Raw genomic sequence first — 144,179 nt, forward strand, 5'->3', positions numbered from 1 at the left:
TTTCTGCACTTTTCGATTGTAATGGCCAACAGAGGGAGCAAGAGCTTACCTACTGTATATCCTGACTGCCGATACACTGAGCAGGCTTTCCTTCAGCTCACCGGGAACATTTAGTCCAAACTGTGAGTCGAGCTCTCTCGTGGGAGTTCCTCAGCCTTGCGTTTGTTTTACTGTTGTTAATTAAGAACGTAAGGAGGACAGTATCTGGTTGTGCACTCTTTGTGTGTATCTATACTGTAGGTGGCTTTCCATCATCTGGATCATTTCGAATGTTCACTAGTAATACGTCAAGGTCAGTTGACTTGTGATCTTATTCTCAATTGAAACAAAGAACTTTAACTGCCTTTACAATCTATTTTATTTGCCCTGATTTGCCACAACTGGCTTTTTTATTGTTGTTGAATTTATCGCATCTTATTTTCAGTATCTTAAACCAATTACTATAGTATTTTGCAAGAGTCACCCTAAAACACATTTTTATCTGCCTAGTAGTCATTTGTATGACTTGGTGGAGATTTAAGGTCCCGGGTTCGCTTTGTAGATTTGCATCGTCTCTCCGTATCCATGTGGGTTTGCCCTGGGTTCCCCGTTTTCCTCCGACAAACATGATGCTACTGTAGGTTGAGAAGCGACAATAAATTGCTTCCAATTATGGATTGTCGTTGGTCTTTCAGCAAGGGGTCGCCATCCGGTCCACACATACAAGCTTGGCACAAGTTTTACGCTGAATGCCCATCCTGATGCAACCTTTCCATTTTATCCAGGCTTGGGACCTGTGGCTGGGGTTTGGCCACTGGCGGGGAATCGAAAACAGGCCTTCCGCATGGCAGGCGAAACACCAACCACTGGGCCACCAGTGCCCACTTCTAATTAGTGTCTAACTTCTAACGAACTGGATGTTTTTCCACATCATGCTCCGAGTTCCTGATATAAAATGCCTAGCGAAGGTGAATGAATGAAAACAAACTAGACAACAGGCGCATCAATACATCATCGGTCAAGATTCACGGAAGGTCAGGGGTTCAAGCCCTAGCACCGCTAAGCTGCTACTGTCGAGCCCTTGAGCAAGGCGCTGTCTATCCCAGTCTCATCCAGGGGTCCTGTATCCTGGCTGACCCTGCACTCTGACCCCAGGTTCTTAACTGTATCCTGAAGGCAGGATGGTATTTCAGTTCAGAGAAAAACAGATCACAAGTCAACTCTGACTATGCCTTTTTTTCCGCATATCTGAACATAAATCACTCTTAATTTAGCGATGCAATTTTATTAGGGCCCAAGCACTATAGCAGGACCCTCTTGTTTTCCTAAGGATTATCCTTTCCCCAACCATTTGAGCTTTTTGGGGGCCTTACATACTCAAAATCTCATGAAAATTTGCAGACAGGTTGGAATCTGCTGCCATTAGGATGCCTAAGAGGGCCCTCAGGGGCCTCTAAACAAGATTTAGCTGCATAGCTCATACACACTTGCACATATGCACATGAAACTCGGTACACATTTAGAGCTCATTGAGCCGAATAAATTTTGTGCTGCATGTCCTGGGCTCAACTCAACAGGAGGCCGGTTATTTTGGGTCGTCCACAAAAACACCCCCGATGGATTTTGATATACTTTTCCTAGGGAATTTATATGATCACCACCAAACTGGGCCAATGTGTTCTAAAGACATTGAGGATGCAAAATTGCGGAGGGATTTTCGATATCTCAAACAGGTCAGCGGAGAAAATGCCTTTAACTTACGCTGAAAAATGATTAATAACTTTTTGTGGCATTATATTGTGTGACATTATATTCAGTGACACATTCAGTGTGATGCTTTTTTTTCCAGCATCTGTGACCTATTGTGCACACACATCACAAATGTTAACACACAGACACATACAAACACAAAGACATTTACTCGTCACACACAGACTTACACACACGTGATGGCCATGGCTTTTTGTAGGTCTTAACGCTTAAATAACACACAGGTTATGCAGTGCACCCGGAGTGGCGATGGCACAGGGTGCTTGGGCCCGTCATCGATTCTTGCAACTTCATTTTATTATTGACTTTAATTCAGATATTTTAGCTCAAGATTCATAGAAAATATTGAATTATGCCTTTCTTATAAATAAAGGTTTATATTGACCATTTGTTTACTGCTTTGTAACTCCAGATTTCCTCATCGTGTTGCTGATGATAACACGCTTGCAGTGTCGTGACCATGGTGGCCAGAGACCCACTTTGTGCAAGGTGCCTCTCCAAGGTGTTCCTGTGAAGTATTAATGCACCTTTTCCATCACAGAGTCTCTCTGCAGTGCTGCTTCACCACTGATACTTCATATGAAACTTTCATGCAAGCGGAATCGATATACATGAGCTGTCAATCATAATAAACATGTTTGACGTTATATTTCTTGACACACCGATTCCCAGCCTGGTTTTATCTTTTTAATGACGAATGCCTGGTTCGTATCAAAAATGCAAAAATGTGCTCGTTTTATGAAACGTTCCTTTTTTTTTTCCTTTTGTTTTTTTGGCTTGCGGCTTGCCAGACATTATGAGTGAATGTTTTCTAATTTTACTCTTCCCATTTACCCCTCTCTGATTCACTAGACCACGGGGAAGCAGACGCAATCTGAGCGTGCTCAATCTCTCTCTCTCTCCCTCTAACTCGTTCACTTTCCCTCGTTCTCTCTCTCCTGTTGTGCGGATCAAAGCTCCTGATGTGTCTCCCTGCAGGGCGGTGTGATCAACCATGAGGGCACATGGCACACACACATACACACACACACATGAACTTCCTATCAGTCCATATGGTAAATCTCTGGTAATAATAGGTGGTTTTGAAGAACGGTTACACCTGACGAGCTGTGACATCGCGTCTGACCTGTTCTCAGTTCCCACCCCCACTGAGACTCATCAAGACATCTACATCTGACGGTTTCACTGCAGGTCTGTCTGATCGCTTTAGACGTCTGTCGGACTGTCGTTTTGCACTATGCAAATATGCCCAGGCATGGTTTCGACTTGTTTGTATGTGCATTTAATGGCCTCAAAGTTAACTTACTTTTAATGGATAGTGACGATGGTATAACATGACCTAAGGGGACTTTAAAGCAAGAACATCAATAGCAGCTTTTTTTAGATTAGCACCATCCTGAAAAGCAAAATAAACCTATTATATTGCTTTAAATGTCTAATGTCCAAAAATGAATCCTGTGAAGTAAAAAATAAATAAAATACACAATATTCTTGTCAACCCCAAAAGTAGACAAGACATGATCCAATATCTTAAAGGTGACCATCACTCACTCACTTACTCCTTCTGTATAATGCTTATCCTCTACAGGGTCGCAGGAAGATTGCAGCCTATCCCAGGAGACTTTGGGAATGAATAAGGGTACACCCTGGACAAGGTGCCAATCTGTTACACATGTCTTCGGACTGTGGAGTACAACCATCAAGCACAAGAAAAACATGCTTACACACCAGAAGGTCACCCAGGAATCAGAAATCAATCCCCAACCACTATGCCACCATGTCGTAAAGGGGTTAAATCAAAATGAATTACAGTGGAACCTCGGATTACGTGCATAATTCGTTCCGGAAGCGGGCTCGTATTCTAAAACACTCGTAAATCAAAGCATTTCTTTTCCCATAAGAAATAATGGAAATTAAAATTATTTGTTCCTCAGCCCAAAAAAATAATTACATAAAAATAATTAACACAAAAAATAAATAAAAAATAAAACAAATTAACCTGCACGTTACCTTAAAAAAAGTAAAAATTAAAACACCGACAAATAAGTGTTTTTATTTATGCGCACAGGCGCTGTGTGTGTGTTTTTCTCTCTTCTGCGCTGCTGAGTGTTTGTTATGTGTGTGCGCGAGCGTAATTTGACACTGTGCCGCACCACACACACACACATTAAAGGCGAGAGAGAGAGAGAGAGAACCTGCGCAGTGTCAAATTACGCGCGAACACACATAACACACACACTCAAACACTGACACACAGTAAAGGCGAGAGAGAAAGAGAGCGTGTGTGTGTGTTTGTGTGTGACCGGTGCGGTGTCAAATTATGCGCGCACACACATAACACACACTCTGCAGCGCAAGAGAAAGAAACACACACACACACACACACACACACGGATTGATTATACCAGTAAGAGACGAGCACTAAGACCCAGCAGGGGAGATGAATACCCGCAGCGCAAGAGAGAGAAAAAACGTTGGCTCAGTTGTGATGACGCGACGCTCGGTTTCAAAACAAGAAGCTCATGTGTTATACATGATACACGGCATGCTCGTAAACCAGGACAACGCTCGTTTTTAAAGTCAAAATTTATTTAAAATCTTTGCTCGTCTTACGGAACACTCGTAAACCACGTTACTCGTAATCCGAGGTTCCACTGTACTTTTTAGACATTTGTAGATGTTTAGGTGGGTCTACAGTATACAGGGGCACTGTAAAATTCACTGTTTTTTTTTTTTTTTTCCTTTTTCCATTTTTTTATTGGAATCATTGATTCATGATTGGAAGAGGAGTAACCAAAAGAGGTGTGGAAAAAACAAACATTGTCTGAGGGCTACTTCAGCTGGAGCTTTGAAATTATGCGAACTTGTATAAAAAAATTTAAATATAGAACCTTTCTACTTTTGCAATGCATCTAGGTGTGAGGATAATGTTGCAAACATTTTAAGAAAATTTGGTATTCTGCTTTTAAATAATAGTAAACTGTTAGTATTTTAATAATTAGATTTAAATTTTAGTACTTGCAACCTGCAAAGGGTTGGCACGCTATCTTGGGTGTCCCCAGCCTTGTGTCCTGAGTTTCTTGGGGTAGGCTGTAGGCCCCCTGAGACCCCACACAGGATAAGCAGAATGGAAAAATGGATGGATGGATAATACGTACACAAGTACACGAGTCGGACTTTTTTATATCATGTCATTTCTGCTGTTTGAGCCGCATCTTACATGTGTACGTTGTTACATAAGCGTCGGTGCTTATGCAACCATTGCACGGTGACTCTTTTGCTTCGAAAAAGCCAAGTCCATTTAACCCTTCTACATTTTCACTGTAACGTCTAGACCACTAGCTTGCTGTTTACAAATCCTTTACAAATTTCCTTTTTTTCCCCTTTCCTGAGTGAGCCAAAATAAAGCACATTCCCCAAATTATTTTGTTTCCATGACGACTTTATTGACTTTTGATTTGTTCTCATTTTTATGTCTTTTTTTCCATCCTTCTCTTGCGTCAGGGAAGTCTATCTGTGGTTTATTAACATATATATATATTTATATATTCATATATAATTAATACATATATTAACTTATAAGTTGTGGCCAGGAAACAGGTTCGTCTTTTTTTTTTTTTGTTGCCCTGGGTACACCTCGGCCACAACGCTTCACAGTATTAATGCGCAAAAGAATGAGATGGATACATACAGGAAGTAAAGAGGGAGGTGGGCGGGGAGGAGAGGGGACGGAGTCACAGGTCGCCCTGGAGACCGAGAAGAGAGTTGAAAAAATAGAAACCTTTTAAAACTCACAATGCTCATCGTCTACTACAACCGCCCTCGCTTTCACCTGTGTATGCCTCTGTCTCTGTTTCTCTGGTTCTCTTTCCCCTGGTTACTTACTCCTCTTCTTTTGAAACATGTTTTAAAACTCGTTAAATTATGGTAGATGGGAAAATCATGCATTTTCTTTATCTCTTTTTTTGGACATTTTTCACTTTTTCACTTTTTTTCAACATGGAAACTCATCATAGTCATCTTCATTGTTGTAAATAGCTCACAACTCAGAGAGCGCGAGAGTGGATCCCCAGTCCTTCTTTACCCCTTGTGTTCTGCTTCTCTGTCCCTTCTCTCACTCGTTCGTTCCTTTTCTCTCATTTTTTTCTGGCCCATGTTCAGTCACTTCCCCTCCCTGCCAGTATTGGTCTATGTGGCACTCATACAGGCGTAGTGCGACGGTTGGCAGCGTTGCTATGTGAGTCCTTCGCATCTTTCTGGATACAGTTGTGGACCTGGAGGAAGTTATGGTCCCTCTCTGAGTTGTAGGTGGCTGGAGGTGTGGCTTTCAGTGTGTCTGCTCCGCCACGGCTCAGAGTGTACATGGAGATGTCAGTAGATGGCAGAGCTCCAAAGCCCTTGAGGCCCAGCGGAGAGGTGTCACGTGACTGCGAGGGTTCCGTGGAGCGGCTGGAGGAGCGTGAGCGGCGCCTGTAACGATAGCGGTAGCTGGGGATGCGTGTGATGGCCGAGCCGTGCAGGTAGTCTGCATTTCCAGTGGCGATGCCTCTCCCAGCCCGGGCGTTGGCAGCTCGAAGTTCACGGTGCCGGTCGATAAACATGTGCACGGCCAGGACACCCACCATCTCGGCCATTATGAAGGACAGAGCACCAAAGTAGAAGCTCCAACCGTACGAGTAGCTGTTCTTTTTCGAATCGCTCTTGGTGGGGTCACCGGCATTTGCTGATATGTAGACAATCATGCCAATGATGTTGCTCAAACCTGACAGAAAGATAGATCGACACATAATAGTGAGGCAGATTGCAAATTAACAACATTGTCTAATTCCCTAATGCATGTACTTGCCTTGAATGAAACAACTATACTGTTGATGAAAGCTGGTTTTGAGTTTTAAATAAACGTTTTGTAGAAAAGATACAACTGCACTGTGGATTTGATTAGTACCATGACTAATTATTGTGTGACTAGGGATTTGAACTTCAGCTCTCTTGGTTACAGTGGCACGGGGCTAAAACCACAGCTGGGGGCAAAAACTGCAGTGTGATTGGTTACAGTGGTAGTCAGAGTAGGAAATGAAATCTAATTGGTGACATTGGCCCTGGAGCTACTGTAGATCAGCAGAATTCTAGATTATAGTGACTCGGGGCAAGAATCGCAGTTGGTTGGGTTGGCGTGTCAGTTGGGGCTAGAACTGCAACCCCCTGGGTACACTAGCACAAATGGTTCCATTACAACTCATAAGGACTAAAACTGTAGGCTTTTTTGATATATCAGTAGTGGGAGCTTTAAGTACAGTCTCATGGCTTACATTCAAACGTAAGACGACTGCCTCATCAGATATATTAGAGGGGCATGAACTGCAACTCTGTTTGAGACAACAATACAAGAGGCAGTCCAACTGGTACAGTAACAGTGCCACTGGAGACATGAACTGGAATATAACTAAAGAGGCACTTGGACCAGGGATTGCAGCACTATTGGTCATAGTGACCGATAGTAAATGCAGAACCTGTAATACTGGGGGCATAAAGTAATACATGACTAGTAATAGTATTTCTAAAGCTACAAATACAACATTACAACAGATGACCCTCAATCATTTCAAAGATTAGCTAGCTGAAGCTGAAGTTGCAATGTGGATGCAGTTCAAATGCAACTGCAAAATTATACACCTCTGTACCGTAATACATTACCACTTCATATTTCAGCACCGACTTTCAGAAATGAAGAAGCTAGCCAGATGCAAAAACCTTAATCAGAGTTAGGCTTGTGTGTGGTGCTATCAGGTTTGAAAGAAAAACACTGCTAATAGCATTGCAAACAGAGCAAGACTAAATATAGTCCCTCAAGTACCCAAGTACTCAAACATTTCCTCTTGCAAGTACTCCATCTTTTGAAATTACCAACGTGAACACTCCTACTAAAATACTACAGGTCCTTCAGAGGTTTTTAGATTCCCTCCGCTCCTTAATTTAGCTTTGTCTGGGTGGTGGATGCTTCAGCAATTTGGCAAACGATCAGACAGTTCCAGGGTGGCTTCTTTAGGGAACTAGAGCTTCTTTCTGAGAGTTGTCACTGTGCCCTTGAGCGGGGTTGGCTCTGGATGGGATTGCTATCGGCCCTGTATCCTTTCCTCAGCATGTACAAAAATACGGGACCGCTCCTTGTGGCCGTGTTTAACCATAAACGAATCACAGAACAAACATTTGGCAAATAGTCAGTCTTCTACTTTGGGGGCCATGAAAGTAGGGTTAGGAGTGTCTCCAAGGAAACACGCACTGATGGTTGTGTGGGCAAAACATACATTTTTGACTGATCAAAGACATGATAGTTATGTCCCCTTTGTTTCTATTGGCTCCCATGACCATGGCTTCTAAATTTTTTGGGCAAAGTTCGTAAAGATAAAGTCAATACAACGCACACGTAACCTCTACCTCTACTGTCAAATGTACGTTTCTCATTTGTCCTTTCCTTTTTTCTTTTGCGGAGTTCTCTTTTGTGCCCGATGAATAATATTTGTGGATACTTCCGCCGTAATCCAATGTGTCCGTAAGAGGATAAGCCACCTTGTGGTTGTGCTTGGTACCCACTTTGTAGTCTCAATCTTGTCTCTGACCGCTACATCTGCTATATCAGGTTTTAGGCTGTTTTATAAAGCAGATAATGGTTGTGGATAAAAACAAGGGTCTGGAACATTTTTTTTAGTCATATCCCAGTGGGAGTCTCTCAGCCTAGCAGAAAATAAACAGACTCATGCTTTTGACAAGCTCGATGTGGAATGTGTATCTCACAGAAAGCAGGTCTCTTAGCTGTTTATACAGCAGGTGGCATTTAAGAAAAAAAAAACCCTCTCCTGTATGCCCATTATTTCAACCCTGGGAAGAGACAACTCTGTAGGGTGACGACTCGAAAAGCATGTTCAGTATACACTTGTATACGTTCCTGTAGTTAGGACATGATTGGTTTGCTATTAATTGATAGGAGAGATAGACTCTAAACCCAGAGTCACTGTAACCATTGGGAATAGAGATCCATCCCTCCAGTGCCACTGTAACTATTCAGTCTGCGGGATTCTAATCCCCGAGTATTCCTGTGAGCAATTAAAATGCCCATCATTCCCTCTGGTGCCACTGTAACCAATCAGCCTAAAAAATCGAAGCGTAGGATCACTAGTACCATTGGAAATGGAGATCCAACCCTGCAGTGCCACTGTAACCAGTCAGGCTGCAGATTCCTAACCAATGTATTTATCTAAAACCAGTGCCACTGTAAACAATCAGAATGCCAATTCAACGCTCCAGTGCCAGTGTTTCCAGTTAGATAGCAGATTATAAAACACTGTAACCAGTCAGACTGAATATTCTAATCACCTATTGCCACTGTAAGAAATGAGAATTCCCATCCTTCCCTCTGATGCAAATGAAACCAATTAGGTTTCAGATTCTAAGTCCAGTGTCACTGTAACCATTCGGAATGGAGAACCATCCGTCCTGAGCCACTGTAAGCAATCAGGATGTCCATCATACCCTCTGGCGCCACTATATCCAGTCAGAATGTCAACCGAGTGCGACTGTAACAAATTTAACTGTAGATTCTAAACCCAGTATGACTGTAACCAATTGAAGTTCCTACCCACATTGACGCTGTAACCATTCGCACCCCAGGTCCATAGGGCTACGGTTTCTCCACCCAGAGCCACTGTAACCACTTCATGCCCCTTGTATTAGTGTATCCAGTGGGACCACATTCCGGCCCCAGTGCCTCTAAACCAGTTAGAAACCAGGGCAGTTTCTGTCTCTGATGTCATTAAGTCATCTAACTAATTAATCAAAAGTGAATTTAATGCCCCTCCAGTGCCACGATAACCAACCAAACTGCAGTTTCTGCACACCACAAACATTGAGCACCAAAAATATCTTGGCTGGAACTCACCTGCAGACACGAAGAGGATCCCTGCACTGAGGATGATGTTGTGACGGGACTTGTAGAACTCACTGGCTGCAATACATAGACCTCCCATGAAGAGCAGGATCACACTAAGGATGGGGAATATACTGGACGCCCTTACCGCTCCTGCACACACACACACGCAGACACACAAACACAAGTACACAGGTTACACTCTGTCTGCCATTCTCTCATATCTCTCTGGAAAACATACATTTTGCCTTAAATTAGATTTACGTCCCCATTACATCACGTGTATACACATTTGCACACAGACAGGTACAGTATACACACACATATACAACTCCTCAGCACTTTGTAAGATTTCTAAAATGCTGACGATAATGTGAGCACAAGCTTATGAGACTGCCCTCCCACCTTCCCTCTCTCTCTCGCTCTCTCTTTCTTCTCTCTCCTGCTATTAAATGTGCTCATTTCTGTCCTATTTATCCCTCTATCTCTCTACAGAATCTGTCTGTCAGTCTCTGCCTTTATCGCTTCTTCAGTGAGGATGTCTTTGTCCCGCTTCCTCTTTCTATTAGGCCTTTGTTTTAATCTCCTGTATCAGTCCATCAATCAGCTATCTGTCTTATCAGTTATTGGACAGGTGAACTGTTGTCCCTGACCCCCCAACATTGCCCTCTAATAGGCCAACTGTGTATGTGTGTGAAAATGCATTAAAGGTTACAACAGTGTGAAACATACTCCTCAGCTTAAAAACGTTTTTTATGGCACAATAGACGCCAAATGAATTATTTGGACACACACTTTGAGGAATAAGTGCTAATATGAAGAGAAAACTATGGGATTGTCCACCACCTGTTTGTTTTATTTTCCTCACCATTAGGAATTTACTTTTACCCCTGTTAATTACACTAACTGTCGGTCGCTAGTTCCACTAGTTACAGTTAGTTGGTTCCACCAGGTGTAGAAGGATATGTGTGGTTAAATCACAATCAATTAATAATCAATGGTATTTATTTTATGAAACTGTTGTTTAAAGCAATTTCACAATCGATGTCGTGCTGGATATTAGCATGGCTGTGATGCCCCTTTAGTACTCTGGCCAGGCCCCTGATATCCAGCACAACAGCACTCCCTCTACGCTGATATTGCTTAATTATAGGGCACTGACTGAAATACGTGAAATGTTGAATTGTTATGATTTTTATCTTGCAATATGGTTCCTTGCCCATGAAGAGTGATATATTGCTGTGAAAAAGTATTTACCCCTTTCAGATTTTTTTTTTTTTTGCATATTTGTCACACTTAAATGATTGATAATACTTTTAATGGCACAAAAAGAGTAAATACAAAAATACAGTTTTTAAGTGATGATTTCATTTGTCAACCTACTTGGCAAATCACTTATCATGGCACTGCAGGTATATAAAATATAACAAAATTTTAAATATAATAAACAACAGAAATAAAATTTAAAGCACGTTTATTTAGATGAAAAACATTTAAAATAAACATGTAAAACACGTTTTTTCTTAAGTAATGACACTGGCACTTGTACATAACAAAGTTCTTTTTTTTTCAATTAAGGGATAATGTGGCCAAACTTGCTATCACTCACTCACTCACTCATCGTCTATACCGCTTTATCCTGGATAATTTAGAGCACGAGACGGGGTACACCCTGGACAGGGTGCCAATCCATTGCAGGGCACACACTCATTCACACACTATGGGCAATTTGGGATTGCCTATTAGCCTAATCTGCAGATCATTGGACTGTGGGAGGAAACTGAAGTACATGGAGGAAACCCACCAGTTTCCATGGAGAACATGCAAACTCCATGCACACAGAGGCCGGAATCAAACCTGGCCGGGAATCGAACACAGACCCTGGAGGTGCAAGGCGACAGTGCTAACCACTAAGCCACTGTGCTGCCCCGAAGTTGTATTTAAAAGTAAAAGACTTTTTATAAAAAAAACAAAAACAACATTCATTCAAGAAGTTAAGTAACACCACATTCAAAAAGCTGTAACATTAGCTAGCGTTTTGGTTTAAAGTCCAATATAAATAAAGCTTTAAGCACGTTAATGTTGACAGTATGTTGATGTTATACTAGTTACAGATATAAAATGTGCACTGAAAAAAAATACATCTTAGTAAGTGAAATCTTTCTTAAAATATTATTACAACAAACTAAATATTAGATTATTACACTTATTTCTAGTCAACTGTTACTAAAATTGCAAGCGAAAAATGTCTTGTTTTTGGGCAGATTTCTTGAAATAAACAAACGACATTTTTCACGTGCAATGTTAGTAACATTTGACTTTTCTAGATTCAAAAAAATTTCTAAGCTGCTAAGATTTTTTGCAGTGTAACAGGGCATTGGTTGTACTGTACAGGCACTTTCACAATGCTAGGCTAGGTCAGCTAGCTTTTCGTTTGCTAGATAGCGGCATAGGCAAGCCCAGAACATCGCACTGTTGAAGGAAACCGGGGTATCCTGAGGAAGCCCACCAAGCACACACAAGTTTCGGACCCCCAACCATGCCGAGTCATCACGCTTATAGTTGCTAAGAGGCAGTTTTACTTTAAAAGTGCAGCTCATTGTTTGAAAAACTCTTATTACGCAGCCTGCAGTTGGTTAACAGACAAATGGTACAAATCAATCATGAAATGATTTAATGCAATGGCAAAAGGATGAAATGAAGGATGATGGCTAGAATTGAATTAGTATTCACACGTTTTCCAACTAATATCAGAAGTTCTGAAACTCATTTAGGAACTTTTAAATATTCTTCAGTCAGCATCGTTTTACCTTGAGAAATGCCATAACCTTGGTACCGTCACCCTCCTTCTGTTTCATTCCCTGCCTTTTTTTTTTTTGCCCTATCTCTCGTGTGTCAGAGCTCCAGGTGGTGGGCTTGATTAAATATTAAGGTGACCTCAACATTGGTCATTCTCTCTCTCTCTCTCTCTCTCTCTCTCTCTCATTCCCTTAGCGATGCGCTCAAGCTGCATTATCTATGCAATGCAAAGCACCCCTTCATTTTTTTCAGACTCAGCTCAAATCAGGCACTCACTGTGCGCTGATCTTGACGTTAGGACACACACACACACACATACACAGAGTACACACTTGACAGGCACTCTGCGATGCTTGACTTTAAATGCAAACATATGCACAGGATTTTGTAGCATGCTGAGGTTCAGAAGAACTTGTAGACTTGTAAATGTCTACTCTGACTTGAGCTTGTGGGATTTAAACTTTTAAATATGGAAATGGTGTTTTATGTGTCCTCAGGTTGTAGTGGCTTAAACTGTGCTACTATAGCCTACTGCGATTATTTAATGCAGACAGTGTTTCAAGAGCTTCCTAATGATCTCTGCTCATTTTTTGGCTGAAGATCTTCTCAGACTCAGCAGACTCAATGTACCTTGGCAGATTTTCTAGCTGGCCAAAACTACAGTACACAGCCTTTACTGTTTAGCGTGTTTTCAATGGCAACATTAACACAGCATAGGAATAGGGAAGTGTTTGAAAAAAATGTGCTTTAAGGACATGGTATGTATAAAGTCCTACCCTTTTTGTAAGTAAGCGAGAAAGAAGACGAGCAGTTCATAAGAGGAAGCCAAATTGCACACAATGATAAGACTCTTCTTCTTCTGCTTATTATTATTATTATTATTACTATTACAGTCCCCTACATACGAACTTCGTGGAAGTTAGATCCCATGACCGGAAGCAAGCATAAAGCAGCAGCGATGGAGACAAAAGTTAAAATAATGAAGAAAAAGAGGAGAGGTTAAAAAATGGCAGACATTGCTCAACTATTGTTCAAACGTTCTAATGAACACTTTAGTGTAATGTACTGTGTTTAGCCAAATGTGTTAAAATCCTAGTACCAATGTTTGTTGGACTTACGAACAAACTGGACTTACAAACAGATCTCGGAACAGAACTTGTTTGAATGTCGGGGATTTACTGTATTACTATTATTATTACTATTATTATACTGAAGATTATGTTGTATTGTTTTACACTCTTTAGCTGCTCACTCATGCTCAAAGCACATGTGCCGGTGCAGATATCTCTTCGACCTTCTCTTTTGCTCAATTTGACACTCACAAAAGCAGGCCCACTTTCCTGAACAGGCTCACTTTCCTACACACTCACACACACTCGCAGTGTGAGGTGAGAACTAAAAAGCAGTACCCAGAAAACATCTGCCTTTTTATGTAATCCTACAGCAGGATTGATGACCTGAGAAACAAGGATATATATATATATATATATATATATATATATATATATATATACATATATATATATATATATATATATATATATCAAGGCAACACCAAGGGGAGGCAGAGATATGTGAAGGAAATCAAGACAAACCAAACAATATTGGCCAACCCGGAACCTTACACACATCATCAGATCACTGCCGATCCTCACACATTCGCACGGATCCAACCAGAGCGAAGCGTTCATCTAGGTCTCTGGATGGCTGAGCGTTACCATGGCAACGAGGACTCTAAGGAGTTCAAAACACATCCATTCCCGTTCTGACACAGTTATTGCGCTCGTACATCAACACCGACAATCAGCGCTTTACTCTTAAAGACTAACGTCGAGCGTTCACCCCAGCGCGTGATACCTATATCGCTTACCTGTGTGGCATCAAAAAGCAAGATCACCAACCGACCTGGAGAAAGGGCAATGTGTTATGTATTATGTCTTAGTTAAGCTTAAATTAATCATTTGTGTCCTAATTGATCCAGTAAGGCATTACAGGTGGATTTTTCAGATAGATAGATGTTTACCTATGATGATAAACCATGCCTGTAGCAATAAAAATACAATTATGTCACTTTCATAGTCACATCATGTCCAGGTAATCGGAAAAACCCATGATACCCCTTGGAGTTTGTAAAGAACAAGAACTAGGGTGATCACTCAAAGACACGGAATGTTCCATAGCAGATACAAAACACCCATAATGCACTGAGGCATTTGGACATGACCTATATAGTAAATCGGGTGTGATTTGAAACACCTCCTCAGTGGACTGGTGATGGTGAGACGCGTGTGATGGTGTTAATGAGGTGACAGACTGAAATTCTGCCTCACACAATAAGGGTGCTACGTACTGTTGCTGATTCTGTAGTGAAGGAAACAGTGAGTACAGTACCATTTAACACGTCTTCCTTCACTTTATTAGTGTGGTGCATGGTGTTGGATTATGTCATCTGACATCTTATGTTGCCTATATTAATGATGAGATTGAAATTGAGATGACTTTTGGTATGTCCTGACCGCTACAGACCAGGAACATCCCACAAGAGCTGCAGGTTTGGAGTTGCTCTGACCCAGTTGTCTATCCTTTACAATTTCTCACAGTATTTACAGTTTGAATATCTCATTTCAATGGTGGCTGGAAGTGGGTGGGATATATTCGGCAATAAGTGAACCTTTTTCCCGAAGTTGACGTGTTGGAAGCAGATGAAATGGGCGTGAGGATTTGAGTGACTTTGACAAGGGCCAAATTTTGATGGCTAGAGGACATGGGTGGCCAAGGTTTACTGATGGACACGGGAGTAAAGGCTGGCCGGTGTTGTCTTATCCAATAAAAGCGCTAGTGTAGATCAATTTGAGAAAAGGTTAACGCTGGGTGTCATAAAATGGCGTCAGAACACACAGTGCATCACTGTTATGGTGGCAAAAGGGGGTACGTACTCAATATACAGTAAGGCTGGTCGGTGTATTTGTGAGTAATCTACATTGTTTTTCTGAAAATTTAGTCCAGGTAATTACGGTGCACCATTTTGAATCGTACACCTTAATGTTTTATGAGGACCACGTTTGGCTTTGATTACACTACGCTTTATGTGTGAAAATTTCTCCTCATGCTCCCAGGACTCACTCTTTCACAATTCCTGGAACATTTCTGTGCCATCATGGAAGAAAAAAACTCATGGATGTGATAACCTGGTCAACCAGGTCAGTCCATTCAGGTCGTCAGCTGACTTCATTTTATTGACGCATAAGGTTCACCAAATGTTTAAGTGATCTCCATTCATGATGTTTGCCACATTTCCTCCACAAAGTTGATGGTTCAGCACTATCCGTTTGGGTTTTGATAATGTCTTCAACCCAGTTCCAATATTTAAAATTTTCTTTCGTTGCTTTCTCTGCTTGAGGCAGTCCAATATATTTACCCTTCTGTAATTGTGACTTTTTTTTGGCCAGGCAGTGTTTTTTGATCAGCTGTTTCTAGAACAATTTCCTGACCATCCTTTGGTTTGATTTGCCTGCTAAAGCCATGGTCCAGGAAGACTGTACCAAGCATGTACAGGATCTCTTTTTTGAATTGTATTGATCTGGGGATGGGTGTCCAATCTAGTTACCAAAAACCTGATGTACCACAGAAGAAGGTCATAATCAACAAATGGAGGAAGTGGGCCTCCATGGAGACATTACCAGGAGCAGGATGTGCCTGTAAAAATTGACTAAAGGTCAAGAAAAAAACATCCCTGAGGCAACAACAGAACAACGTTAAAGAAGCTGCAGGAATATCTTTTAGGTAGTGAATGCTCCCCCCAAATGTGACTCTATGTGATCTCCAGCATTCTTTATATATCCTGGCAATGAGGCAGCATGACTAGACGGAATCCCTTTTTGATGAAAAAAAACAACAACAACAACAACCAACAAACAAAAACAAAAACGCATTCCCAAACCTTATGTCAAAATGTTTTATGGTCTAAGGAAGTTGAAGCAAGGTGGTGGGAGGATCATTCCCTGGGGTTGGTTCTCTTCTGATGGAACTGGACTCTAGTCAGTGTAGACGGGATCATGGGTTGCTTTCAATACCAGTATGTTTTGGTGCCAAGAGTTCAGTTGAATAGCTGGAGCAACAAGCTGTATCTTTAAAGGTCTTGCCTTATGACCCTGATTCACCTTTTCCACAAAATGTGTGGATTCTTGACACTTTCATAACTTGAGGGATAGCAGGCACTAAATCCTATCGTGGAGGTTCCGCAACATTAAATGTAACTTTGCAGAAATAAAAAGTGAACACGATATGGAATAAACTCTTAGCTGCACGCTGTTTTTGGAAAATAATCCACATCACGACGTCTACTCAGTTCATCCCTGATACAGTCGCAGTGTGTCGGGTATTATACGCCGCAAGTATGAGGTCATGACGCTGGGTCACATTATTAGCCCAAAAACCAGGATGACATCAGAAATCACCATGGTAACTGCAGAACTTGATATATAGGCCTGGACAAGTTGTATTGATCTAATATAAGATAAATTTGTGTGTGTGTGTGTGTGTGTGTGTGTGTTTCCGAGAGAGACAGACAGACAGACAGACACAATTTCAACCTTAATCCTGTTAAACCATGCACACCCTGAACCTGCATAAGCTTCTGTCCTTTTTAGTGCGTCTCATTGTCTCTTCCTTCCCCTCCTCCTCATCATCGTCCTCCTCCTCCTCCACCTCTCACTATGACCTTGTCTCCCTTCTCATCTTACTCGTCCAGGCCACACACAGACACACACACACACACACACTCATTGACTTCCTTCTGTCTTGCACTCACTTGCTTTCATTTTTTCTTCCTCTTACACCATCTCTCTCTCACACACACACACACAGTCACATCATGTCCTTCTTCATCTCACTTGAACTGACCTACATACTGTAAGTGTAGCTGTCCCATTACTTTAAAAGCTACATTTTAAAAGATTTCGAACGCATAACGCAACCGAGTAAATTAATAGGCATATTATGTTACACTGCAGGCGATACACCGTGCATTCCTATCACTTTAACCATGAAACATGAACATCGTGTTATTTTATTACAAGAATAATAATAATAAAAATTCTATATGTTTTCTTGTTTATAATAATAACAACCTAAAATTGCTTTTGACTCCAATCATGCAGGACTAGAGATAGCCATGCATACAGTACGTGCGAGTTCACTGAAACACACTGAAATAGCATTTGAATGTGTGTGTGTGTGTGTTTTTGTGTGTGGATGGGGTGAAGGAGAGTTTTGACCTATATAGGCAGAAAGTAAAATATTTATAGTAATGACTGCCCTAATTGGGGAGCAGCAGGCCGGCCCCCTCACACTCCTCCATCCCTCCATCCTAAGTTCCAGTACTGTACTGTACCTGCTCCGTTTCCTCCCGTTTCTCACCCTGACTTTACACTTTTCTAACTTTGTACCGCATGTTTCATATTGCAAAAACAGAAAGTTATCGGTATAAGCGAACGCTCAAAGACATGTACACCAAAGTAACTTACGGAGGAAGTACTCTCCCGCGTCAGCTTCATAGTCCGCGTCTTCAGGAAAGTGATCGATCTGTTTACACAGCCCTTTAAAGTTCCCTGTGGAGACAGAGACAGAGAGAGAGAGAGAGAGTATTAAAATGAGACCGTAACTTAACTCACACCTTCTCCGGACTGTTTTGATGCAAATGCATTAAGGATTAAAGCAATATTTTAGATTTCTGGCATGGCACAGTGTTCCAAAGGTAGTCCATCAGCTGTGACATACAGTACTGTGCTAAAGTCTTGAGACACCCCTGATTTCATATTTTGCTTCCAATAACAAGAAATTCTTGTATTTTTTAAGTAATCTTGGGGAATAGTTCTCCCGGCATCCAGAAGGTCTGTCAGTCAGACAAATTTCAGTCCGTTCTGTAACTGAGGAGTTTCAGAGGAATGTTTTTTGTTTTTTGAGCCACACACTGACCTATGAATCATTTCCAGCATAAAAAATCATCTAATTTAGGGCGCAAACCAGTAAGATGATGACAGATAATCAGGCAGGTGATTAGTGTACTAAAGATGCTGAATGCTGAGTGGTTGGAACAGACGAGAGGGGAAATGAGGTTGCTGCCCTGGTTTTTACATAAATATTCTTTTAAATTGTATCCTTAGGTACTTTGTAGCCTGTCACAGTAAAATTTTTCTAATTCATATCTATTTAATCTACATTATCTAATTACATCTAATATGAAGGGATAAGGGGTAGACCAAAGCTTTAATGGTGCTAACATGTAGAAATGAATGTGAATGAAATGGCCATTAAAGGAGTTCTTGGGAGGCCAGCGTTTCAGACATGATCATGTCTCAAAACATTTTCTACTGTACCATGACGGTATCCAAGCCCTAGTGAAACGCTGAGATGAGTGCATTAATGTAGCAGCGAATTATATAGAGAAAGAACGTTTTTTTTTTTACTTTCATAACTGTGTTCTGTTATTCTGCATGAATAAAAGTCCTGGTTTGACTCGAACACACCTTATAGAAAGAATGATCAGATGATTTTTTTAAAGGTGTATTATGTTCCTAGACCTTTCAGCATGGTTCTAAGAATCCTAAGCACTCAGATCCCAGTGGAGGGGAGACTGGAGAGAAATGGTTTGTTAGTATAAAATCTATGTGTTAGCTACTGTAGATAAGATGCCAGGCTCTATTAGTAGCTGGTTTCCAGCTGCCTAGCAAGCATTTAAACAGCTCTAGTAGTTTAGTTTGTTCACAAAAAAATCGTGAGACTTGATCTTTCTCCTCCATCTGATACACACCATGTCAACTATGGCGAAATTCATTCTTGTAGCAAACATATGTAGCTACAGTATATCAGTTTGGTCTTTTAATAGGTTTAAGGATGTAACCAAATGCTGATATCCATCCATCCATTATCTATACTGCTTAATCCAGTTCAGGGCTGCAAGATGCCCAGACATCCCTGTCTTCAGCTCCTCCTGAGGAACCCCTAACTGCTCCCAGGCCAGCCGAGAGATACCCTCCCTTAGACATGTCCTGGGTTGGGTTGGCCCTGTAGCCGCCACCCAGCTAGACATTCCTGGTACACGTCCAACAGAATTCAACCATGCGACTTCCTTATTAGGTGTCCAAACCACCTTAACTGGCTCCTCTTGATCTCTTAGCCCCTTCTGGATGTCCAAACTTCCCAGCCCAACCACCTTACAAAGGAAACTCATTTCACCAGCTTGTATTCGTCATCTTGTCCTTCTTAATTAAGACTTCATATAATATAGAGTAAAGACAGATAAGGAAAGATGTAATGCATTAGTTCATATTGAAAGTTAAAGCCGATCACAACTTGAATGACGTAGGCAAAGTTGAGGAATTGTCAGAGCCAGAAAGCACACAGCATCCTGACAGCGCTGGCATTTGCACCTCCACTTCCACCCACCACTATTTTCTAGTGACCTTGTTTATGTGTGATGTAATGTTAAATGTTTTCGCGAGACACATAATTAAGCTAAAAATTTTATTTACACACAATATAAATAATCATACTTGTTTAATGATGTCATAGACATCATGGAGTTGGAAAAAAATAAAACTGACACTACCCCTGCAGTTCACTCCAAAAGGCTTATCTAGTCAGCATTCGTGGGCAGCGTGTGCTTCCTCGAGTCATACTCAGAAGGCAGAATAAGGCCAGACAATGCCAGGCTTACACTGGGACCTCCACCTCCGCCTGCTTTAATGGTCTCCGGCTCTTATTTAACTCTGGACCTAAATCCTGAATCATTCAGACACATGATGTCTCATGAACAATCGAAAGACGATCTCATGCATACTGTATATTCTGCAAGTTAAAAAAAAAAAAAACCAGGGCTGTCAGAACTCCTGACTAAGAATTACCAGGTGATTGTGACTGTTTTGACATCCAGTGCTCCTGCTCGAAATGTTAAATGGATTAATCGTATGTCAGTGGGGTGAGACTTCGTGTTGTTTTGTTGTTTATATTGTCAAGCAATATTAAGAAAACATCAAATATCATCAACGTTATTATTATTGTTATTATTTTAACTGGTTAGGCTCACTTGCTTGATTTCTATTGTATGAAAGAGGGGTACGACCATAATAAAAAAATAAGCTAAATTTTATGTTTCTTTTTTATTTCTGACTTAAATCTTATAATTCTAACTTTTTTTTCTTAGAAGTCTGCCTTTTTTTTTCTCCTCATTATTCTGACATTAAAGACTTTTAGAAATCTTCGAATTCTGGTTATAATGTTAAAACTCTGACTTCAATCTTGGAATTTTGACTTTAATCCTAGAACTTTGACATTAATCATAGAACTTTGAAATTAATCTTAGAATTATGACGTAAATCTCAGAATTCTTAGAAAAAGGTCAGAACTCTTTTTTTTTTTTAGGCTGACCCTAATCCTCTTCCATACTATTGGCTCACACGAATGGATTTTTCTCCTCCGTACCCCCAGGATAAATTCACTTCTTTCATGTCCTGTGTCTTTTTCCCATTCAGTGACTTTGCTTTACTGCTAAGCAAAATTCATTTGCATTTTGTCAAGCATGGCTTTAACTACAAAAAAAGCATATTTTTAGCTGTCTCATGTCTGGTTACAGCAGGGCTCAATGCTTAAACCCAACCTGTCCTGAACATCGTCTTACACTGCTGCACGTTTTACGTTTCATGTGGCATCATCAAATATTGCGTGTTGCACCCTAGCCAAGAACAAACACTCCTCCTGTCCCAGTGTTTATGTGTAGCGTATATGTATAGGTATGGAATGTCTTTGCTTTGAATGAAGTCCTACCATTTTATCCTTAACACACTTATTTCTTTAAGCTTGCGTTTCATCTGTCTTTTACACTTGCACTGTTTTTCCCCTTTCGCTTTGTCTCTCTCTCTTTTTCTCTCTCTCTCTCTCGCTGCGTCTCACACACACTGGCACACACTACTCCCCAGGCCTCAGCTCAATAGCCTGTGTCTGTGAAGTGTACAAGTGTTACACTGTTTTTCAAAGCACTCGAGTGAAGTGCTGAAGTGCTGGACAGCAGGGAAAACAGATAGTATACGGTTAAGGTGTTTGTGTGTGTGTGTGTGTGTGTGTGTGTGTGTGCGTGTTTGGGGGATGCTTTTCATGCTCAAAAACTAGTGCATTTGGAATTGGGCTTGTGCTGATATTCAATAATAATAATAATAATAATAATAATAATAAGGGTTAAGTTGATGAATTTCCCATAACTGCAAGTAGCTCACAGTAAAAATCACAGGTTGAGATAAATGCTAGTTCTTATATTTTATTGTTTCTATGGTAACTGAAATCTGCGAGAGACTTGTATGGTGGTCAGATTTAACAAACCTGTATTTGTTTCTCTAAAAAAACTTTTATAATTTTTCAGCGGCAATGCTCTCCCTCTGGGTTTACCGACCCAGGAAATAAAATTCAAATTCAAATTCAAATTTTATTTGTCACATACACAAACATACACAGTACGAAATGTAGTGAAATGCATTATACGACTGCCATTGACCCTAAAAGAGAATTAAAGTTTACAAATAAGAAATAAATATGAATAAAAGAAATACGATAGAAATTAAATAAAAAAAATAAATTAAACTAGGAAAAATAGAACTAAAAATAAAAATAGAAATGTGATGTACAAAAATAGAAATATACTGTACAAATTGAAATATACTGTACTGTGTGTGCAAATATGCATAGAACAAAGTGACTTTGTGCAGAGGTTATAAAAGTGTCTTTGTGCAGAGGTTATTAAAGTGTCTTTGTGCACTGGTCCAGGATGTAAACGTACGACATGTAGTGTATATATGAAGGAAGGTGAGCGTGTAATTGTCCATAGTGTTCATAGATGTAAGAAGATTGATAGATTTGATCAATTATGAAAAGATTGTCCTGAAATACTTCAGGACAATTTGCTTGTTTTTGAATTTTGTGTCCTTTTAATAATAAGACAAGCTGAGGTTTTTTTTTTTTTTTTGTTGGTCATTGTCTGAACAGTACTAAAAATAATACACTACAATGAACGCATAAGGAGTGTTTCGTAGTTGTATGAATAGTGATCAGTCTCAAAGTCGCATTTATTTGAATTACCAAAGAAGACATGGAGACATGTTTATTCCAGCTGCTATCTGCAGTACAAACATTCACACATAAAAGGTGTGACTTCACAAAAAAAAAAAGTAGTTAAGGACATAAGCATGTTCCCGAGTTGTTGTTGTTGTTTTTTTTACACATTAATATTGCATGAATTATTGTACATCATACTGTACAGTTTGGTAGTGCTGGATGATTTCCTCCATTAATTCTTTTATTTGGAATTTATACATTTATTTTCTAAATTTAATGCTTTAAAGAGATTTTACATTTTTTTCTAAACAAGGTCGTATATCTTTATGTGCACAGACCAGACATAACATTAAAACAATTAATATTTAAACCAGCTAGGGTTTGAGTTAACCTTGTGCCACCAAATCGGCTCCACGGGGCTTATGGGGGGGTGCTGTGGTGCCTGACAGTGGATTCTTTGGGTGCTGTGGGGTCTGGTGTGTGGCCTCTATGGATCGGAATTTGTCTGGCACAGCCCATGGGTGCTCAATTGGATTGGGATGTGGGGAGTTTGAGGGTCAGGTTGGTGGCCTGCTGGGTCCCATGTGGTGCACTTGGTGTTCTGGTGCCGTATACAGTGCAATACCAGTCAAATATGGCATGAAATGACACATATGCCATTAAGTAACAACAACATGAACAGTCAGCTGTTTTTTTTTATTTTTTTTACGACAAGACTGTCGTAATGACTGTATTATCAAGTGCAGTTGCAAAACCCATAAAGCACCATGATGACGCCGGCTCTCATGAAGACCTCAGAAATCTGCAATTAATATCTCAGATTAGAGCCCATATAAAGGCTTTACAAAGCATAAATAGCAGACACATCTCAATATCAACTGCTCAAAGGAGATGAATTCATATTTTGGATGAATTCAACCTTGTTTTACAGTGAGTTTAGAAAGAGCTAAAAAAAAGGAAAAACCATGGAATTAGAAGGTGTGTCCAAACCTTTTGTGTGATTTAGATTTGCCAATTCAGTGTTGGAGGTTTCATGGCTAAATTCGACCAATCTAGTGGCCAATCTTCATTGATTGCACATTCCACCAGTAAGTGTGAAGGTTTAATTAGCAGAGTAATGGCACAGTTTTGCTTAAAATATTGCAATGCACACAACATTATGGGTGACAAATCAGAGTTCAATAGAGGACAAATTGTCTGTGCGCGTCTTCGTGGTGTGACCAAGAGACCAAGTCTTTTTGTTGTATCAAGAGCCACGGTCTCCGGGGTAATGTCAGCTCACTACCAAGAAGGACGAAGCAAATCCAACAGGAGGAACTGTGGACGTAAGAGGAAGCTGTCTGAAAGGGATGTCCGGGATTGTTTCCAAAAAAACATAAAACCACAGCTGCCCAACTCACTGCAGAATTAAATGTGCACCTCAACTCTCCTGTTTCCACCAAACCTGTTCGTCAGGAGCACCACAGGGTCAATGTACATGGCCGGGCTGCTATAGCCAAACCTTTGGTCAGTCGTGCCAATGCCAAATGTTTAAATGCTGCCAGCAGCGAAAGTCTTGGGCTGTGGACAATGTGAAACATGTATTGTTCTCTGATGAGTCCACCTTCTCTGTTTTTCCCACATCCGAGAGAGTTACGGTTTGGAGAAGCCCCAAAGAAGCGTACCACCCAGAATATTGAATGCCCATATTGAATGAGTGAAGCATGGTGGTGGATCAGTGATGGTTTGGGCTGCAATTTCATGGCATTCCCTAGACCCAATACTTGTTCTAGATGGGCGTGTCACTGCCAAGAACTACCGAACCATTCTGGAGGACCATGTGCACCCAATGATCCAAACATTATATACTGAAGGTGGTGCCGTGTATCAGGATGATAATGCACCAATACATACGGTAAGACTGGTGACAGAGTGGTTTGATGAACATGAAAGTGAAGTGCACAACATTCCCTTCCCTTCTTTCCGTCCTCCCTCCTTTAAACCTTTTAAACCTTATTTATCCTTTATAAATTACCCTTTTTGCCGTAAGACCTCGCCTCGTGTCCGTGCTTTATGGTGCCGCCCGTGCACAAAGGGTCGAACCTGTTACAACATCTACTACATAAAGTGAAGGCGACAATGCTAAACACTACGCCACCGTGCCTCCCAAGTTAAATTAGTTTTGATTTAAAAAAATATATGTTTTTTATTCATTTCACTGTACCAACAACATACGGAAACGTGACCTCAAAAACCATGCCTTGAGATATTAATTTATTAATATATTTTATAAATGTAGTTATTTGTTTTATGATTTACCATATAAAACAACCCAAGTTCTTATACCATGCAACATGACTCCTCCGCACTTCCTCTCAAACAGTATTCTGATACCGGGCATGCATTCCAAACACAACTTAAAGCAGACCACACATACACGTACACACGCTCCTATACACGTATACACGTTTCATATCTGAATTCGGCTACCTCGAACCTGCAAGTTTAAAAAAGGAAGACAAAAGGGATAGGCTCTAGGGAATATATGTGCAGCTATAATAATCTACAATCAATCTCCGCTTAACGTTCCTTTTGGTTTCTCCGGAGCCCGAGAGGCTGGGATGAGCTATGGCTCCTCGGAATTCTCCTCATAAATGAAGCATACGCCTTTAGTGCTGAACACATTATTATTGTTCTTACGTGAGAGTGAAAGGAAGACAAAAGGGTCACGCTCGGCGCGTCGACCCGGGTCGGAGAGGACGGCACGGCCGGGGAACAGACGAATGGGCAGGAGAAAAAAAGCAGACGGTTGAAATAAAGACTAAGGATTTACAGGTTGTACGTCTGTAAATTCCTCAGCCTGGGCGGATGAGGTACTAAAGGATATACCGATGTGAGAGCTGTATGGTTTGTATCCAGAACATAATGTTGACAAAATAGTAACCCAGGTTCCTGGGACAATCAAATTTCAATTGATGGAGCCCATCCAAGGAGACTTGGGGCACGAGGCGGGGTACAGCCTGGACAGGGTGCCAGTCCATCGCAGGACACACACACTCATTCACACACTATGGACAGTATGGGAACACCAGTTAGCCCAATCTGCATGTCTTTGGACTGTGGGAGGAAACTGGAGTATCATCTTTAGCCTAGCGCAAATCTGTCATACGGCTCTAATACAATAACGTTGTATCCTTATATAAAGTAAAGTCCCCATCCAGACTCATTCACAGCTAATTTTCGTTTTAATTTATTACATTAGAAACTTTATTTAGAAGATATTAACAAACCTATTGTTAATTTCGCATAATCTCTATTAATACGTTTAGCCATCTAGCTGTCTCACCATATTTTATGACCTTACACTGGCGACCATTTTTTTAAAAATGTTAATATTTTGAGATGATATTCAAATAATAAGGAAAAATAACATGTTTAATATATGTTTATACTAGCAATACTTTCCGAAAAATACATTTATACCAGCAATACATGCCTTCTGCCTCACGCATCATTACTCCACACTTTTTTTTTTTTTTTGAAGTCAAATCTCTACTTCAGGTGTAGTGCGGTCGGAGCGCTCCAGAATGACACGCTGCCACTTTTTTATACCAATTATAGTAATTTTTTAATAGATACAATAAAAAAATTGGGTCATTTATATACCGAACATCAGCAGCAACCTCATTTCCCCTCTCGTCTGTTTTAACCACTCAGCATTCAGCCTCACCAGTATACTAATCACCAGCCTGATCATCTGTCACCATCTGCACCTGTTTCGTACTAGTTCTTTCCAAATGACATAAAAAACATATTATTTACTGTAATCTGGTTTTCACAGCTGTGTGAAGGAACGAATTAAACGCAGTAGAAGGGATAATAATTGTAAACGTCATAATAGTGCTGTACAGATCAATGATATAATAAAATAAAGCAAAGTAACACACCAGCTGGAGCATTAAAAGAGTAAGTGAGTCTAGTTTCATCTTTTATAGTCATAAAAACACGAGACTAACTAGCTTGATTAAGAGAGACAGAGAGAGATTCACAGTCATACATGGACGCACATCCCGCTTTATATTCAGTATCTTTTTCTTCCTTTTACTTTCCCCCCCTTCTGTTTAATATTCTGTTTATTATTATCATTATTATTATTATTATGAGTATATTTAGGCATTTTGCAGATGCCCTTATCCAGAGTGTCTTACTTTTGTATCCCATTATACATCTGAGCAGTTGAGGGCCAACAGTGGCAGCTTGGTGGTCATGGGGTTAGAACCTGGGACCTCCAGAACCGTAGTCCAAGGCTTTAACCACTGAAGTAGTAGTAGTAATACTGTTGTTACTATTATTAATATTATTATTGTTATTATTATTATTATTGTTATCACTACCTTTGCTTATGGGTTTCCTTCTTTTCGGTCGTTTTCATCACTAGTGTCACTATATTCTTTTTCATCTGTTTCTGCATAGCCCAGGTTCCCTCACTGCCCTCAGACATTCTCTTTCCTGCATGACTGCTGCATTTCACATGATATTGTGTGTGTTTTGCTGTATCATCTCTTAATCAAATGTGTGAGCCCCTGAGTGTTCTTATGAATATAAATAGTGCTACAGTGTTTTGTGTGCAAATGCAGATATTGTAATTTTCTTTATCCTGTGTGTAATTAATTTTACTGCCCTCAGGGGCGTCATAATGGGAGGTGAGGGTGGCACTGACTACGCAGGGCCTCAGTGATGTTTGGGCCCTTGTAATTCTGGAGTTAAAGATGAGAGATATGGATGGAGAAAGGAAGGGCCCCAAAGAGACCATAGTCATATGCATCTGTTGTTTCACTTTGACACGCAAAAATAAAATATGCAAACCTGAGCCATGCAGGGTAAGGTGTATGGCTAGTGTCAGACAAAATGGCAACGGGTTCTTCATGTGCATGTACACACTCTAAGCTTGCAGATCTGTCTATTGCTAATAATAAAGATGAGGATTAAGTACAGTATAATAGGTGGATCATGTATGGTACGTTAATATCTATGTAGTAAATTGAACAAGAGGGAGTGATGTGCTATGTTCCCACTATTCCGGAACATTTTGATTGTGTGAACGTGCAACTATTAGCCCTCTTAACTGGGAAGGTGAAATGATTATCAGTTCTGAGTCTGTTCCTTTGAGTGCTGTTTCTCTCTCACACATGCAATTTCTCTCCCTCATGCTCCTTCTCTCACTATCTGTTTCATACAATTTTGAAAAAGTGTCAAAACCAAGACATTTCTGTTATCTGAAATATTGTACTGATAATTATACTATATAATTGAGCATGATGCAAATCTGGTTAACTACCATTACAGTTTAACGGGGGAAAAAAAAAAAAAAAAAATATATATATATATATACTGCTCAAAAAAATAAAGGGAGCCCCACTTTGTTACAGTTTGACTTGAACACCTCTTATATGGGTATGCATGGTTCAAGTCAAACCGGGAGTATATATAAATATATATATATATATAAATGACCATGCAGTAACTAGTATTGTTATACCGAAGATACAATTTAAAAATTGGTTGTTTATGTAATAACCTCGGCAACAACCTCCCTCATTTCCCCTCTCGTCTGTTCCAGCAACTCATCGTCCAGCATCACCAGTATACTAATCACCAGCCTGATCATCTATCATCTGCACCTGTTTCTCACTGGATTATGCCTTAAGTTAGATAGTTTTTAAGCTTGAATAATTCATAGGTCACTGTGTCGCTCAACAAACAAAATACATTCACCTGAATCTCTCGGGTACAGGGACTGGACTGAAAACGAGACAAAAAAAACTTGTGGAAAACTTAGAAACAAAAAGGTCTTACAGGAGGCCTGGAGAACCATCCCTTATGACTAGATTAAAAATACAAAAAGAACGTCTGGCTCTCAGAAAGCAAATTATAATGGAAGGAAGGCTGGCTCAACACTACTACTGTGTACATAAATATATCTCAAATCTGATTGTTTAGAAGAATTTGTCTTATTAGATAATAGTTTAAAGGTCCAAGAGGTCTTTCAAGCTGTGTGTCTTAATGCTCCAGCTCAGAAGATGCACTTTCATACCTTAAACTTTCCTGAACACAATGTTTCAGTTTATGTAAATGAGCCACGCCCGAACAGAGAACGGCAGAATAAATATATCGTCTTATATAAAGTCACAATACTGGGAAAATCTCATTTTGATTTTAATTGATCTAATCGATTTAACATAGATAGCTTCCTGTTAACTTAAAATGTCCATCTGTCTTGTCCCAGCTAGCCAGCTAATTAGGTCTCTAAGGTAGCTAGGTAGTTATTTGTTAATTTATGTTGTTAATTTATGTTGTCATGTCAATCTGTCTTTTCTCAGCTAGCCGGCTAATTAGGTTTCTACGTTAGCTAGTTAGTTTCTGTTAAATTATGTTGCACCTTGGTCCTGGATAAACGTTGTTTCGTTGTTTCACCGCGTATTAACTGTATATGATTGAAATGACAATAAAAGTGCACAAGTGCAGTACAGTATATCTCATTCTACTGATACGGTACAATGGGATATACTGTACTGTAGCGTATATGGGTACGTTTCTAAACCAACAACACATACAGTTCTACACGTGTAACGTCTCTACAGTGCTCCACTCAAACAACAGAACTCATGTAAAATGGATCAGCTCCCAGAAAAAAAGGCTTGACATTTCAATCAAGTAAAAGCCTTAAAAAAAAAGAAGAAGAAGAAGAAGAAACGGTGTACGGAATAAGACTTAAAAGCACTAGGTCTCGCTCAGTGCTCGCAGTCATGCATAAATGCAAAGCTGACTATCTGAGGCCTGACTGCTTGCTTCAAAACCACTGTAACATTCATTTTTCCCGGCCGTCTTTGTGAGTTTTTACAGAAAACCTTTTTCAAAAGCACATGTTTTAATGAGCGAGTGAAAATCTGACTGATGCGATCCTTTTTCCACCTCACTGTGCACTCTGTCTTCCTACTAAAACCTTCACATTCTTGGTTAAAACCATAGTTTTAACCATAACTTCTTTTGGCTATATGATTATTAACACCTAATTATAATGAACTGAATGTATGACTATATGATAAATGTTATGGATAAATGTTGTATAGTTATTTGGAAGTTATATACACTGATCAGCCATTATGAGAACCGAACTAATATTAAGTATTGTTTATTTTATTGAATCGGACTACACGGGCCAACCTAAGCTTCCCATGTGCATCAGTTAGCCTTGGTCGCCCACGACCCTGTCACCAGTTGGGGGTGTCTTTGGGTATGTCCCTACCACTGTAGACCAGAAACATCCCACAAGAGCTGATGTTTTGAAGTTGCTCTGATCCAGTCCTCTAACCATTTTCTAGCCATTTTCAATATCTACAGTAATTACAAAGGCGACTAGAACTGGGTGGAATATATTGGACAGCAAGTGAATCTTAAACACCAAGTGAATCTTTTTTTCCTAAAGTTGATGCATTGGAAGCAGAAAAAATGGGCGAGCAAAAGGATTTGAGTTACTTTGACAAGGGCCAGAGTGTGCTGGGTCAAAGCAACTCCAAAACTGCAGCTCTTGTGGGATGTTTCTGGTCTGCAGTGGTCAGAACCCCTTGAACAGGAATGTAGAAATTAATGTGCTCTAGCTAGACTCAGCTATAAAAGCTTTTTTCGAGATCTATTACTGTTAGAAGAGCAAACATGAACATTGTGTCAGTATTACTCAATATTAACCCTTAAAACTCAAGCAGTACAGATGTGTCAGTAACAGTATCAGTAACGGATGTTGATGGAGAGGCTTCATACATCAAACTGTGCATTTGGGTTTTTGGATGTGTCAGGTAGAAACAAAGGTATTAACACATTTTTAGCATTTAACTGCTACTGGAATATGACAATGACGCCGCAAAAATAAAAAACAACAAATGCAATTATTATTAATATTATTACAGACCTGAAAACAACCGTAAAACCACATGATCATAATATCTGTATCTGCGCTGTTTCTTTGCATTTGTGACTCATTTGAAAGTTTTTGCTCATTTATGTTTGTATAGTTGGTTAAAATGAAATAAAATTAAATTCATCATATTGCGAAACGCATTTTCATTAAAGGAAATAATTTACATGGTAAAAATCCAGTTCTAGCCGTGCAAAAATATTACTATTATTACCAGTTTCCAACACTATAGTCATATAAAAACAATCAACTTTTAAAAAAAGACAGGTAAATGAAGTAAAATATGAAATAATAGACATTAAACCTCATTTATCCTTAATTTATGACTTCTCTTGGCACCGGCTGCTTTAAAAACGAATATTTTCTCAATTCTTGCTGCTCTTCTTGCTTCTTGTACAAAATGCAAAAAAAAAAAAAAAAAACTTTGCTTGGATTTCTACTGACGCAAATAAGTTTTGAACAGCTCCCAGACATGCACACAACTTATGTGCACTCGCAACGTAGGTGTAAGCTGGCGCTTGGTTCGCACGTATGCTGAAAATGCTTTGCATGCCGAAGTCAGATTTCTCACAAAATTCCAGGTCATAAAGCATGAAATTTTAAAGTGTGTGTTCATTAACACTGTAATGCAAATAAATGGACGGGTTTTAAGGACTCCTGTCTTGTTGCAATATCTCTCTTGCTTGTGTAATACTGTTTTGTTAATTCCACCACATTCTACAATACCGTGTTTTCTAATTCAAATCACACGCTCTTATCTTAGCATTTCTGCTGTACAGTATATTAACAACATATACAGAGACTTTGTGGTGGAGCTGATAAGTGTAACATGATTTTTCAAATAACTTTAAAACCTAGGGGTTATATGAGAACAACTGTTTATAGCTATTATTAAGTGATAAAGGGAACCCTTGTTTCATGGAAGATACACATCATTAAACATTAAACCACTAAAGGTATTAAACCTTATCGGGAAGTACTGCTATTAGGAAATCCCATTGCCTATTTTTTCCCATGACATCACACTCCATCATGTTTTCTTACGTTGATAGGTTCTAGCATATTTCTCATTTAAAAAGGTTCACCATGATGGAAAAGCTTCAAACAGATTGTCTGGTGAACGGATTTATGGGATGGCTTCTATGAACTATAGGTGTTCAAGTCAAACCAGGACTTGGAATGCAATTTCTGTTAAATGAAGGCAAAAAAAATAATAATTGATGACGAGCCCATCTGAGGTGTGAAATCTTGTAGGAGAGACACATCTGTCTGTAGGAACTGGACACAAACACCACTTGTACATTACAAGAACTCGGCTGGGAGGTATTGCCGCATCCCGTGAACAGTCCTTTAAAGTCCATTAAGGAGTTCTCGACATAGGAGATATCATTTCAGATATAAAGCAGGAAACCATCTACTTTGAAGGTTTTGAAGCATTAGTGAAACGCTGGGATGAGTGCATTAGTGTAGCCGAGGATTATATAGAGAAATAAAGGGAGCTTTTACTTTTACTACATAAATGTGTTCTGTTATTCTGCGCAATCAAAAGTCCCGGTTTGACTTGAGCGCCTGAAAATAAGAGCGGGGGGGAGACAACAACTGAAAAAATAAATAAATAATAATTTTAAAAAAAGCATTTGAGACATGTTGCCATGGTTACGTCTCAGACGGTGTAATCTCTCCTTTGGTTTTGTTGTTTGTACAGTATAAAGAAATAAACAGGTTTTCCTTTCCAACTATCTAAATAATTTTTTTGACATTGAATGTGCAATCATTCGACTGATCTTCTGTAGTAGTAGAAGTAGTAAAGGTGAGAGGGAAGTTTAAATATAGGCCGAACTAAATGCTTGTCGTCATGGTAACAAAGCAACATGGTTATAGCGTATGAAGACAAAAGCATTCATTTCAAGTGTAATTTTTATTTATTGGTTTAGTGAAGTGAAATACTCTTTTTACAATTTTTTTGATACACTGAAATTGGAGACTCCTTCCATGAACATTAAATACGTTTTTTACACCACGTTACATTACATAATTGGTTTACATTAATACTATGTATTAGTAACTGATCATGCTTACGCTACTTAATGTAGTAATCAGAAACATTTTTAATTTTGTTGTACTGTATGTTCTCATTAATCTGATCAACCACTTATTCCATTCTTTCCACCATGCACATTCACATTACTGAGCTGTTAATGATATGGGGAAAATTGCATATTAGAAATCAGTGCATTAATATACACATTTAAAAAAATCAGTACTGCTAGGGACCTGGTTATCTGTTCATGTTCCCAAGAAAGAGTTAATCAACTCTGTCGCAAAAATAGTGCGTGCTACAGTAGGAAAGTGGGCTATAAGGTCAAATGGAACTTTCTGGAGCACAGTAACACGCCACTGCGACACAGGAAAGTGCAAAGTCCCTGAGTCAGAGGCAAGATGTTTCCTTGTCAGAAGAGGACGTGATGTCATAACTCCCACCTGACGCGACGGTTCCGATGCTAATTCGAAAATCGGACGGAAGTTTGATGATAAAGACAAAACACGGTAAAAATCAGGTCCGATAAGGAAACATCACTGCACTGCTTAGAGAAAGCAAAGTGTGTTATTTATTCTTCTGATGATGTCACCATGTCAGTTTGTCACTGCAGCCAGAGCCGAAGAGTACGCATGCATGTTTTGTTATCTCAGTGGGGACGGAATGTCCTCAAAAAAGACCTAACGAGGACATTTGGCCTGTCCGCGAAAGGTAAAAAAAAAACAACAACCGTAGCTTTTATTGAAGAAAGAGCAAAAAAAAACAAAACAACAACGACTAAGAGCTTGACGGTTACCGAGATTTAGGTTGAGGTTAGATTTAGTGTATCATAGCATTATTAATCTGCATTGCTAATTAGGTTGGATTGAAGGTCCTCACAAGGATAGCGTGACAAATAAGTGTGAATGTGTGATTGTGTGTGCATGTGTGTATGTGAGTGTGTGTGCACAGAGCTAGTTATGTAAGATTACAGAGCTTGCGCTATGGTGCTCAAGGACAGATAGAGGGAGGATGAGCACTGACCCAGGGAGAGGGGAAGGGAGGGTGTGCAGGGAGGCTAATTAATGTTACTTGAACCTGAATTTTAATGAGACAATGAGAACGAGGGAGACGAACTGAAGGAGGAAGGCAGTCGGCGAGATGGAAAAGGGCCTTTTAGAGATTTTATGAAAGGAGAAATGCTGATTTATGTCACAGCTAAATGGAGAACCATGGAGCTAACAGTGCATGACTGCATACTGATAGCTCCGGTATTATTGGCACCCTTGGTAATGGAGGGTTAAAATACAGTTATTGTAAACATGAACGGAACCAAAATATTAAAGAGATAATCGTCCATTTTAGGCACCACTGAATTAGGAAGCTCGCGTTGTGTAAACTCCCATTGGTCCCCCCGGGTGCGGCCCTGGCTCCTCAGGGCATGATTCCTCGAGACATCTGCAGGTATGCTGTGCTGTCTTGTCACCAGGATGTTGCCAGCGGATCCTTTGGGTGCTGTGAGTTGTAATGTGGGGCCACTGTGGAACAGATTTATTTATTCCAGGACCTGATCCGTGGCGTCTGGAGGACGGTTTGACGGCCCCATGAGCACTAGGTGTTCTGGTGCCTTTCTATCATGGCGAGCATTGACTTTTTTCAGCAATTTGTGCAGATTTGTTGCTTTTCTGTTGAATCAGATCAGACAGGCTGGCCTATGAGTGAGCATTCCCATGATCCTGTCACCCCGAACGCCAATTGGCCTAATCTGTATGTTTTCGGACTTTAAGAAGAAACCAGAAAACAAAGAGGAAACCCACCAAGCACGGTGAAACATGTTCATGCACACAGACCTGACAGGGGGAATCGAACCTGGGACCTGAAGGTGCAAGGTGACAGTGCTAACCATTACGCCACCGTGCCGCCCTACAGTATAATCCTTTTCTACAATCAGGAAAAAAGGGTATTAAACTAGACCTTGCTGCCTAACTTTTGTGACTTTAATCTTTCACGTGGAACACAGTGTACACTCACAAATCATTTAAGGTAAATAATTGGGCCGTAACTACCTTGTAGGGTAAAAATTTTATAATACAAAATTTAGACAAAGGGTTCCCTGCAGCCAACATCACATGGTACATTTTAGTACCCTTTATTCTGAGATTGTGCTTGATACAGACTCGCTTTATACCAACCAGGGTTCTGTTCTCTTTTAACCATTTTGTGTGTGTGTGTGTGTGTGTGTATGGATTTGGACAGCTGTATCCTCATGGCAGACGGAGTCAAATTTTCCAGGGGCTTTGAAGAAAAAAACTAGACTTAACAGTTCTGTCCCGTACCACCATCCTTCCTTATCAACCTAATCAATCATTATTTCCTATTATTTCTATTTTCTCAGTCTATAGAACTTTGTGGATTACGGATAGTTATGTTCCTGCTTAGATAAAAAGAAACGTGTGTCAAACTGTAAATCCGCCAACAAAAGGCTATAATATCCTATAAATCCTTAAACGTGATCTCTAACACTTCCATCCTCTCTTATGTTGTTTTTAAACGTCTTATTTATTGCCCTTACAATGGATATGGCTATTTTTACAACCATTCAACACCCCTTCGTCTCGTTTCACTTGTCTATTCTTTAATCTTCCCTACGGTGATGGATGACTAAGGGCCTCCGTGTAACCTCATATTTATTTCCCAGTGAAACAGGAAGTCATAGGTGACTGCTTCAACATTCTCTTGATATACAGTATATATATATATAATGATACAAGGTGCTTCAGTTACATTTTGTTCATAAGAATCTCGAGATTAATTAACCAGATGCGATTAAAAGTTGTTGTTTTTTCAGAGTATTCTATTCTATTAACCCATTTTTAAAAAGGGCGTCAATCATTTTAAAGCATGGGCCCTATTATAGTACAGCAATTTAGCGATAATTACTAATCAATTGTTTTATTTATGAAAGAGCAAAAATTTTATTCGTCCACATATATTTACGTTTAATGTTGTGGAACTTCCAGGAAACTTAAAATGAATTCCAGTTAACAGTTAAAGTTATAGCACCTATAAGCTTTTATTCCTCTCTTTTATTTCTTTCTCTGAAAACACCCTCATTCTAAAAAATATCCAAAATCAACTTGATAGGCATTATATTAAAAAAAGAGCGACATCAAAAGTATGTAGGCACAAATGCGCTTCTTGAAATATGGGCAAGAATTCCCGTGAACACACTCCTAAACCCTGTGGAAAGCCTTCATCGAGGAGTTCACAGAAGCTTTTATAGCTGCAAAGGGGGCGGGGCCAACATTATGTTAAACCATATGGATTAAGAATAAGATGTTATTCAAGTTCATATGCATGTGAAGACAGGCGAGGGGAAACGTTCGAGAATATATATTATATTTATATATGTATAATTATATAATTATATTAATATAAAAATATATTTTAAGTTCAGTTGTTTCTATTTTAGAAGAAAAAAAAACTCATTAAGCTGCTGTAGGAGTAAATCTTCACTTTCTTACTGATAAAAACTGATCATTTACTGTATGCATCCAAACAAGTTACCATTTTGATTTTCACTATCCCTGCACGGACTATAGAAAGAAAAAAAAAATCAAAAGCATCCCGCATTTTTGATACATCTGAAGGTACAGCTTGTTTATGTATTTATTTATTTATTTTATTTGAGCAGTCCAGTCAGTTTGTTTACAAAATTTCCTAAAAACAATACCGTGCACAGAACCGTCGCTCGGACAGAATGAAAATGATGAATAACCAATTTTGCGATTTTTTTTGTCAATTGAATCGATAGTTTCACCAGTAGATGCTTTAAAAATAATACGATAACACAGTTGCCTTTTTTTTGCAGAAAATAGAAACCGCTTCCATCTTCCACCAATTCGAGATTATCGCTTCTTATTCTACTCTTTAGTTTATACATAGTTGGTGCAAAAAAAAACAATAAAAAACACACACTAGACCGGAGAGTGGAGTGGAAGGAAAAAAAATTGTAGGAGAATATATATATATACAGTCATGTGAAAAAATTAGGACACCCTTTGAAAGCATGTGGTTTTTTGTAACATTTTTAATAAATGGTTATTTCATCTCCGTTTCAACAATACAGATAGATTAAAGTAATCCAACTAAACAAAGAAAACTGAAGAAAAGTCTTTTCAAGATCTTCTGTAAATGTCATTCTACAAAAATGCCTATTCTAACTGAGGAAAAAGATAGGACACCCTTGCCCCTAATAGCGAGTGTTACCTCCTTTGGCTGAAATAACTGCAGTGAGACGGTTCTTGTAGCCATCTACCAGTCTTCGACATCGGTCTGAGGAAATTTTACCCCACTCCTCAATGCAGAACTTTTTCAGCTGTGAGATGTTTGAGGGGTTTCTTGCGCGTACAGCCCTTTTTAAGTCACCCCACAGCATCTCAATGGGATTCAAATCTGGACTTTGACTTGGCCATTCCAGGACTCTCCATTTCTTCTTTTTCAGCCAATCTTTGGTTGATTTACTAGTATGTTTTGGGTCATTGTCATGTTGCATGGTCCAGTTCCGCTTCAGCTTTAATTTTCTAACTGATGGTCTCACATGTTCTTCAAGCACCTTCTGATACACAGTAGAATTCATCGTGGATTCTATGATGGTGAGCTGACCAGGTCCTGCTGCAGCAAAGCAGCCCCAAACCATGACACTTCCACCTCCATGCTTCACAGTTGGTATGAGGTTCTTTTCTTGGAATGCTGTGTTTGGTTTACGCCAAACATGTCCTCTGCTGTTGTGTCCAAATAATTCAATTTTGGACTCATCTGTCCAAAGAACATTATTCCAGAAGTCCTGGTCTTTGTCAACTTTATCTCTGGCAAATGTCAGTCTGGCCTCGATGTTTCTCTTGGAAAGCAAAGGTTTCCTCCTTGCACACCTCCCATGCAAGTTAAACTTGTACAGTCTCTTTCTGATTGTAGAGGCATGTACTTCTACATCAACAGTAGTCAGAGCCTGCTGTAGTTCTCGAGATGACACTTTAGGGTTTTTGGAGACCTCTTTTAGCATCTTGCGGTCTGCTCTTGGGGTGAACTTGCTGGGGCGACCAGTCCTGGGCATGTTGGCAGTTGTTTTGAAAGCCCTCCACTTGTAGACTATCTTCCGGACAGTGGAATGGCTGATTTCAAAATCTTTTGAGATCTTTTTAAATCCCTTCCCAGACTCATAGGCTGCTACAATCTTTTTTCTGAAGTCCTCTGACAGCTCTTTTGTTCTCACCATGGTGCTCACTCTCACTTCAACAGTCAGGAGCACACCAAACTAAATGTCTGAGGTTTAAATAGGGCAAGCCTCATTCAACATGCAGAGTAACGATCTACTAATTATGTGCACCTGGTGTGATATACCTGAGATCTGAGCCAATTTAAGAGGGAATACATGTGAGGGTGTCCTATCTTTTTCCTCAGTTAGAATAGGCATTTTTGTAGAATGACATTTACAGAAGATCTTGAAAAGACTTTTCTTCAGTTTTCTTTGTTTAGTTGGATTACTTTAATCTCTCTGTATTGTTGAAACGGAGATGAAATAACCATTTATTAAAAATGTTACAAAAAACCACATGCTTTCAAAGGGTGTCCTAATTTTTTCACATGACTGTATATATATATGAATCAATTCTTTTAATAAAAAGTTAATCTAAAAGATTAACGCAAACTCTTTTTCATAGGGGAACATAAGATTGCTGCAGATCTTCTACCTATACATCTATTACTTCTATCTGTGCTTGGATTGAATTCTGCCTGATTTGCTTGGATTAACGCGCCTGTTAATGTGTTAATATGTAACGGTGGACCAATCCAAAGCCCAAATCACGCAGTTCCTATGCGTGATGTGTTGTCAAGCGACATACAATTCATTTATGCAATCCACGCTTTACATCTAGTTTCTCTCTCCCGGCCTTGTCTTATGAGTCTGCTCCTGAACCCCTCATGTGCTCGTGTCTGCAGCTGTGACGCCAGCTCGGCTATTAAAGGATCGGGGCGTCATGCTCGTTAAAACGTGCCCCTGAGAAGAGGATTCAGCGTGCACGTCAGTTACAGGTTCCTTGTGTCATGTCTTAGAGCTTCTCCCAGAGCACATGAGATCATTTTGTGTCTCACAGACGTGCCATCTCGCTCTGTACAGGCAGCACTGTTCTCTTGAACAGTCGGGAAGAAGAAGAAGAAGAAGTGCTACATCAACACGAGCAGCAGGACAAGAAGGGGAAAGTGATTCGTTAAGTGGATCGCATAATTGATTAGGAAAAAACGTTTGAACATGAACTGATTTTCGAAAAGCGGATAGCTTAGTTAACATTAGGATAAGGGTTATCAGGAGATCCAACATTTGCTGCATTTTAGAACAGATGTCTTGTAATTACTGTATATATGTGTGTGTGTGTGTGTTTACATTAATGTTATACATTATATGACTGCAACCATACTGAACTGTTCTCTCTGTGCCAAACTACACATGGCACTCCTGAGCTCCCAGTGATCCAAACCCCTTCCTGATGCCCTGCGGCATGGTCCTGGATGGAGATCCCGTCACATGGAGGCTCTATGAGCTCTACTTGGGATGTGTATGGTGACTGAGGACAGTGAACTCGGATTCCAATAATGAAAGTGGACTCAATATAGACTTTATTAAACACTTTTAACACACAGTATGACTGCAGATCAAAAACCCTGCTGTACGTTATCATCCAAAGCTGGTTCCTCTCAAGGTTCCTTCCTACTGCCATCTCAGGGAGTTTTTCCTTGCCTTCCTTGGCTTCTGACTTGCTTTTTTGATTCCGTAAAGATGCGACTCTTTTGCGACAATAAGGATTGTTAAAAACACTATAGAAATAAAATTAAATTGAACTGAATTGAATTAAATCTAAAAGATCAAGGATTAAGAGGCTAGGCTTTAATACTGAATTCATTACTGCCCCGTCTCTGCTCCGTGAAACTCTACTCCAACAACACTCACCACAGAGGAGAACCCGTACTTGCGGATTTTTTATTTTACAGACACTTTTATCCACAATCCAAGCACAGAACCAAGTTAAGTTAAGGGCCCTTGAGCGGTCGTCTCGATTGGGGACGAAACCCGACGCACCGAACTCCTGTCGCGCCTGCAGAAGTGAACGCACAGGAAAACCCAATTTCATCCTCAAAGGTTCCATTAGGCGTTTCCTGAAACTGAACATAAACAAGCCTAATCTATAATTTAGCTCTAGCTTCGCTCTTGCCTCTACTGCATGCTTCTTTTTTTTTTTTTTTGGCATAAAGCACACTGCTCCTGACAGTTTGTTGTAGTAGTATAAGATAGTGTTTACTGTATTCAGCAGAAACACACATTCTTACACACTCAGTATCAGATCAGGTATTCTGCTCCTCTCTAGTTCTTGCCGTGTCACTCTTTTCTAGAACACACACACGAATATAGATTTTTTTTTTTTTTTTTTTACCATAGCTGAGTTAGGAAGTAACCCAGATAAGATGACCTTGCATGCATGATGAGGAACTTTCTGGTCTGATTCCAAACCTGTGCAAACTTTTAAAGCAAGAACAACGCACCGCACATGCCCGTTATTGCGTCCAGCAAATATCACGAAGCTCATTACAATAAAAACAAAAAACAAAAAGGGAAATAATAAAGAAATTAAAAACATTTTGTGCATCGCATTCGTCCTGGGTTTACATATCTGTTTTTTGGCTTCGTTTACTGGACTTAATCTACAAAAAAAATTCACTTTCTACAGTACATTCAGTCGATTTCGGGAATAAGACACATCGGGGACTTGAACCACTTATGCTATTAACCTACAATTTTATCTTTATACAAAAACTGTCATGAACGTTCTTTTTTACTCACTCACTCATCATCTATAGCGCTTTATCCTGTACGTAGGGCCGCGGGCGGCCTGGAGACTACCCCAGGAGACTTAGGGTACACACTAGACGGAGTGATCAATCTATGATCACACACACGCTCATACACACACGATGGGCAACTTTGAAAACGCCAATTAACCAGGCTTGCGTGTCTTTGGACTGTGGGAGGAAACCAAGTACCCGGAGGAAACCCACCAAGCTCAGGGAGAACATGCAAACTCCAAGCACACGAACCCAAGGCGGGAATCGAACCCAGAACCCGAAGGTGCATGGCGACTACCCACTAAACCATGATTTTTTTATAAATAAATAAAAGAATAAATAATAGATAGTTTGCAATTACGGTGCAGTATATGGATTATAAACCAACACACTTTCCCCATAAAAGTACATCAAACCTCCAATATTAACTCTGTGTTCCTTTCTTTTCCTCTTTAAGCACGTCATATCGCAAGCCATGCGTGGGAGGTAAAAGTAAGCAGGAGGAAATGTTATTTTCTATTATATATGTTATATACTGTACAGACCCCTGATTACGATGAATGTTTCCGCACTGATATTACAACCGAACCCATATTACTCTACACAACTACCAGGTGACATAAAAGATGAAATCATGAAGCTCTGTTGCCTTTATGCGTCGCTTTTATTCCATTCTTTCTTTCTGTCTTTCTTACTTTCTGTCTCTCTTTCACACCCACACACACCCCCCGTTCTCAGGTTTGTATAAAGAGAGAAGGGAAGAGCAATACGCTCACACTGCAAGTCGCTGAACACTCACACAGACGCTAGCTTCCAAACACACGGCATGAGTGCGCATGCTGCAGACACACCGGCGTAGTGGACTTTTCACACATCGCTCCGTTAATGCTGTGTGTATGCGTTCTGTACTGTTATGTGTGTGTGTGTGTAAATGCTCAACTAAGACTCATATTCTCACAAGCCCCATTATTGACTTATAATTTTAAAAAGATTAAACCCGAACAAGGGGAATAAAAAAATCAATAAACACGCTATAGCATTCCCTACATTCATCCAACACGCAGCTCAGTTCTCACTATAGAAACACCTGGGACACACACACACACACACACACACACACACACAAAGACTGCCTTTCTTGCTGTTTTTTTCTTTCATTTAAAATCCTTACCTTACTGAAAGATTTAGTTATTAATTTAAATATATATTGTGCATTTAAATCCTTTACATCTTTAGAATTAGACATTCTCTTTTTCAAATTTAATAATATAGAAAATTCTTAAAGGTCCATAATGATTCTTGATTTTGCCTTGTTGAAGAAGAGTGGTGGTGATGTGGTTATAATAATAATAAAAATAAATAAATAAATAATAATAATAATAATTATTATTATTATTATAATAAGACAAGGCATTATTATATAAAATTTCACAATAAAAGAATTTATATTTTCAATATTTTAAATGATTTCTCAGTTTCAAGGTGTAAAAAAATATTTTTATTGTATTTTTTTAATATTTACAAATCTAAATGATTAGGTGACCAAAAGTATTGGGACAGAATAAGTAAATGTTTTAATGACATTACCAATTTTTTTAATAATGATAATCAAAATAGCAAGAATACTGTGTCATTATATGAATAGAAATGGTGATACTCTATATGCTCTAATCTGAGGTGCTGGTTGTTAATTGGTGATTTCTAAGGCTGGAAACTCTAAATCATCTCCTCCTCCATGAGAGACAGTTTCATCATAGAGCTTTGATGGGTTTTTACAATACTGTTCCTGCAAGAACTGTTACAGGAAGGCTGACCTCCGTGTCTTCAAATAAGTTTGTTGCTGCCTGTTGTTGCTGTTGGTCCTTAATTACCTAATGCCATATGTTATTTCGTAGTTTTGGAAAAAAAATAATCAATCTTGTATTGTTCTAATGTAGAATAAAGAAAATAAATAGCTAAATATTAAATTAGAAGGTGTGTCCAAATATTTAACCGGTGCTGTATTTATAGGTTAAAATTTGAAATTTAAAATCCATACAAAAAGAAAAATTTGCTAAATAATAATAAAAAAAAAAATTATACATTTAAATTTTGAGAAATCTCTGCATATGATTTTTTCTGTGTTCGGGTGATCACACATGAACGTCTGATGCGAACTGCACGTTTGTGCCACAAACCTGATACATACTCGAGTGTGTGTTCGCGCATTAAATTATAGAACTTACAACTGAGCACAAAGACTGTAATTATCCACTGACCAACAATCTTTTCTCCACACCAGAAAACACTGATTAAAAAGGCTAATCTAAATCACTACAATTACGTTTGTCTCTCAGCATGTGGCTCTGCCCTCTCTCTCTCTCTCTCTCTCACTCACTCACTCACTCCTCCCTCATGCTTTCTAATTGCCTTGGGCTGAATGATTAATTTGTGGCTATTGATTTCTCCTTTTCGGCTAAAACAATGAGAGAGAGAGAGAGAGAGAGAGAGAGAGAGAAGTGTTAATATGGAACGGTCGCTCTCAGTGCTTTTTAATGTAATAAAATAAATTGATGTGTGACACTTCAATCGTTTCTTAGCTCACTGGGCCCCTCCCAGGTCTTTCCGAAATAACCTAACGTCAATATAAATTTCACTTTTGGCATCCACATTAGATTATTTCATGTTAGTAAATATCTTAAACTGGATTCTTTTGGGCTTTTGCAGAACCCGTGAGCGCCTTATCACAACCGGTGTGAAGTCTGACTCACCCAGACTATGGACGCATGTCAGAGACACATGTTGTGTCCTCTGATTACCAGAGCCGTGCAATTTAGTCAGTTATACAATCTTTTGTTAGTCGAGGCCAGGATTTAGAAGTACCCGTTGTTGATGGGCAAAGAGTTTACAAGGTTAAAGCTAAAAATAAGCTGATCGGCATCTGACACATAACTGCTCATAACGTCCCTACTACTTAACATTTTGATTTTATTTATGGTGCAAGGTCCACTTTTCTTTTTGGAGTAACCCATGATGAGTGATGCTGTCATTTGTGTATTTTAAGGATTTTGCCAGCTTGTCGTTTCTGTATCTTCTATCGATCAACATTTTTTGATGCGTGTAGCCACGTTAACCTTGAGGCTAAAGTGCTGAATGAGTAATAAAATTTTTATTTTTCATAAGAAACACTAGATGCTGTCACAGAATCTGATACATAACTGCTCACAACTTCCCTTCTCCTCTACGTTTTTTGATAGAATTTATGGCACAGGTTTAACAGGCAAATACTTAAGGACTTGCAAATGCTTATTCAATTCTGTCAAGCCAGTTTTGCGTGATGCTGTGGCAAAATCTGGCTGGACAGACATACAGACATACAGACATACAGACATGCAGACAGACATATAAACATACAGTCAGAAATTTTTCTGAGACTGGTTTTAGGTCCTCCTATGTATGAAGCGTGAAGATATCACTGAAAGAGATGCACAGTTCTTTTATCTATATTTATATTTGATATTATTGAAGTACACTTACAAAGGTAAAAATAGTCAAAAATGTGCATATTTCTTTAAAATATACCAAGCATCATTTCTCCTTCTTCTTTTGATTTTTATGGCTGGTTAGTGCATTTCAACTCTTATTAATTACTTTTAGTACTTTTTAAAATTTCAAATCCTGTAACTATAGTAAATATAGCTGTGTGAGGCAAGTCTGACAATCTATTCAAAAGTCTACTATATGTCTAATTTACAGTTCTAATGATTACATAAATAAAACATCCTATAGATTTAACCCTATTTGAGTTGAAGGTTTGTGCCGAAACTTTTATAAATTTTGCAATCTAAGTGCTGGCATTTCTAGAATAATTAACAAATACTGTATCTTGACCGTACATTTTTTTCAAAAGCCATGGTTTTGAAGGCTATACCTTATTCAATATACTTAAGGGTATACAATACAGAAAATTCTGAATTAACACCACCAACAGATGAAGTAAATATCCTTGATCATCAAAAAATGCTGGCTAGGGGAGAAAGGTATCAGAACACCCAGTGCATTACAGTATAGGGCTGTTTAGGGTTTAGCAGGTAAAGAGTTTAAGGTTCTTGATCCAAATCTCCACATTCCTTAGATCTTAATCCGATCAAGCATCCTTGGGATGTCCAGGACAAACAAGTCTACTGTTATTTTTCTGTTGCCGGATATCACAGCACACCTTCAGTGGTCTTGTGGAGTCATGCCCCCAGGTGCCAGAGCTGTTTTGCTGGCACAAGAAGCTAATCCAAAACCTAGGTGGGTTTAATGTTATGGCTGATTGTTGTAAAGTCTTAATGAAAACTGAACAGCCCTGAGATGTCTGTGAATAATTTTTATTATTATTATATCTATGTAAAAAACGAAGGCTGTTGTAGAAATGACACCACCCTTGTATTTCCATGGTTACAATGGTGTCCTTAATTGGTTTTGGGATTGCTTAGCACATTACTGTAACACAATACTATTTTTATTTGACATATACAGTATTTATTGTGTTGTGTTATGCTTTCTCCATAAGCTTGCTGTATTCTAACGTCGTATATCAGACTGTGGTAGTTTCATAATAGAAGTTCAGCTTAGTTCAGTTCAGCTTTTATAAAAGTATTGTTACTGTAACAAATTATCATGTTTAGTAATAATGCCTTGATCAGTTTTTTCTATATACAGTACCTATACTACACCCTGTTGTGTCTCAGTGTCTTCATAAATTTTTACCATGAATTTGTCCTTGGAGATCCCAGGACCCATGCTTGTTGTTACCATAAAGTGTAGATCATGGATTATTTGTGTTTGATGATGTCGGCCTCTGTATAAACCCACACTATTGACTAAGATTATGAATTTTATATTCGCCTCAATGAAATGCAAAACACCCACACAGATGTTACAACTTCTCACCAGTCAAGCAACTGTGTTTACAGTAAAGACTTTTCGCGCAGTGATCGTCTTGGAACTCTTTTTCAGTCACTTGTATTCTTACAAGTCCAGCCTCACACATTCATGATGTTTCAAATATGAATACAACATGACTGTTCTGGTACAATACACCGGTACCACAGCATACGAACACCTTGCTTCCCAAATCTTCGCCTTCGGAACTGAAATTCTGCTTGAAATTCGCCGCGGCACATAAAGCATTGTCGGCATACGAGCCAACAAACCGAGCCGTTTGTGTTAGTAATAAAAAAAAAACGTGAGGGTTGTGATTTTTTATTTTTTTTTGCATGTCGTGCAAGATTAAGTAAAGACACAGCACCACCTTGGGTCCCAAGAATGTTAGTAAGAACGTGAGGAAGAAGCAAACAAAGCCACTTTTCAGGTTTTTAAAGCAGCCAGTGCCAAAAAGCAATCATAAATTAAGGTTAAGTGAGGTTTAATGTCTATTTATTTAATATTTTACTTTATTTATTTTTTACTTCCTTTACATGTCATTTACATACACCAAAGGTATGCATGGTGTAAAAAAAAAAAAAAAAAATTTTTTGCTAAAAGCTTTTTTATAACATCTTATACTTAAATACATGCCTCACATTTTTTGATATTTCAAAACATGTTATTGAATTACAACAATCATGAATGAGACCCTAAATGCTAGAGTAAAATGCTAGGATATGGCACCATGTGCTGTCCAGCCAAATGCTCATATTGCTACGCTAGCAACCCAGCACTGGAAGCATACACTGGGATTGTTAATGGATTCACTCTCCCTGCCAAGGGTCTCGTTTTGATGATGTCAGCAGATTAATTATCAGTGATTAATCGGGTCAGTGAATGACTGTTGGTCGGAAAAGTGGGAGCTTTAATGACCCTCTGTAGGATCCTTTTAAGGGCTGAGTTACAGTGTACCGCAACCCACCTTTCGCACTCATTACCACCTTTTAGCTTTATAGGCTTTTTGTTAAGACCAGGATTTAAAGGACTAGACATAAAAAAAATAATAATAATTTGCTTACCTTATAAAATCTCAGCCCTTGCTAGACAAAAAATATGTAGTTTCTTGTGTGTTCACGTATATTACGCTAATATACAGTAGTTATCTGAATGTGAATGCAATTTTACTTTACCAGATCTAAGTTAGGGTAATTTGAAAATTTGAAAATGAATGATGTATAACCAGACCCCTTTTCCAGCACAGTGTAATAACATTAAGCATAGCAAGGATAATTAGTGGCACGTGAAATATGCCTTGCTAGAAATTTTCAGAAAAGTTCATGGTTAAAAGACAACATAGAAACATTAATTTTTGCGTAAAAGCAAAAGCATGAACTGAAAAAAAAATGCTGTAAAAATATTAGCATGATTAGAAACAGGCTAAACAGCTTAGCGTGTTATTAATTTAGCACTATTAAGTATTGATGGGATGATAATCTATTATAGTCACTAAAAAGCTGATTTTGTGTGCTTTTCAAGCGATCAATTAAGAAAAATGGCAATCAATTTTAATCCTTTAAAAATCCCCAAAAACTCCATGTTTCATGCTTTTTTTCTGCACATACGAGCAACTGCTGCATTGCAGGAACACATTAAAATTCCAAGAAATGTGCATTATTCCGATAATTGCAAAAGCTCAAAACAAGGTTGTGTAAAAGACCAGACGGCATTTACACATGACCTTATATAAAATTTTCCTGGAAAAAAAAATGCTCCCAGATGTGGGTGTACTTTGGTTTTCTGAAAAATGACACAATGTACTCGGTGTAGAAGTAGTAAATGGTGATGGGACTGATTTTCAGAAAACATTACGAAAACAAGAAGCATTATACTCTGTGGTTAAAATAACTATTAATCGATCATCGATCATGATCAATTATGAAACATTAATGACTCCCTTCACTAACTGTAAGTGACACACTTCATGTTAGCAAAGAATAGATAAACCAATAACTACACACGTTACGCACATACAGCAAAATGCCAGCAGGGTATGCAGCATGGAAGCACTGCTGCTACAAGTAAGCTATTGAAATGCCTTGCTAACAGAATTTTGTGAAATTAAAATACAGTGGAACCTTGGATTATGAGCACAATTGGTTCCGGAAGTGGGCTCGTATTCCAAAACACTTATAAACCAAAACAAATTTTCCTATAAGAAATAATGGAAATTAAAATAATTTGTTCCACAGCCCAAAAAAAATAAATACATAAAATAATTAACACAAAATATAAAGTAAAAATTTAACAAATTAACCTGCACGTTACCTTAAAAAAAAGTAAAAATAAATCCAGACAGATAAGTGTTTCCATTTATATGCACAGGCGCTGTGTGTGTGTTTTTCTCTCTCTTGCGCTGCGAAGTGTGTGTTATGTGTGTGCATGCACGTAATTGGACACCATGCCGGTTGTGTGTAAGTGAAGCACACCCTCTCTGCTTCACACACACATACACACAAACACACATTAAAGGCGGAGAGAGAGAGAGAGAGAGAGAGGGAGAGAAAGGGTAAACCGACATGGTGTCAAATTATGCGCGCGTGCACACATAACACACACTTCACAGCGCAAGAGAAAAAAAAACACACACACACACGAATGTTGATTTTACCAGTAAGAGATGAGCACTAAGACCCAGCAGGGGAGACGATTACCCGCAGCGCAAGAGAGAAAAAAACTGTTGGCTCAGTTGTGATCATGTGACGCTCGGCGTCAAATCAAGAAGCGCATGCGTGATACATGATACTCCGTGCTTGTAAACCAGGACAATGCTCGTTTTCCAAGTCAAAATTTATTAAAAATCTTTGCTCGTCTTGCGGAACACTCACAAACCGCGTTACTCGTAATCCGAGGTTTTACGGTATAGTGAAACTTCAGCATACGGATGCCCTTACTGATGAATCTTCACCTTAAGAACAGAAATTTTGCAAGAAATTTGCAAAACATACAAAGCATTTTCGGCATACAAACAAACGAACTGAACCGAACCAAAGACCAGCTAAGTTGCACATACCACCGTGAGCCGTAAAGGCAACCCATGATACCAACGTAGTCTTCGTCATACGTTCAAAAGCTATGTCATAAAGTGAGGTTTAATGTAATATTGGTAATATTTTCAGGTGGCTGCAATAGATTATATGAATTTACATAATTTCTTATAGAAATTTCTCCAGAACAAAGTAAATTCATATGCAGAGGTTCCACTGCACATTTAAACAAGCAAGGCCATGCGGTTAGATTTAGTTTAATTTGGTATAAAGCTTATATGGCACATTCTACCAGATTTGCAAATGGACATGTTGCAGTTCAAGTGTTCAGAGGTATTTTCTAAATGTAGCATGAAAGTATGTGAATTGCAAATACATAAAGTTGGAGTTGGCGGCACGGTGGCTTAGTGGTTAGCACTGTTGCCTTTCACCTCCAGGGTCCGAGTTTGATTCCAGCCTTGTGTGCAAAAAGTTAGCATGTTCTCCCTCTGATTGTTGGGTTTCCTCCGATTCCCTCCCACAGTCCAAATACATGCTGATTAGGCTAATTGATTTTGCCTAATTGCGGCTTGTGTACATGCCCTGCAGATTGGCACCCCATCCAGGGTGTACCCTGCCTCGTGCCCTAAGTCTCCTGGAATAGGCTCGGCTCCAGGCCCCACCCGGACCCTGTACATTGGATAAAGCTGTATAGACAACGAGTAAGTAAAGTTGTAAAAAATTGTAAAAATTGACAATTTTTATACATTTACAGTTGTGGCATAAATATTATTGATTGCAGATGTATGACTGATAATGGATTTGTGAGGAGTTGATGTATGACAGAAAAAAAACTATAGTGTTTAGACTTGATTTTTTTTCCTCTGGATCTCTCAAGCTTATGTGTATGTGTGAAACAGCAGGACTTTGTCCACTCCCCCATGGCTCAGTGTGAGTTCTTCCTGTGAGTGTGTGTCCTGTGGAGCTCAGTGTAAGAGCAAAAGACCAGCCGGGGAGATATGGCACCAGTCAACATTAAACAATTCTTAAATCGGCACGCTCCTCTAAACAGAAAGCAAAAGGGATGAAAAGAAATCTACACACTTGAAACACATGAGCACACATCCTTCTCCTTTGTCCCAGTGGTCAAATGATTGATTATAGCTGTAGGCGAAGGCCATCATGCCCTTAGGCTGGGCTCTTAACCTCAAAATCGCCCTGAGGGGAAATGCCCGTGCAGCGTTAATGTGAGTTGCGCTTTCGGGGAAAATAATCCAACCAGCTAAATTAAAATGTGAACATCAGACAGGCCCACCACTCTCTGTAGCTCTGCCTAGTTTGATTATGAAACAGAGACATAAAAGTAAGGCAGATCAGAATGGCCACTTCTCAGAAAGCAAACACAGAGTAGTGTAAAATGCTGATCCACTAAGCTTTACAAATAAAATTAGATACACATCCTGGCTTTAAATAGAAATGGGATGAAAACAGGTCCGAAAAAGTGCATCAGTCTTAATATTTACAAGACATTTGCACAACGTACTGTATATGTTCATCGTAAAATCACTTTTTCTCTGTAAAACAATGCTGAAGGCATCTGAAATGCAATAATCTCCTTTAAACAGTTGATACTGAGATGTGTCTACTACTTATGCTCTCTAAATCCTTCATAATGGCTTTAATCTAAGGTGCTTTTTATTCGTTAATTGGTGATTTCTGAGGCTTGTGACTCTAAATCAAATTCTCCTCTGCAGCAGAGGTACAGTACGTTTTGGTTTTGTTTTCCTGGGATCATCTTCATGAGAGTCAATTTCATCATGGTGCTTGATGGATTTTGCAAATGGACTTGACAATAGAGTTCTTGCAAGAAATCTTCCATAACAGCTGACCTTTTTGTCTTCAAATAATATCTGACGGTTGTTGTTTTGTTACTTAATTAGCTAATGCCATGTGTGTCATTTCAGTTTTTACGTAAATCTCCAAGATTTTTCTAGTATGTAGAAAATAAATTGAATTCAATGTTTATCCAAACTATAATCAAGCCCTGTTATGTACATTTTAAAACTGCTGATTTGGTATAAAACAGCTGATTTTTCTATCCTGATTGGAAGTGGAAGTGTTGAATAAGTGAAAGTGTTGCATACTTTATGCATGTAAAAAAAAATTAACATACTGTTTATATAGAAAATACTCTATATAAAGTATTGTAAATAAAAAAATTTTAAGTGATATTTATATAGTCTAGATATAGATCTAGAAATATTTCAAGCCTTTTTTGTGTTCATTTTGATGATTATAGCCAACAGCTTGTAAATATCCAGTTTAGCAAAAATATATATTCGCTGAATAAAATTTACTTCTAAAAGGTGTGTTCATTTATGCACTCAGGTAAGGCCCCTTTAGGAATTTTAGGCGCTCAGCCTGAGGCACTGCTGAGGCTTATTGAAGATCCAGGTTGCTTTAACAGCAGCCTTCAGCTTGTCTGTATTGTTAGGTTCGGTATTTCTCATCTTCCTCTTTTTAATAAACTACAGATTCTATATGGAGTAAAGGTGTGTTAGCTGGCCAATCAAATCCAGTAATGTCATGGTCAGTAAACCAGTTAGTGTATAGTAAGCTAGTGTAAGTCCAGCATCTCCATAAAGGTTGCCGGCAGACGGAGGAATGAAGTGCACTAAAATCTCCTGCTTTATGGCTGTGTTGACCTGATAAAACACAGTGAACCAACACCAGCAGACATGGCACTCCAAATCATCACCAACAGTGGAAAGTTCACAATGGACTTCAAGCAGCTTGGATTATGTGCTTTTCCCCGAATGCAAAATGTACTTTTGTCTGAAAATGTATCACAGTATATCATTAAACCAATATCCATAGATTCATGATGTGTAAGCAGAGACAGACATCCTGCTCTGTTCCTTTGCCTCTTCTGCCTCTCTCCTATCATTTCTGTAGTGAAAAGATTAGTGGTGTAATTTGGGCTGCACTCTGCATGGCAACCCAGATGCTACCTGCCCTTTAGCAATGACAAGAAGCACTATGTGCTAATGCACAGCACACAGACAAGCTGCATCATAAAACCTTCCACACAAAAGCGCTGGGCTAAACAGCAGCATTAAACTGGGTTTGATGCTAAATCGGGATTTTAGCAAAAATCATTTGCTAGCATGCTCCTAATTTACCAGCTGGGGACTCGACTAAATGTTCAGTAGTAGCATGATATTGTGTAATGGTCATATGAAAAATTAAAAACAAGGTATATGTTAAAATTTCTGAATTATTTGAATAAGCTGTTGTACATATTTATGTGCATTTGGGGGGGTTGGTGAGTTCATGTCTTAACATCACAGGTATTAGCTTGGTCCTAATGGAAATATATTTTTAATTTTTTTTATTTACTATAAGCAAAAATATTATAATAAAAAAGGATTTAACTTAAGAAGCAATATATTGCTGAACCACAACTCTAATAAGACAAACAGAGAAAATTAGCATGCACTGGGCAAAATGGCAGCAAGCCATCTGCTAGCATCAGTGTATGCTTTTCTTAGTTCTAGCTAACATCATCATTTTTACCTCCTTTAATTCCTTTTTAATCACATTTAATAAAAGCAAAAGGGTCATTTAGGTTAAAGAAACATTTAGATACAGATAATTTTTTTGTATTGAATATGTGAGAGCATATGATAGAAATCTGTGTGAAAATCATTAGTTAGCATCCTGCTAGTTCACTTGGGGAATATTCTGTAGTGGCATGATATTGTGTTATTGTCATAATAAAACTTAAACAAGATAAATGTTAATATTTCTGAATTAGCTAAATTGCTATTCATATTTCTAAGCATTGTTAAGAAGCCATGACAGCTAGTTAGCTTATGTCATAACTTAACACAGCTGTTAGCTTGGTACTAATAGCCACCATTTGTTGTTTCTTTTTTATACAGGATTCATTTTAAACAGAAAGATTAGACTAAAGAAAGTGCTTAAGAAGCATTTCTTTGTGGTTGTGAAACTTATATTTCACATCCACAAGTGTAATGAGACAAAAGAGATAGAGGGAGAAAATGAGCAAGTACACGACAAAATGGCAGCAAACCATCTGCTACGTAGCATCAGTGTATGCTTTTCTTGGTGCTAGTATCATTGATTCTTCTTTTATTTCTTTTTTAAATTACATTTTATAAGTGAGAAGGGCCAAAGCAAATAAATTTATCCTGCAAAATATATAAACCAATGAAATGATTAACAAACAGAAATATTAAACGATAATTATAATGCAGGTTCATACAGGGTGAGAGGGGGACAAGCATATAGAGTATTTTATAGCTTATTTCTTTTGAGTATCAAGGATCATGTTGATGTAATTTAGTCATAATTATAGTATCATGACTAAGCCAGTCATTAGTATTATATAACTGCTTAATTGCAAATAACTAGGGTAATCATGATTAAATGAGGTAATCACCAAGATGCTAAGGATGTGACCTTTAATTATTTCTGATTAGTACTGATTTAGTGTTGTTATGCATTTTAATAATATGTGGTATATGGTGGTGGTTTAGTTTGTTATTTGTCTTACATTAATAAGTGGCTGCTTATATACTTTACTATACTTTTACATTGATATGATACAAGTATATATACACTATATGGACAAAGTATTTGGACAAACCTGCAATGACATTGTATCCAAATACATATATACTTCAGTCAAGTTCTTCTCCATGGAACTCATCAAACCGTGTCTTTATAGTCCTTGCTTTGTACGCTGAGGCACAGTCATGTTGGAATGGAAAAGGGCCTTCCCCAAACTGTTCCCACAAAGTTGGAAGCATAGCATTGTCCAAGGTGTCTTGATATGCTAAGGCATTCATTGGGGATAAGGGGCCTGATTAAAACAACTTAATTTAAGAATGAACAGGTTTGGCCTAATACTTTTGTCCATATAGTGTATATATATATATATATATATATATATATATATATATATATATACTGTATATATATATTGATCATATATCAGTAATTTCACAATTCTGACAATCCTAGTTACATTTAAAGTAGACGCTAAATTTTTACCTCCTGGAAAAGCCCATGCAAGTTGCATTTGCTGTTCTGTTTGAGTGTCCTGCAATCATTATCTGAGTTATTGATCAGTACGATCAATGCTAGCCACCTCCTGCACACTGACGTACATCGAGTACTCTGCTATTACTCCTATGACCATATGAGAGCATAGCCTCTGACCTCGAGACCTTAAAATGACCCTCCCCCCGTTCACAACCCATTTCCTCTGAAGCACCGGACACTCGAAAGGTGAGACGAAGGAGCTTGTGAGTCGTTTAATCCTCTTGGCATGCTAGTATCTTTGTCGTGTTTCAGAGAGATGAGTTGGAGGAGTCCCAGTGGGGGAACCCAGCTACTGTATGGATGTGTGTTGCATAACTGAGTTACATAATGTACTGCTGCCCATGCATGAGTGTGTGTATGTAAGATCCTCCTACGGGGAGAAAGACTGATGTAGTGTGTGTGTGTGTGTGTGTGTGTGTGTGTGTGTGCATGCGTGTGTGGATAAGATCCTCCTACAGGCAGAGAGTGTTGTAGGGTAAGTGTGTGTGTCTGTATGTTTGTTTGTGTGCACATGTGTGTGCGTGTGTGTGTGTGTGTGTGTGTGTGTGTGCAAAATCCTCCTACAGGGATTGAGTGATGTAGTGTGAGTGTTTAGCAGATCTTTCTGAGTCAACCTCTTTTGAGCGATATCGGGGGCAGGGAGAACGCACAAACACACACACATGCAGCGTATACACACACACTTTGCACAAGGGCTCAATTATGCAAAGAACTGAGTATTAAGTCAGCATGAATAAAATACATCATCCTTTGCTAGCAGAATTTCTTGCTAGCAAAACACGAGGATGTAAGTAAAATACACACAAGCCTTAACACACTCACACACACATGCTGTCCCTGCTGCTTGGCTCTTGATGCCTCGCGGATCAGGGTGAGAGATGTCAGCACCTTTCAGCAGGCGTGAAGTGGCCTCAGTAGAGCCGGCAACGTCTCACTCTCTCGCCCGCCCTCTTTCTTTTTCACAAGCCTCCATTGTCTCGCTTGCTCTCTACACTTGGCCCACCTTGTAGGTGTGTAGTTCACTTACATATTTTTATGTATGAACTGTCTTTCAGTCTCTCATCTGAGTCAATTTCTTTCATTGATTTAAGGAATTTCCTCTGCTAGAATAAATAAAGTTTACTTAATTCCATTTCTATTTTTTTTTACGTATCATCATATATTTATTCGATAAGCATAACCAATGCGCTAGAGAAAAAGTAGTGGTGCATGAATAGGAAAAATTAATTAATATATATTTTTTAAAGCTTTGAAAATTTAATAAATAATAAATAACTATAAAACCGGAAAAATTCCTTCCAACTTAAAAGAAAAAAAAAAATTATAATACAATTAAAATCTATACAAGTAATTAATAATAATACAAGTATCTATAATATAAATACTTAATACTAATAATGTAAGAAATATCTTTCATTAAAGAATTAGATTTAACACAAATCAGTCTAATTATTATTATTATTATGGTTTTATTATAGTTATATTAATAATCAATCTTTGTTCGCCAGTATTGCCTGGCACCTCCAGGGTCTGGATTCTATTCCTGCCTCGTGGTCTGTGCATGGAGTTTGCATGTTCTCTCTGTGCTTGGTGGGTTTCCTCTGGCTACTCTGGCTTCCTCTGGCTACTTCCAAATCTCCCTGTCCAAAGACATGCAGATTAAGCTAATTAGCCCTAGTATGTGAATGCACGTGTGAATGTTGACCGAAAGTCCCACCATGGTTGTAAAATGGGAACAAATAACAATTTTAAAATACAATATCATTGGCCTCCACGGTCCCTATGTGGACGACAAGGGGATGTATGGAGATATATAAATACTAATCATAAGATTAACATCACATAACATTAACACATTATCACTTATGTTGTGACAGGAGCCTGGGCGCATCCAACACTCACCCATGCCTGGTCTGATGCCACAGAAAAGCAAATGCAGCACTGACACCAGAAAATTCTAGTGCTTTTTCTATCATGGCCAATGCACTAGAACACTGACAACACAGCCCACAGTGCATGGGGCCCAGTAGGAGAGGAGCCCAAGAGCGCGGACCAACTCCTTAGATTCTAATTTGATTGATCACTGATAAACAAGTCGGATCTCACAACCTACAACACCCAAAGGATCTGCCGTTAGCATCCTAGTGCCAAACGCCACAGGACACACCCAGAGGCCCTGTGAAGCCACTCCCCGACTGGCCAAGGCTGCTTCGTTGGCAGATGGGGATCCCAAAACCTAGGTGGTTTTAATGTCAACGGTTTTAATGTTATGAATGATTGGTGTATGATTAAATTGATCTACAATTAAGTGTATGTATCTATTATATGTATATATAATACTAATAATGAAAAATACATAATTACAGAATTAGACATTAATTTTAACACCTTTAATGAAATAAAGGACTTTTTAGAAACTCTAATATTTAGTATTTATTTTTTTAAATATATTCACTTAATTTTTTTTTTTTGCTTTTCAAAAAAGAAAGCAAAATTGTCAGGTTTTACTTGTATGCTTTTGAACATAATTAAAATATTTAAGTGGACATGTAACCACTAAGCACTTACACATACCATTAAATTAGTACAAAAACATTTAAGCACGATTTTTCTTTATGAATCCTTTTTAATGGTCAGATTTCAGATTTCTGGCAAATAGGAGCCTTGAAACAGAAACGGTGTACTCGAGAATACAAAGGAATTTAAGGTTCTCTGTGTATGTGTTCGCTCACATTTTCATCAAATCTTGACTTTCACTTTCCATAACATCAACCTCTTTTTTAATTATTTTTTTTACAACTACTTTTATCCTAGCATTTATAAATAGTAAGCAAGATTCCTTATACTACATGCACAATATTTGTACAGAAATTTGTGCACTTTTGGAAAAAAGAGAAGACAATAATCAATTACGCTGCCATGGAGAGACTAGAACACACACTTCACCCATGTGAAAAAAGGATACATGGTGATATACACTATATGTACTATAGTTCTATATGTATATGTGTGTGTGTGTGCCAGTGTTTGATTGATCGATGTCCTACCCCAGCAGAGCGTGCAAGTCGAAGGTGTTGGTCATGCTGATGTAAACATAAGCTTTGATTGAGGCTGTGCAACAGCCGTTTGACAGACTGCCCTCTAAGTGCATGAAACACACAAACACGTACATGCAAACACACGCATAGACACACACACAGAGACACACACACAAATCAATATTGATTTCATTGCCTCTTGCTGTCTCTTTTTGTGGGATCGATTGTAATGTAGTCTAAAAATAAAGACAAAGAACAACAAGAGTGCGGTAAACTGTCTCAATTTAAGCGTTTTTTTCAATCTCTAACACATTCACAACTCCCTCTCTACACACACACACACACACACACACACGCGCGCGCACACACACGCGCGCACACACACACATATACGCAGTTGCCAGGTATGCACTCTGACTTTGTGTTGATAAATTATACCTCACGCTGCATTTTACTTAACCATGGGTATTTTATCCAATTAGCAGGTCAAGAGGGCAACTGCTACAATGTCTTTATCAGCGAGCTGCATTTAGATTAAAAGCAAGCCAGCAGAGATCGACCTGAGAGGTGTGTTTATTTTCATGAACACACACTATCACACACTCACACACACACACACACACACATATATATATATATATACATATATATATATATATATTTACACTGCTGTAAGAAAAAGTATTTGCCCCCTTCCTGATTTTTCTTTTTTCCTGATTTGTTACACTTAAATGATATAGATCATCAAAGTAATTTTTATATTACACAAAGATACCTTGAGTAAATACATTTTTAAATGATGTTTTCATTTATTAAGGGAAAAAAATGTCCAAACCTGTTAAATATTGTTTTAATTTAGGGCACACTAAAGGGTTTTCAAGCATAAATTACCTGTTTAAGGATCTCAATCAGACTTAAGTCCAGACTTTGACTAGGCCACTTCAAAACCTTTATTTTGTATTTTTTTTGAGCCATTTAGAGACACTTGCAGACTGATACATGTCAATTACTTTGTTTCTCAGCTCTTCCTGAATTTCTTTAGAATGTGTTGCCCTTTTAGATACACAGTACTGTACTTAATAGACAGGTACGATTTAAGCGATTTCTTGATTTTACAGGTCTGGCAGTAATCAGACCTGGTTGTGTCAAGTGAAATTTAACTCAGCTTTCCAAAAAAATCACAGTTCATTAATGATTTACCAAGAGGGCAATTACTTTATTTACATAGGCTTTTTTCCCTTAATAAACAGAATCATCACTTAAAAGCTGCATTTTGTATTTACCCAGGTTATCTTAGTGTAATATTAAAATTCGACAAACACGCATTTATTTCTTTTACAAACTAAAAAAATAAAACTGGAAAGGGCAAATACTTTTCAAAGGACTGTACAGAAGTACTGCTTACCAAAAGCATTATTATTTTCCCAACACAGTCCAATGTGTACATATAATAATTGTGAATAAATCTCTTTATCTGTGTGTATGTGCGTGTGCTGTTGTACCGTTAAACGGTTTTATAATAACAAGCTGAACTCAGATTAGGTCCGGGTTATTAGCTAGACAGATACAAAAACAAAAAAAGGAATAAGGATAAGAAAATACCACGTTCATTATCGTGACAGTACAGCGTTCATTCATCCTTAGTAACTGCCTGCTCATGGTCTTAGTGGTGTACTTTAGTATCCTACTATTATGTATCAAACATAATAAATAAACAAGTATAAACAGATCTAAACAAATCTCTACTTGAGATAAATGATGAACTTAAGTTATGTAGCTGAGGTTGAGGATCTTTCAGAGCAGAATTCCCCAGATACTGCTGACACTACTGGCATTTCTACCTCTGTATTTTTTCTACCCAGTACGCAAATTCTATTCTGCTTTTTCCTGTATACAAGATCGAGGGGGACCTGGAGCCTAACCCAGGAGACTTAGGGCACGGGGCAGGTTACACCCTGGAAGGGGAGGCCAATCCATCGCAGCGCAAACAAACATACACTTACGCTCATTTACAAAACTCTGGGTTTTTATTCTAAATACAAATGCAGATTTTGACAAACCCATAATCTGACAATGACATAACAAAATGTTCTGTACAAAAGTCACAGTATTTAATATCTGCACCAGTGCCTTGGCCATTCGTCCATGCTAAATCTTTAGCTGGATGTCCTGAACAAAGTGCTTTCTCAAATTTCTGTACACACTGTACTCTCACTGCACAGAGCATCTATTAGGCATTCCTTCTCAACCTTGTCTTTGTCACCTCATGTGGAATCTAAAGTCAGACTCACTGCAGATCACAAAGTTTATGCTGTATTTTTGCAGTATTTTTACAGTTTGCATCAAAATCTCTTACTTCTTCCAGATTTTGATAAGCTCCAATGTGACACACAAGCCCAGCATTTCCGTTAGATGTGGTGAGTGCAGAGTGCATACTATTGTTAACCAGTTGTTCAGCACTGCTTTGTTAAATATATAAAAATGGAACCTTTGTGCTCTTTCGCTATTTGATGCATCAGGAATACTAAAAATAGGGGACTTGGGTAGCAAGAAATTTGACCTTAATATGAAGTCTGTGGCATAAAAAAAAGGTTGAGCATTCCTGCTATTAGAGGTGCACAAACAAAACATTTAAGTCAGCTCATGGCATGATCACAACAACATCTGGGATGTTGGTATAACTTCATGACAGAGATGCTCAGATTCACTAACACTGGAAAATGTATTGAATCAGTAGTCGGTTTTTACTACATTCTTGCTCCCAAACTATAAACAGCCCATCTGTACATTTTATCACTGATAAAAAAACATGCCTGGCCAGCTCTGATTGATCGAGCCAAATAGTGGCACCAGCTGTGGCACAGCAACACTACCACTCTCTCAGACCCAATTTGTCCACCATGCCCAACTCCGCGTTGATACCAGCTATACACCAATTACTCCTTAAGGCCCAGTTTGTCCAACATGTCGAGCTCCATCATGATCCCAGCCCTACCACAACAAAAACTCCTTGAGGCCCAGTTTGTCCACCATGCTGAAATCCATTAGCATTTGGCACTAGCACCAGGGCTGTCTTTGCACACTATTACATCGGCACACTATATGGACAAAATATTTGGCCAAACCCGTTTATTATTGAATTATATACAAGTGTTTTAATCAGGCCCCTTATCCCCAAGGAAGGGAAATCTTAGTGTTCAGTGTGCAAGAACTTGATGGCCCACACAGAGCCCTGACCTCAACCCTATTGAGCACCTTTGGGATGAACTGGAATGGAGATTGCATGGCAGGCCCTCTCATCAAGCAACAGTGCCTAACCTCATAAATGCTTTACAGAATAAATGGGCATGAATTCCAACAGGAACAGTCTTCCAAAAAAAGTGGAAGCTATATAAGGGGGACTAACACCATATCAAAGTATATGTATTTGGATACAATGTCATTGCAGGTTGGGGCAAATATTTTTGGCCATATAGTGTATCACATACACCAGTCCCTCAGCTGGTGGCCCACGAGGTGCACCAACATTTTTTGATGATCACCTTCACCCCCAGACACAATTCTTAAATTAGGTCAGTTTCTATCATATATTTATCATGATTCGCATTTCCTGCCCCAAGAGGACCACTATTTCTTTCTGCAACTAATATCAGACCCTGGTGTACTATTCTTTGTCCCATACACCTACGTACCACTTGTTTCCAGTTCCACCATGTCCACTATTACTGTTATTTTAGGCACATCTTCAACATCAGATCCAGCTCCAATAGCATACTGTATTCTGCTGCCTCCCGAGTCCATCCAAAACAGCAGGCATTTGTTCTCTAGAAGATAAAACTTTTTGGAATCCACTTCATCCACAAGGTACATTTTCATTTTGTTTTGTTTCCGGCACAATGCCCACATTTGTGGTCCCATCTCATGCCATCACTTCTGCCATAAGCCCATTCTGAACACTACTACTCCTGAGGTTAACCATCCAGCAGACAGAACTTCTCTCTCCCTCCTTTAACTGCACCACTAGTCTTATTTCATTCATCAGGTTCACCTCCACCATGAGGCCTATCTCTTTCAACAGGCCTTCTCCGTCTGGCTGCTGCCCCCATAATGCCCTCTCTCAGTAGAGATTGGGGTGAGCTTGTGCCCTGACCAGGTGCACACCAGCAGGACGCTAATCACCTCCATTCATCTCCATCAATGCCACAGCCGCAGACTTCCCTGTAGCTGTCAGGGCAGAGCGGGGCATGATGGAAGGACGCCTCAGGCAAAGACAGAGAGACAAGGAACAAAACGGAGGAGAGAAATTGAAATTTCACCTTCTGTCTGCTTTTGCATGGCTAATTTTTTATTTGTTCATTGTATCCCTGAACTCTTAAAGTCCATTTGCGGGCAGCCAGCAGCCAGTAAATAATAGAGTCTGCTTTTGTTTGCTTCAAGAAAGGCGTTCATACAAGATCGGGGAACTGAACGCATGTAAAACAGAAAGAATTCTGCAGTCCTATGTTCTTAAAGACTGTTAAACAAAGGTTTCTTTGGCAAGGACACAACCACTGCAAAAAAAAAAAGTAAACTAATGCGTATCTACATACATGTTGTTTGTTAGTCATGAATTTTTGTTTCTTATAGACATACTTTAATCAACACAGACAAATACCATCATTGAAGGTGTTTTTCTCTTTCATACTAATCTGGCAAAAGTGGAGCACTAAAAACGAAATATAATTAAGTTAAAAAACTTTACAGTCAATACAGAGATGAAGGACCACCTTCTAAAATCAGTGGATTAGTTCTGCTAATCAGTATGCAGTTTACACAACAAAAGGCATAGTTAGCATGGATACTTCAATATACTGTATATTTCTTTGTACAACAGCTATAAAGAGGGAGTATTTATCTATTTATCGAAATGTTAGTCTTATAGAAAAATATGGTCACATATGTACATGCACAATGCTGTTAAAATATACAATAATTTCAGCAGGTTATATAGCGTTGCTAAGCTAAGATGCCATATCTAAAAGGAAAAACTAAGATAAAAAGAACTGAAAAGTGATTGGAGTTGTTACATTTATAAAGCATATATACAGACTTAACATTAAATATTCCAAAGGCATTCATAATATTAAAATTAGCTAACACAAATAGGTAGCTAGAAACAAAGTGATTCTTATTGTGACATGTAGTTAGCTGATGCAGCTAAGGTGTTAAGAAGTATCGTTTTTATTATAACATTAAGATGTAGCTAACAGTTCAAATTTTAAAAATGTAGTTAAAATGTAAAAAAAAAAAAAAGACAAGAAAAATGCAAGTTAACTTTGCTGAACAATTCTTATTTTAGCATTTAGCTACAGCTAACAGCTAAAATGGTATGAAGAAAGAAACAACTGCAGGTCATTCTCATTTAGTTTAGTTAGCTGATTAATTCTCATAGTTGCATTAAGCTAGCTTAGGCAGCTTAGGTGACCTGGACTGCAAAAAGTCTAGTTTAGCTAACTAGCACAGCTAGGATTATATAAAGAAACAAATGATTTAAGTCATTCTCACTGTTATGCTTAGCCAGCTAAGCCAGCTAAAATGATAAAATTAAAAAAGAGACATAATTTCCATGTCAAAACAATATAACCTAAAAGATGTAAGGTGTAATTTGTTAGATATGATGTTTTTTTCTCTCCAAACGTTCAGTTTTATTTTAACATAATCAGCAAACCTTGCAAGTGATGGCTAAGCTCGCCAAATTATACACAATGTCTTTTATTGATACAGATGCTGCTTATTATGAATTTTTCTCATACTATGTGGTAAAACAGCTAACTATTATGTTGAACTACAGTACATGAATAAAGATTTACAAATATAGCTATTAAATTATAGATTTTTACTACACACAAAGAAATATCACAGTACACACCTACTACTGTCTAGACAGGCACACATATAGACACACCATGACCTGACAACAATTCAGACTAATGCACAAACCACACATTCTGAGCAAACACACACACACACACACACACACACACACACACACACACACATACAAATCTATGAATCAATACAGCTGACATACACGTGTTGTGTCCTGCTATGAGGCTGATGTAAAACATGAGGATGGGGCTATCGCTGTGCAATTTACACAGAACCAAGCAGATCCTCTCATCAGCAACCTTCTTCTGACAGATACTGCAGGCTCTTTGGTGGGCCTTGTATTCTTCTATAAAACACACACACACACACACACACACACACTAAAGAACAGCAGGCTCCAATCTCTTGCACTTACATGACGACTACTAAAAGACCAGAACACTCTGTTTGATGGGCGATCGGCCCAGTGATGCACCATCACCAAGGCTAACTGGCATCTCGCAAAAGCCTCTGCTCCCATCTCGACTGCCAACTGGCCATCAAGTCAGTGTCCAAGATCAATTCCCGTTTACTTAAAAAGGATGCAAGAGGACTTATCCTAAAAACCAGCCAAACTAATTTTAACGTGTATTCAGTTTCGATTGGTGAAAATCGAATGGTAAAATGAAGTAGGTAACTAATTAAGGGCTCTTTCATAATTATTTGGCTGTTTGGTTCACTGGTTATGTGGTTTAGTTTAACACAGGACATAATTAACTGATCTGAAAGCTAAACCAACTGCACTGAACCAGGTTCCCTCCAAACCTCTAACCTAGTTTGACTAGTCCCTCCATCTCTGAGGGAACGAGGAAGACATGTATCTAGGCTTTTTTATGTTCTGGCTCCTAGGTCATGAAATGAACTTCCTGTAGATGTCCATACAGCGGAGGCACTGGCAATTTTTAAGTGACAACAAAAGACCTAGTCTCTGGATAAAAGTGGGGCATCTATGAGCTCACGCTAGCGGAAGGAGCAGATAGTGCTGTCCTCCGAGTGTATTATGTCGCCCCCAATGGTGCATGAGCAAGCAGTTCGAAAAGATGCAGTCTGCTGGCATTATGTGGTTCGAAAGAAACACGTGAGAGTCTTCGGACCTGCCGACTGAGTGCCAGTAGTAGCCTTAATGTGGGAGCCCCCTAGTGACGGGGAGGAATTGGACATGATTGAATTGGGGAGTTAAAGCGGGAAAAAAAAGAGAAATAACCAAGAAAGTTATAGCATTTTTTAAAAATACCTCTTCATTCTTCATGCTTTAGTAACGTCTGTAATTCTACACGTAAAATAAAGGTTTGTTTATAATTTTCCATCATCGTATCTCTTACCAGTAAATAAAAAAGTTTCATCCACACTGCTCACGCCAGCTGAAACCAATCACTTAAAGTCTATACCACTTTATTCTGTATTCAGGGTCGCGGGGGGCCTGGAGTCTATCCCAAGAGGCAGAGTACACACTGGACAGGGTTCCAATCCATCGCAGGGGACACACTCATACTACAGGCAATTTGGAAACACCAATTATCCTAATCTGCATGTTTTTTGACTGTGGGAGGAAACCGGTGAATCCAGAGGAAACCCATCAAGCACAGGAAGAGCATGCAAACTCCATGCACACAGAGACAGGAATTGAGCCTGGTCGGGATTTGAACCCAGACCCTGGAGGTGCAAGGTGACAGTGCTAACCACTACAGAACCACGCCAAACAACTGAAATCAAACCAACCCAAATGGTCAACAAACCAAAAGTATCCACTTCACTCCGAATTACATTGCTTAATGGATTAATAGGTATGAAACCGCCCCAAGACTATAAAATAACAACCCAGCACAAGTTCGACCATCCCATCCCTCCACACGCAAATGCACACACTCGACCTAAAGGCAAGCAGGAGTTAGACGATACATCTGGTTGTCACAGACGGTCAATCAACTAGGCTTTTCCACACACAAACATCCCACCTAACACTGGCACTAGCATGCCTGGCTAGCGGATTGACTAATAAATGGCACTCATGAAAGTAAGCGATGCATAAAAATATAATCAGAAAAAGATGATTTGATGAAAGACTTTACAACATTTGCTTACAATCTATCATTATGTCTCTTGATTATTTGCAATTTTGGAATGTGTTTGGACTTTCCTTCAGAAGAGTACTGTATTGTTTTATACTGTACATGTACATGAATCATGTCATGAGAGAAAAAACACTTCAGATGGTATGACAGCCATAACATTAAAACCACCACAGCTAATATGTTAAGGGGTGTGATATACAGTATTAGGCCCCAAGTTAACAGTCAGTTCTCAAAGTAAAAAAAAAATTGGATCAAGGATCAAATTGTCATGGCTCGAGCTTCTATAAAAACAGAAGGTCTTGTGGAGTATTCTCAGTATGCAGTGGTTAGTACCTCCTAAATATGGTCCAAAGAAGGGCGACCAGTGAACCTTTAACAGACTGATGAAAGCCCAAGGCTCAAAAACACACAAGGAGAATAAAGACTAGTCCATCTGCTCTGATCCCGATAATAGCCAGTGTAGCACACATTTCTAAAAAGGTTAATGATAGAAAGACATCAGAACACACACTGCATCAGAGATTACTGTGTATTTGGACTGGACAACTAAAGACCAGTCAGAATGCCCTCAGCCACTGCCAAACGTGCCTACAGTGGACATGTGAGCATCGGAACTGGAGCATAAAACCGTGGAATAAAGCGACCTAGTCTGATGAATCATGCTTTCTTTTATATCATATGGGGACCCTGAGATGTATGTGGATTGCTTGCACAGTTTTTGCTATGGGTGACTACAAGTTCACAAATTGTATTGAGATGTCGCTAATATAGTAGTAATATCCTAGCATACATGGGTGTGTCAGGATCAACCTTTGTGATGAGCTTGATGACATGAGCTAAATGCTTTTTATGGCCTACAGTTCCATCACAGGTCAGCCATATATTCTGTAAATCTATCCATCGGCATGCTTATTCTGTTTAGCTATGCCTTGTCATATGACAAGAAGGTGCCGTGCCACATGACACAAGGAGGTTTCATTTAGTCAATGTTCTGATGGGAAACCTGGGGTCCCAGCATTCATGTTGACATTACTTTGACATGTCTTGCCTACCCAAACATTGTTACAAAGCAAGTACACCACTTCATGGCAGTTGTATTTCCTGACGCGAGTGGCCTCTCCCAGCAGGATACTGATCCAGGTCACACTGCAAAGATTATTCAGATGCTGACTTGGCCTCCAAATTCTCTCAAATTGAATGCAATCAAAAACTTGTTGGACATGCTGGATGCACGAACTCCTCCTCGGAACACGACCCAGTTTAAGGTCACAAAAGTTGTGTGCAAAGTGCAGTGATGTTCAAGCCTTTGAACAAAACTGTGGAAAACACAGTGCTTCGCTGCATGAACGATAACGCGGTGTCTTACTTTAGAACAGTTGTGCAGTGCAGAAAAAATAATCTTTCTGGATGAAAAATGGCTGCTGTGTACGAACCAGAGGCCAAGAAACAAAAAAAGAGAGAAAACCCCTGGAAGGAGAATTAGCCAGTGTTATTATGGAAGGGGTTTCTCCTTACAAACAGTAACCTCCTTCTCATCTTCCCTTCGTCCATTCCTTCACATCAGCAAGTCTCCCAAAGAAAAGACCATTAACACTACATGTACTGTACATGTAAAAATGAAATGTTCCGCGCTTTACTATACAGTTTTTTTACATCGGTCCACAACCAAATCGATTTACGAACAGAACTTTGGGAACGAATTTACGTAAGTGAACGGAGTTTCCACTGTATAAACGCACAGGAAATTAGTAGGGAATAAAACTGGATTGCGTGGTGTGATGCAGCCTAATAAACACGGTTCCTATTACCATCCCAACGTTATTTATTTTTCATCCCAAAGTGTTGTATTCCTCTAACACCACTGCAATTTACTGTAGCAATAACTACTGTTTTTTACTACTAAAAGGACACACTGTACTTGAAATACAAATCCCTCAAGAGCCTCTTTTTTTCTAAAAGTTAAAGGTTAAAATAGATAAGACAAAAATATATTTTTTAAAAAATTATGTTGTGAAAACCTATAAAACCCTTTTACATAAAGAATTTCTAGTGAAAATTTTTAGCGGAAATCTTAGAGATAAAACCTGAGCTCTGACTGATAGAGAGCTCTGATACTAAAGACTCCTTCCATAAATGCAAACTAGAATTAAAAAAAACTATGTCATATTAACAGTTATACATGCTTTAATTAACTCATTTAAGTCTCTTCTATTGTAGAAAGAGTAACATATTAGAACAAGCGGCTTTAACATCAACCTTGGGACTGGACCCATCGTTCTACGTGCCGTTATAGAAAGTTAATCGACACCTGCAGACCAATCAGGACAAATCATTCAACATCACAATCTTCGAACATCACAGTGTAAAAGAATAGTGAGAGTTACAAGGCTTGAGATTGGAAAGCAGCCCATAAGGCACACATGAAACCTTGATCTAATAATGCGATACTCAGCACAGCAAACGTTTAGGCCGTGAGTTAACCACAGGTCAGGTTTTATTGATTGAAGTCCAGCCATAACTTAACGCAGGACAGGCCATTACCAATGGAAATGATATCGAGCAGAGACGATTCGAGGCGGTCACTGACTGCAAACTGCTGACTCAGACGGATCTCTGGGAATCTCTGTCATGTACGGCAAATATTCGGGAAAGCATTATGGGTATTTGAGTTGAAAGAGAAAACGTTATTGGACTTGTTGTTATTCAAATATTATGCCGATCTAATATCTTCCACCGCTAAAATAACCTTTATGGTGGCACCTGATGAATTCTATTCAGGTATATCATGGGACGCATTAATGCAATCGATTCTTTCCCATAAGCATGTTCTTGCTTTTCTCGCTCTCTTTAAACCATCACCTCTCATTAGACCACATGAATATTGGATCTCTTTGACTGTTCATGCAAATAACTCCTTAAGAAAAAAAACTTCTATTCAGCACTAATATCGGTCCACTGCAGTTGCAGGAGAGGTGATAAGTCATTTACTATCTACTATAAGCGCAGAACTGGCCCAGGTGCCAGGCTGACATCTGAACAGCTGGTAACATTTCGTTCCTGCTTTTCCCCCTTCTCGCTTTCTCTCCCTTCCTCCAGCCCTTCCTCTCAAAACCCTCCCTCTTGCCCTTCCTCCCCTCTCTCTTGCTGTGTGTGCACGAGGCATCAGATGGTCTGACAGCCGAGCTCGGCCTGTGTCACTCGCTCTTGATGATATGAGGAGCATCGCGCCTGCCGTCCCCTGATTGAATCTGATGTCAGACATCCTTAATTGAGCCCCCAGAACAGAGAAAACAGGCTGTTCCACAGAGAAAATTAAACAGTAATCTGCATACAAAATCAGGCAGCCGAGCCAGGCCTGAGGAGAAGCCATGTTGCATGGCTTTTAGATTAGGCAGGTGTGAAATCTACGACCTAGAGGATTCTTAAAATGATCTGTAAAATCTTACAATGTGTGGACGTTACACAAGCTGTGCAAGCTATGCATCAGTCTTGACAGTGGATAGAAATGCAAACATCACCTTAGCATGATCATGGTCATTCAGTCAGACGTACTGTAGTAAGTGCTTTGGTGAACATCAGGCCCACAATCAAGCATAATTGCTAGTCAAAGCATGTCACGCTCAGGTTACGCATCATATTGGACCTTTGGCATCTAAAAGTGACACCATTACATACCGCAGCGGACAACAAACTATGGAGAGTCCTACCTTCTAAACAGCAGGTTCTCCACAGTCCAGAGTGCGTCATCACCTCTTCATTTTTCTTACTGGTCTCGTTTTCGTTGTTAGTCTTTATTTTGCACACTCCTCGTGAATAGAGCCAGTAGTCCGTGCCGACTGCGATGGTCATGAGACTGAAGGCGGCGAAGGCGCCCACCGTGGTCAGCAGCATCTGAACCCCGCGGTCAAAGAGACCCATGTTGCCGCATTCTATGAAAGGGGAACCCCCTTTCCTCTTGACGTATAGGAAATAAATATTTGTAAATTTACAGGACCACACCAAGGCAGAAATTGGGGCACCTTACCAAAGGTGGAAATCAGCTACCTAAGGGAAAAGGGAGTTGTGGAAAATGTGATGATTCTGACGATGGCCGAGATGATGGATTCAACCAAAAAGTAGGAAGACGAGGAAGTGGTGATGCTCTGGCCTGCGTGCCTACTTCACACACACTTTGGCGGCCAGCTTCAGAGGTGGAAGATGTCAAGCAAGATGTGTACAAAGCATAACACTGCTTTGGCGAGAAAACTGGTGCAACATCAACAACAACAAAAATAAATAAATAAATAAACAAATAAGTAACTGAGTCAGTGCTTAATGGAAGATCTGATGCATCCGAGCCGTTCAAATCTGGACACGTGTATCCCAGCTTACAGCATCCTGTGTTCAGGTGATGGCTGGAATTACAGTCTTGACTGTGGGAATGGGAATAACGGATTTGAGGTCTAAAGGAAACAGATGAGACCACTTCTAACCTCACGCCGGTGAGCGGTGGTGCGAGCCAAACGCTTAAGCTGTTTCAATCCTTATGAGTGATGGGTATCATTTGTCATAAAGGCAAGAGCAAGAAATTCATTCATTCTCTGTCTCTCTATTGACTCTAAACATCTAATCATCTAAACAAAAGGAAAGACAGAGAGAGAGGGAGAGAGGGATGAAGGAATGACAGGAAGACCACAAATTAATGCAAATAAAGGAATGGGTTTATACGAAATGCATAATAATAATAATAAATAAATAAATATATAAATATATAAATATCAGGGCTGGTGTTAGGTTTAAAAGCAAATATCAAGAAGCCATGATGATGAGCCCAGGAAAAAAAAAATGAACAAGTGAATCAGGTTGGGAAATGAAGAACCGGTGTTAATTCAGCTTTTTCCTAAAATTTTGGTCCCCAGTTTCCATAAGTGGCGTTTAATCCGTCGAGCATTCGCGTCTTGAGGATGAGAACAAGAAGGAGGAAGGAACACGGGGACGAATCCCGCGCCTCAGAGGCGAGCATCAGGCGCCCTGGAGCCGCCGGGCCGAGGAGCACGAGCCGCCGCTGCTGCTGCCGCCGCCGCCGCCACCACCAGCACAACCGCCGCCGCCGCCGCCGCGCGCCGCCGCTTCGCCCCGCGTCACCGAATCCGAATCCGTTAGAGCGTCGGACGCGCGCGACTCCCGCGCCATGTACGGAAATAATAACGGAATGAAAGAAGAGCGCCGAAATCGGTCATGCACTAATAATAATAATAATAATAATAATGATAACAATGATGTTTATTATAATTATTAAATAAATAAATAAATAGAAGCCACAACGAACACCGTGGAGGAAAAAAAAAAATCCAGCGGCTGCTTTTTTGCTTCTCGCCTCCTTTCGGTACACTGTGATACAAGTGGAAGAGAGGAGAGGAGAGGAGAGGGAGGGGTACAGAGAGAGAGAGAGAGAGAGAACGGACGCACAGTGCGCGCACACGAGCCTGGATCGCGCGCAGAGAGAGAGAGAGAGAGAGAGAGTATGGAACAGAGGATGGTGTCCAGTAACCAATCAGTCATTTCCAAAAAAAAAAAAAAAACCCTCTCTCTCTCTCTCTTTGTGCACCCCTCCTGTCTTTTTTAATTCTACAGTCATTGTGTTGCCAGAAGCCCCCCCCCCCTCTCCCTCCTCCCCATCCCTCCACCCTGCTGCTTGTGCGTCTGTAGGCCCCCATCCTGAATGTTCAGCGCTTCAGTGCGCTCTCATCGCTTTCAAGATTCATACATTTAGATACAGATATGCTGTTACCTAAATCTCCAAGTTTCTTTAGCGCCTTCACTCTGATTGGTTGATGGTTGTTATTCTCAAACAGCAGCTCGGACAGTAGTTCCGGCCGCAGGGCAGATCACAGGTTCAGATCAATACGCTTGTAGAAACCGTTTGCCCGGGGACTTGTAAGCGATGACGCTTGAAGCATGCCAGCCAATGGATAACCCTAAATCAATCAGATAACCCTAACCGTAAGGACACGTTGTCCGTTCAGAGGCCTGTAACGATACATTTGCAGAGATACGGCACATACAAGCCAAAGACACAGGCCTAGTCCACACCTAGACTATATTAGACAAAGGTATTTGGCCAAACCTGTTAGTTTTTGTTTCTTATCCACAATGAAGGGTAATCTTAATGCTTCAGTGTACAAAGATATTTGGACAATGCTACGTCAACAACTTTGTGTGCAAGGCCATAGTCTATTTCAACATGGCTGTCCCCAGTGTACAAAGCGAGGACTACAAAGACATGGTTTGATGAGTTCATTAAGGAAGAAGTTCACTGACCCGCACAAAAGCCCTGACCTCAACCCCGAATTCCCCAAAATAACACTCCAAAATCTTGTGGACAGCCCCTCAAGAAGAGAGGAAGATGTTAAAGCTGCAAAAGGGAGACCAACTCCACATTGAAATATACTGTATGTATTTAGATAGAATGTAATTGCAGGTTTGGACAAATACTTTTGTCCATATAGTGTATATAAGTATTTAAAATAAATTTTAAATCTACCAAACCAGCCCTAATCATAACGCCATGTTGGCCAATCAGATGCTTGGAAAAAACAAACAGATAAGGTGCACAATCCTACAAGCCAAAATAAGCCACTTTTCCTGTCCACCTCAACATGAAAGTAAATATTTTCACACGGGTGGGACAGTGGTGTAGTTGGTTAGCACTGTGGACTTGCATCTCCAGTGTTCAGGGTCTGATTCACGCTGTGTGTGTGTGTGGTGTTGAGTGTTTGAGTTTGAGCTCCCACAATCCAAAGACGTGCAGGTTAATTGTCATTTCCAAATGAGTAGTGTGTAGCCTGTAGTATGTGTGTTGTGTTTGTGTGTGTGTATGCATCCTGTCCAGTGTCCTAGGTCACCTGGCATAGGCTCCAGGCCCCTTTGTGACCCTGTACACAGGAAAATCAGTGTAGAAGATGAATGAATGCATGAATGGAAGGAAGGAGCTTTCCCAAAATGCAATTTTGTGAAATGAACCACAGTGTTTAAATTTTTCAAACCCACTTAAATAATTTGTTATACACATAACTATGACACGGAGGTAATAATATGTTCAGATGTTACAGTAGAAAATTTCATATTTTTAGATATTTGTCTGAAAATGAAAAAAAAAAACAATTTATGGTATAATTATCAATATGGTAAATCCTTCTGTCAGAAAATGTAATATTTCTAAACTGTAAGTTAGTTAAGTTAGTTCATGGAACTTAACTAACTTACAGTTCTTAACTGTAAGTTAGTTAAGTTAGCTCTAGGTATGACCTTCCTGGGAGAACAAAAACAAAACTGTAATTAAATGTTAACCAGAAATCAAACATTACATTTTCACTTCTTTATATGATTACTTTCAAATTGGCAGAGGATTCATTTCTATACACCAGTTTTTTTTTGTTTGTTTTTTTACATCTAGTGCATAGGGTGTTTGTCAATCAATATTAATTTAATTTCATGTAATTTACATCTTTTGGTTCACACTTCCTGGCTCAAAAAAAGATTGCACACTCAAATATTTCCTTCAACCTCCTTTAGCTTTGATTACGGTGCAGGGTGCCCTATCCATGTGTAAAAGTGATGTCGCACAGGATCTTTAATCGCTTTCACAATTTGAGTAAATGGAATATGCTGGAAATATATATTAGCAAAGAAAACATCCATAGATGTGATAACAAGGTCATTCAGTACATTCAGGTCATCAGCGGACTTTGTTTTATTGCCCTATAATTAGAAATTGCTTACCCTAAACCTGACCAAGCAACCCCAGATCATAACACTGCCTCCAAAGGCTTGTACACATCGCTTTATGCTCTTTCATTCCTACCCTGATGCACTCATCGCTCTGTCAATCTCAACTCATCAGCTTATTCATTGCTCCAAAGTCCAATCTTTGAAGTCTTGTTTTTCTGATTAGTCTCAGTAAGAAGTGGTTGTCTTATGGTCACACAGCTGTTTCTTCCTAATCACTAATAAAAGGTAAATTCTTAGAGTTCTCGTCATGTAAGTGTGGAAATGCTTTTACTTTTACTATTAAACATAGCTATGTTTTTACAATGCAAATTCACCATGCACTGTAGTGTTCTCCGTTTAAGACGTTTTTGTGACAATTTATCCACAAAGGTGACGTTTCAGCACTTTTCTTCCAGGCTTTAATAATGTGTTGGACATTACTTTACCTAGTCGCAACAATTTTAGGAATCTCCTTAGTTGTTTTCTTTGCTTGGTGCAGGCCAATAATTTGTCCCTTCTCAAATTTTTCCCAGGCAGTTTAGACTTGATTAGGCACTCTATGGTCAGCCTCTGCTCAAAGTATTGAGTAGTATTGTGAGTTGTTTTGTTTGGTGTTTTTGAGCTAAATTGAGCTCTACTAACAGGTCATTGACGGTGCCTCGTGAATGAACAAATTTGAATTTTGAAAGCGTTCTAGAATCATGTCTAAAAAAAAACTAATAAACTATTGACAAAAATCTTGTTTATCTATCTATCTATCTATCTATCTATCTATCTAAGTGCATTAATATGCATTGAAACATTAGTCATTGCTAAATAACTGAAATGTATGTATGTTGTATATTTGTTTATGCATTCAGAATTTTTTTTCCTAATTGTTTACTACTGTAAATCAAATATTCATGAATCCAAATATAAAAAATAAGACACTACATTTCAGAGAGAAATATTTGAGATGTTGACCTGGACCTTGAAATGCAAATCAAGCACACATGAAGCCTGAAAGGCAAACATATACAGTATTTTTATGATCGTAGTAAACATAAAGGTTAACAGTGAAGTAATCATTACTAATATAATACAAACATTGATAGCAGATGGGCATTAATTTAACATTTATCATAATAAACAGCTAAACGATACAATGAAATTATGAAATTATATGTAATGGGTTGAGTAAACATCCACTAAAGAAAAAAAAAACTTAAAAACTTTTATTCACATAGAGATAAAAGCAGATAAAACATTTCAGTAAAATAATTTTAAAGTGAATAAATCAGTAAATTCCTTCTGAAATAAAAATAAAATGATCTACAAATTATCTATTATATTAATTTAGTTGACAATTTAGGATCTTAAAAAAGCAAACAAACATGCATGACATTTCTTCTTGTCTTCTTCTCTGCCTTGTCCTGGTTCTCCACCTTCTGAGGAGAATATCAGTAATATCAGTATCATATATATATATATATATATATAGCATTATTGTACTTTGCCACAATTTCAACAATTGCTAATATATCGTAGATGATACTGAAATCCAAATAACTTACCAATTTTAATTGTAGCAAATGAAGTTCATATTTTCCATGCAGTTTCTGTTCTCCAAGATGCCAGTGCCAGGTATTACAGCCCCACAACGAAAAGACGGGGCAGGGCAATCAGTCAGATTGGCGTTGCTCATCAAAGGCTCCAAGTTCGTCCAGAACCATGAGCCGTGCAAAAAGCGCAGACCTGTCCAGACACCGATTGTCTGCCCGTTCAAGGTCGTGTTTATGGCCAAAAAATCTGTATCTGTGGACAAACTCATGAGGTCAGTGTATTTTTTTCGGCAATACCTTAGCGCCTCGTCCCAGGTCTTCAACTTAGACACCAGGATGATCTGTGGCTCCCATACATAGCAGGAGTATGGCAGAAGTTCGGAGCAGTTCGAAGTTATCCAGTCACCTGTCGAAAGGAGTTTTACACAATTCTGATCATTACTGATTTCTGGCTGATTACGTCCCCAATATGTGAAACCTACTGGCCTTCCATCCGACCACTGAGTAAACTCAAGTGCTTCTGGAGACTTGCTAAGACCAATCCAGCTTTGTCCATGAATGTACTGACTCATGATACTCATGAATTCAGAAAAATCATACATTGACTCAATGCTGACTATATCTGAAAATTCAGACCTGCAGTACTTCTGAGCATCATCCCAGGAATCTTTATACCTGCCTAAAATGTAGTAATATCTGTTGAACAGACATGTTGCTGTTCCTAGCAAAAAAAACAGCAGGAGGGCAGAGTAAGCACCCTTCATGTCTTGCACTGGTGATGGTGATCGCTGGTTTGATGAAACCTCTGGGCATGATATCATTTATGAAAGCAGGTAGACAAATCCATGCAAATTCGTGCTGCAAAGCTTCGTCTGATCGCCAGAGGAAACGAACCATGCAAACTTTATGCAAGCGCCAAATGCACATTGTGGAGATTTGTTTTTTGAAGAACGCATCTTCGCAGGCTTTCTTGTTTTTTTTTTAAATAAAATGTTTTTTTAATAAACCATAAATAGTCTCAAGAAACAAAAATAACAGCATGGTCATACATGATAGAGGATAAAATGTATATGAAACCAAATCCCAGGCGTTAAATGTACTGTGGTAGAACAGTGAGATTTATACTGTTGTAGTGGTGTCGCGGTGAGGATAAACAAATTTCCCCATTTGCACACCATGCACTCATGATGCACATGATGTACCTACATAAGTAGGGAAAATGGCAGGTGTTCATGGTAAAGGAAATTAACTTTAACTCTTACCTTACAGTGAAAGAAAAGTTAGATAGAAAAGACAATATTGGTCATTTTTTAAAACAAAATTGCATGTAAATTGCAGCAAATATACATATGGTTGGATTTTATAATGAAATAAAATATCAAAATGGGAAGTGCATTTCCTTTACCTCTTGGAAGTTGTTTGTGTAAGCCTTTCTCTTTAAACCATCTTCACCACATATTTTTATTCTAACAGCAAAAAAAAACTCACTACTTTGCTTCTTTAAGTATTCAAATGTACACATTTTTAATTTGGCATAATGTGATTTATCTGAGTGTATAGTTTTTAAAACGTTAAAATACATTGTAAAAATACACTGCATGGGCTGCATCAAGCAAAGAAAACAACTAAGAAAATTTGAAATTACAGGATCTGAGGTAAGAACTCTTCAACACATTATGAAAACCTGAAAGGATAGTCCTGAACCGTCAACTTTGTGGATGAAATGTGGTAAAAAAACATGAATAGAGATCACTTAGAAGAGATGAATAGAGATCACTTCACAATTTGGTAAAGTTGCATGGTAAATAATCGTCAGGAAAAAAAAAATATTTATGTTTAATAGTAAAAGTAAGAATGTTTCCACATGTGCACAGTGTGATGAGAACTCACAGGATTATGGATAAACAGCTGTCTGGCCATGAGAAAGCCACTTGTTAAGGAGAAAAATCAGAAAAAAGGCTTTGCTAGGGAGTATAAAGATTGGACTTCGGAGCAATTGTAAAAGGTCATGTTGTCTATTCAAGAGTGGTGTGTATGTTGGAGTAAGAAGGGAAGGGCACGGAGCAATGCATCCATCTTGTCCATGGTACAGGCAGTGTAATGATCTGGGGTTGCTTCAGTGGTTAAGTCTAGGCTCAGTAACGTTATTTGGCAATAAAATAAAGTCAGCTGCCGACCTTAATGTACTGAATGACCATTGTATCACACTGATGAAGTTTTTCCTTTCTGATTGCTCATACATGTTCCAAATTCTGACTTAAATTGTAAAAGAATGCTTCTGGGAGCATGACTAATCATTTTCACATCACATTGGACACCACACTGTGTGCTGTAAAAATGATTTAAATTCAATCTTAGCATGTATAACTTTTTCTTTGGCCAGGCAGTTTACCTGTAATAATATAGTTACTTTTAAAGATTCTTATGATTAAAAAGTTAATAAAATACCCTGGTGTAACCCAGAGGTTATAAAAAAGGTGTAAATGGTTGAAGCCACACAAATTAAGGGGTCGGGGAAAAGAGCGTTAATGAAGATGGGGAAAGTCTAGAGAGAAGAAAGAAGAAGTCAGGCAAGAGGAGTGAGAGAGTTTCGGATGAATAAGGCTTAGACAGCCAGATTAGCTTTTAGCTCAGTAATGCCCTCCGTCTGTGAAGTGGAGTCAGAGAACACACTTAACATTCAGGTCTGCACAACAAACACTCTCAACCAGTCAGCGATACACGGCATAGATACACTGCCTCCTGGTGCAGAAAGGAAGGCAAAAAAAAAAAAAGAGACGGAGGATGTGGCAGTGACAAAGAGAAGGGGAAAGCACAAGAAAAGGTTAGATAAAGAAGTGGTATGAATTTAGTACCATGCATCGCCGCTGTATGTTATGATGTTATAACGCAGAGCACCAAGGGAACTCTTATCAGTCCTACAAGCTCCATCCATCCCTGAAGTGCAAAATTTAATAACATATACAATAATACAAAAACACGCAGCTCGGGTGCGCCACAAACCAATTTCATTCATCTGAATTGCTTTTTTTGTTGGACACATCACATGCCTTAAGACTTTGAGAGCTTAATGGGAGCATGTGCAGATGTTATTTACTTCATGCAAATCAATAAAGGACGGGAGGTGGGATGAGGTTCACACCTCTGTGTGGATCCCAAGGACACATCTCGAATTACACCAGCCTGGTGCAGTCCAATCATTTTTGGTTCAAAATATCCCTTGAAGGTTGATTTTCCAATCAGAAGGCAGGAAGGATTCTTGGGTAGAATTTCCACCATATTATTGGGAACGCATCCTCTTTCTGAGGTGTCATTTCAGTCTGAGAAATTCCATGGACCAAACTAATCACCGACCTGATCTTCTCTCATCATCTGTACCTATTTCTCACTCTTTCATGCCTTAAGTTAGTTTGTTTTTTAATGCCTGAATTATAATTCATAGGTCACTGTGTGTCTTAACAAACAAACAAACAGAAATGGTCACTTAAGCCGAGAACTTCATGAAATGACATGAGCTACTGTAGCTAATTATTCTCCTTGTGTTTGTATTAAATTTAACAGCTGAATTTATAAATTAAACCTTAAATGGCATGTTAGCTAACTTTAAATGCTAGCTAACTGTTATGAATAACTTGCTAGTCACTGACTAGCTAGCTAGTCTTAGTTTCTTACTGCAATATAGTGTGTTTGTAGTATGGTTGTGCTCATGTTAGCAGAAAAATAAGAGCTAGTTGTTAGGTTAGCTTGCTAAAATGCTTAGCTTGTGAATCAACAACACTTTATTGAATGATTCCATGTGTAAAATGTGTTTTTTTAAGGAAAAAAATCTCAAACATTTCTGACAAAATTGATCCTAGAAATTGAATCAGCACAGAGAAACAAACTAAAACCTTATTTAAAAAAATACTATGTTAAGTACTTGTGTTTTTATTTATTATTGTAATAAAATTGATATACTAAACTATAGTAAACACACATACTATAATGGGAGATTGAAAAATACAAAAACTAAATACTACAGTCCTTTACATCATAAATTATAGTAATTTTTAGAATAGTTAGTAGCGCTAGCTAGCTAGTTAGTGGCTTGCAGGTTAGCCATAAAAATAAACACTCCATGCTTTCTATTACCCAACTGAAATGCTTTTTCACTTTCTTTTTGCCACAACATTGACATCACTGCCAGGTGAATTGCACGACATCGATTATCAATTATGTGTCAGTAAACTGGTGACGAGATCATGGACACCCAAGGCTCATCTATGTCCGTAGGGAGCAAAGGCTAGCCTGATACCACAGAAAAGCCAAGGAAATGTAGCAAAAATTGCTTAGAAATGTCAACGCTGGCAATAAAAGGTAGAAAGGTATCAGAACACTCAGTGCATCACAGCCTGGTGTATATGGGGCTTAGCAGGCAAGGTTGTTGAGCCTACCTTCACCAGATCTCAATTAAACTTTTTATAGTTTAGAATTTTTTATCCTTTTTTTTATCATTACGGATTCAGAGATTTCTAAATATTTATGAAATGGAATCTTTATATTGAAATATTATCTGTCATACAGTTTTACATAGAAACTCTTATGGAAATGGAAAACTTTAGGAAAGTTTAAACTTTTGATGAAACTTTCTTGCCTGTATCTCTTACATTTCTAATATATTTTATCCTAAATATCAAATTATAACATAGAAAACATTAAATGGTACAGCATGCAGAATAACTAAAGCTAGAGTTTGAGTTTTAAGCAAAACTTCATTTATTATGGATCAACAATGCTGGGGTACACCGTGGATAAGGTGTCAACATACACACAATGGGCAATTTGGAAATGTGGATCAACCTGTGGGAGGATGTTAAATGTTAAGTGATTAACAGTGCACCACAGAATAACATTGCAATTGCATGGTAGTGGGTCTGGCCTTAAATATTAAAAAGACAGATAGAAATTTGAAAACTGTCAGCAAGCAGTTCCTCCCTCTCAGCTACATCATTCAGGGTTGGAAATTAGAAAGTAAAAGCCTTCCACTCCAGACATTCATGCTCACCCAGGTGCCCTGTGACCAATTCTAGCAACCTTCCTAAAAAAATGAAAGTACCTCCTGTTCACATCTGGTATTGCATTTGATTAGAACTCATGTTCCCTTTTTATTCTGAATAATGCATTCGTATTCCGTGTGTATGTGCCAGCATGGCAGATCCCTAATCAAAGGGGTTGGCAGAGGCAAAGGGTCGTGACTGACTGCCATGTTTGTCCACAATCCTGTCCAGCGCTCCAATCACACACATCCCAAACATCATTAGACAGCTTACAGCTGCTCTGGGACACCGGCAGCAAACTCACCACTGGCAAACACCCCTCTGTCTCATTCTGTGCCTAAAGTAGTTGAACATGGTGAAATGCTGAACATGATTTCACGGGCATTTCGATGCATTTGAACAACCTGCTCCTTTGGAATCGGTGCTGTGGTTACAGGAAGAAGCTAAGTGTGATGTTGTTATTCTTACTCTGATGCATTGGGCATGTTGTTTTTATCACAGAATATATTTGCCTTGCCACTTGCTGAAGCAGGTAACGTTATCACCTCACGGCTGCAGGGTCTGCATTTCATTCCAGCGCTCAGGTACTTTCATTTTGTAGAGTTTTGCCTGTTTTTCTCATGTGCATATGAATGTCTACCAGGTTCTTCAGTTTTTAGTACAAGCCTGTGTGGCATCTTGTGACACCAGGATAGGATCAGGATGCAAAAAACCTTGACATAAAAGTGTCTGACTAAATTATTGAATACAATGTATGTCTTAAAGATGAGGCATGCTGGTTTCTTATTGAAGTGTATGATCCGCCATTTTTAGTACTGGAAAATGCCTACTTTACATTTAGGCATTTGGCAGACGCTCTTATCCAGAGCGACTTACATTTTTAAGACTTAACATTTTTTTTACTTTGGAGCATGAAGTTGAATAGCTCAGTTCACATGATTTACAAATACATAAATGCAAAACTGCCATTATTGCACCAGTTTAGAGATGACTGAGCCATTTTACAGTGCAGTGATTTCCAATGCTAAACTTAAATCAAAGAGAATGCAAAACAACCAAATATTTCAAACAAAATATTCTATGGTTTGTCCCTTCCTAAAGAGTAGACCTTTCCGGTCTATTTAGAGCAAGCTATAACATGCCTTTTACCCCTATTGTTTGCTCTCTCTTTCTTGTCACTCTCCTCTTGCCCTAAATCGTTCCGTATAAGTCCAGGCTGCCGAGCATGAATGAGGCACCTGCTGCTGACTGGCCTAGTTTAGCAGGCATTTCTGCGCCATAGCCACCAGCAAAGTCAACCAGAAAGAAGGAGAAGACAGAGGGAGGTTAAAGAAATTAAGGGAAAAGATGATGAAAGACAGCAAGAAAGCAATAAAGGAAACAGAACTGCAAAAGAAAGAAAGAACGCAGAAACATCAACCACAAGGTGTAAAATAAATGTTTGCGAACTCAAAGCTCAAAGACTTTTACTTAAGTTGTGTTGGAAGGAGTTTGCTTCCATAGCACTCACTCTGAGATGTTGGACCCAAACAAAGAAACAAAAAAAACCCTCTTAATACGCCAAAATTATTATTACTGTTTTAAACTAAGCCATTGCTTTATATCGTTAAGTGAGATCGAAGTCCCACTCTCCAACTTTTTACTACAGCAAATACTCTGTTGCACAATAGTTTGATTTTAGGTTTCATATTTAAAGCTCATACAGTACTTGGCTGTGCTGAAATCTTAATCTGATCGGTCAGAAGATGTGTATTGTAGAAGTTTTCTATAAAATCACCTCGGACAGTAGTGCCGTTATTGGAAAAATCAGTAACTTCCTTACTTATTAAACTGCCAAAGAATACTACAGTGTCCTTCTCATTGAATTACAATATGGTTCTATCACTTCTTACTTTATAAGTCTTCCATATCCTTTCTTTCTTCTGCCTATCTTTCTCGCTTTAGTTCCAAGGACAGTTTAAAAATAAAGCATGTCGAGCCCTGTTGGGAGAGCAGATATTGGATGCATGCAGGAGTGACACACTTCTCAAAGAGAAGTGAGGACCGGAGGATAAGAAACGATGAGAGAAAAATGAGGAAAAAAGAAAAGTGGGGGAGAATGTGCTTAACAAAGTTAAGCTAAAGCGATAGTTCTGACAAAAAATAAAAATCTTGCACCCAATCAAATTCAGCTGCACAGTCAAGACTTTTGTGTCTTTTAAATCTTTTATTTAGTGCACGAGCTCTGAAAGTAATACTGTCAGTTAATATAAAATACAAACTATACAGTTTAATTCACTATGCAAAGGTATACCTCAAGGCCTTATCTGTTGTCCATTTTTGTTTTTGTAGTTTTTAATCTCTCAGCATCAACTACATTGTTTGATTATAGGAAACAAGAATGTTCTTGCATGGAAAGCTCTCATTCCAATCATTTAACCTTTTTATTTAGCTTTATTTCTTTATATCAAATCCAACATAAAAAAAATAAAATGAAGACCATAATTTAATCATGGTTGAACATTTGCATTGTGCCTTTAGACTGACTTCCTTGAGCCTGAAACCACATAAACAAGTCTATTTAAGGTCATCAATCATGCCACCACCGCATGTCGCGATTGTTTTATCTCTTAGGCATTTACATGATGCAAAAATTTAGTCTGCAAGCCTATTTTACGTTTAGCAACATTGTCTTGGCTGAATGATTCTGTTTTAGGGTAAAGGGGTTATTTGTGAAATGATTTAGCATGTTAATTTCACCATTAATACAATCTAGGACCTCATCGTTTAGCCGTACTTAAACTCTGCCAAGATAATAATAGTTAAGACATAAGTTCATATTGGTAATCTGTCATGGATGGATTAATGATTAGTCATTGCTAGGGATGCAAGCAGCAGGTAACATTTGTTATATTACACATTAACGTATGATGTTTACAGTTAATTAATGTTGCCTGGGTAAAGTAAATACAAGGAAATAATCAAATTCATAATATATTATGTAATAAGCTAGAACTTCCAAGCTAAATATCAAAAAACTGAAGAAAAAAATTAGTTCAGCTAATATTTTAATAAAATCACAGTGGCGGCGAAGTGATTATCACTGTGGGTCGCACCGCCACGGTCGATTCTTATCTCAGGTTTGTGTGCATGGAGTTTGCATGTTCTCCTCGTGCATGGTGGGTTTCCTTCAGGTACTCCGGTTTCCTCCCACAGTCCCAAATTGTGAATGTGTGATGAAGTGGCACCCCATCCATGGTGTACATAAACTCCAGGCTTCCAGGGTCCCTGTACAGGAATATAAGTATAGAGAATGAATAAACAAATGAATAAATAAAATTGTGAAATGTGAACAAAAAAACACATCAGACAAAGCAAAAATACAAAGGTTAAACTAACTAATGTTTTTCTGAACAATGTCTTTCTGTGTTTTTAAATTCACCAATGTGTTTCTGGATTTACTCTTTTGTTTCATTGTTTTCTTATTGCATATGACGTTAATATGTTTTATATTTGCTCATTTGCCCATTTTTCGTCTTTTCCATAAAAAAAAACTTTAGCATAGCAATTACTGGCAAGATGTGTAAGTAATCTTGCTCTGAAAGGTTGCATCATTGTGCTAGGCTGCAGTCTAAAACAGCGAATGTGACTTTAGTATATTGATTGAGAGCTTGAATTTTGAAAACAATATCCCTGGCTTGCCTGCCTTGCCTTCTCTTCTCCAAAAACAGAATGATGTCATCAAAAATACTGTGAGAACGGCAGCAAGAGAAAGATATTGTTCATCAGTTGAATGTTCCACCTGCTCACATGAAGGACCCGATCATTAGCCGATGAGTTAAGTCAGTTGTTTGTAAGCAAACATTACACGCCAGGGGTTTTGTTAGTTACGACTTCTGGTTTCTGTTCCATCTGTCTCTGCTTGGCATTCCAGTTTAAAACCACATCCATCTTTAATGGATTTCTGTGATTTACTGGACACATTAATTGTACACTAAGAAATTTTTCACAGGGCTAAGATATAAATTCATAATTCTTTGAAATTTCTTGTGAATGAAGGTGTAAAACTCATTGACTTTTACAGAAAACATCAAGCATAGTAAAAGTGAAGAGGCTCTTAGCCTAAGAAAATATTTAAATAGTGCAGTTGTTTTAAAGAAGTCTATACTTCTTTAAAACACAGGGCAGTGGCAGGGCAGTTGTCAGAAGGACGGGGGTTCGAGCCTTAGCATCGCCAAGCTGCCACTGTTAAGCCCTTGAGCAAGGCCCTTAACCCTATCTGCTCCAGGAGCGCTGCAAGCTGGCTGACCCTGCGCTTTGACCCCAGTTTCCTAATTGGGATATGCGAAAAATACAAGCATTTCACTGCATATCGTACTGTGTATGTGACAAATAAAATTTGAATTTACTTCCATGACCGGCCTGATTTTTAAAAATGGACGAATAACTTGTCAGCAACTTGTGAAAGTAGACACATCTGTAGGTAGGAACTGTACACACAATCATTCACCAACAACACTTGTGCATTACAGGAACTTGGCTGGGAGTTTTTGCCTATATATAGTCCTGATCCCAATCCAAGCAATTTTCACATGTTTGTGGCATTAAAGGAGTCCCTGGGTGGCCTGCGTTTTAGACGTGAAGCAGGCAGTCTGATCATGGCTACCGCTGAACCTTTCTCCCTTGATGGTATCCAAGCACTATTGAAACAATGAGATACGTACAAAAGTGTAGCAGTTAATCCCATAACTGTGCTCTGTTATTCTGCACAGTCCTGACTTCTTGTACAATTAAATGGTCTATTTCACAAAATTTCATTAGTTGTCCACTTTGTTTCCCCCTTTAATTTCACTAATGCACCTTTCATGGCACCTTCTCATTGTTTGTAAAGTACCTGTACAATACTCTTTTTTTTTTTTCTCACTGTCTGTACATATCATGGGTTTTCAAACCAGGCTATCCTGCTCTTGCTATAACAATGACTCAATTAATTATCTTGTTAACAATTGTTTGAAAGATGTTAACAGAAATACCTTCGACAAGTACTTACTACATGATATGGACTATCACGAGTATCCTGCACCAGTTGCCTGGTTTGGAAATTGCACTGTCTGGGATTGCTAGAAGGCTGCAGAGGCTATCGAAGACGGCTGGGAATATCATTGGGGTCTCGTTTCCCTCCATTACAGATATTTACACCACACTGTACGTCCATAAATGATAAACCTCAACAGTGTGGAGACCAGACACACCCTTCACATAAACATTTCACCCTCCTGTTGTCTGGTTATAGATAATGAAGCATTCAGGCCCACACAGTCAGATTGTGTAACATTCTCTTTCCCAATGCCATTAGACTTCTCGAAATACAGGGACTGGACTGACACCAATGCAAACACAAACATAAATAGTCAAATAAACACCATTTAGTGCCTTTGCAATTTTTGCATGTTTCTTTCCTAAATTGCTGGTTAAGCACTGTAAACAAAATACTGTATTGACCACCAGCTGCTAACCAGAATGTCACGTTCACAATAACAGCATTGACTTTTATATTGTCTGTTTGTTGGTGTAGTGGTTGGCACTATGGCCTTGTACCTCAACTTCTTGGTGTAGTGGTTGCCACTGTGGCCTTGTACCTCGACTTCTTGGTGTAGTGTTTGCCACTGTGGCCTTGTACCTCGACTTCTTGGTGTAGTCGTCGGCACTGTGGCCTTGTACCTCGACTTGTTGGTGTAGTGGTTGGCACTGTGGCCTTGTACCGTGACTTCTTGGTGTAGTGGTTGCCACTGTGGCCTTGTACCTCGACTTCTTGGTGTAGTGGTTGGCACTGTGGCCTTGTACCTCGACTTCGTGGTGTAGTGGTTGGCACTGTGGCCTTGTACCACGACTTGTTGGTGTAGTGGTCGGCTCTGTGGCCTTGTACCACGACTTGGTGTAATGGTTGGCACTGTGGCCTTGTACCTCGACTTGTTGGTGTAGTGGTCGGCACTGTGGCCTTGTACCTCGACTTGTTGGTGTAGTGGTCGGCACTGTGGCCTTGTACCTCGACTTCTTGGTGTAGTGGTCGGCACTGTGGCCTTGTACCTCGACTTGTTGGTGTAGTGGTCGGCACTGTGGCCTTGTACCTCGACTTCTTGGTGTAGTGGTTGGCACTGTGGCCTTGTACCTCGACTTCTTGGTGTAGTGGTTGGCACTGTGGCCTTGTACCTCGACTTCTTGGTGTAGTGGTTGGCACTGTGGCCTTGTACCTCGACTTCTTGGTGTAGTGGTTGGCACTGTGGCCTTGTTTCTCGAGGGTTTAATTCCTGCCTCTGTGTGTGTAGGGTGTGTTTCCTCTGGGTCCTCCGGTTTCCCCACACAATTCAAAAACTTGCAGATTAGTTTAATTGGTGTTTCCGTAGTGTACTCGAACTGGGTACCGGTCTCCACTGCACTGTCGTTTACTGTGCCTGTCGACCTATTTCAGGAATTATTGACCGTCTTGACCTGTTTGAACATGTGCACTTTATGTAGTTCTAAAGTAGGTCCGTAGTGTTTTATTCAGCACCTGCGTCCTCGGGGAACGTTGTTTTATTTCACTGTGTACTGTACCAGCTATAAATGGTTTAAATGACAGTAAAACCTTGAATTGCCTTTTTTTACTCAAAATATAGTGCAAAGCAAGTATAAGAAATTATCCAGGTTTGCCTTTTTTTATGTATGTAAATCATATGCTTAAATGCGGATCGCTGTACCAGTCAACTCTCCAGGGTGATGGGGAAATTTAACAAGGCTTATATGTTGCTGTATATTAGATTTAAACACTAATACATTTAATGCTGAAACATTGGAATTCAATAACAGTCAAGAAGTGCATTTAATACTGTAGCATTTAATATTTATAGTAAAATTGAATACATGATGCCAATGATTTGTTAGTTGGCTGAAGTTAACTTGTTGCAATTCTGTGTTGTATTTCTCCAGTGGGCCTTTTTACATTTTTTTTTACATATTTATAGAAAAAAAAATCTAAAGGCTACATATTTTAATGGTTTTGGTGGCTTTTTTTAATGACCCTTTACATTGAAACTACTTCCAGACTACTGGCTTGTGTTTTTGCACCTCAGAGGCTTGCCGTTGCTGACCCTCATGTCCTTCGTGTCTCTCTCGGTCTCCTGTCTCTGTCTCTCCGTCCCTCCCTCCATGTTCTGCACACAGGCGATGGAAACAGAAGGAGAATCAATATGTTTTCAATTTGCAGCAGCGACTTGCTCTCCCGAATTCTAATAAGTGTGTGTGTGTGTGTGTGTGTGTATATATATATATATATATATATATATAAATATGATCCAGGCCCACATGACCCTGCACACAGAATAAAGGGGTGTAGAAGATGAATGAATGAATGAATCAATGACTATATACACACACAGACTGGCCCAAAACATAGCATACTTAAAAAAATATATGCCTTTGTTTTGCTGGTTACATGTTAGCATCAATGATGGCTTGATGTGATTATTACACGAGGTTGCACGGTTGCTTAATGGTATGCACTGTCGCTTTGCACCTCCAGGGTCTGGGTTCGAATCCAAGTCAGGTTCAATTCCCGCCTGCATGGAGTTTGCATGTTCTCCCTATGCTTGGTGGGTTTTCTCCGGGTACTTTGGTTTCCTCCCACAAAGACAGGCAGATTAAGCTAATTGGCGTTCTCCAAATTGCCCTTAGCGTGTAAATTGTAGCGTGAGTGTACGTGTGTGATTGGTGCCCCATCCAAGGTGTACCCCGTCTCGTGCCCTAAGTCTCCTGGGATAGGCTCCAGGCCATGTGAGCCTCTATACAGGATGAAGAGGTATATGAAACGAGTGAGTGAGTGATTATCCTACACATTGCTGCCATAATTCAATTTGAGTTTTTTTTTTTTTAAGCATAAATAACAACTGTTGAAGTGTGTATATATGGTTTTTGGTTCCAATAGTACCTGTTTAAGGAAAGTCTAAACACATTTTCGGATCTATTTTTTTACATTATAGAAGAATATTAATATAACACACAACATTAGGTAATTAAGTAACAACAGCAACAACAAAAGAACAGTATTGAGTCAAGTGCATTTGCAAAACCCATCAAGCACCATGATGAAACTGTCTCTCATGAAGACCTTCCCAGGAAAGCCAAACCAAATCTTGCAGAGGAGACGTTCGTTTAGAGTCACCGGCCTCAGAAATCACCAACTAACAAACAGCACCTTGGATTCGCATCAGGATGGGCATCTCGCGTAAAACCTGTGCCAAGCTTGCTTGGATGATCCGCTGCGGCAACCCCTTGCCATGAGCAACCTCAGATTAGAGCCGTTATGAAGGATTTACAGAGCATAAGTAGCAGACACGTCTCAACATCAGCTGTTCAATGGAGATTATTGAATATTGGAATTGTACAATGTCTATTAGAAGGTGTGTCCAAACTTTAGACTGGTAGTGTATAGATAGATAAATACATTGACATTTTAAAAATATTTATTGATTCGGATTTCTCCAGACATTTCTCACGTCACTTCTTCATCTGATAAAATACCTATAAATCGCATTGTGTAAGCTGCTGGATTTACTTCAAAACACACACACACATACTAAAGGATCAGATTGTATATCGTGTACACGCCTTAGGAAGTAGTAGAGATGTCCGTGTGTGTGTGTGTGCGATGCCTGATGTGTCTGTTGTGTGTTCTGAGATGCTTTTCTGCTCAACACGGTTGGAAAGAGTGGTTATTCCAGTCTCCTCATCAAAAAGGCAGAACTATCTATATGTATTTTCGGGTGATTAAAAGGTCAGAACGGTGTGTGTGTGTATGTATACCAGCAAAATGAGAAGGGCACGTGTGCATGTGCGGGGCGCTTGCGATCAGGAGGTCAGTGTGTTGTTTTATGCCTGTGTGTTGGCGGCAGCGGACAACAGCAAGGGACCATACAGATGTGCTGACTGCTCAGTTTCCATGGGAACCACCCCACCCCCCCCACCCACCCCTTTCTTCTTCATCCTCCCTTTCCGCGTGGAGCGTCAACGAAAGCCGTACTCGCTCCCTTTGGTGTCTTTGTGCGCATGTGTTCCTCATCACTCAACTTTCCTGCCCGCCTGTAGCGCAAGGACGAAGGCGCGTGCTTGGTTAACTGCTAAGCATGACGGCTCTGCTTAATGCAAGCCATAAAAATTATGTCCGGGTTTTATGAGTCATGCAGGACAATGCGTGCATGTGCATGTCGAAAAGCATGTGCACTCGAGGTACTGTGGATGTGAAGACGGTGGTGGAGGTGTACTAAAAGGAGGGGCATTTATCATGTGTTTAATCAGACGAAGGCAAAAGGAAAGAGCTGGGAGGTGGGGTGAAAAGGGTGGGGGGGGGGGGTGTTTGAGTGCAGGGGTGTTATCAAACTGAGTGGCTCCTTCCTACACACACTAAATCAATATTTGTAGACTTCTTAGCATGTGCAGGATGGAATTGTTTGCATGCCCTAGAAGGATGGATAATAGCATCCATGAAACAAAACGAGAAGATACCAGACCAGACTCCCAAGCCCCTGGACTTTTCCTAGACGAAGGACGACAGCCTCTTTTGCAGTGCTGCCACGGATCAAACTCCATCCTCCGGGCAAAATCCTTCTCTACCCCTGCACTCCTTCCATTCCGAGCTAGCCGAGCCTCTGGGCTCTGGTCCTGATCAGTATTCCGGGGGTAGCGCCGTCTGCCTCTTCGCTTTATTGCACTATTTTTAACCTACTCCCTCCTTAACCTTGACCATGGTGATTGAGAGAGGGGAAGGATGAAACGGGAGGGGTGTGACGGATGATATTAAAGCCAAGGAATAAAGGTGGATGATGAATAAAAGTCAGGGAACAAAAAAAAAAAAAGATGAGAAGGGGGAAGGGATGAAGGGTTTCAGGGGCGCCGATATGAAACGCTTTACGGAGAGCATGATGATGAGCTGAGCGGCGTCATTTTCTTGGCTCACAGAAAGGCTGTAGAGTTTTGACCAGCGTGCCACGTCTCGCACCGGATCTCTGATTCAAAACATGTCTCGACATCAATCAGGTCTTTAATATGAGGCTTAGATGGTTATGTGATATAGAGCTGTGAATGGCAGATGAGGAAATGCTACACTGGAAACAAAGTCAGTGAAACCGGCTTGGGATCGCATCGGAGATGTTTTTCTGATCACCACGGTTGCAACAGTGTGGTTGAATGGAATGCAAATGAACCACAAAGAGGGGGGTAAAGTGGATGTGTGCACACCTCAATCCTGAGCATGGATTATTAAAGGGTTTACGTTTACTCTACAGGTTTCCTTCATGTTCTTTCGCCCCGAAAAAATTGGTGACAAAGAGCTAAATTCAAAACCTATTGACTCCAACCTCTATAAAACACTGACTGAAAAGTCAACTCAGTACTTTTAAAGATTCTATTTTATATAGTCATTTTGTACATATGGTATGACTGAGCTAACCATCATCTTCTGATGCGAGTGTGATGACGCAATACCATGTAACAATGTATTTTACAAAAGTAAAGTCAACTTTGGCCACCAAAAAAAAAAAAAAATACAAATCTCAGTTAAATGACTTCCAGTCACTCATTCTCTACACAGCTTATTCTGTATAGGGTTCATCCCATGGAACATAGGATCGTACATGACCGAGTGCCAATCCCTCTCTGGGCCACACAAACGCGCGCACACACTATGGGGAACTTGGAAATGCTCATTTAGCATGTGATGGTGGAAGGAAGCCCTGAGCACCTGGAGAGAACATGCAAACTTGTGTAAAGCCAAGCAGGTTGAGAACATGCCAACTTCATATCAACTATGCCACTGTGCAGCCTTGATTGCATTCAGCATTAACAGGTTCTGCCAAGCTCTTGTAAACAAAGTATACCTGTTATGAATTATAGCTGTGATATTTTGACAAATGTTGCAGATAAACGTTAAAGCACATTTGAAAGCTAGAGAAAACACTTCTTGATAAAAAACATTGTCACCACCCCGGGCAAGAACATCTCACTTGTTTCACTTTCCAGATAAACACTCTGAAGGTTTCCAATGCAAATTCTCAAGAAATCCTTTCAACTGCATAACATTCATAAATGCATTTGTCTTTCACCTACAATAAAAACAGGAGAGGTAATGGCTTGCTGTAGCTCTCTGAAAACTGATTAATTTGTATCAAAAACCTGATGTCTATTTTACCCTAAACCTGGTCCCACACTGCCCTCATGTGGACAACCTACAGTATGTGTGAGACAAAGCAACAGAGTAAAATAACCAACAATGCTAATGTAATTACTGCGCTTCCTGAGTGCCTACTACATGACCACACAAAGCAGTTAGGGCTAAAATGAAAGTGAAGACAGACATTAAAATATTGCTCAATCTTTTAATAAGCCTTGTTTAATAATCTTTTTTTTTTCGTGTTATTAAATCGGATGCAACAGAGGCGGTGCCGACTTGTTTGGTCTTGGTTCTCCAGTTTCATCCACCTCTTCAGTTCTCTTCATCTGAGCAATAAAAACAGAAAAACGCATGGGTAAATATTTATGGTAGTTTAAAAATGGTGCATGAAGGAAAGATAAAAATTTTGGGGTTATACCTTCATCGTCCTCCTCTTCATCATCCTCTTCATCATCCTCGTCTTCGTCGGTGCTGAAGGTTCCGTCAGGGAGACTGTAGATACGGATCACTTGCTGTAGACACAGAATGTGCAAGGGGTTAGGACTAGATATTTGTTGTAAAAGAAAACACAATCTTTTACAGAAATTGAAAAATGTTTGTACAAGGAACATCTATTGAGTCCTTAATTCAGTCTTGCAACTTACAAAGAGATTATCCTTTGAACAGATTTAGCCCTAATTTAGCGAAACGGATATTTTGTAAACAGTAAACAATGCATTTTAGTTATGATTTGGCCAAGAACCTGAAATACACAAAATACTTTCTGTAGTTACTTTTTGATATATGATTGTATTGTTGTGAAGTGATGAGTTTGGCATTGGTGGAGTCCCAAGCTCAAAAGATAGATCAAATATACTCCTTTTTATATATCATATCAAAGTAAACCAGTTGCTAGGCTCATATCCTGAGCTACAGTAGTGCTGGTTTAGATCTAGTTCAATAGTGAACCTCCTAAGAACTGGCTTTGTTTTTCCATGGTCTAGAGGGTCCTGTCATTACATCACTGTAATACTTTGGGTTCAAAGTAAGCGTCATTACTAGAAAGCATTTGAGAAACTAAATGAGTTGTGATGAACCTTTGACAATCAGTTCTTTCTTCTAGCCGCTATGAAATCGGATTTTGTGTCTGAGAGAACTGTTTCTGTCTACAACTCGTTCGGAAGTGTGAACCGGCTCTGAACTAGCTCTGGACCGCCTGGGTGGAAAAAAAGTAATAGAAAACATAATGCCTCCGATATTATTTTTACACCTTCCTGTCTGCAATCTGATTGGCTCTCTACTGCAGTTAGTGGCAAATAGACGAGACTAGTGAATTTGCTGAACCACGTCAATGACATTATCTGGTTCCTGTTGTTTTTTCCCCCTCCAATTTATTAGCAGGTCAAACTCAAACAATCTTTAGGCAAACAACTCCTTAAAATAATTTTTCTATAAAATGTTCAGTTTGTCCCCCATCATCTAAAACCAACACTCGTTTTTACACTGTGGTGAGGTTCGTGCATGCTGTAGGTTCTCACCTTGTTGGGGTCTTTGAGGATGAGGTATTTGCCCTCGTCCAGTTTGCGGCAGATGTCGATGACGCAGCGCAATATACCCCACGCGTTCTCCATGCTCAGGTTGATCTGGCTTGCAAACTCGTTGGGCTTGAACTGCTGTGTGCCCAGGATCACATGACGTGCAGAGTCCTTCACATGGTAGCGGGACACATAACTACAGTGCAAACAAAGTGACATTTTTAGTGCTTTGACTCAAAACAAAGATATAGATAAAATTAAAAAAAATTTACAAAAATAAATTGATAGTTTTCTGGACAGATATGAAAAAATTCAGCACAAAAGGTACAAATGGACTATTTGTATTCTTACCCCAGCTTAAGGTACTCCGAGCCGGCCAGCAGAGCGCAGCAGGTCCAGCGTGCCAGTTTGTAGCTGTTGTTCTTCAGCTCTGTGGCCAACACGGCTCCTCTCTGAGAGTCCAGTTTCTGACGCCAGTCCACTCCGTTACAATACTGCACAAACATTGACCAGTTCAGTGTGGCAAACACACACAAATTCACATTGGGGAAAATTATGCCAGAATTCTTATTTTTACCCGTGAGTCCCACTCGTTGAGAGCTTTGATGTTGATAAACGAGAGTTCTCCGTTTGCTCCAGTCATCACACCATCATGTTCACAGCGCACAATCAGATCAATATCCTCACCAAGTTTCCACCTCCGGTACCTACACATACACAGTCAATAACCTCTTTACACCTTCCAATGACAAGAACTCAATATATTATGACACAGAACTGCACAAAATCTCCACAAATGCCAGAAAGCAAATAACTGCCCACACTCAACACAAGCATGAACTCGATCATTCTCAATGTGATTGCTTAACCCCAACTCTGGCACAAGTGGGTCATCTCACCTGTACGCCACAGACGCCACCTCGCTCTTATCCATATCCTCCTCTATGAACGGGTTTGAGTTGGGGAACTTGTGCCTCTCTCCTCCCTAAACAAAACAGAACGTATCTTAGAAGAATCCCTGATACACATCTGACACGGGTTTAAAGCTGATCTTGACGCGGGTGAGTGAACAAGCCGGGTCGTGGTAACGTACCATGCGCAGGCACTGCTGGCTGAAGTTGTGGTTGATGTACGTGGCCTCCATGGCCAGGTTTCGAGGGGAGTTCAGGGAGTTGCCTTCCTCCTGAGGAGGCTCGTTTGCGGTTTCGCTGACCGTGAGCAGATCTGACGGAGACACACACACACACACGCATTCATCAGTATTTTTTGCTGGGCAAGCTCTAGCTGGAGAAAGATTGAGATTGTTAGCGCACTCACCAAAGTCGGAGTTGTCTCTCTTGTCGAAGAAGAGCTTGTTTCCGACACGCTGCACGATGATGTCCCAGGAGTTTACTGAGCGTGTGCAGCACATCAGCGTGGCCAGGATGGCATCGGTGGCAAAGACGTTGCCCTGGGTTTTAGCCAACTAAAAAGAGACAGATTTAATACAGTGACTTGTGGGTTCTCTTACAAATCATGTTTGTGGTTTCATTACTTACAGCCATAATAAGAAACCGAAATACTGGTTTAACACTACCCAGTAATAGATCCTAAAAATTTATGGCTTTTAACGTTACCTTACGGATGACGGGGTCATCAGTGGTGGTGACGGTGTGGAAGATCCTTTTAATGCTCTTCAGAGGTTTCTCGTTACGGGTGGTGATGCGATCGAAAGCTTTATCGTAGTACTCCAGGGCACCGCAGCATTCACTGCATCAGAGAGAGGACAGCGAGATACCAGGATATCAGTCACCACAACCTGGGCGTGGCCTGAACTACAGAATTTGCCAGTTTATCTGCTGTAAACACTAGAAGAATTTAGACTTCCCTAAAACACCTAAGGGTTGGAAAAGTGTGTTCACTTACATGTCTGAAGGATCAGCCACCTCCATGTATCTCATCTTCATAAGGCGAGGGAAGTCCATTTCTTCCTTGACCTCCCAGTCGCTCCGGACTTCCACTGATGAATCCCTGGGCTTCAGCTGAGCCTGCAACAGCCATGACAGGACACGCTACACTTAATAACCCCCCAATGAGTACTAATAGATCATCTGCTAAACACACAATCTGGCAATAGAGCTAAACCGTTAATTAATTAGCAACATTCACTGACAGAGCTTATGATGCAGAGCAACATCAATCGATCAACTTCTATTTATCCAAGAACAAAAAAAAATTAAACAATACTCTCTGAACTTGCTTTAACTTGTTCAAGGTTGAGCTCAGTAACTGAAAAACATGGCTAAAACCAATGGGCGCTGAGAGTACCTGTGACTTCTGGTCCCACTTCTGACGAACTCCAAACTGCTTCTGGAACTTCTTTTGCAGACGCATGCGGTCTCGTTCCTTCTGCTTGGCACTTTTCGGCAGAGTCTGCAGGTTGAACTGCGTGAGATTCCTGCGGTCCTTATCACGACGAAGGTTCCTCTGTAAATAAACCACAGCAGGCATGAAGAAGCTTTTCGGTTCAGAACAATTCTTAATATAAACATGATTACATTTTAATTATGCACAAAGCCTAATCTACAAGCTCAACTTTGCCGGGTTCAGGCTGCGCTGTATACCTGGGCAAAGCGCATGCGGTTCCTCTGGTACGCCGATTTCTGGGTTTTGGCTGTGTCCACCAGCTGGAAGCTAGCTTCATCCTCCTCGTGGAAATAAGCGTACTGACTTCCTCCTCCGAACTGGGATGAGTATTTATCTGACGAAAAAACGGTCATGGTGGTGAGGGGCTTTAAAAGAACACAAGTGCATCAGATCAAGGTTCATGTGAATCGCTCATGAGCTTACTTGTGTATCTTTTATCCTGGTATGTTGCTCCAGTCCAATCTGCCACCTATGAACACAAAACAAAGGTCTCCTTACAGAACACTCACACATAACATTTAGTTAAATAGTACAGATGGAGGAAAAAATTATTCGGTTAAATATTTCGAATCTTGTGAATCTTTTTTTTTTATGTACGCATTAGAGGTGTAAATGTTGCAGTTCCCCTGTAATCCTGGAAATAATACATATATGACAAACATACGCAACAAAATTCGTAATAAAGATAATACTGTATCCAAGCACTGTACAAAGTTTTCATTGGAGGTGGCACAATGATGTCATTCCTCTATGATCCTATAGATAGCACTGTCCAAACTGTTCACATATTGGCAGGCAGCACAGTGTCCTGTTTGGTAGGAGGAAATTATTTGCCAAGTTTGTTTAGAAAAAGTAAAATATTTAAACAAACAAGCAAAAAACAAACAAACAGAAAATGTCACCTAGGTATAATGATATTGTATCGATAGATCCATGGAAATTCACATCCCAATTAAGTAGGATATGTTTGTACATAACGTCTGTTTATTACTAGGGTCTATTACTAGTGAGTGAGAACTGACCTTGCCCAGGCGGTCCCCTTTGCTAAACGGCTGGTAGGGCATGTCCTTGAACTTCTCAGGAACGGCGCAGGGACCCCATCCCGAGGGGTTATCCTGAATCACTGGGGCCAGGAACTTCGCCATGGTCTTCGTACACAACCGAGACATACAGGAAACAAACACCGGCTTTTTGGTTAGAAATAAGCAGATACAATCTCTAAAGCACCACTGAAGTGATGCCTAAATCCTTCTGGAACGACTATCAAGCAGTCAAGTGGCATTATGGGTAAAATTGGAAACTGTTACGTGTCAACAGCACCAGTCAAAATTGCATTACTTGGATTAATACTCAAAATAGTCGAGAAAGATTGCTGCTAAAGTGTGTAGGACTCAGACTTGAATCAGCACTGCTTTCTTCACACTAGCGTGCACTTTTCCTGCACATCAGCTTGCGCAGTGGACTAGTCATCACTGACTACACAGCATCGCAGATTAAACGAAGACTTAAACCCACGGTCACTCTTAATATATAAATACAGAGCCACTAAAAAGGGTACAAACCTACAAGAGATAAGGGAAAAAACTGTTATTAATAGCAGTCCTTTTGTGCGGCATTCACATATCAGTACGGGAAATTGGATTGGGAAATTTATAAAATCGGGATACTTATAGAATCGCACAGAGGTATCGTTATAAAATCGTATCGGGCGGTGACTGGTGATTCCTAAGCCTAAGTGTGGTGGTGATGCAGCCTAAGTGTGGTGGTGATGCAGCTACCTCCAAACGGTGCAAGGGTGAAACCCAGGTACAGCTGTTACCTTACTTATACACGAACACATTTCTATTAGGTTGAAAAGCTGTTATAAAGCCTTTATAAAATGCATATTAGTTATATCAAACATATCTTTAATAGACTTATACACACATCATAAACTACTCTTAGCTTCTCAAATTTCCCCCCTCATATTTTGCCATAAATCATTAAAGATAATATTCCCCATGTATATTAAAAAAAAAAAAAAAAGCTGCACATCTACTCACAGCATTACTCGGCATTTATTTGCGTAGTAGTATTAGCATTAGCATCTAGCAAGAACCATGGAGTATTACGGAACGCATATGCAACGCATCTTCACAATACTCTCACGAAATAACGGCTAATGACACGAGGAATCTGCGACATTTATTTTTTTTAAGATGTAACTGAAAATAAAGCTGATGTTTAAGGATTAGTATATACCTTTTCACCCCAGTGGAAATTTTCCAATCGGTCCTCAGACGCCGGCGGAAATAGGAACGCGTCACAGGAACGCAAAGCGGGTTGAACTTCCGGTAAAGATATTTCGACGATTATAATTATTATTTATTATTATTATGGTTATATGTAAATATGTAAAATATAGGTTACAAATATGTTGGCCTAACACGAGTGGTTTTATTTGGAAGCTGGGATTATATATAGAATTTTTTTTTTTTTTGAGTGAGTATGTAATTACGACAGTTATGAGCCACTTTACGGCATTTACTGTCATGCGCAGTAGGGCAAATTCAGACCAGCTGGAAGGTAAGAAAAGCGAAGTGCTATGTGCATTACACAGGTATGCAGTTATGCAGAAATGTATTAATTTACTTTACGTATCTAAATAATTATGGATTCATATTTAAATAAACAGCCCCAAAATTTTCCCAATATGCTTTCCTTTTTAATGCAGAATGTGTTTTATTGTATTGTACTGCATGTGTGCTAAACTCAAACTGCAGTTCTGTATGCAAAGCAGCCACAGAGCAGAGAGATTACACAAGTGTTGATCAACTATTTTATCAGACTACATTTTAGATAACTACACTGTTTTTTTCCTTGCAAGTAAGTTGCGTAACACTTCACACAAGTTCAGTAGTGACTGTGCATTAAATAGGCCAAAAAGTCGATATGTATTTTCATTCTTATCCTGAATGACTTTATTAATTATTTTTATTATTTAATAAATAATGATGTGTTGAAGTTCATCTTTTAGACATCAGGCAATAGGGATGTAAATCACCATGGACTTCCCGATACGATATCAGCCATATCCATTATGACCACCCGCCTAATATTGAGCAGGTCCCCCGCTTTGCCACCAAGACAGTGATGAACTGTGTGTGTTCTGTACCTTTCTGTTGAAACCAGAATTAACTTTTTCCTCAATTTGAGCTACAGTAGTACACAGGCTGACATCACAATTTGCCCCTTTGTCAAAGTTACTATCCTTATGCTTGTCTATTTTTTCTACTTCCAAAACATCAACATCAGGAAAAAAGATTCACTTGCTGTCTAGTATATCACACCCACTTCCAGCTGCCATTGTAACGAGATATCGAAAATGTAGCTACTGTGAGAGGAGCCAAATTGTAATGGGTAGACAACTGGGTCAGAGCAACTCCAAAACCATAGCTCTTGTGGAATTCCTGGTATGCATTGGTCAGAACTTACCAAAAGTAACCCAAGAAAGAAAAACTGGTGAACTGGCGAGAGGGTCATGGGTGGCTGATGCACATGGGGAGTAAAGGCTGGCCTGTGTAGTCTGATTCAATCGAAGAGCTACTGTAAATCAAATTAAGGAAAAGGTCAATTGTGGTTCCATTAGAAAGGTGTCTGAACACACATTGTTTTGGTGGCAAGGTGGTGGGAGACCTACTCAATGTTAAGCAGGTGGTCATAATGGCTAAAATTTTGGTCTAACTTTCCATGGGATGTTTCATCATGGTAATTAATGGGTATTTACTTAATTACCTAATGCTGTCTGTGTTATTTCATAGTTTTGAAAAAAAAAAAAAATTAAGTATTTTTCTAGAGTTTAGAAAATGAATCAAAACTTTCTTTTGACTGGTTATTTCTCTCTCTTTTTCTCTCTCTCTCTCTCTCTATATATATATATATATATATATAATGTACTTTATATACACACACACATTTAAAGCACTTGGCAGATGTCCTTATTTAAAGCGACTTACATTTTTATCTTATTATACATCTGAGGAGTTGATTTGTGCTGGGGTTTGAACATGGGACCTTCCAATCAGTAGTCCAATGCTTTACCCACTGAGCTACCCTGGCCTTTGTAATATAAGCTGATTATAGAGTAAAGGCAACGTTTACCATTTCAAGTGCAAACATGTACAGTACTGTGCGAAAGTCTTAGGCACCATATCCTCTTTGGGACAAATTTTGTTATATATGTTTATCATAACTGTATTATTACTTAAGAAATCACTCACTTCTTACATTTACATTCAGGCATTTGGCAGACGCTCTTATCCAGAGCGACTTACATTTTTATCTTATTACACATCTGAGCAGTTGAGGGTTAAGGGCCTTGCTCAAGGGCCCAACAGTGGCAACTTGGTGGTTGTGGGGTTTGAACCTGGGATCTTCCGAACCGTAGTCCAATGCCTTAACCACTGAGCTACCCCTGGCCCTGGCAAGTGTAAACACAGAACATGTGGATAGATTGAACGAGCAGTGAAAGAGCTGCAAGCGGCTCACGAGCTGCGGGATCGCCACCCCTGGCCTAGGACATGTAGTTACTCAGGTATTCATATTTCAAATGATGTCCAATTTTTTCGGACACCCTGTATTTTCATGCAAAACCCTTGTTTCCATCTGAAAATTTATCCGTCATGTGATATATTGCTTAATATACACGTTCTTCAGTATCATTATATATTTACTTATTTATTAATTTTACAGACATGATAAACATCTATAACAAAATTTGTACTTGGAATACAAAATGAATACTGTGTACATTAAAAACAGAAAGAAAAAAAAATATTTTGGAGTCAGTGTGGCAAAACATGAATAGCCACAGGAAAGCATCAAACACGATACATCACTGAATTGATTTTTATTTTAAAATTTTTCCCATCACTTTCAGACAAAAATATTATATGGTTTTCTCCAGTTTCCTCCTATCTTTCAAAAACACATACAGTATTAGGTGACTCCACGTTGTACATGCATCCCTCTTAATGCACAGTACTTTCAAATAATTCATGACCAGGATAAAAAAAGAAAAAGTTTTCACATCATTTCATATCAACCTTTAAAGACGCATTCTTAATACCTATAAATTTGTTTTGAATCTGGCAAAATCAATCCCAGCCCCCGATGATGGGTTTGCCACTTCACGAGCCTCGGGCGTTAGGTTAAAAGCACTTCTTGCACCTTACAATGAGCACATTATTTCCAGTCAGTGGAAAATCTTTAGACAAAGCTGTTGTGTGTTGTCCACGTTTAGCTCACACCTGCATGTCGCTCGTACAGGCGATGCAGTTTGGACTGCCACCTGCAGAGACAGTGCAAGGAAGATACTTAAGAGCTTTCTGTGTGGTGAGTGTATTTTTCAGTTATAAAATATACAGTACAGTACAAGGCGAATATTCCGTCAAAATAAAAAAAAGAAAAGGAAAAAACTGTAGAATCAACTACTGTAATAGTATATAGATTCTGTAAATATCAGTTTTATAAATATTCCGATTTTATATTATTTTTCCGAATTGTGTTCAGATTTTATTCGAATTTTAAGATCACGAACCGTAAACAAAAACATTTAAGTCATAACTCAAAAGTTTTTCTTTTTCTTTTCTTTATTTTTTAATGTACTTCTCTTTGGATTTTTCCTGATTTTTTAGTCGTAGGCATTTCCCATCTATCATTAGAGCACTCCTGCATCAAGGCTACTTCAGAAACTATCACGTGTTTCCTCTGAGCCACATGACACTGGCTGACTGTACCTTTCCAAACTGCTCACGCACACACTGTTGGGAGCGCTGTCACACACTCGCAGGATAGCACGTTTTGCTCCATCCACTTGCATGAACTCACAGAGCGCCCATGATTGGCTTGGTGTTTCCCATCCCTCCCCTCTGATATATTTCGACCAATCAGCTCATGAACATTCGTAGATGTAAACAAATCCCGGAAGTAGCTAACGCATTAAAAAAAAAAATGGCTGTGAGCTACTTATGTATGGTACATGTACCGTAAAAAAAAAAAAATTGGCACTGCAGTGCTACAGCATCACCCCGAATTTGAACATGCAATATCTGGATAAATTAGCTTCACAACTGACTTAGGATTAGATTTAGTCACTGGCTTACGAATGATATCCGTTCTGGGAGCACGTTCATGAGTCAAATTTGTTCTTAAGTCTGACAAAGTGAGTCTTATACGCCTTTGACATGAATATACAATGAAAAGCATTCAAACCCACTTGACTGAATCTCTGTGTGTGTTTCGCGCCGGTGTAAGTGTTTGCTACGAGTGGGTTCGAGAAAAAGGCCGATCAGAGGCCTTTTAATGCGTGCATGCCATAAAAATGTGTTTCTGTTGCACCACTCAGAAGCTCAGGCACAGAATCGGTTATGTCCAAGGCTTTAATACAAAAAAAAACACTGTAATGAAAACATACCATCCCTTGACTTTTGCACACCATTACACTTGCAGTTTTAACATACCGTAATAAAGGTTTATTTTGTCGTGTCACTGTGTCATCTGATAAAGTCAGTTTCCTCACAGATGAACCAGTTTACATAATTCAAGCATGAATCTGCGCTGTTGCGGTTAAAAGCCTTGTTTACTGCTGATATTTTTTTATTTATTTTTCCACTGGGGTCCATTAAATACGATGATGTATGAACAGCTGAGTTTACTCTGTTTGTTATATTGTAACCCATACTAATGTTAATGCTGATAGAATGTAGGCTTTTATTTTGCTTACTGTTTAGGTTTATTGTATAAAATATCATGTTATGAAGATTAGGTCTCTTAGGTGCTGCATGCTGTAGGATGTTCTATACACTTCATTTGTCACAGAGCCTCAGTTCTGCAGTGCCTCCAGGGGCTTTCAGCTGATGCAGCGCTTTAATAACATACAAGTTTAATAACCTACAAGAAAATACATTCCGGGTGAAAAATAAATAAATTACATTCTTTCTAAGAAATCAGTGCTTATACAATACACTGTATTTTTTTTATGTAAGTGAGTTTATGTGATGGAGTTAGTGAAAGATCTGAATTATTGTTGTGTCCTTACAAAACACAACTGTATTTTTTCCCCTATTATCCACACACACAAATACACACACACACACACACATACACAAATACATACACACACATACATGTATACGTAGTAGAACCTTGGTCTGAGAGTTTCTTTCGGTAAACTTGTGTGCATGCGTGCGTGCGTCTCTATTCAGTAAACTAGTGTGTGTGTGTGTGTGTGTGTGTGAAAGAGGTCCTAAACAGTACCTCCTTCCTCCTGATCTCTGGTCTCAGTTACTATAGCCAAGATTCTTTTCAATGGTAAAGTGCAGTTTAATTTGTTTTATTTCCATTTTATATTTCCACATTTATTTTTATATTAATATTTTGCGCAACGTTGTGGAACAAATCATCGGAGTTTCCATTATTTCTTATGGGGAAATTCACTTAATTATGCCCGTAATCCAAGGTTTAACTGTGTGTATATATACAGTATATATACACACACACACACACACACACACACACTGGCTGTGCCTGTGACTTTGTTTAAATGCATTTTAATTTTAACGCATATTTAGTATTTTAATGTATTTTAACGCATTTAAAAAAATGTCCAGCGCCATCTGTTGCATTTTGGAGTTGAGTGTTGCCGTGAGTGAGTACTTAATAAACGCAATCTCACATCTTCATTCCGCGGACTTCACACTACCACATAAAAATTTTTGTTCATTCCAAAATTCAACAGATGGCGCCGTACATTTTTTAGAAACACATTTGCAGTAAAATTCCATGTGAACAAAGTCGCGAGCACATCTAGTATGTCTATAAAATCGTGATACAGAATCACAAGAATAACCAAATCGGCATTTATGTATCGTGATAATATCGTATGTGTTGGTGACTGGTGAGTCCCATCCCTCATACATACTGCATTTACGAAAAATATAAACCTACTTTTGTTACTTACTCCTTATAAGTTGCACAATTCCAATATTTGCACTGATGTACTATAAATACTGTACACTACTATTTCCATTTTTAGTAGATGGTAAACCTTTATCTATCTTTCTTTCTTTCTTTCTTTCTTTCTTAGACGGTGTTTCTGAGTGTGTTGATGCTCCCGCTGCTGAGGACTGTGGGATTGCGTGCGTTTTCAATGGCGACCGAAGCGTATTCCTCTGGTACTCACTCTGCAGCCTTCGTCACCTGCCCCAATGACACGGTGGCCAAAGACCTGGCCAGGTAAAAACCCCAACACAGCCCTACATACATACATACATGTGTATCACCATTTAGCATTTTGATTTTTTGGATCTGTTTTGGAGGTTCAAGGTGAAAGCATTACTGATAAAATAATTTCATTCACAGCTTGTTTCATTGAACAGTACATTGCCGAGGTACAATTTTTGCTTATTTGTCATGTTTTAGAGGGATAGTGGAGAAGAAGCTGGCAGCGTGCGTGAACATTGTGCCCAAAATCACATCAGTGTGAGTAAATCACAATCCGCTTTTACAATTCAGTGCTCATTCATTCGACTGTTTCTCTTCGGTGTTGCGTGTAATGAACAGAAAGGCTTCTTCAGCTACACTTTTCTGCCCACTGGGCTTTTGGGTTACTTCTGTGTTTCTGTGACTCTTGATAGATATGAATGGCAAGGCAAGATTGAAGAAGACAGTGAAGTGTTGCTGGTGAGTTTTATTCAAATTCAAATGCATCTTCAGGTGATAGAAAGTTTGTCAGAGTTGTCTGGTAAAAGTTCATGTGGTACAATATGTTTTTTTTTTTTTTTTTTTTAAGATGATTAAGACACGGACTACAAAGATCTCAGCACTTGCTGAATATGTTAGGTAAGACCAAGGCATCAAATACGTAATTTTAATAAATTGCACCTCGTTACATCCTGGTGTCCCCAATTTTTTTAATCCATCACAGAACCTCTGAACATGATGTAATACCAACTATTCATATTATTCTGCATTATTATTTAGTTCTATGAATAAATTTATAAATACAGTATTTCATTGGGACTGACAGACCACACCTCCTTTGTTGTGACTGCCAGGCACAGGAGGCACGGCTCCTTTAGCGTGACTGACAGGCACAGAGCCCCCTCCTCCCAAAACAAATAAAATGTGCAAGAAAGAATTACTTGAATTAAAAAAGAAAAACTAATGTACGAACAAATAACCATTGAGCATTATCAGTCATATTTTCCAAAAAATAGTAATCTTAAACAATTTCTTTCAGCGTATGGAAACGCATTTTTACACAATACAAAGAGATATTGATCATCTATTTGTCATAAAATACAAACAAGCATCTAAACATAAAAACAATGCTTCATAGTTCCTATGGAATTATTTCCCTCAGGGACAGATAAGGCACGACATGTGATGAATGACCTTAATACTTACACTGAGTATCCTGTCCTGCAGGTCTAATCACCCGTACGAAGTGGCCGAGGTCATTAGCTTGCCCATTGATCAGGGAAACCCTCCCTACCTGAAGTGGATTGGAGACATTGTGCCTGAATAAATACGCAAAATCACAGAACTTTTAAAAAATTCTCCACAAGTCCAGGGAAATGGACAATTTTTCTGTACGTTTGTTAAGGAGGCATGAATCTCGGTTTATTTTGATATGGAAATGTTAGCAGATCTACTGATTTCTGCACTAATAATGTATAGCTGTTACTTTAAATCCTGTCAGTTTCAATTGAATAAAACGCTGTTGTAAAAAGTGTGAGGATGCAATTTTCTTTTTCTTTTTTTTAGTTACTGTATAATATGGTAAATCTAAGACTTTAATTTACATAAACATGACTAACACTGGTATAATATTTCTAAAAGGTTTTAGCATATCAGACCAGAAAATATGTCACTGTAACGTGTAAATCATGGTACTTTCTATCCATTTATAGTTACATGTAAGGTTGTGGAACATCCACAAAATACATTTGAGTTCTTATTTATGTTTTAGGAACCGTTCCCTTAACATTTTCTTCTTTCAAAAAAACTTTTTAAATAAAATAAAATAGTTCACTGTCCTGAAGACTTATCCATCCATCCATCCATCCATTGCACTTATCCTGGGTAGGTTTGAAGGGGCCTGGACCCTATCCCAGACAGCTCAGGGCACAAGGTGTGGTACTCCCTGGATGGGATGCCAACCCATTCAGGTAAACACTTACACAGCCAGTCATAAACTATGTGAAATTTGGAAAAACACCTTACAGCCAACGCAAGTCTTTGGACTGTAAGAGCAAACCAGAGTACCACAGTAACCCAGTAAGTTTCAAACCACTAATCCTGAAGGTGTAACCACTTTCCTAGACATTCCGATGATACTAATAAAAAAAAAGATTTCCATGCAGAAAGGAGTTACTTTGGTGAACATTGTACATTAAAAATTTTGTATTTATTATATATCTTGGGTTATAATTAATGCCATACAGTCCTCATGATTGAGGTGTTCATATAGAAATATCTGCATGTTAAAGAAAAGTGCCAGTTATCCTAAAATATGCTTCAGTTCCACTTTAACCCTCCCCACGATAAAGCGCCAACAGAAAACTGCTAGCCGTGTTAAATCTCCTAAGTAAATCTAAAAATAGATCCCTACCTAATTAAAAAAGTTTCAGTTTAATTACATTATGAATAAAACTAGGTTTTTGTTGGCCCGCTGAGAACACAGTACCATGCACTATTTGAATATTTTAAAGCCTCTGATCCAGTTTATTAGCTCCAGTCTGTGCTGCAGGTGTTTTCTATTTCTCTAAAGGGAACACTTTGCATAACTGTTTTACACCCAGGCTGCTGAGAAGTTTGCATTTCATGTGCTGCCACCAGAGTGAGACATTCACTCAAACTCTCATTTCAAGCATGCATACTCTTCTTGACTGAAAATCTTAGCTTTAACACTTATTTAAATAAAACAGGGTTTATATATATATATAATGTACAAAAAACCCCAGAAGTGTGCAATTTGCAGTAAACAATTTAAACAACAGCAATAAATTGCCATGTTGGAAAAGCAAATCTACACCATAACCACCAGGGCAAGTTTTCCTCACCTTCTCCATGTAAACTGTATAACAGGCAGAGGCGATTTTAGAGTCTTGGGGCACTAGGCAAAATTTTGCACATGCATTTATAACCATTAGCTTATAAATAATATATAGGTTTGTCAGCCCTCAGGGGCCTCCTACTGGCTTGGGGCCCCAAGCAATTGCCTAGCTTGCCTGTGGACAAGCAGCAATTCTAAGTATGTGTGGGGAGATTCAAAAAAAAATTTTTGGCTTCACAATGCAATAGGTTGTCTTTTGCAAGGATCAGAACAAGTTCTAGCATTGTTAAAACTTTAAAAAAGCTCGAAAATGAATTAAATTTAATGGAATTATAATAAAATTTTAATAAATTGCATTTAATTACCTATACAGTATTTTGACTGCCGGAATTAAACTTAATTAGGCTAATGTTCTACGCCCATGTTTGCTACAGTATGTCACTGTAAATTATCCCAATTAACAACGTTTACTGCATAATGAAAAAAGTAAGCTTTTGGATTTGTTTAAATGGAGTGTTTAGGTTTTTTTTTAATCTTTTTACACAATATGCAAAAAAGCTTGATTTTGTTTTGTTTTTGTCAGATTTTTTAAAAATGCATTTATGTTTTTATAGAAATAAAAAAGTTGTTATAGGCAGAAACCTTTTTTTTGCAGTTAGGAGGGAACAAGTTAAGAATACTGAACTTGCACATAAAAAAATATTTATAATTATATGCAATGGTGTGAGAAAATTTATTAAACAAGTTGGTTATCACTTACATTTTAGCATCAAAAATGTAAATGGTCATGCCCTTGGCATTCTTTGTTTTGTAAAATATATATTTATATAACAAGACAAGTTACCTAGAATATAAATCTAAATAAATTAGAATATCATCAAAAGGTTTATTTCATTAATTTAATTCAAAAGGTAAAACTCGTATATAGATTCATTACACACAGACTGATTTTTCAAGTGTTTATTTCTATTAATTTTGTTTAATATTCAATAAAAAGTTTAATATTCAAGACTTATGGTGTCACACTCTAATCAGCTAATTAACTTAAAACACCTACAAAGGTTTTTTGAGCTTTTGAATTATCTCTCAGTCTAGTTCATTAGGCTGGTTGTTTACAGAGTACTGTATCCGAGCACATTAATGGAAAGTTGAATAGAAGGAAAAAATGTGGTAGAAAAAGGTGCATAAGCAACAGCGATAACTACAGCCTTGAGAGGATTTGGAGGAGATTCACAAGGAGTGAACAGCAGCTGGGGTCAGTGCTTCAAGAGCCACCACACACAGACATATCCAGGGCATGGGCTACAACGGGGCATTCCTCGTGTCAAGGCATTCTTGAACCAGAGACCATGTTAGAGGCTCTTACCTGGGCTAAGGACAAAAAGTACTGGACTGTTGCTCAGTAGCCAAAGTCCTTATTTCAGATAAAAGTAAATTTTGCATTTCATTTGGAAATCAAGGTCCCAGAGCCAGGAGGAAGAGAGGAGAGGCACAGAATCCAAATTGCTTGAGGTCCAGTGTGTAGTTTGCAGTTAGTGGTGGTTTGGGGAGCCGTGTCATCTGCGTGTTGGTCCACTGTGTTTTATCAGGTCCAAGGTCTGTGCAGCCGTCTAACAGGAGGTTTTAGAGCACTTCATGCTAATTTTTTTAAATTGGTCTTAAGTATTATAAAAATTTTCTGAGATAGTGAATTTTGAGTTTTATTAATGGTAATCCATAATCATCAAAATTAAAAGAAATAAACACTTTAAACACATCAGTCTTTGTGTAATTAATGTTATATTACGAGTTTTACTTTTTTAATTGAATTCCTGAAATAAATCAGCTTTTTGCTGATATTTAAATTCATTAAGATGTACATGTGTGTGCCAGTGTGTATACTGTATGTGCAGAAAATAACAACGTTCTAGCAATACTCTGAAATGATTTCCCATCTTTCTTGCTGTTTATCCACACACTGGCCATATCCAATAGGATTTTTTCCACTGATGCATTAACACATGTAAATATACAGTACGTCTGCACTTGCCTTGTAGCATCATATTCACGGAACTGAAAAAGAGGCTGTGTTGCATCAGTGTTATTTTTTAACACTCACTTTGTATGCCCCAATTAAACACTACACAAAACACATTGTAAAACCTTGCACTGTGTCGCGCAGCTTGTAATATGTAGGTCACTTTAAAAGACTCAAATAAAAGAGCACTTCTGTTTATTAAGCAGGTACAGGATCCATATACATCTAAAGTATGAGCACGGACATGCACAAATTAAATATACATCATGATGAAATGTACACACCAAAATGTAAGATGTTTAAGAAAGTAAGATTTAGCTATCAATAAATTGTTATTATACCTCATCTAAAAGGGTTGCTTTTCTCAACAGACCTTCAAACAGCACAGAGATGTCGTTCAAGCCCGGGTCAACCAGGTCATGACTCTGATTATGTTTTTTTTTTCCTTTTAATTAAATTGACCTAGAGTATAGGATTTTAGGACTCCTAGCAATTTGTTTCTGGGATGATCCACCCTTAGATTATTCAACAATCATTAGTATTTGTCATATAAATTGGATTGTGGGGGGAAATGTGGTGGACAATGTGGAAAATGGAAATACACAATTTATACTAATATGTATCCCTAAATCCCTAAAAAAAACATTCTGTATATATATTAAGCTCTCTCTCTCTCTCTCTCTCTCTCTCTCTCTCTCTCTCACACACACACACACACATATATATATATACTATATTCAATTGTTTTTAAATAAGTAGATAAACTATAGCATCTATAAAAATTCCACTGATACATTTTAGGCATGAAAAATATGAAAAATTAACCAAACAAAAAGTTCAGTTCTGATGGTTTTAAACTCTGCCCACCTCACAAAGACATAAAAAACTCGTTTCCTGATTGATAAATAGCTAAATATATTGAAAACTATAAAAAATTTATATATATATATATATATATATATATATATATAATGTATATTTTTTTCATATTTTTCATGCCCAAAATTTATCAGTGGAATTTCTATAGATGCTATAGTTTATCTTATTTAAAAACAACTGAATGTTTCTGCTAAAATGTCTTGCCACATGAATACTTGAACATATTGAAACTTTTTCTTGAGGAATGTTTTGCAAGGTTACTGTAACTTAAATCACTTCCCAAAGGAGGGATTTTACTTTTACTCATGTATGAATACTGAGTACTTATACAGTAGAGTAAATCTTAGCAGTGTTTTGCCCCATCCATCATACAGTCCTGACCAAGCAACTTTGGATTATTGATTATAGCTGCAGAATCAGCTGCACTGACTTGACTTTAGCAACCTCACAGAGCTCAGTGACTTAATCAGCTTGAAACTGGACAATTTCTTAAAAATTGAAAGCAAAGATGAGCAAAGATCATTGAGAATGTTATAAGATGTTATTTCATTATTACATTAATAGAATTGTCATCAAATAGTTTTCATTAAATTTAACATTGTGTCTAAACTTAATTGATAACCAGTTTAGGTATGGATTATTTTGAAAAAGGCTTATCATTTATTTTAAGTGCCTTTTCATTTTCAGAATCACTCGTTTACAACTTGAGTCTAATCAATTGCTAATTCAGTACATTTAGGTCATCAGCTCATGTCATTTTATTGCCCCATAAGGTTGCTGAGCCTAAACCTGACCAACAGAAGCAGATTATAACACTGCCTCCAGAGGCTTGTACAGTGGGCACTATGCATGATGGGTACATTGCGTCATGTGCTTCCCTTCTTACCTTGATGCACCCATCGCTCTGGAATAGGATCACCCTGAACTCATCACACCACAAGACCTTTTTCCATTGTTCTATAATTAAAAATGTCAAATTAAAGCTTTCTGATTAGATTCACTCACAAGTGGTTTTCTTCTAACCAGACAGGTGTTTAGTCCCAGTCCTGTAAGTTCTTGTTGCACTGTATATGTGGAAATTATTTAACTTTCACTATATTGTGGATTATTCTTTATTTTATTTTTTACTATGCAACTTCAACAAGCGTTTAAGTGATTTCCAATCAATGTCAATTCATGATTTTTCTTTTCAGACCGCATTTCTTTAACAAATCGACAGGTCACCACTATCCTTTCATGTTTTAATAATGTGTTGGACAGATTATCTGAACATTTTCAGTAATTTGAATGTTTTTCAGTAATTTAAATGTTTTCATTGCTTAATAATGGCCAGTAATTTACCTCTTCTGAAAGGGAGACTGTGTACAACCACTCGTACATTTTTTCTTTTTTTTTTTTTTGCAGTATTATTAGGGCATCTGCTTCTTGTCACTTTTTCTCCACAATGAGTCAGTCGCTTTTTCCACACAAAAAGCAACATGCATTAACACTGTCTCTGATTCTCAAACATCAATTTTCCCCACTCACCTTTCCTGTCTAGACATAGGATAATATTTATAGATGGTCTTGAAATGCTATTCTGTTTAAGCAGCCGTGACAAAAGATCCTCCTTTTATGCTATTTAAATGCAACACAGAAAAGCACACATACTGTAGAAGATCTAAAAATGATGAAGAAGGGACAAAGTATGGATGGCAAAGTCACGATGGGTATTTCTTTTCAAAATGAACAGATAAATTGTTTTCTATAAAAATATTTTCTATCTGGGGCAAATGACAGCATGTCAGATTTAGTTCAGATAAACTAAACATACACTTGCACCATGTTGTGCCTATAACAGTACAGTATGTAGGCCATCTGGTTTCCATCACTTGAAATGTGCAAATAATAACTAATTAGCTTTTAATACAACATTACTTACGCATTCCAAAAACGAGATGTATTAGGACGCCTTTGAACTCTCCAACCCTCACCATTAATATAATTATAATAATATTTACAGTGCTGTTTGTTTTCTTTCCTTTTTGTTAAACCTTGTTCACCTGGACATTTTGAGCTAATGAATCAAACAGACTCAGGTGAGATGCAGTTGACTCCTTTCAGAGACTTCCTTTATTGAGTTTCAAGCGACACTACGAAAAAGATAGCCTTGTCTCTCTAACGCCCAAAGTCCAGTTTCCAAGGATACAAATTAATCACCGATTGTGAACATGACATTGGAGTGTTGCCATTAATTAAGTTAAAAGTCAGAGACTGGTTTTAATCATCATCCGTAGTTTGAAACAGAACAATTGAGTATTTTTCCCCTATTTGTTCTTCATTGGTTTTCTGTTTTAATTAAAAGTTTTTCCTCCAACATTTACTTATCAATTCGGTCATCTGCCCATTTTTGTCCACCATTCTGCTATTTTCTTATAATTTGATATATAGCTAGCACCTGAGGTGAAGTGCGTCCTCTGAGATATATTATGCGAGGCAGAAAAGCATTGGAATTCAGTCCTCAGAGACAAGTATTTTTTATCCCTCTTCCACATACATGATCTTAAAGATGATATACATCCCTTCCATCCAGAGAGCACAGTCAGTTTAACCCCCTTGTCCCTTGTCCAAGGAATTTTTTAAATTTTTAAAAATTTGACTATGGCTATGCCATCTGTGGCAATTTATTATTATCATTATTATTTAATTTATTTTTTCATATTATTGTTACAACACTAAACTTCTTATTTTAATAGGCGTTATGATCATATTTGCACGTCTAACAACACAAACAACAAATTATTAGTACAAACACCAAGTTTCTTTTATTTATAACCAAAACATTCCTGCAACATAGACTGGACAAATTAACAAATCCAAGACATCTCACTTGTACCTTAAAGCCAACACCTAACCAAGTCATTTTATGTTTTTTTTTTTTTTTTCAGAATTAATAAAAAATATATAATGAAATTATTAGGACAGATGACATTGGTTGAGAAATTCATTTTGAAACATCCTAACAAAGCATACAATGAGCATAAACAAGAGCAAGAGCGGTTTCAGGTCTTCATTCACATATAAGAATGAACACACCTCACTCTGGCCATGACTCGCTTGCAAATGATGGCTCGTTACAAATCAGTGCTTCATTTACTCACCAGCATCAAACAAACATACAGACCAAAAAAATAAAAATAAAAAATAGGTTAGGCAGTTTTAATGTTGACTTTTAAACATACAACATTTACAACATTCATACTTACAATATTCCTTTTACACAATAATATAATTATATACAAATCCACAATTAAAAATAAGACAGTAGCAAGTCTCTTGAATGAATATACAAATGTCATTCTATACATCACTTAGACCATAAAAAAGGTCAGACATATAAACATAAACATGTACAATACGCACATTGCTCTGGTACAACAGGTTCGAATCTGATTAAGTCTAGTTTAGATACAGAACACGGTCTCGAGGACAATCGCGAATGGGGCTTGCCAAAATTCTTGTGGTTGTTGTTTTAATGAACATTTTGAAAAAAAGTATCTGGATTGACTTCTTATATTTGTCAGAATATTATTTTGGACAGATTTGCTTAACTAGTGGAAAAAAGTGCAATCACAGGCTTCTGGTGCCAAAGGTTCTGGTGCTTGGAAAGAAATGTTCCAGTGTGTGAAACACAAAGGATTTGTAAAATTCCAAAGGACATTTAAGCACATAAGACACTTGCTGCTAGTGAATGTGAAACTCGGCATTTTGGCATTAATGATTATTTATTTTTTTGCTGGTCACACAGTTTTACAAATAACTGATTTCCAGAACAGTGTCTCCAAATTCCTCTGCCCCTGGTTTGATGCTTCCCCTCTGAGATCCGTTTAAACTAATGACACGACCATAATTTGGGCTGATATAGTTGCCATTTCCCCCAGTTTTATTTCCATTACTCGGACCTGCTTCCTTGGCATCAATCATACATGACACTATGGTCCTATTCCCCTCCTTGTGCCTATTTCTGCAGTTGTGCTTTACAGTTCTACAGATTTCTGTCATCTGTGTGGCATTCTCCATGTAACCCATACTTGCTTCCTGAATTCCCCCATCTTCTTCCTCATTGTTTTGCTGTATTTGTTTGCAGGATTCTTTCATGCAGTCTGTCAGTTCAAGGTCCTTTTTAATTTCTTCTAGGGGTATAGTGTGGTTTCCAACAGTCCCCTGTTGTAGTTCCTGGTTTTCAACTCGTCTGGTTGAACGACATAGAGCTTTCCGGAAGCCTCGCTTGAAGTTTTCAGAGAGGAATCCATACAGAATGGGGTTGGCACAGCTGTTGGCGTATGAAAGGACCACCACAAAGTAATACAGGCCCCGGAACTCTCCCGGAAGCAGCACTAGCAGGTTGACGATGTTTAAGATGTAGAACGGTAGCCAACAGAACACAAACACAGCTACCACAATCACAACCATTCGCGTGATCTTGCGCTCAGATTTACGCCGACGGATGGACGTGGCTCGGACCCTGCGTCCAGAGCTGCGGACCTTGATCACGATGAGCAGGTAGCACATGCAGATGACTAGCAGAGGGCCAAAGAATCCCACAGTTGCTGTGTACACAATAAATGCAGCTTTCCAGACTTCTGCAGGTTCAGGCCATACTATGCTGCAGTTCCCGTCATCCTCAAGCACATCAGCAAAAACCACAACTGGAAGGACGACTATGAAGGAAAGTGCCCATACTGTGGCATTGACTGCCTTGGCTACTCGAGGTTGACGCCATCTTGAAGACCGGAGAGGGTGCACCACTGCCAAGTAGCGGTCAATACTCATTACTGTCAAGCAGAAGATACTGGTGAACTGGTTGATGGCATCTACGGTCATAACCAGACGGCACATCAGGGACCCAAATGGCCAGGACAGGAGAGCATTTTGCACAGCCAGAAAGGGTAGGCCAAGCATGAAAAGCTCATCAGCTATGGCCAGATTCAGAATGTAGATGTTTGTGACGGACTGGGTCTGAGAATAGCGCAAGACAATGTGGATGACCAAGGTGTTGCCTCCCAAACCAACCACGCAGACTATTATGTAGATAAGAGGAATAAGGATTCCTGCAACACTTGGAATAAAACTGGTGTTGTAGCTGTCCGTCCAGTTCTGTGACCCATTGAAGTTGAATGTATCATTTGGCAATAAAGAGGGGATAGTAAACCCCAAACTGCTTGAGAGAATGGAATTGTTACTCCATGGTTTGGGGAATTCAGATCCTGGTATTTGATTTGGTCTCTCCATCTTGGCATGTCTTTAGAAACTCTCCATTTTACCTGTAAATATGAAAAAAAAAAATCAACAACATTGTTTTGTATCATTTTTGGGTTATCTGAATTAATATCATTGCTCATTAGCAGTAATAGTGAGAAGACATGAAAAACAATAGGAGATTCATGATACGGGAAATGTTTTGTTACCCAGCACACAAATTGTGTACTTAAACCATGTCCATTCATTACTAAGACAAGCAGAAAGCATGTACATTTTGCAGCGAAGGGTAGCAAATCATGTCTGAGAATATTACAAGAGCCTGGCCCCTGACAGTGCAGGAAATGAAGGAGAAGGATAAATAATGGTGTGTGATGAGCCTCGACGGGTCCACAACAGCTGCATTTGTGTTGTAAGCTATCTCTTATGATGCTAGCACCCACGCTTTGCACCTTTTCCCTACCATCATGCTAATGCTGGCTAATTGGCTTTTTATTAGAGAAGCATAAAGCAAGAGGACGACAGGGTCATTGCGTGGCATAATGCACAAGTGGCTCTATTAGCACTCGGGAAAGAAAACACGTGTGTGTATATATAGACTTGACTGTGTGTAAAATGACACAATGTGAATGTGTAGCATATAAGAAACTGTCAACTAGGGTATCACTTCTTTCAAATATATATACTGTATATATAGTATATGGGTTGTTGATATTCCATTTTTTTCTGTCACACAAGACAAAATGTATATAATTATGATTTTCATAATTTAAACTAATGTAAATAGTTCTAACTAACTTCTTTGGTTTATATAAAACCCATTGTTATAAAAATGTCTTTGTTATTAGATTATGAATTTTTTTTTGACAAACTTCAAGATTGTCCTATGCTATGGTCTTAAGCATCTTTCAATAGGTTTCAAATTTCTAAAATAATTGTAAAAGTGTATATTTAAGGAAATGCATTTTTTTCCATCCATATACTGTATTTCTTAAAGCATTGGAACATGACATGTTTTATCACTGAAAACCATGTTGTATGGCATTACACCATATTCTGATTTTAAATTGGGCACTTCATGGACCTCATTCAAGTTCAAGTTACTGAAGATGCCCCTGTGAAGCTCATGATATGTACACATTGTATGTGTTTCTCTCAGAACTGTTTAAATAATCAACTTTATGGTAGAATCATCCATCCAGTGTCACGCACACACGCTCCGCGACCGGCACTAGGACCTGGAAGTAGTACGGTCGCAAAACAGGAAGCATAAAAGGAGACAAGATGGGGCTTCACATCGCTCAGTCATTGAGTTCGCCCATGTCGGTTCAGATCGTCTGTCTGCCATTTTGTGAGTACTCACTTTCTTGGGTCTACTTTCTGATTCGAGTGTGTGTTTATAGGACGCGGGTTAAATTTGTGTTTTTTCCTTGCTCCCCTTTCGTAAGAGTCCTTAGACTAAATCGCGTGGTTATCCTGCCTACTCGCTTACATCCGCGTTTGGGTTTACCATCCACGCTACAAAGGGCTAACCGCTAAGTGCTAAGTCTTCTAATCGTCCCGGTTAGTTTCGTGACAGAATGATTGAGCCCACAGCGGGACATGTTGGGGAGGTGGGCGTTTGCCTACACTGCGTCATTGGCCCCTACCCAAAACCCTTAAGCAGCTTTAATGGTTTCTCGGGTTTGCGAATTTCTATCGTCGCTTCATCCGGGACTAAAGTACAGTTGCAGAACCCCTAACTGCCCTGACACGCCCATCATCTCATCACTTCAACCTTAACTTCACTGCCATCTCTGCCTTCCATGAACTATGTCATTGTTTCTGCACCGCTCCAATTCTTCTCCATCCAGACATCAACAATCCATTCGTTGTGGAGGTGGACGCTTCGGACGTGGGCGCCGGAGCTGTTCTCTCCCATTGAGGTCCAGACCAGAAGCTACACCCTTGTGGCTTCTTTTCCAAAAAAATTTATCCCACTCAACAGCGATACAGGGTAGGGGACCGCGAGCTGTTGTCCATAAAGTGGGCATTGGAGGAATGGCGACATTGGCTCCAGGGCACCAGCGAGCCTTTCATTGTCTGGACTGACCACCAGAATCTGATCACCATCCAGAACATCAAACAGCTCAACCCGAGGCAGGCTGTTCTCCCTCCATCAAAAATCATTGCACCTCTCCATTAGGATCTGGAAATGAGAGTTCGCCAGGCACAGGCCACAGAGACCGAACCAACAGGTGCGCCGCCTGGGTGACTCTATGTGCCTCCAGCAGTCATGAGCAATGTCATGGAGTGGGGCCACTCTTCATCCCCCTCTGGACACCCCGGCACCAGGCACAGTCTCTAGTTCGTCCAGCGTGCCTTTTGGTGGCCCTCCATGACCCGAGTTCGTCCAGGCGTACCCAGTGTGCGCCAGGGCAAAGACCACCAACCAGCCGACACCTGGAGAGCTCCAGCCACTCCCGGTCACTCGTCGGCCCTGGATGCACATTGCCGTCGACTTCATCACCGGCCTGCCGGCTTCAGATGGAAAAACGACCATCATGACCATCATGGATCGGTTCTCCAAAGCCGTGCATCTGGTGGCTCTCTCCGGACTACCGTCAGCTAAAGATACAGCTGTGCTGATTTTAGAGCATGTAGTCCGCCTGCATGGGTTCTCAAAAGACATCGTCTTGGACAGGGGGCCCCAGTTCACTGCCCGGTTCTGGAAAGCTTTTTGCCGTCTAATCAATTCCACCTGCAGTCTGTCATCAGAATATCACTCTCAGAATAACGGTCAGACGGAGTGGACCAACCAACAACTGGAGCGCTATCTCATATGGGCTGAGTTATCTCATAACCCTTATGTGTCATCTGCCACAAATTTCAGCCCATTTAAGGTACGCCATGGTTTCCAGCCTTCGGTGTTCGAACAGCAAGAACCAGAGGTTGATGTACCGTCGGCCCAACAGTTGGTTTGCAGGCGTCTGCTATCGCTACACCACCCAACATTGCCGTCGACACCCACCGGGACGAATGTATAACGTAGGTGACAAAGCTGTCCACTAAAAATCTGCATCTCCACACAGAGTCGAAGAAGCTATCACCTAGGTTCATCGGTCCTTACTGCATCACACTCCGCATCAACCCTGTCACCTAACAACTCCAGCTGCCTGCGGCGCTCCGAATCCATCCGGTTTTCCACACATCTCAGCTGAAACCCTTCACCACTTCTCCTATGGTTTCACCCTCCCCCCTGCTCCTCCTCTCCGAATATTCGACAGTGGCCCTGCTTACACCGTATGTCGGATCATCGATTCGCGACCTAGGGGCCGAGGCACCCAGTACCTTTTATGTAAATTTGTGTTTTTCCCTTGCTCCCCTTTTGTGAGAGTCCTTAGACTAAATCGCGTGGTTATTCTGCCTACTCGCTTACTTCCGTGTTTGGGTTTACCATCCACGCTACAAAGGGCTAACTGCTAAGTGCTAACTTTTCTGATCATCCCGTTTAGTTTCGTGACATCCAGCAACCTCTGTAGTCCAACTAGAAACCATGGAGAACAATGGTGATATTGTATTTATTCCCATTTTTATGTCCGTGGTAGGACCTTTATTCATTCAAACTCCTGGCACATGGACCCAAGGCAAGGATTGAACCTGGACCCTAGAGGGGAAAGGCGACAGACAGTGCTAAACACTACACCATGATGTTGCCTATCGTGAAACCTCTAAATATGTAACTTTTTTTTGTCCTTTGGTGTCTGCACAGCTAAATTATATATTCTGATTAAAAATTGTATGTTAAACTACTTAATTACATACAATTGTGCAATTGTATCTTGCTATCTTTGAATAATAGGCTAACTAGAAAAAACAAGGTCATTAACTGACACAAAAGCCTGAAATGTCCTTTGGTGCGACACCTGCTCTGTCACACTAAAGGACAAAAATATCACACAAGACATGGACAAGATCCCCTTTGTATTCTTTTCTTTACTATTTTTAGGAGAGTTTGTTTAGCTGTAAAGATCCACCAAGAACTGTTCCTGCATTTATTTGAGAATCTACGTGAACAATATTAACACTGCCTACAATTAGGTGGCACACACACACAACATTTACATTACGCATACCACGATAAATCGACATTCTAATAGTCTGTATGTTTGTTTCTTCTACATGACAGCAAGGTAATATTGTTCGTCTTTTCATTTCACTACTATATATTTTGGCGCACACTGTATTTTATGCTGTTTTTATACTTTTATAAAGTATCGTGAAAAATATAGAGAATGTGATTTTTTACTCTTTTTTGACACGTAATTTTTTAGGGGAGAGATATGAGTGGGAGAGAGAATGAGGAAATCCAGGGAGAGAATTAACAACGATCCATGAAGAAGGGAGGAGATCATAAAATCTTTATAAAAAAAAAAACACTCACATATCCTACTAAATATAATTCAAGCATTGATCACGCTTGCTGGTGCCAAACAGCAAGGAGGCTCTACTGTATATGTTAAATTTTTTGTAACATATCCATACTACATCATTATTTTTTAATGACTTATGATTTCTTTAATATATGTGGTACTTTACAGTTATTACAATGAAACAAATTGGGTTTGTATTGACATTTTCTTGGGGAAACAATATGGATAAGTGATTTTTATTATTCTTATATCTTGTAATATACAGAATTGGCTGTGAATTAAAAAACAGGTAGCCTAAAAAGATGGCTTTGTGGAGAGTGGAAAACTTCAATAGAAACGTGTTGCCAAAAAAAAAAAAAAAAAGAATCCAGGACAAGCAAAAAGACACTCAGTGCTATTCTACCCACAACCCCATAGATTATAGAAACGTTATCTTGGTAGGCAGTGGCTGAATTACCTGCAGAATCTCTAGTGGAGTGTGCATAAAAAAATGAAAAGAAAAAAAAAGATTGTTGATGGTTGCATTAAAGTTCAACTTTAATTTCTCTTGCTGTATTCAAAGTTAAATAAAACACTTTAATATTTAACCTTTAACTTGTTAATGCATTAACTGCAATTTCTTTCCTTTAGTGTGACATAATGTCTTATTGTCTGACACACATAAAAGACCAAATAATGTATTTTTAATTTTCAAACATCTAAGGAAAAAAACCTCAGCGCTGCATTAGGGGAGATAAAATCATCACTCATCTTAATGTAATATACTTTTCAACAGTTTTGAAAGGTTGACAGCAAAGTTTATTGAAAAAGTCCAACAAGTTTAACATTTCAAAGTTATTGTTATTCCTAAATTCTTATTTAATGAGTGATGCCAAATACAAAATGAGCGACTAAAAATTAAGATAAATCTCATGATATTTTTATATTATTTATGACATTTTTCTAATTTATTTTTAAATGTCACACCATGGGTCATATTTACAATGCAATTTAGTGAAAATGCTAAAAACAAAGTTAGTGACCCTTGTATTTTCTTAAATAGCAGATTCTCACACTCACTCACAGGGGGTCTGGAGCCTATCCCAGAAGACTTAGGGCACAAGGCGGGAGAGGGTGCCAATCCATCACAGGTGCATACTGTGCACTCATTTACCGGCAATTTGAAAATGTCAATTAGCCTAATCTGCATGTCTTTGGACTGTGTGAGGAAATTACAGTACCCAGAGGAACCCCACAAAGCACAGGGAGAACATGTAAACTCCATGCACATCGAACCCTCGACTCTGGTGGGTTAAGGCTACAGTGTTAACCACTAAATTGTTAGAAAGTAGTGTTTTGTCATTCAATGGCCATTTGCCATTTGATCTCAGAATTCTTTTTTTATCCTCAGAATTGCAGACTTTAAACTGAGAGAAAGCAATCTGGAAGTTGTCAGAACTAATTTTTTTAATGGTTGCCCTAACTTTAATATCATTCAATTGTATCTATCCATCTATAGACAAGCAGCAAACTGGAGCTTTGGCATAAAACCGATTGACAATTACAGAAGAACATCAAGCACACTACGCGATAAGACTCTAGTCTGCAGTAAAACATTCAACTGTTCCAAACATTTTAAAGATGGCAGAGGTGGCTCAGAGCCCACTGCAGTCATTTCTGTGAACATTCAGAGAGTGAATTGGCAGATTGGCAACTGAAAATGGGCAGATAACTTCAGCCATTAAGGGAGTTTCTGGGAGGCCAGTTTTTCAGACGTGAAGCAAGCTGTCCGATCATGGCTGCGGTGTACTGGGAAAACTTTCTACCTTGATGGTATTATGTGAAACACTGGGATAAGTGCAGTTGTGTAGCAGGAGTAATAAAGGTAAATTTTACTGAGTTTACATTCTGCACAATCAAAAGTCCAGTTTTGACCTGAATGCTCCTCATACATTTAATAGGCAGTAAAAAAAAGTCTTTTTTTTTTTTACAAATGCAATTTTCAGAAGGGTTGTATTATTTTTTACAGAAACAGGTTTTTGCATAATATAATTGAAAAAAAGAAATCAGCTCTTTTACATTTATCCTGATTTCCACTTTATTTCAATTGAAATAACAGCCTACAGGAGTTATATAATATACTTTATACAGTACCCACTGGCTGGTTTTTTTTGTGTCCTGCCATTTCATGCTGATGGGTGAAATGCAAATGAAGCAAGTTAATAATATGATTATTTTTTTAAAGCTCCCCTGGGGCAAAGACCTCGGCTAGCAGGTGAGCTTTCAGGCCCAGAGGTAATAAAGCTGAAAAAGCTGTTACAATGAAACACTGTCAGAAGTGTTACTGTTCAGCTCCTGAATGTGAGAGAAACACAAATTGAATACGTGACCATCATGTTCCAGGGAAGTGTAGTAATTTTTGTTAGAATGACTCCCTGCCTTTACTTTGTCCAAATGCAGAGGTAGAAAAGACGTGAACGGATGCTGATGTGGAAATATCAAAAGACAGAAAAAACATGTTTGATTCAAGGAAGACAGCATGAAATCACACGCAAACACACACACACACACACACTCTTGGTCTAACATCATTGTGAGGACCTTGTAATTATGTAAGAATTAAGGTGGCTAATTAATGCTGAATCTGTAAAAATATTGCCTCAGGAACCAAAAGGGAACCTACTGACACTTTAATATATATATATATATATATATATATATATATATATATATATATATATATATAATTACATTTATTATTATTATTTTTAATGGGTACCAGCTGATCATCCAATCAAATATTTAGTCTTGAATGAGATATTTAAACATGCCCCCCCCCACCACACACACACACACACACACACACATCATTGTGAGGACCTCGTCATTACACTAAAAAATTACTTTCCACACACACAATATATATAATTTTATATGTAATTGTTTTTTTTTTTAGTTTTTAATGAAAAATCAGAAATTTTCTTACTCCACAGTGTCAAATTATTTCTGTTCTTTTAGGATGGAGAAATCCTCAGCAGATTGCCCAGCAATCTTTTCCATCCTTGTTGGTTATAACTGAAATATAAAAACATGCCCACACACTCACACACACACACACTTAATAAAAAAAGGATTGTATTGACTTAGTTCGCATTTAGCCAACCAGAAAGGTACAGATGTAACCATTAAAAAAAAAAAATCTTGACAGCTGGTTTTTCAAAAGAGAACAAAACCTAGAACACACACACACACACACACACACACACACACACACACACACACACACACACAGTGATTGAAGTATGCTGCAGTGCAGCTCTTGAACTCCTTTCTTGCCTCCATAATATGAGTTAATGGTCTCACGTATAAGTCTTTTTATTTCCAAATCAAAAGCGACAGCACTTCAAGTAAAGGACCAAAGCAACTATGGCAATGTGCTGCATTTGAATGAACCTGTTCCTACTATAGGAGTCTGCGGTATGTCTGTACTGCACTTGACTTTAATTGGACAGTCTTATTGGTCCTTTGAGATATATGGCAGTTTTATTTATGCAGGCAGCTTTCTGCGTTCAGAGAACAGTTCAGTTCACAGATGCACCAGATATTGGGAGGATATGAAAGAGAAAGAAAAATAAAACATAAAACAAAAATGTCCAACCAAATAATAGCATGCAAATCTGAGAAAGAAAGAGTGTAAAAGAATAATAACAATAAAAACCCTCACATCTGTAATCAAAGCCCTAAATAAAAGTACTTACTGGATCGTTCAATTTTTCACCCTTGAGTAATCTTAATGGGATCAGAGTGCTTAAAATTTATATAATCAAATGAACACTCGAGTGAAAATTCAAAATTATACAAATTTCCTCTTAGACTAAGTGTAAGAGTAGCTGCAGTTCGACGAGACAAATTCAAGGCTGTTAATATTGCTAGCAAGTGTTGGACATTAATCTTAAGAATTGTATATTTTATCATATAAACGATCACATGATTAAGCGAAAGCATGATTGTATCGATCACAGACGAGCCAGTGTTCAGTCTAACTGTATGTTGCTTTTATACAGTATTTCTGAAAACAAGAAACAAATATCAAGTAAGTGACATTTCAAACACAATGTGACTGCTTATGTTTTCTCTGCCAACAGAAATCGATCCCAAAGAAGTGACACACACTTTATAATGTCAGCTACTGTATATAGCTATTACAGTATATCTCACGTTTTTGTTAAAATGTGCTTCCCTGTTTCTTTTTTTATTTTCCTCTGACAATCTTTCATATTTTAACTCAAAGGTTTTATTTCTGGAAAGTATCATTTGTCCCGTCAAGTGGAATTTCATGTAGAGAACTTAGACGAGTCCTAGACTTATTTGACTTAAGTCGAAGTCATTCTCACAGGGAAAGATCCCACAAAGGTTATACACTGGCTAGCACAAATTTTTTTTTTGCCATTTCAGTAGGGTGAAATTATTTAAAAAAGAAGCAAAGAAAACAACTAAGGAGATTTAAAATGACTGACCTGGGATAAGAACCTTTAAGTACATTATTAAAACCTGGAAGTATAGTGTGAAGGATAGAACTTTGTTCAACTTTGTTGAGGAAATGTGATCGAAAAAAAAAAGAAAAGAATGGAGGTCATTTAAACACTTGAAAAAGTTGCATGGTAAAAAAAATAAAAATTATCAATAGCATTAAATAACGGGTATGTCTAATAGTGAAAGTTAAAGCAATTTTAAGTGCATATTGTGACAAGATTGTTCGGGTCTAGGCTAACCGATGTTATCTAATGTATATAAATAAAAGGGAGGTTTTGTCTTTACATTGGTCAGAACTCGCTCTTTCAATAATATCTTTACATTTTATACATTGGAGAACCAGAAATCAGTCTTGGGGGAAAAAAAAATCTGTCTGTATGTCTGTATGTCTGTCCAGCCTGCATTTGTCACAGCTTCATGCTAAACTGGCTGGACAGAATTAATTTATGTGTTTATTTATGTATTATCCTAGAGTCAAACCTGCCTCATAAATGAAAACAAAATGTTAATTAGGAGTGAAGTTACGAGCAGTTATGTACCAGATTAGAAACTGTAAATTTAGGCAGCATACTAGGCATGTGGCCAACTGTGGGCGCGTCTTAAATCTAAACCACTAGACAGAATTTAACAAAACTTTTGCGGTAATTAGATATCTGCCTGAAGTTAAGCCTGCACCATAAGTGAAAATAAAATGTCAAGTAAAATTAATGCAATAAACAGTTATGTGTCAGATTTAATAATCTACTTTAAACAAACACCTGCACCAATAGATATTAATTAGAAAATCTAAACTGAGTATTTTTACTGGGATTAGTATTATTCCGCTGAAATAACAGCACTAAAGTGATACTGTATACGTGAATTTTAACTTTTGGAGTCATTTTAAATCAAAACTAAATCTTTATCCGATCGACTTTTATTGATTTCTCTTCCGTGTATTAAGCTGACGACAAAAGAAGTACAATTTAACATGAACAAGGCACAACATAATCAACCTTACAAAAGACTTTTTCTTTGTATTGATAAGTTAAACAAAGATTTCTTCTGTGCAGAAAGACATGAACGTGGGCTTCAAACTGGAAAAATAATATCACAGATTAAGGTGTGTGCCCTATGATGGCTCCAGGTTTCCCATGACCCTGTATAGGATAAGTAGTATTGCAAATGAATAAATGAATAAATTAATGGTTTTATGTCCTAACGTTGCATGCAGTAATTATGCAATTTTATAGATTTTATTTAATCAAGCTATTGAATAAAATCTGTGTGACTTTTAGATTTAAGCATTTAGATTAAAATGTCGTTTGCAATAAGTAGATTGTCTAGACAGATGTCAGCACCTGTCTCTTCAAGTCACATTAGTCAGCCATATAGTTGCTTCGTAAAAATATTACCCCAAAATGAAATCTAATTGATGGCCCCCATCACAGCTGACGGCTATGGAGTCACTGCTCTGTTTACTGAAGATGACAGGGTCTTTATCTTCATTCCAGAGAATCAATCACTTGCCATTTTAGAGACCGAGTTCCTTAGCGTCTTTACGTTTTGTGTTTCTTTTCAGATCAGTAGACAGAAAAGAAGTAAAGAGCTCCCATCAGACAGTCACACGGAAATGATTTAAGCCGAACTTAGTCATTTCCTTTAATCACAGCTCTATTGTTAGATCTTCATCATACAGCCTGACATGGAGAACATGATATCGCACCGTCTGTTATAGATTTCAGTCAAGATTATATTGGGATCATTTTATACAATGTGACAATTAATAATAAAAGATCTTTGTAAATGCATAGTCTGACACCAGCTTAAGTCTGACAAAAGATCTTTGCGGTAAGTCTCTTTGTCCACTCCACCAATCCCTTTTTAAGCTCTGTCTTGAGTTTCTCATTTCCTTATTCTCTTTCCTAGTTTGAATTAGCGTCCCTGGGGTCTTCTCAATATTCTACTTGATGCATCCTTGACTTCTGTGTCCTGTGTCCTTCAGAAAAGGATCGAAAGTTTGCCATCATCAAGGCCATATCAGGTGTTTGGAAGGGTTCAAAAATTGAAGGGAGAAGATACACTCAGAGTTAGCTTATTCAGGTGTTCCTGTAGCAAAGTAATTTGAATAAAAATTTAATAAACCTTTAAATTTGAAAAGCATACTTGGAGACAATCGATTACAATTCTTCACCTAAAAACCCTAAAATATGCTAAAAAAAATATATGCATACCAGTTTAACCAGTTAAGTTTATTATTATTATTTACATTTTTTCACATTAGATTTTTTTACATTTTTCTGAAATTTTCAATATTCTCTGAAATTATTCTGTGCCATTTTGTGAATGAAATCTCATCAAAGGATTTAGATGTTATTATTCAGTGTGGGAGTCCATACCTGTAAATCTTTAAAAGTGTATGAAAAGTGAATCATATTGAGAAAACAGCTGATGAACCATTGCTGTGTTGCACAGATTATGTTCCATAAGGAAATCAATGACAATACATTATGTTTAAGCTTTTCAGTCGTATATAATCTAAGATAGAGAGATTAAAAAACTCTGTTGAACTTGTATCTGAAAATTAAAAACTAGGAAAAATAATTATGTCAAGAATGATACAATGATAAAAAAACACAATGAATGGCTGAGTGACATGACTCTAAAATAAATTAAACTATTAACCCCTTAAAGATTATTATTCGTTAATAAAACATATCTACATCTAAATGTTTTTTTTTTTTTTTTATATATCAGAAATATTGAAATCAGTTTGTGCTTATTAGACGAAGAAAAAAATTAGCCTTTGTATCTGGCTGTAGATGATGTAGTTAATTTAACGTTCTTAAAAAATCTTAAAGATCTGTGAGTCATAAAGGTATTAAGAAAAAGAGAGAGAGAGAGAGAGAGAGAGAGAGAGAACAGAAGCCTTTTCTCATATTTCACGGCTTATGTTACATGTTACAGTAATAAATAAAACTTGTAACCGGACTAATGTACAATCAAGAATTGAGAATTTTGCTGTGCTGTGGTCAGGGATGCAGACCAGGACACACCACCATAGACTCTCTTTAAAAGTGTGTTTGCAGGGGGCCAGGAAGGGCATTGCTCCCCAGCATATGTAATACACTGCCTGGCCACAAAAATAGTCCGTATTTTGGTTTGATTATGGCACGCATTCACTCTAGCAACATTTCAATAAGCTTTTACAATGTCATAAAATTTATATCCATCCAGAGTCGCATTAATTTCTCTACAACATATTTTATAACTCATGCAAGATTTAAGCCGTTGTGTTAAAGCCTTCCCCAGCCTTCTAAGGTGGCCAATCCATGTATGAAAATGATGTCTAATGCTCCCTGAACCATGCTTTCTGAAAAGATTTATCTGCTTTATGTCTCTTTGTTTTTAATTTTTATAATTTTTTTTTACTCTTTATCACTCTGTTCATCAGTCTTTTGGGGGTATTTACCTTCCGTTTAGACTTGCTCAAGTAAAAAATATGGAACAACTTACATCTGAAGTTAAAATAGTCAAAATGTAAAAAAGTTCTTCTGTTTTCTATTAAGTTGGATCATCACTAGTATTAAAACCCCCTTAAATTTTTCACTTTGTTATATTGCAGCCATTTGCTAAAATCATTTAGGTTTATTTTTTTCCTCATTAATGTACACACAGCACCCCATGCTTACAGAAAAACACAGAATTGTTGACATTTTTGAAGATTTATTAAAAAAGAAAAACTAAAATATCACATGGTCCAAAGTATTCAGACCCTTTGCTCAGTATTTAGTAGAAGCACCCTTTAATCTAATACAGCCCTGATTCTTTTTGGGAAAGATGCAACACATTTTTCACACCTGGATTTGGGGATCCTCTGCCATTCCTCCTTGGAGATCATCTCCAGTTCTATCAGGTTGAATGGCAAACGTTGGTGGACGGCCATTTTTAGGACTCCCTAGAGATGCTCAATTGAGTTTAGGTCAGGGCTCTGGCTGGGCCATTCAAGAACAGTCACAGAGTTGTTGTGAAGCCACTCCTTTGTTATTTTAGCTGTGTGCTTAGGGTCATTGTCTTGTTGGAAGGTAAACCATCGGGCCAGTCTGAGGTCCTGAGCACTTTGGAGAAGGTTTTCGTCCAGGATATCCCTGTACTTATCCGCATTCAACTTTCCCTCGATTGCAACCAGTTGTCCTGTCCCGCAGCTAAAAAAAAACCCACAGGGGTTGCTGCCACCACCATGCTTTACTGTTGGGACTGTACTGGATAGGTGATGAGCAGTGCCTGGTTTTCTCCACACTGCTTATAATTAAGGCCAAAAGGTTCTATCTTCTGTCTTGGAGTGTCACAGCAAACACTCTGAATACTTAGGACCATGTAATATTTCAGTTTTTCTTTTTTAATAAATCTGCAAAAATGTTAACAATTCTGTCTTTTTCTTTTAATATGGGGTGCTGTGTGTACATTAATGAAGAAAAAAATTAATTGAAATTATTTAAGCAAATGGCTGCAATATAACAAAGAGTGAAAAATTTAAGGGGGTCTGAATACTTTTCGTACCCACTGTATATACGGTATATATAATTTTCAAGCCTTCTGTAAACTGTGAAACTCTTGCAGAGCATTGTATGGTTATGCATATTTCATAGATTATAGTTTAACGCAAAAATTTCATTAACAGATACACATAATGTTTCATCTACATGGAAAATGAAAGCCTAACAGAATTTATTTTACTTTTATCAGATTTGTGCTCATGGCTCAAAGACATATATCCTGCGTAAGCCTATATGTGACATAATACAAATTATTTGGTTATGTGTTTTGTTGATTTATGACAGACTTGTCGATATTGTCTTCTCTTTGGACATATACAGTGTTGTATACGTGTTTATGTAAATAACATACCATGCATTAGTTAGACTGTGTACTGACGTCAGTTAAAAAAGGATTTAAACCCCCAGCGCAAATGTCAAACTCTAGTCTATGCCCTCCTCAACCTCTATTTTTAATGCATAGACATAAAAAATAACCTGTCTGAATGGCCATGGAAAGCATGTTCTGCAAAAAGGCCAACAATTGCAATTAATCTGCTTAGAACCACTTTCCGGTGATTTATTTGACAAAAGACATTAATTCCTGGTTCACCTGATGTGCTTGTGTTTAGTTTCTCTAAAAGTCTGTGCGTATTGGTACTGTGTTCATCAGATCTTTCATGCTGCTTTAAATTGGACAACTGATTTTTCCAGTTATTAAATCATTCTCTACTGAAGTGTGTACAGTACTATTACTTTTTCCCAAAAGCCAGCAAAAACAAACCACAGCCATGCTCGGTTAGTCTGTTTTCCATCATTTTTTATCAGCATGATAGCTTCAGTACCCATCCATCCATTGTCTTTACTGCTCTGTAGGGCTTGGATCCTATCCCAAGGAACGCAGGGCACAAGGTTAGGGGACACCTGAGGTACGTTGCCAACCCATCACAGGGCACAAGTCACACACACCCCGTCATACACTATGGGCAATTTGAAAACACATTTCAGTCTATATTACATGTTTTTTTTGACTTTGTGTTCCCAAGCATGGGGAGAACATTCAAATTCCACACACAGTCCAGAGACGAGATTCAAAGTCTAGAGTTGTGAGGTGAAATTACTAACCGCTAAGCCACCATCTTTCACTTGATCTGCTCCTTTCTCAAACTAGCAAGCCCCACTCTTTACCTGAAAATTGCTTTCACCTAACATTCTGTACAGGCCTCTGCTCAAATCAGTCAAAATACCCTTTTGAAGGATTTAAAATATCTAGAATTCAATCAGCAATAAATTAGCACAAATAATATTTAACATATAATATAAACATACTTCAGATTTTTTTCACCAAGAGTGATGCTTTAGAGCATAATGGGATGTTTAACTGTATGTATCACAATGATTAATTACACTCAGTCGGTCACCAAAATGGGGGAAATCTGATGATGTGATGTCATCTTAAACAACACTTTGTCTCCTTAGTAATTGCTTCTAGGTTGGTCTGAATTAGCTTTGAATCGTTGCTAACATGAGCTACAGAGCTAATTAGCTTCTACACAAGGTTAAATCCCAAATCCCTCTCTAACCCCTGATCAAGGGCACTACTTGGTGTGCGGAATAATAGATTCTTATCGACATCCTACATAGCGCACTAGTTTTTGATACTTGGGATACAAGTTAGTTGATATTCTAAATTTTCATAAGTGGAAATATAAATGAAAAGGGAAAGTTTCAAGATTTACAGGATGGTCCATCACCTCCTTGATTTATTCTTCTAAGATACATAGTGACCATATAATGGTGGTGATGGAGTAAGTAACTGGATAAATAAATAAATAAATAAATCATAATCTGTTGATTAAATAATGTGTTTTATTATAAACATATTATAATTTTTTTTTTTATTGTCACCAGATTATAAAATGTGTTTTTTGGACCTGTTGTATAAGAGCAACATCACATTGTATGTCATGCTGTTGCACTGAATAGCAGCATGGCTGTAATGCCTACAGGTTGTGAGCCACATCACACTTGTGTCTGTCTGGAAATAAACTTTTCTTTTACACAAAGTAATGTATGGTTAATGTACTGACTTTGTTTGTTATGCCACATGTAAGGCAATACAGCTGTAAGCCGTTAATATGTCATCAATTTCTTATTTACATAGCAGCTTCAGCAAAGCAAGGACATCTCTGTTATTATCTTGTTCAGACTGAGGACCCGTTAAAGTGTTTAGATATACATATGCACGCACCCACATATCAAGGACACATGCACAGTGGTGGTGCAGAGGATGATCATGTCAGGCGTGTGACAGTTGTTACAATGAGAAAAAGAATTAATGATAATAAATACAGTGCGGGAGAGCGTGAGGGGAAAATCATTATTGCAGAGCTAATACAGAGGGAACGAGTTGTACGGTCTGATGAATGAGGAACGGTACATTTAAGAGGATCTGAAGAAAAGAAAACTTTGTTCTTTGTCTTGGATTTCTTTGTACTCATAATTCGCCTTCGTACTGCTGACAATAATCTTAGTGTTGTAATAGTAAGCCTGCTGTTATAATGTAAAACCTCGTTTACAATATGTTTACAGATACTGATATTGGATATTTTCTCCCCAGTTGCATTTTCTTCTTTACAGTAAGTGTCTTTTTTTTTTTTTTTGAGATTTTTTGTTTTTAACATATGCTCGCACCCAATCCACCTTGCTTGTTAGGGATCTAGATTTAAACCTGGTTGTCTGTACAACTCTTTTGTCACAATGCCTGCATCTGGTTTCAACCGATCTGCTATTGACTCAGAGAATCTTTAGAAATAATGAGACCCTGCACCACTGATTGGCCCCCATTCATTACAGCAGCAAGAATGACCAGCAGGAATGTTTTGAATGCGAGCTAAATTACTTTCGGTGTGGAAGATGAATGCCAATCACGTCTTAAATCTAACAATAGGAAGGAATGATATATATTGGAATATACACCAATGGTAAATGTGGGCAGGATGACACATACATTAAAGAGCGCCTAGCAAGGGATGGTAATAATATGAAAGGATGGGGAAGGTTATTTTTTATTCTGCTTTTGATGAGGCCTTATATCATCATTGGTTGCTTAACCACGAGTTTTATTGTCCAGCTACTGACAGATATTAGGTGTTCGTATCTATGACTTAACACAACTTGAAAAAAGATTAAATCATAAAGTAAAAATACGTGTGGAACTTTTTCTGGATTAAAAATGAAAAAAAAAAAAAAAAGTTTATGTTTCCAACTTCCATACAAAAACTCAAATCAAATTCAACAGTTCCATATACAGGGTGGGTAAAAATTAACTAGGCAATATTTAATGGCTATACAACTTGTAGTATTACATTTTACATTACATTAGGCATTTGGCAGACGCTCTTATCCAGAGCGACTTACATTTTTATCTCGTTACACATCTGAGCAGTTGAGGGTTAAGGGCCTTGCTCAAGGGCCCAACAGTGGCAGCAGTGGTGGTTGTGGGGTTTTAAACCTGGGATCTTCCGAACCGTAGTCCAGTGCCTTAACCACTGAGCTACCCCTGGCCCTAGTATCACAGGTGCACCATCCCATTGGGCAAATATAAAGAATATATGTTGATGGAGTAAGTAACTGGATAGAGAAATAAACAAACAAATCATAAATTGTTGATGAAAAATTTAAATTTTTAATAAAAAATTATTATAAAATGTGTTTTTGGAACTGTTGCATAAAAGCAACATCACACTGGAGGTCATGCGTAGTATCACAGGATCAACATCCCATTTTGCTCTTACTGAGCGTGCGTGGTTAGACCATGATGAAGCAGACCTCGTCAATGGACTCCAAGAAGTCCAGATCTCACTCATGTGATTTTTTTTTTTCCTGTGCAAAGAAGGAGGTGTACAGGAAAAAATCTTACACACTGGAGGCACAGATTCAAAAGGTTCTTAGCAATATCCTAAACAACTTCCTTCAGAAGTTGACACCAGCGGTGCCTATATTGAAATTTTAAGATTTGCTACATGTAAATCGACATGTACAATTTGTTTTAATAAATTTGCATTAGAAATATGGACTTTATGACCAACTTCTAATACCTAGTTACCTTTCACCCACCCTGTACATTTGCAATTAGATATACTGTAATACTACTGATTTAGTCATTTTTGGATGCTTTATGATGCATTAAAATGTATTTCCTAAATTGAATTATTACAGTATGTTGCTTTTGGTTATGTAATTATGCTGTCGAAAAAGTTATTCGTCTTATATGCATCTGTATTTACTAGCAATTCATTTGCATTTTAATTATTGGACTCACCACCTGACAGCAAAATTTAGAGGTGAAAGCAGCACCTCCCCATTTTGCAATAACATACTTGTCAGATTTTTCTTGTAAAAATGCATTCCATGTCATTTGCAATTTAATTTTAAAAGCCTGCTACCTGTCAGCTATAAATCAGGGCGGGACTAAGGCACGCCCAACAGAACATGTGGGAGGGGTTTTGCTTTTAGTTTTTTTTTAGATACACAGGGGCTGCAGCTACAGTAGGGCATCAGTTCAGTTGGAATCTGTATAGCAGGTCTCTCTCTTCTCCTGGGTCAACACGTAGATGGTTGCTCTGCCAAGGCTCTCAGTTTAGCAATGATGATATTCGTGTGAATGTCATACAAAGAGGAAAATTCTGCTACTCTTTCTATTAAAACTTCACATTGATCACAAGCTGTCTCATCTAATTCCATCTCATCTACTGTTAGGTCAATTGTGCCAATCAGCTTTACAGCTGCAGCTGCCATAGTCCCGCCCTGATTTATGGCTGACAGGTAGAAGGCTTTGAAAATGAGAATGGCTACGGCTCGGAATGAATTTTTACCAGTCAATTCTGACACAGTTAACAGTTAACACATGGTGTGGGTGAAAAAAAAATATGGTAAAATAGCCTACTGGAAAAAGAGAAGAAATGGTTGTTCACCAACCATTAAACAGAAAGTGACAGACTTCCACACTCACAAACCACCCCAAACACAAACCCACAACCCACCCACCCCTCCATTCTCATTCTTATAACGACTTCCTATCATTTGTTCCAATCCCATTCAGTAATGGCTTGCTTACTAAGAACTGATAGCCCCTGCTTCTGTCCTCTACCTGCAGCCATAATGGAAACTAGCTCGAGATACAGGCCTAATCTCTTGCAGACACAAAGAGGATGTACACAATCTTGCCTTTTGTCCCTGTTTCCTTTCGGCCCTTTTAGGCCTCCGCTGGAGCTGGCATGTCGCCATGGCGATGAAGAGTTGGGAGGAGGTGACACCTCTCTTTCAGTTCTAAACTGCCGGGGGTGTGGGTTTGGTGGATGGATGTGTAAGAACGGAGGTTGGGTGGTATAACGACTGTGATGACTTTGGTCCATTTTGGAAACACACACTTTTTTTTCCAAAGGTTACAGTTACAGTGCTTTGAAAAAGTATATACCCACATTTTCATTGTGCAGTTTTTAATGATACATTTTATACAGGATATTCAAGGTTTGGGATAAATAAACACTGACTGACATTTTATCTGGTTTTCTGTAGGTTTTGATCTCTTCAGTTTTGAATATATTATTTTTATTTCACGTTACTGAGAACACGTGAATTCAGCTATTTAACTAATCATTCAACTTCTAATGGAAGCAATTGCACAACTAACTTAAGTTGAGTTTCTACTCACGGCACTGGTGGCAAACACTTACACAAGACATGCACTCTGTTGATGAAATGCATTGACATTATCTATTTCTTTATATGCTTCATAGCGCACTGCCTGGCCAAAAAAAGTCACCGCCTGGATTTAACTAAGCAAACAGTTAAGAGTCGTTCATGGCACAATTAATGTAGTGATTAACATCATTCAGCTTGTAACAAGTTTTTTTTTTACCCCAACTGATGCATTAAGTATTGCCTCACAATGATCAAATTACTGTCCTGCATCAAGAAAAAAAAACAACTAAGGGGACTGTTGAAAATACCAAAAATGGGGTTAAGAACTGAAAAATGAATTGTTAAAACCTGGAAGGATAGTGGTGACCCATCATCTTTCAGGTAGAAATGTGATTGAAAAAAAGATCCTGAATGACCCCAATGGATTTTTTTTTTCAAGATGGCACAGGCGTATTTTAAGATGATGATGCCAGGATTTATCAGGCTAAAATTGTGAAAAAGCAGTTCAGGGATCATGAGAAATCATTTTCACATATGGATTGACCACCAGCATCCAGACCACAGTCTATCTTTTTGATTATCAGTTCAAGATCTTGGAGAGAAATCAATGTGATGAAAATTAATGAAGTGACATTGCATAAGCTGATCAAAACGATGCCACGATGCCATAATCAAAGCAAATGGTGGTCCAATGAAATATTAGAGTGTGTACCTTTTTTTTTGGCCAGGCAGTGTATATTTATACAGTGGAACCTTGGATTGCGAGTTATGCGGTTTTCAAGTGTTCCGCAAGACAAGCAAAGATTTTTAATAAATTTTGACTTAGAAAACGAACAAGTCTTGGTTTACGAGTACTGCGTATTATATATCTCGCATGCGCTACTTGTTTTGAGGCCGAGAATCACATGATCACAACTGACCCAATGGTTTTTCTCTCTTGCGCTGTGGAATTGTGGGTAATCTTCTTCGCTGCTGGGTCTTAGTGCTCGTTTCTTACTGGTATAATTAACATCCGTGCATGCGTGTACTGTTTATTATAACATTGCTTATTGCTTTACATGAGCTATATATAACAATAATCAATTCAATTCAATTTTATTTGTATAGCGTTTTAACAATTGTCATTGTCGCAAAGCAGCTTTACACAATCAAAGAAATTATTTAAATTTGTATGGAATGTGAATGTGTATGAATCAAAATGGTCAGATAGTCCCTGATGAGCAAGCCGAGAGGTTTCACTGTACTTTTATTTAAAGTGTGTATAACATAGTTAAATATATACCCTACCATTAGGGCTGTATATCTTAAACACCTATTGCCATTTACGCTTCTCTAGGCCTGGCCACAAACAACCCCTTTCAATTCTGTATGACTCAATCTCAGGTACACCTGGTCATAGCTAATCTCATGGATCGACTTATTTCAGCAACTTTTCCTAAATTGTTTCTGTGGGATCGAACAAGAAGACCGGCTTTTGGTCTTTACAGGAATAGATGACCTTGGGCTCATATGATCTTGTTACCAGTTTCCAGCAGTTAGTCCTGGTCTTAGGCTTGACAATAATGGTGTGGAAAGTTTTGAATTGGTCTCAGCTACAGTAGGTGTGTTCAAAACTGTGCTTAATGCTGCTGACATTGTAATTTTTATTTAGTACTAATTTTGCTGGTAATATATTTTTTTAAATCACATGAAGTTTTCTATATTTCATAACAAATAAACAAACAAAAATATAGTAGTACAATCTACAAACAGACTTCCTTAACTCTAGGAGGTTAGGAGATCAAGGATAAATGAAGGCTGGTAAATATGTCATGTTGTAATACATACAGTAAGTCCCCTACTTATGAAAAAGTTCTGTTCCGAACAACAACCCTAAGTTTACTACACACAGCATACAGTGCATCCGGGAAGTATTCACAGCGCATCACTTTTTCCACATTTTGTAATGTCACAGCCTAAAATGGATTAAATTCATTATTTTTCCTTAGAATTCTACACACAACACCCCATAATGACAACGTGAAAAAAGTTTACTTGAGAATTTTGCTAATTTATTAAAAATTAAAAAAAAAATGAGAAAGCACATGTACAAAAGTATTCACAGCCTATGCAAAATTTTATTTATTTTATTTGTATCAAAATTGAGCTTAGGCGCATCCTGTTTCCCCTGATCATCCTTAAGATGTTTCTGCAGCTTAATTGTGCAGAGTCCACCTGTGGTAAATTCAGTTGATTGGACATGGTTTGGAAAGGCACACACCTGTCTATATAAGGTCTAACAGTTGACAGTTCATGTCAGAGCACAAACCAAGCATGAAGTCAAAGGAATTGTCTGTAGACCTCCGACACAGGATTGTCTTGAGACACAAATCTGGGGAAGGTTACAGAAAATATTTCTGCCGCTTTGAAAGTCCCAATGAGCACAGTGGCCTCCATCATCCGTAAGTGGAAGAAGTTCGAAACCACCAGGACTCTTCCTAGAGCTGGCCAGTCATCTAAACTGAGCGATCAGGGGAGAAGGGCCTTAGTCAGGGAGGTGACCAAGAACCCAATGGTCATTCTGTCAGGGCTCCAGAGATCCTCTGTGGAGAGCGGAGAATCATCCAGAAGGACAACCATCTCTGCAGCAATCCACCAATCACACCTATATGGTAGAGTGGCCAGAGAGTCTCATCAGACCTGAGAATTTTGTTTATCATGGTCTGAGAGTCCTTCAGGTGCCTTTTGGCAAACTCCAGGCTGGCTGTCCATGTGCCTTTTACTAAGGCGTGGCTTCCGTCTGGCCACTCTACTAGTGAATGATGGTTGAATGATTCATGATAAAGAACAAGCAATATCTTATATTTTTTTCCCTCGCTCCATTCTCTGTTATTTTCACTTTTCCTTTCCATTGTTTTGGCAGTTACACTACATACAGGTTAATTAATGTGGTCTTTATCCAGCAAGCTTCATACTGTATCTGATTGTTTCACCATAATAAAGCTAAAATGCTCCCATCTTCATTACTTTTTTGTTTCAGTCCTTGTCCCTTATAGCTCAGCTCTAGTCGGAACACATAGTAGTGCACCTGATGTTCATGTCTGTATTTGTGTGCAGTCAGGACATATCATCTATTCACATGTAGCTTCGTTGCAAAAAGTAGTTGATTTACTCTTTGTAATTATCTCAATTAGATACAGTATCTTTTATTTTCTTTAACTAATTAGCAATGCATTTCTAGTTCATCATCTGTGTGTGCAGGTTGGAAGGGTGCTTAGCGAGTGCAATGGGTTTAATGTTGGAAATTTAAACGTGTGGAAACTTGTGTTGTACATACTGTATTAATCCAAATATAAGGAAATTTTAAAAGACTAAATAGAATAAATAGTACCATAATAGTAATAGTAATTAAGAGAAGTTATTTTTTTTGGTTGATGGTCAAAACATTGTGGCAACATTAATTTGCCATAATAACAGATGTTGGTATTTGGTACACAGTTGGTATTTGATTATTTTTGCAAGTTAGACTGTGATAAAATGTCATTGCACCATTGTTGACTACACTGAATAAATGACCCGAATTCAATGTTGCAAATAAGATTTTTTTTCCTTTTTTAACCTTTGATTTGAAATACATCCTTAAATTGCTTCATGCTTTTGGCAAACCAAGCCAGTTCCATGAGCTAGAATTAGACCTGACCCATGGCACTAAGATGTGTACTGCCCCACTACAGAACCTGCTGCCATTGCTAAAGCACATTCATACAGTAGTTGCAGGTTTATATTGTTGAAGTGCATCTTTGATTTCCTGTCCAATCATTTCTTCTAAAGTCATTGCGCAACTGTGAAAAATATGGGTAGCTCACTATTTGTAATGTTTTTGAAGATATTGCATTGGTGCCAGGTAGCCACTGGAGGAGTAGCGTTTCTATTGCATTACATCTCCCAACTTACAAACTGTGTCAAGTCATGAAGCTTTATACACCTGAACAATTGGGTTTCCTTTTTTCATATAAATAAACTCCTGCAATATTTTGTTTATAGTAAAAGAAAAGATTTCTCTGTATTAGTTTACTTATTTAATTCTTTGTCTTCCGGGAGTGCCGTGATGGGAAATAAAGATTTGTGCTTGAATCAGCCACTGCTCTATGAAAAAAACACAAACACAAGGTAAAATGTATTCATGTCATGATTCCATGCCCTTCCTTCCTTCACCTGCCGTTTTGATTAATTCCTAAGCTCCCTCACCTGTTGGTTGGTTCTAGTTACACTCCTTATTTACTGCATCCTTCTGCCCTCTTTATCTTTATTAAACCAGATTTAGTTCTCGGTCTATTTTCCAGATCTCCCTTGCATTGTGTTTGAGTTTTCCAGCTATCCTGATTCCTAAATTCACTTGTGTACCTGATCCAGACTGTTTTAACCTGCTCTCTGTTGGTCATCTTTTCTGCTCAAGCATACATATGGTATATACTCTCTGGATATCTGACCATTGGACCAATAAATAGAATTAAATTTCTGCCTGAGTGATTCTGGATTTTAGCTTTTTGTCTGAAAACCGGCCTTTTTTTGGACCTGTTCGCAACCTACCCTTGTTGGTAAACCTGTCTGCTTATTTATACCGTTATATTTTTAATGTATATCTCTCCTTGGATTGTTTTTTTAATTTTGGATTCTGTCTGTCTATCTAAACCTTTAAATACCTAGCAAGTCAAGTTTATTGTCTCTGTCCTGTCTACCCTGCTACAGTTGCCTGCAAATCAATTCATATTACCAGCCTGAAGTGACTCACTTATGATTTCTTTATCATAATGTGACACATATCTAATTATATATATATATATATATATATATATATATATATATATATATATATATCTTTTTATGGCTGTCTGAGTCAAGTTTGTATGTACTTTAGTCCTAGACCAGTTACATACTGTATGACTTGAATGATCAGGGGCAGATTGTAACTTTTTTGCCTCTGCACATGCGTGGGCTGCTCGCTGACGTCAGTTATCATCGGCAGAACAGGGATTTTATAGCAGTGCTAGCAAAACCTAGCTGTTAAAACCACTTAAGCCAGACGCTTCTTTCTTCTTCTGGAACTCAACAAATACAGCCGAATAAATGCTCTCTGTCCTCCAGAGTAAAATCTCAAGTTTTTGTTGCTAAAATCAAATTGCAATGTTTAAAATTAATGAGTGGTCATAAGAACTCATAACGTGGCTTAACTTAGATGGCGTGAGTAACGATGCGTCAATGTGCGTATTCGAATCGTTTCAGAGGACAGACGTGTCCCCGTTAGAGTCAGATAAGTCACTTGTAATTATGAATGTGAACCATCATGACATGCAAATTAATCAATATGGTTTGTTAGTTAGTGTCAATTCAAATACTGTTGCTTACAGTTCTGTCTTCCCCCGTCCCTTCCTCCTGAGCCCAGTGAGTATCACCGCTCCTCCCACAGTCTCACTCCCTTGCACAGGCTTTATGCGCTTTTCTTATTGCCTCTCTGCAATGAATACAGAAAAGACTTTATCTAATGTCTTACATTTGGGACCTTTTGCGTCCTGTTAAATATTTATAAGAAGAACTGCTATTAGGACATTGCTTGAACTCTAAATGTGGTGCCTTAATCTTTTTCACATAATTGTGGTGAATGTAAAACACATTATATATTCTAAAAACTTAGATTTTCTTGAGCTTAATTATTCAATTACAATTCAACAGGCTTTCCACTGCAAAACAGTGCCAGAGTGGAAAATGTTTTACCAGATTCTTACTGGGAAGTGGGACTTAAAATGTCTTGTAGGGCTAAACGCTATGCATGATTGTCTAGCTCGGAGCTCTTTGGTGCCCATTGTGGCTCTCCGTTGTAATTACGTATAACAACAACAAACTTGCCTTCTAATTCTCATCTGCAAAAATGCTCTCCGAGGGGCCAGGATGTTCCCATAAAGCCGACCCATGGACCTTCTGTCATGGGGGAAGGAAAAAATAAATTGGCACAGCAGATAGTACATTTTGTCTCGTTTAATGTGAAAGAGGTCATCGTAATGTTAATGGACAGCAAGTTTAGAGTGAATGGCTGATGCGCTGTTCAGCTTGTAATGGGGCGGCTGCCTAATGCAGATGATTAGCATGATAGAACAGACTGAGTGTCATCAACTAGTTTGCCCTTAAGGGCTGTAGCAGGGTGGAGGAGTTCATTACAGCCGGGGTTTGAGACTCAGTTGTAGATCTGATGATTTGATTAGTAGTGTTCTCTGTTGAGGTTAAAGATGCCGAAGACAGAGATGGTGATTTGAGTGTAAATGCATGAGTGTAGAAAAATCTTATGTAAAAAGTAGGAGACCTAGATTCCTTAGTGGCAGCAGTGTTCTTGATAATTCTTTGTGCTGTGAGGAAATTGAATCAACGCCTTGAATCAGGGGTAACTCAGTGAATAAGGTGTTGGACTACTGATAGGAAAGTCCCAGGTTTAAACCCCAGCACCTCCGAGGTGACCCAGTGTTGTGTCCTCAAGCAAAGTCCTTAAGCCTCAACTGCTCAGATGCATAATGAGATATACAGTGTATAGATATTGTCACGGCGTGTACCTGTGATGGATGTGCGCCTCAATCTGTTATCACTCCTTGCTCATTCCGTAGGCTCCCTACAAAAGGGGCAGGGCCGCCAGGTCGACAAGAGGGCAGAGTGGGAAATAGCTGCTCTTAGAGCATAGGTAAAGGCAGCTAGGAGGACTGTGTTAAGGCCCCTGATCCCAGGCGGGAAAGCCGTCCAGCCGACGGACATCCAGGGGAGACTCCCACCTATGGCCGCGCCCAGAGAGAGCTGAGAGGGGCTGGTCATGCCTCGTGTCAGCAGGAGAGGTCGTTGTCATGGGAGCATGCAGGAGTGCTACTTCAGCGTGCTCCAGTCCGCTACTTTGCCCACCACCGCCTTTCATCACACGTGTGCCTGCATGCCAGCTGAGCACTGCCAATGGACCTGCACGTGCACACCTTCACATCTTTCCTTTCCCCCTCTTGTAACCCTTTTCTACCCCATTTTACCTAAATAAAATTACCCTTTCTTCCTGTAAGACCCTGTCTCGTGTCTGTGGTGCCACCCATGTACAAGAGTCGAACCCGTTACAATATATAAAGGTAAGTCGCTTTGAACAAGGGCATCTGGAAAATTATGGTAAATTAATTGTTTAATTTACTTAATTAGAAAATACAAATACATGGATATGGTTTGTCTACTAAGTAGATAGATTAGGTAGTTGCCATTTGTGATTTGATTTAATGATCCTAGACCCTTTAAAAATATTGCTGGACCCAAGTCCAGTACATGTTCACTAATCTTGTCTCAATGTAAACGAAGTTATTAGACATACAGTATATTAGAATATAGACAATTAAGTGCATCATATAATATAAACATACTGTGTTGTTCCTCAAAGATCAGATAATTTCTAGTGCAAGTTAAAAAAAAACAATTTGAACAAGCAGCTTCAAGCTGGTTGACAGACATTAAGGCTTTTGACAGACATTTTTAATTAAAACGTTATCACTGGGACATGAGATGTGTACCGTAATTCCATTGGAATCCACAACATAATTGAACACCTATTTAAAAGCACACAGACAAGGAAAAATTAACTAACAAATGGCTCCATTTTTATTTATTTAAAAATAATTGACCATATTGACCAATGACCAAGTGAGTAGAGCAGTTTTGTGAAAAATTAAGATTTCATGATTAAGTATCCACTAGGCACATTGATCTAAATTGTGCAAAAGAAATAAAAGGACATTTATAACAGCTTCTCAAGGTTCCATTGCTTTCACTTAAGCATAATGTTGACTAATTGAATAAATTTCTATATATCTGCTCTTAGCAGGCAACGTAATGGAATTAGGAACCAAAATATATCTTGTATGGCTTACAGGACCATTAGTCAGCATCAACTTCACAGATATTATGTAATAGAATATCTGCATCTGCCGTTTTTAGAAGTTATACTCGAAATGGCTTGCAGCATTCTGGCATACAATGCATGTTGAAAATAATAAAATTTAAACAATGGTGAGATCTACTGCCCATACTCCTCCCACACTATGTCAGCTTGCTCCTTGATTGATTGAGCCACTCGTTCCAGTCATTAATAGTTATTCTTCCAAACATAATTGCTTCTCTTAAACCAGTCATCTACGTACAGCTAGTGAGTCAGTCAGGTTACCATTCCAAAGAAACAAATGGGGTTGATAGCCAGGTATGCATTGGAGGGGGATTTGTGGCATATTCAGCCCATGGCAGAACCTGGGTCCAATTTCCCTAGTTGGAGGCATCGAAATTCCTGAGCCTGATTTGCCCATGTGACCAGCTTGTTGCTTAGGGGTACGTGACCTGAGGTCAAACTGACTATCATCCCCAACCATAAATCTGGAAAATACTTTTAAAATAATCTGAGTGGTTTGTTGACTTACTATTTCCTCTAGGATCCATAAGTAACAGAACATATGGTGGCAGATGAGCCCAGCTGTGTCAAGCAGGGATGATAGCCCAGGGAGTTAAATAGAGCTCAGTGACTTAGAAAACTTGTCTATTACTGTTTCCCCTTTCAGCAGATCTGTGATAAAGTCAATCACTTGGTGGAATCCTGGTCGCTGAGGTATTGACATAGGTTTACCAGCTGGTTATGTTTTGGGGGCATTGGCTTGGAGATAGGCAGGCCAGGATGAGAAGAAATGGTGCATCATGTTTGTCCCCGATTTTCGGCTCTCAGGAGGTGTTAGGGTCCATGATTTCTAGGGTGGCCTGTGGCTGGTGCAGTAGATGCCATGTGATAAGTCATTTCCAAAGGACCGCGAGTAGAAAATGTTGGCTTGCTGGGCTAGAACTGGGAATTGGCTGTGGCAGAGCTTCTTGATCAATGTCCCATGATATGGATTCTGAGGGGAAGTATAAATGCAGTGGAGATACTAAGTCTACTTTACCATTCTTTGATCTTTGACTGCAAGTGAGAGTGAACTGAAGTCTAATGAATGAATAATGCCTACTCGGTTTACCGGTACTGATTTGCTTAGCTGTCTTTGGGTATTTTTTATTTTTTTTGGATTAAAATATTCAAAGGATATAAAGACAGATCCACTGTAGCTAGTGACACCACTCTTCAAGTAGTAGCCTGACTGCAAATACAGTATTTCCCGATCTCTGCACCACAATTTTGCTCAGCCGGTGATAGCTTTTGAGAAGAAAGAAACCAGATGGAGCTTGAATTTGCCTTTAAATCACTGTGACAGGATTGCTCCCATGTGCATATTGGAGGTGAAAACCTCTACCATGAAGGGCTTGGAATGACCGAGAAAAGGGTTGTCAATAGATTATGTAGTACATGCCTCGATGATGTTGTGGTAAACATCTTTCGCTGTGAGGTCCCACACGAGATGCTTAGCCTTCTTTTTGATCAGTGATATAAGGACGCATACATTTAAAGAAGTCTTTATCATATCAACAACTCCAATTTTTGGAAATTGGAAATTACTTTCTAACCAATCAAAATGTAATATTCAAAAATGCTGCAATAGAAAAGCTTTTATTAAAAAGATGATCCGTTTTATGTTCCTTTTGTAGCAAAGAAACCTGGATTTTGATGTGTAATGTGTGTGGTTCTGTTTCATAAACCTGACACTTAGTTGAGTCACAATAATGTCAGAATAATGAGCCGCTAAATGTCTCAAGGATGAATATTTTATTAATCACCCGCACACACGCTGATCAACTCGCCCATGCTTCTGTGTGACGCTCAAATAATCTTGGATAGACAGTGAGGTCGAATTCCACTAGGCAGTCTGAGCAGATGAGAATTTGTCTCTCTGCACCATGTTGTCCTTTGAATCCCACTTCATCTGTGAGCTCGAATGAAAAGAAACTTTATAGGAGGAGAAAAATCTCAAACAGTGCTGCAACAATTGCCTCTGAAAGTGCTGTAAGCTGTTGGCTTCTGTCACTCAAGTTTAATTGCTTAACATGAAATGTCTGAGTGTGTTTGTGTGATTGTGTAGGTGTGTGTAGGTGGGTGTAGAAGCAGCATGAGTCTAGGATGTAAGGAGGTGGTGTGTTGTGTTTTGTGCGCTACTCCAGTCTCATGTCACACAACACTGTGCACGGTGCCAGTATGATGAATGGAGCCTCAGTGCCCACTCTGTTTAGTGTGTGTGTGTGTGTGAGAGAGAGAATATAAATTTTGGTAAAAAACAACTGAAAGAACGAAAATCAATAGTTCTGAAATGGTTAAACCATGGCCTCATGAATTTGTGGAAAATTGCCACCAACACCACAAAAAAGTGTGTAAGGCTGAGTTCATTTATGATTTCTAAATCGCAAAAAATTCTCTAATTGCAGTCATTTATAATGATGATTTGGCATTTAACGTGCTTCTTTGTTTCCAAGGGTATTTTCATTTTGAGGATGAAGCTACAGAGTGTAGGTTTTTCTTTTTGTAAGAAAAAACAAAAAGCAAAAACATGATTGGTAAGTGAGTAATTCTATAATATGAAATCCCTGAGCTGCTGTGGAATTAGTATCATTAGCCGATTGTTGACTTAAAGCTTATTATACTGACAATTAGGGACAAACCTAAGGTTTTTCCCTGTATTCACATACACTATATGGACAAAAGTATTTGGCCAAACCAAATACTTCAATATACTTTTGCAGCTTCCACACTTCTTATGAAGGCTGTCAACATGATTCTGGAGTGTTTCTGTGGGAATTCATGCCTGTTCATTCTGCATTTCTGCCTGTTCTGTAGAGCGTTGATGTTCGACGAGAAGGCCTGGCTCACAGTCTCCATTCTGTTCCAAAGGTGCTCGATGAGGTTGAAGTCACAGGGTTCTGTGCGGGCCAGTTAAGTCCTTCCACACTAAACTCATCAAACCATGTCGTTATCGTCTTTGCATTGTGCAGTGGGACACAGGCATGTTGGAATAGAAGGGCCTTCCCCAACCACAAAATTGGAAGCATAGCATTGTCCAAGATGTCTTGGTATGCTGTAGCATTAAGATTGCCCTTTACTGGGGATAAGGGGTCTGATTAAAACACCTGAATTCAATAATGAATCTTTTGTTAAAATAGTGTATTTTTGCTCTTTAAACTGAAAATTGTTTTGCAATTGATGGGGTAAATGTTAATACATGTAGTTACTTTGTTTAAAGGCACTTACAGTAACCTGCATAGGTGGCCTGGCAAAAGTGGGCTTAAGATGGGCAAATCTCTGCTAACCCAATGACAGAAACAGAGACAAGCCAATCCTTTTTTTTTTCCTTTTTAAAATTCTTCATCCAAGAAACCTTCTGATCTATTACTGGAAATCCCACCTAGGTCATACCTTTAGGGAATCAATACAATGGTTACACATTGGGACCACAGAGGTTCCTACATGGATGGATGGATGAATGGATGAATGGATGGATGGATGGATGGATGGATGGACATTTCTTGGATGGATGGACATTCATTTATAACATTTCTCACATTTCGTACAGAGTCAATAACCCTATAAGTGCTTTACAAATCCATATTATGGCAATAAACACCCAATTAGGTAAAAAGAAAAGACAGTGTGTCCAAACTTTTGACTGGCAGTGTGTGTGTGTGTGAGAGAGAGAGAGAGAGAGAGAGAGAGAAGGAAAAATTTTTAAATGGAACACCCTTAATTTGCACAATGTTGTAACAGATACACGAAAAAGAAATGAAATAACGAATTGGTTTATGTATAATCTGCAACCGCTTTGGAAAAATAAATACAGTTTTGAAATAATTAAGTTTAGGCTATTTTCACTGCTCAGAATGAACCCAAACAGTATGTAAGGGTTCAACATTACATACAAATCCACGGCTGATTCAGGAGCCA

The 144,179-nt window shown here is 38.7% G+C and overlaps 4 protein-coding genes across 5 annotated transcripts; 1 reads left to right on the plus strand and 3 right to left on the minus strand.

Moving 5' to 3' along the window:
- Positions 1–5,222: 5,222 nt before the first annotated feature.
- LOC128526656 (voltage-dependent calcium channel gamma-2 subunit) lies at positions 5,223–69,706 on the minus strand. Its single transcript, XM_053498741.1, has 4 exons — positions 68,205–69,706; positions 17,995–18,078; positions 9,683–9,823; positions 5,223–6,511 (listed from the first exon to the last, which is right to left on the minus strand). The coding sequence occupies exons 1-4, from the start codon at positions 68,413–68,415 to the stop codon at positions 5,949–5,951; spliced, it is 999 nt and encodes a 332-aa protein (XP_053354716.1). The 5' UTR covers positions 68,416–69,706; the 3' UTR covers positions 5,223–5,948.
- Positions 69,707–90,193: 20,487 nt separating this feature from the next.
- eif3d (eukaryotic translation initiation factor 3, subunit D) lies at positions 90,194–96,249 on the minus strand. The gene is made up of 15 exons (XM_053499649.1): positions 96,164–96,249; positions 94,945–95,070; positions 94,346–94,391; positions 94,120–94,256; positions 93,824–93,982; positions 93,422–93,543; positions 93,133–93,265; positions 92,834–92,981; positions 92,610–92,740; positions 92,416–92,501; positions 92,094–92,223; positions 91,868–92,010; positions 91,520–91,712; positions 90,421–90,514; positions 90,194–90,328 (listed from the first exon to the last, which is right to left on the minus strand). Exons 2-15 carry the CDS (start codon positions 95,065–95,067, stop codon positions 90,315–90,317), a joined length of 1,659 nt encoding a protein of 552 aa, XP_053355624.1. The 5' UTR covers positions 95,068–95,070; positions 96,164–96,249; the 3' UTR covers positions 90,194–90,314.
- Positions 96,250–96,470: 221 nt separating this feature from the next.
- On the plus strand, positions 96,471–103,695 carry LOC128526860 (protein CutA homolog). 2 transcript variants are annotated; one of them, XM_053499050.1, is made up of 7 exons: positions 96,471–96,487; positions 99,204–99,295; positions 102,048–102,196; positions 102,383–102,442; positions 102,598–102,643; positions 102,753–102,802; positions 103,391–103,695. In XM_053499050.1, the coding sequence occupies exons 2-7, from the start codon at positions 99,215–99,217 to the stop codon at positions 103,488–103,490; spliced, it is 486 nt and encodes a 161-aa protein (XP_053355025.1). In that variant the 5' UTR covers positions 96,471–96,487; positions 99,204–99,214; the 3' UTR covers positions 103,491–103,695. The 2 variants fall into 2 exon arrangements, with proteins under 2 accessions (XP_053355025.1, XP_053355026.1); XM_053499051.1 differs by lacking the exon at positions 96,471–96,487 and adding an exon at positions 96,497–96,521 and having other exon boundaries at positions 99,230–99,295.
- An 8,010-nt stretch (positions 103,696–111,705) lies between these two features.
- On the minus strand, positions 111,706–113,187 carry si:zfos-169g10.2 (somatostatin receptor type 5). The gene has a single exon (XM_053498947.1). It carries the CDS (start codon positions 113,185–113,187, stop codon positions 111,706–111,708), a length of 1,482 nt encoding a protein of 493 aa, XP_053354922.1.
- Between the last annotated feature and the right edge of the window lie 30,992 nt (positions 113,188–144,179).

The sequence above is a fragment of the Clarias gariepinus genome, chromosome 6 (genome assembly GCF_024256425.1).
Source record: "Clarias gariepinus isolate MV-2021 ecotype Netherlands chromosome 6, CGAR_prim_01v2, whole genome shotgun sequence".
Classification (NCBI taxonomy): Eukaryota; Metazoa; Chordata; class Actinopteri; order Siluriformes; family Clariidae; genus Clarias; species Clarias gariepinus.

Coding starts and splice junctions, on each gene's coding strand:
- LOC128526656 (XM_053498741.1), bottom strand. CDS start 68,415: ATGGGTCTCTTTGACCGCGGGGTTCAGATGCTGCTGACCACGGTGGGC. Junction 9,824..17,994: donor CGCGGGAGAGTACTTCCTCC/GTAAGTTACTTT, acceptor GTGTGTGTGCAG/GAGCGGTAAGGGCGTCCAGT. Junction 6,512..9,682: donor GATCCTCTTCGTGTCTGCAG/GTGAGTTCCAGC, acceptor TCTTTCTGTCAG/GTTTGAGCAACATCATTGGC.
- eif3d (XM_053499649.1), bottom strand. CDS start 95,067: ATGGCGAAGTTCCTGGCCCCAGTGATTCAGGATAACCCCTCGGGATGG. Junction 93,266..93,421: donor GTGGCTGATCCTTCAGACAT/GTAAGTGAACAC, acceptor TCTCTGATGCAG/TGAATGCTGCGGTGCCCTGG. Junction 90,515..91,519: donor TCCTCAAAGACCCCAACAAG/GTGAGAACCTAC, acceptor CTGTGTCTACAG/CAAGTGATCCGTATCTACAG.
- LOC128526860 (XM_053499050.1), top strand. CDS start 99,215: ATGTCGCTCGTACAGGCGATGCAGTTTGGACTGCCACCTGCAGAGACA. Junction 102,644..102,752: donor AAGACAGTGAAGTGTTGCTG/GTGAGTTTTATT, acceptor TTTTTTTTTAAG/ATGATTAAGACACGGACTAC. Junction 102,803..103,390: donor GCACTTGCTGAATATGTTAG/GTAAGACCAAGG, acceptor CCTGTCCTGCAG/GTCTAATCACCCGTACGAAG.
- si:zfos-169g10.2 (XM_053498947.1), bottom strand. CDS start 113,187: ATGGAGAGACCAAATCAAATACCAGGATCTGAATTCCCCAAACCATGG.